The 114,757-nt window shown below is 46.8% G+C and overlaps 1 protein-coding gene across 2 annotated transcripts; it reads right to left on the minus strand.

The window, feature by feature from the left end:
• Positions 1-2,302: 2,302 nt before the first annotated feature.
• On the minus strand, positions 2,303-102,931 carry LOC129693874 (UPF0687 protein C20orf27 homolog). Of its 2 annotated transcripts, XM_055630618.1 has the most exons (6): positions 102,672-102,931; positions 80,254-80,370; positions 57,188-57,327; positions 42,853-42,991; positions 8,069-8,191; positions 2,303-2,533 (listed from the first exon to the last, which is right to left on the minus strand). In XM_055630618.1, the coding sequence occupies exons 2-6, from the start codon at positions 80,270-80,272 to the stop codon at positions 2,433-2,435; spliced, it is 522 nt and encodes a 173-aa protein (XP_055486593.1). In that variant the 5' UTR covers positions 80,273-80,370; positions 102,672-102,931; the 3' UTR covers positions 2,303-2,432. The 2 variants fall into 2 exon arrangements, with proteins under 2 accessions (XP_055486593.1, XP_055486592.1); XM_055630617.1 differs by lacking the exon at positions 102,672-102,931 and having other exon boundaries at positions 80,254-80,507.
• Positions 102,932-114,757: the final 11,826 nt, after the last annotated feature.

Here is a 114,757-nt window from a genome sequence, read left to right on the forward strand (position 1 = left end):
CGAGAGCCTTCTTCAGACTGAAAGTTTCACCTCTCAGTAGATCATAAAATAACACAATCATCACGGTCAATGTGAGATACAGTGTTTATTCATATTTGACAAAATAAAAAGACGACTTCTTGCACATATTGAGAGAAGGTGCATCACACCAAACAACATTTGTCTAAAAAACACAGATTATTCTTCAGCTCATTAAAGAGCTCGGGTGAAAAAAACGAATATAGTGTGTGACACGCTCTGGACCACTTGGACAACAAAAACTCATATGTCAGGCTGTTATTCATCGATTACAGCTCGGCATTTAACACAATCATCCCCTCCAAGCTGGTTACCAAACTCACAGAACTGGGTCTCTGCGCATCCCTCTGCAATTGGATCCTCGACTTCCTCATTCACAGACCACAGTCTGTTCGTATTGGTGGAAATGTGTCAGCCTCGATAACAATCAGCACGGGAGCACCTCAAGGCTGCGTGCTCAGCCCCCTGCTGTGCTCACTCTATACTCATGACTGCGTAGCCAATCACAGTGCGAACTCCATCATCAAGTTCGCTGACGACACCACTATCGTGGGACGTATTACTGATGGGGATGAGTCAGAATATAGAAGAGAGATCGAGCAACTGTCCATATGGTGCCAGCACAATAACCTGGCTTTCAACACCAGCAAAACCAAGGAACTGATTGTGGACTTTGGAAGGAGTAGGAGGGGGACCCACAGCCCCATTTATATCAACAGGTCGATGGCTGAAAGGGTCAAGAGCTTCAAATTCCTGGGCATGCACATCTCTGAAGATCTTTCCTGGTCCGAGAACACTGTTGCAATTATCAAGAAAGCTCATCAGTGCCTCTACTTCCTGAGAAGATTACGGAGAGTCTGTTTGTCAAGGAAGACTCTCTCTAACTTCTACAGGTGCACAGTAGAGAGCATGCTGACCGGTTGCATCGTGGCTTGGTTCGGCAATTTGAGCGCCCTGGAGAGGAAAAGACTACAAAAAGTAGTAAACACTGCCCAGTCCATCATCGGCTCTGACCTTCCTTCCATCGAGGGGATTTATCGCAGTCGCTGCCTCAAAAAGGCTGGCAGTATCATCAAAGACCCACACCATCCTGGCCACACACTCATCTCCCCGCTACCTTCAGGTAGAAGGTACAGGAGCCTGAAGACTGCAACAACCAGGTTCAGGAATAGCTACTTCCCCACAGCCATCAGGCTATTAAACCTGGCTCGGACAAAACTCTGATTATTAATAACCCATTTTCTGTTAATTCCACTTTATCAGTTTATTTATTCATGTGTGTATATATTTATATCATGGTATATGGACACACTGATCTGTTTTGTAGTAAATGCCTACTATGTTCTGTGTGCTGAAGCAAAGCAAGAATTTCATTGTCCTGTACAGGGACCCATGACAATAAACTCACTTGAATTTGAACTTGAACTTAACCTACAAACCTGTATGTCTTTGGAGGGTGGGAGGACACCGTAGAGCTAGCTAGGGCTCTTAAAGATAGCAGAGTCAGGGGATATGCGGAGAAGGCAGGAACGGGGTACTGATTGTGGATGATCAGCATGATCACATTGAATGGCGGTGCTGGCTCGAAGGGCTAAATGGCATACTCCTGCACCTATTGTCTATTGTCAATAACCAGTTGAAAACCCACGCAGGTCAGAAGGAGAACGTGCTAACTCCGCAAAGACAGCACCAGTTGTCAGGATCGAACACGGGTCTCTGGCGCTGCAAGGCTGCTACTCCACCGCTGCACCACCATGCTGCCAAAGTACCATTGAACCAATCATCGGACTTGGTTACTAGAGTGGTGCTGACGAAACCAGGTCAACATCAACAGGTTTTTCCCTTTGTTAATAGGTACTGAAGAAATTACACGGCAATTAACAATGTATTTCATTTATTTCACAAAATAAACACAATCTGCATTGTACTTCACTGAACAATCAATGCATATAATCCCCAGTGCATCCGACATTATGCTCCCATTATACTTCTCATAGGCAACGCTTAATTGCATTTGCATTCACATATATTGAATGCTCAAGGGGGAAATTACATTACAAGCGGAATATCAAATTACAAAATATATATATGGAGAGAGAGAGATAGAGAGACAGGGAGAGGTAGAGAGAGACAGACAGACAGACAGAGAGGGAGAGCAAAGAGAGAGAGAGAGAGAGAGGGAGAGGGAGAGAGCGCAAGGGGAGGGGGAGAGCGAGGGGGAGAGGGTGAGGAGAGGAGAGGGGAGAGGGAGAGGGAGAGGGAGAGAGAGAGAGAGAGAAGAGGGAGAGAGAGAGAGAGAGAAGAGAGAGAGAGAGAGTACAATCTGTGTTTTGCGGTTGAGGATTTCACAGCTTAGCGAGTGTGACATTGGGAGGTGGCCACTGAGGCTGAAGGCAGTGTAGATGTGGTGGCGTCTAATCGAAGCCCTGCCAGTCACTTTGCTCGGAGTCGTACTCTGGTTCGGAGCCGATGCATTTGACCCCTTCCAGTAGCATGGGGGTCCCGTGCAGACGATCTGTAACACACCCAGTTAAGAGGGTTAGTTTATTGTCACGTGTACCGAGGTACGGTGAAAAGCTTGTGTTGCGTGCTAACCAGTCAGCGGAAAGACAATACACGATTACAATCGAGCCGTCCACAGCGTGCATTAGTGATATCTAAAGGACCTGTCCCACTTAAGCGACTTTGCAGGCGAGTGCAGGAGACTCTGGATCGCCACGTGTTTGCTGGTGGTCTCTGGTGAGTCTCCTTCATGGTCGCGAGGAGTTCCCGCATTCTGGGAACTAGTCGCGGCCTCAGTATGGTCGCCGCAAATTTTTCAACATGTTGAAAGTTTCTGCGACCAAAAATTGGTCGTGATGGAGATAATCGCTAATCGTGTAGTCGTAATGGCAGTTGTAGTGCGATCGCCATGTAGTTGTAGGTAGTCGAGGTTGTCGTGGGTAGTTTTAGTTAATCGCATTTGCCGACCGGGCATTTTCATTGGTTCATTAGGGGAAAAAAACGTAAGCACGAGTTTTCAGAACCAATTATAACCGACCGGTAATGTTAAATGCCCACTGAACTTCACAGCTGTGTATCTCTGGCTTATTAAAGGTTGTCTGGCTTCTTAAATGTGGCTCCACTCCTTCTCCCCCTTCTCCCCCCTTCTGCCCCTTCTTTTTAAAGGACCTACCGTCTTAAACTTCCTGTTCATCGCGGTGTGTGTCTGTATCATCTTGGCTTTGCACCGTGTGAATTTCAGAGTGTGCTCCCCCGCTTTCCCTGGCCCCCGCCTTTGCGATGTGTGTGTGTGTGTTTGTGTGTGTGTGTGTGTGTGTGTGTGTGTGTGTGTGTGTGTGTGTGTGTGTGTGTGTGTGTGTGTGTGTGTGTGTGTGTGTGTGTGTGTGTGTGTGTGTTCGTATATATACCGGAGGACTGGGAGAAATACCGGAGGACTGGGAGAAACTCAGAGACCAGCAGAGGAGGACAAAGGGCTTAATTAGGAAAGGAAAAATAGATTATGAAAGAAAACTGGCAGGGAACATAAAAACTGACTGCAAAGGTTTTTATAGATATGTGAAAAGAAAGAGAGTAGTTAAAACAAATGTAGGTCTGCAGTCAGAAACAGGTGAGTTGATCATGGGGAACAAGGATATGGCGGACCAATTGAATTACTACTTTGGTTCCGTCTTCGCTAAGGAAGACATAAATAATCTGCCGGAAATAGCAGGGGACCGCGGGGTCAAAGAAGTTGGAGGAATTGAGTGAAATCCAGGTTAGTCGGGAAGTGGTGTTGGGTAAATTGAATGGATTAAAGGCCGATAAATCCCCAGGGCCAGATAGGCTGCATCCCAGAGTACTTAAGGAGGTAGCTCTAGAAATAGTGGATGCATTAGTAATAATCTTTCAAAATTCTTTAGATTCTGGAGGGAGAGATAAAACGGGGAATTACAGACCAGTTAGTCTAACATCGGTAGTGGGGAAACTGCTAGAGTCAGTTATTAAAGATGGGATAGCAGCACATTTGGAAAGTGGTGAAATCATTGGACAAAGTCAGCATGGATTTACGAAAGGTAAATCATGTCTGACGAATCTTATAGAATTTTTCGAGGATGTAACTAGTAGCGTGGATAGGGGAGAACCAGTGGATGTGGTGTATCTAGACTTCCAGAAGGCTTTCGACAAGGTCCCACATAAGACATTAGTATACAAACTTAAAGCACACGGCATTGGGGATTCAGTATTGATGTGGATAGAGAACTGGTTGGCAAACAGGAAGCAAAGAGTAGGAGTAAACGGGTCCTTTTCATGATGGCAGGCAGTGACTAGTGTATTACCGCAAGGCTCAGTGCTGGGACCCCAGCTATTTACAATATATATTAATGATCTGGATGAGGGAATTGAAGGCAATATCTCCAAGTTTGCGGATGACACAAAGCTGGGGGCAGTGTTAGCAGTGAGGAGGATGCTAGGAGACTGCAAGGTGACTTGGATAGGCTGGGTGAGTGGGCAAATGTTTGGCAGATGCAGTATAATGTGGATAAATGTGAGGTTATCCATTTTGGTGGCAAAAACAGGAAAGCAGACTATTATCTAAATGGTGGCCGATTAGGAAAAGGGGAGATGCAGCGAGACGTGGGTGTCATGGTACACCAGTCATTGAAAGTAGGCATGCAGGTGCAGCAGGCAGTGAGGAAAGCGAATGGTATGTTAGCTTTCATAGCAAAAGGATTTGAGTATAGGAGCAGGGAGGTTCTACTGCAGTTGTACAGGGTCTTGGTGAGACCACACCTGGAGTATTGCGTACAGTTTTGGTCTCCAAATCTGAGGAAGGACATTATTGCCATAGAGGGAGTGCAGAGAAGGTTCACCAGACTCATTCCTGGGATGTCAGGACTGTCTTATGAAGAAAGGCTGGATAGACTTGGTTTATACTCTCTGGAATTTAGGAGATTGAGAGGGGATTTTAGAGAAACTTACAAAATTCTTAAGGGGTTGGACAGGCTAGATGCAGGAAGATTGTTCCCGATGTTGGGGAAGTCCAGGACAAGGGGGCACAGCTTAAGGATAAGGGGGAAATCCTTTAAAACCGAGATGAGAAAAACTTTTTTCACACAGAGAGTGGTGAATCTCTGGAATTCTCTGCCACAGAGGGTAGTTGAAGGCCAGTTCATTGGCTATATTTAAGAGGGAGTTAGATGTGGCCCTTGTGGCTAAGGGGATCAGAGGGTATGGAGAGAAGGCAGGTACAGGTTACTGAGTTGGAGGATCAGCCTTTATCATATTGAATGGCGGTGCAGGTTCGAAGGGCTGAATGGCCTATTCCTGCACCTAATTTCTATGTTTCTATGTCGCCATTCCCGTTCCCGTTTTATCAGGCGAGTGCCGCGAACTTGACTGTAGCCGGTAGTCTCCTGAAAAATCGCCTAAGTGGGACAGACCCTTAACTCTCTCTTGAAAACTTCCAGTGAATTGGCCTCCACTGCCGAATGAGCAGAGAATTCCACAGATTCACAACTCATTGGGTGAAAACGGTTTTCCTCATGGCCTACTCATTCTTAAACTGTGATACAAGGTAATGTTCGTTTAACTATGTGAATTATAATGAGACCATCTGGGAAATATATTGTGCTTTAATTAGGATTATAAACATTCGATCCCTGTGTTTAGATCTGTATATTAATAGGTCACATTCCTCCCCAAGACATAGAGTTTAATGGGAACAATGTCTTGTTTATATAAATTGATTGACCACTGTATCTCTTATATTTTCCCATGGCTTCCCATCTCCCACCGGATCAACTACCGACTCATCACCCGCACCAAATCCTGGCATCACAACACTCCAGTCCTCAAACAACTTCACTGGCTTCCCATCTCCCACCGGATCAACTACAAAATCCTGGTCCTCACCTACAAAGCCCTCCACCATCTGGCCCCCCCCCCCATATCTCACTGACCTCCTCTCCCCCTACCAACCCTCACGGTCCCTCAGATCCACATCAGCCGGTCTCCTCTCCATCCACGTCCAACCTCCGCAGTTTTGGGGACAGAGCCTTCTCCAGGGCAGCTCCCAGGCTCTGGAACTCCCTCCCCCAAGTGATCCGCAATTCCGTGTCCCTCACCATCTTCCAGTCCCGCCTCAAGACCCATCTCTTCACCTCTGCCTATCCTTAGCCCCACGTCCCCCTCCCTTTTCATCTGTGCATTAATTGCCTCATATTGTGTTTTGTAATGAATTCTGTCTTTACTTTGTGTACTAGTCATGTCTCTACTATTTATTTCATTCCCCTTACATGTTTTTCCTCTACCTGCTAAATTTTTGTAAGGTGTCCTTGAGACTCTTGAAAGGCGCCCATAAATAAAATGTATTATTATTATTATTATTTTGAGAAGTGGGTTCTGCGCATTGTCCACTTTTCTTGGATTTCACTTTGTTGGAATGAAACGACTGAACAAAGAAGTTAAGAGCACATGGCAGGTGAGGGGCCACAGAGGGGGAGTCATGTGACTACCTACATCAGTTATGGAATCAAATACGGAAATGTACTGGGAAGGAGGAGATAAGTAGGATCAAGTGATTGGCTGATGATGAGGTAATGTCGGAAAATGATTGGATATGGAAATGTAACGGGTGGGGGGCATGCAGAGTTGAAAATGATATAAAAAGTGATGATCTTTTGTTTGTAGGAAACTGCTTTTGAATTTGGTGGCCTTGCATCCTGCTTGAAATGGTAGGAAACTTCATTTGAATTTGGTGGCCTGCACTTTGCTTGAAATGGAATTTCAAGGAATAGCCGTGAGTCAACAGCCAGCCCACCAGCCGTGAGTGAGTGAGCTGCCAGCACATCAGGCTTGAGTGACTGAGCTGCCAGCTCAAGAATCCATTTGGCCCACAATATCCATACTAGCCCTCTGGAAACCAGTCCCTTCAGCCCACAACACCCATACTAGCGCTCCAGAAAGCCCCCCCCCCCCTCCCCCCACTGGCCACCGATTTTGGAATTGATGGAGAGGTGGAATATTGCGTTGGGGGACCAGCCCTCCCGTGTGAACATGGGACCCAGCGGATCCCACTTAGCCTAGTATCCCTATAAACCTGTCCTTCATAGGTTCATAAGTTATGGGAGCCATTCGGCCCATCAAGTCTACTCCGCCATTCAATCGTGGCTTATCTATCTCTCCCTCTAAACCCCATTCTCCTGCCTTCTCCCCATAACCCCTGATGCCCGTACGAATCAAGAATCTATCTATCTCTGCCATAAAAATATCCATTGACGATCCTATCCATGTACCTGTCCAAATGTTGCTTAAACATTGTGATGGTACCTGCCTCAACTACCTCCTCCGGCAGCTCGTTCCATACAAGGCTGAAGACCCACGCAGGTAAAAGGGGGGAACGTACAAACTCCGTACAGACCGCACCCGTAGTCGGGTTGGAACCCGGGTTCCTGGCACTGTGAGCAGCAACTCTACCGCTGCACCATCTTCTCACCATTTAGAAGGCTGGTAGATTGTAAGTTTTAATTAATCTGACAGAGCTAGAGTGATGGAGTGGGGGAAAGGCACGGGGGTGGAAGGGAGGGAGGGAGGGAGGGGGACAGGGGTAGGAGTGGACAGCAGAGGCGTTCATGTGATCATTAACTTCTCTGCAATTTATTGTCATGCAAATACCTTGCATAGAGGATGATGGATGGTACCGTTTAGCACAAACAAGGAACTGCGGATAGATGCAGAAAGCTGGAGTAACTCAGCGGGACAGACAGCAGCTCTGGAGAGAAGGAATGGGTGACGTTTCGGGTCACGACCCTGCTTCAGACTGAGAGTCAAGTTTCAAGAGAGTTTATTGTCACGTATCCCAGATAGGACAATGATATTCTTGCTTTACTTCAGCACAACAGAATATTGTAGTCATAAATAAATACAGAACAGATCACTGTGTCCATACACCAATGAATATGTATAAACGAGAGATATAGACGTGATGTGGATGGCCTAATTCTGCTCGTATCCCTTATGACCGTGTGAACGTGGAGGGGAGCGGAGACGATGCCATAAACACACTTACCCAGGACTCTGGCCTGCAACGTCACTTTCACCGAGGCGCTGTCCTTGAGTTCGTTGGCGATCAACATTTCCTCTCTGATTACCCCCTCCTTGTGCGCCATGTACTCGCACTTCATCTGGTGGCCTGGGACAGAGTGGAACAACAGGCCGTTAGTGGATCCAAGGCAACCGTTTCTCAAACAATAACCCAACCAGGTGGCCCGGTGGCCCAGCGGTAGAGTTGCTGCCTTACAGCGACTGCCGACTACAGGCGCTGTCTGTACAGAGTTTGCACGTTCTCCCCGTGAGTTTTCTCCGAGATCTTCGGTTTGTCCCCACACTCCAAAGACGTGCAGGTTTGTAGGTTAATTGGCGTGGTAAATGTTAAAATTGTCCCCAGCGGGTTTAGGACAGTGGTACCGTGCAGGGACCGCTGGTCGGCGCGGACCCGGTGGGCCGAAGGGCCTATTTCCGCACTTTATCTCTAAACGAAACACAATGGACCACAAAATCGCAACCACCTCATTGAAACATACAGGACAGTGAAAGGCTTGGATACAGTGGATGCAGAGAGGATGTTTCCACTAGTGGGAGAGTCTAGGACCAGAGGTCATGTCATAAGAGATCGGAGGAGAATTAGACTATTTACCCCATCAAGTCTACTCCGCTATTTAATCTTGGCTGATCTATCTCTCCCCTCCAGATTTCTCCTCTGACGCTTGTACCAATCAGGAATCTCAGAAGCCTCAGAATTAAAGGATGTTTAAAGCATGTCTGGAGAAAAGGAATAGGTGACATTTTGGGTCATAGAATGATGCAATGTGGAAGCAAGCCCTTCGGCCCAACTTGCCAACATGTCCCATCTACACCTGTCCCACCTGCCTGCGTTTGGTCCACATCCATTTACAAGAATGATCCCAGGAAAGAGTAGGTTAACCTATGATGAGCGTTTGTCGGCACTGGGCCTGTACTCGCTGGAGTATAGAAGGATGAGGGGTTTCTTGATGGGCCGAATGGCCTAATTCTACTCCTATCACATAAACTTATAACTGCAGTTATTTAGACAGGTACATGGATTGGAAAGGTTTCAGTTGTCACGCTGGATGCAGAGAAGGCATTTGATCAGGTAGAATGGCAATATTTATACAAGGTACTCCAAAAATTTAATACGGGAGGGAATTTTATTAGATGGGTTAAACTACTTTACGATAGACCTACGGCAAGAATATTAACTAACAATATGCTATCTCCATAATTTTACTTATCAAGGGTTACATAGAAACATAGAAATTAGGTGCAGGAGTAGGCCATTCGGCCCTTCGAGCCTGCACCGCCATTCAATATGATCATGGCTGATCATCCAACTCAGTATCCCGTACCTGCCTTCTCTCCATAACCCCTGATCCCCTTAGCCACAAGGGCCACATCTAACTCCCTCTTAAATATAGCCAATGAACTGGCCTCAACTACCCTCTGTGGCAGAGAGTTCCAGAGATTCACCACTCTCTGTGTGAAAAAAGTTCTTCTCATCTCGGTTTTTAAAGGATTTCCCCTTTATCCTTAAGCTGTGACCCCTTGTCCTGGACTTCCCTAACATCGGGAACAATCTTCCTGCATCTAGCCTGTCCAACCCCTTAAGAATTTTGTAAGTTTCTATAAGATCCCCTCTCAATCTTCTAAATTCTAGAGAGTATAAACCAAGTCTATCCAGTCTTTCTTCATAAAGACAGTCCTGACATCCCAGGAATCAGTCTGGTGAACCGTCTCTGCACTCCCTCTATGGCAATAATGTCCTTCCTCAGATTTGGAGACCAAAACTGTACGCAATACTCCAGGTGTGGTCTCACCAAGACCCTGTACAACTCCAGTAGAACCTCTCTGCTCCTATACTCAAATCCTTTTGCAATGAAAGCTAACATACCATTCACTTTCTTTACTGCCTGCTGCACCTACATGCCTACCTTCAATGACTGGTGTACCATGACACCCAGGTCTCGCTGCATCTCCCCCTTTCCCAATCGGCCACCATTTAGATAATAGTCTGCTTTCCTGTTTTTGCCTGTTAATAGGCAAGGTTGTGCCAAATCACCATTGCTATTTGCCCTTATGAAAGAACCGCTAGCCGAAAGGATTAGAAATCACCCGAATATTCACGGATATAACACTAAGGACTCAAAGAATAAAATGTCATTATATGCTGATGATATTCTTTTATATATTACTAATACACAAACGAGTATACCCACCTTATTAACACTAATTGAGGAATTCGGCTTTTTTTCAGGATATAGAATAAATTGGAATAAAAGCGAAATTATGTCTTTAAAACCACAGGATTCGAGACACTTACTAAAATTCCCCTTCAAAATTGCAACAGAAAAATTCAAGTATCTGGGTATTCAAATTACGAGAAGACACAAATCATTATTTAGTGCCAATTTTATGCCACTATTAAATAAACTGATTATTAAATTTTGGAAAATGCTCCCGCTCTCATTGTTAGGTAGAATTAACGCTATAAAAATGACTTTCTTACCACAATTAATATATTTGTTTCAAGTGATCCCAATATATATTCCAAAATACTTTTTCAAAAAACTCAATTCTACTATCACTAATTTTATATGGGATTACAGAGCACACAGAATTCAACGAAAGCATTTGTGTAAACCTAAAGAAGTTGGGGGTTTATCATTACCTAACTTTATGTATTACTACTGGGCAGTGCATATTAAGAACATAATGTACTGGTTGGATAGTTCCACTCAGCAGTTGGAGTGGATAAGAATGGAGAAAAGGGAGGGCTATCCGCACGATATAGGAACGATCCTGTTCTCACTGATAAAATTGAATAGTATAATATATAAGAAGAACCCAATTATTCACAATACAATAAGAATTTGGAAACAAATAAAAGTATCCTTGAAATTAAATAATCTATCAGTACTAACCCCACTATTGAACAACCCCGCATTCAAACCATCTCTCATCGACAAAACATATCAACAATGGGATAGACTGGGGATTAGGAAAGTAGGGGATATGTATGAATTGGGCAAACTGTTATCATTTCAACATTTAAAATTTAAATTTAAACTGAAGGATAATCAATATTTTTAATATATAGATATGTGACTTTATGAAGAAATATACACATAGATTTCAAACTATTATTTTAGACCCTTTAGAAGAAGCAATGAATATTAAGGCTGATTCACAAAAACTAATATCATACTTTTATAATAATACTAGACGAAGTGCAGACCCGTTGGGTCTGCTTCCCCAACGCAGATGTTCCCTACCCGTAGCCCCCACGTGAGACGTGGTCCTCCAACTCAAGCGGCTCAGGAATCAGCAGTGTGGCTGTCTTTAAATGGCGTCTTTGAGGCGAGATGCAGGCGCCAGCAGCCGTTATGGTCGCTGGCCAACAGGAGGCGACAAAATTAGTCAGTGGGGAGGGGGGGGGTGGGGGAGGCTGGAGAAGGATTTGATTAAAAATGTGCACGGTCTGCTTGTATGGGTGAGAAGGCAATTTATTTTTGAAAGATTGGGGGGAGGGGGGGGAGGAGAAGGATTTGATTAAAAATGTGATTGTGCATCTGGATCGGCGATTGTGCATCTGGATTCGGCGTGGCAGTGAATCAAAGGAAGAAAGGCAGCCGGCAGCCGTACATGTAAATGGATCCATTCCGAATGGACATCTGCGAGCATTGGGCATTGTGATTGGACATCTGCGAGCATTGGGCATTGTAATTGGACATCTGCGAGCATTGGGCATTGTGTGTTCTAATAAAGCATTGGGCATTGGGCATTGTCTGTTCTAATAAAGAATTTGTCTATCTCTACCTTAAAAATATCCACTGACTTGGCCTCCACAGCCTACTGTGGCAATGAGTGCCATAGATTCACCACCCTCTGACTAAAGAAGTTTCTCCTCAACTCCTTTCTAAAAGAGCGCCCTTTAATTCTGTGGCTATGACCTCTGGTTCTAGTCTCTCCCACCAGCGGAAACATCCTCTCCACATCCACTCTATCTATGCCTTTCATTATTCTGTACATTTCAATGAGGTCCCCCCTCAACCTTCTAAACACCTCACCAGGGTCTATGGCGTTACAAGAAAGCAACTCTACTGCGGCGCCACCCTGCTGCCAGTGGGGAGCAGCATAGACTATCCACATCTCTCCATAGGAGATGCCTGACCCGCTGAGTTGCTCCAGCACTTTGTGTCTTCTCCCTTTGTAAACTAGCAGCTGCGGTTCCTTGTCTCTCTGGCCCATGAAGGTCTCTCTGACCTTCAGGAAAAATGTTCCCCATGTTTGTGGAGTCCAGAACCAGTGGCCACAGTTTAAGAATAAGGGATAGGCCATGCAGGACTGAGATGAGGAAAAACCCAGAAAGGTTTGAATCTGTGGAATTCTCTGCCGCAGAAGGCAGTGGAGGCCAATTCACTGGATGTTTTCAAGTGAGAGTTAGATAGAGCTCTTAAGACTAACGGAATCAAGGGATATGGGGAGAAAACAGGAACGGATTACTGATTTTGGATGATCACCCATGATCATATTGAATGGCGGCGCTGGCTCGAAGGGCCGAATGGCCTACTCCTGCATCTATTTTCTATGTTTCAATGTTTCTCTGACCCACCGAGAGATTATCCGTGCGTGCCTGACTGCACAAACCTCATGACAGCATGTTCCATGTCCCAACTCGCTGGGAATGTACAGCATGTTGTCATGCAGCCAACAGCCCGCATTACGGCAGGAAGAAGGTTATGTTACACAGCAATATATAAATTTGTTCTGCAGCTCTTTGATCCTGCTCGATCACAGAGTCACAGAGTCACACAGAGTGGAAACAGGCCCTTCGGACCAACTTGCCCACACTGACCAATTGATGAAGCATCTCGACCCGAAACGTCACCCATTCCTTCTCTCCGCAGTTGCTGCCTGTCCTGCTGAGTTACTCCAGTTTTTTGTGTTCACAGTATCTTCGGTATATGGTACTTTATTTCCCATAAATGGCAGAGTGTCAGAGGTTACGGGGAGAAGGCAGGAGAATTGGGTTAGGAGGGAGAGATAGATCAGCCAAGGTTGAATGGCGGAGTAGACTTGATGGGCCGAATGGCCTAATTCTGCTCCTATCACTTCTGATCTTCTGATCTAATGAAATGTATATTATGGACCTGCAGAAATGTAGACGTCTCATCGACACTAGTCCCACCTGCCTGCGTTTGGCCCATTTCCCACCTAACCTGTCCTACCCATGTACTTGTCTAATTGTATCTTAAATGTTGCAATAGTCCCTGCCTCCTCCGGCAGCTCGTTTCATACACCCACAACCCTTTGTGTGAATAAGTTACCCCACAGATTCCTATTAAATCTTTCCCCCCTCATCTTAAACCTATGCCCTCTGGTCCTCGAATCGTCTACTCTGGGCAAGAGACTCTGTGTGTCTACCCGATCTATTCTTCTCATGATTTTATACACCTCTATAAGATCACTTATTCCCTGCACTCCAGGGAATCCTTCAACACAAATCACCTTTAATCCCCTCTGTATAGATAGATAGATAGATAGATAGATAGATAGATAGATAGATAGATAGATAGATAGATAGATAGATCCTTTATTGTCATTCAGACCTTTCGGTCTGAACAAAATTATGTTGCCTGCAGTCATACACAGAATCAATAATAACAAAACATACAATAAACACAAATTAAACATCCACCACAGTGAGTTCACCAAGCACATCCTCACTGTGATGGAGGCAAAGTCTTAGTCTTAGGAAAGTATAACATTCCTGCTCGCTCCTACATCTGATAGTCTTTTGCAAAGGCACATGGATATGCAGGGAATGGAGAGATATGGGTCTTGTGTTGGCAGGTAAGGGTTGGTCTTGCCATCATGTTTGCACAGACATTGTGGGGCGAAGCGCCCCATAAGATGTAAGTGACAGGAGTAGAATTAGGCCATTCGGCCCACCAAGTCTACTTCGCCATTCAACCATGGCTCATCTCTCTCTCTCCCTCCTAACCCTATTAACCATATAATAATTACAGCACGGAAACAGGCCATCTCGGCCCTACAAGTCCGTGCCGAACAATTATTTTCCCTTAGTCCCACCTGCCTGCACTCAGACCATAACCCTCCATTCCCTTCTCATCCATATGCCTATCCAATTTAGTTTTAAATGATACCATCGAACCTGCCTCCACCACTTCCACTGGAAGCTCATTCCACACCGCTACCACTCTCTGCGTAAAGAAGTTCCCCCTCATGTTACCCCTAAACTTCTGTCCCTTAATTCTGAAGTCATGTCCTCTTGTTTGAATCTTCCCTATTCTCAAAGGGAAAAGCTTGTCCACATCAACTCTGTCTATCCCTCTCATCATTTTAAAGACCTTTATCAAGTCCCCCCTTAACCTTCTGTGCTCCAGAGAATAAAGACCTAACATTCAACCTTTCTCTGTAACTTAGTTGTTGAAACCCAGGCAACATTCTAGTAAATCTCCTCTGTACTCTCTCTATTTTTTTGACATCCTTCCTATAATTGGGCGACCAAAATTGTACACCATACTCCAGATTTGGTCTCACCAATGCCTTGTACAATTTTAACATTACATCCCAGCTTCTATACTCAATGCTCTGATTTATAAAGGCTAGCATACCAAAAGCTTTCTTTACCACCCTATCTATATGAGTTTCCACCTTCAAGGAACTATGCACGGTTATTCCCAGATCCCTCTGTCCAACTGTATTCTTCAATTCCCTACCATTTGCCATGTACGTCCTATTTTGATTTGTCCTGCCAAGGTGTAGCACCTCACATTTATCAGCATTAAACTCCATCTGCCATCTTTCAGCCCATTCTTCCAAATGGCCTAAATCACTCTGTAGACTTTGGAAATCCTCTACATTATCCACAACACCCCCTATCTTGGTATCATCTGCATACTTACTAATCCAATTTACCACACCTTCATCCAGATTATTGATGTACATGACATTGCAGGATTTATAAGATTCGTCAGACATGATTTACCTTTCATAAATCCATGCTGACTTATGAAAGGTAAATCATGTCTGACGAATCTTATAGAATTTTTCAAGGATGTAACTAGTAGAGTGGATAAGGGAGAACCAGTGGATGTGTTATATCTGGACTTTCAGAAGGCTTTCGACAAGGTCCCACATAAGAGATTAGTATACAAACTTAAAGCACATGGTATTGGGGGTTCAGTATTGATGTGGATAGAGAACTGGCTGGCAGACAGGAAGCAAAGAGTAGGAGTAAACGGATCCTTTTCAGAATGGCAGGCAGTGACTAGTGGGGTACCGCAAGGCTCAGTGCTGGGACCCCAGCTATTTACAATGTATATTAATGATTTGGACGAGGGAATTGAATGCAACATCTCCAAGTTTGCAGATGACACGAAGCTGGGGGCAGTGTTAGCTGTGAGGGGGATGCTAGGAGGCTGCAAGGTGACTTGGATAGGCTGGGTGAGTGGGAAAATGCACGGCAGATGCTGTATAATGTGAATACATGTGTGTTTATCCACTTTGGTGGCAAAAACAGGAAATAAGACTATTATCTGAATGGTGGCTGATTAGGAAAAGGGGAGATGCAACAAGACCTGGGTGTCATGGTACACCAGTCATTGAAAGTAGGCATGCAGGTGCAGCAGGCAGTGAAGAAAGCGAATGGTATGTTAGCATTCATAGCAAAAGGATTTGAGTATAGGAGCAGGGAGGTTCTACTGCAGTTGTACAGGGTCTTGGTGAGACCACACCTGAAGTATTGTGTACTAATTGTGTTCCTAATCTGAGGAAAGACGTTCTTGCCATAGAGGGAGTGCAGAGGTTGCACCAGACGGATTCCTGGGATGTCAGGACTTTCATATGAAGAAAGACTGGATAGACTCGGCTTTGTACTCGTTAGAATTTAGAAGATTGAGGTGGGATCTTATAGAAATGTACACAATTCTTAAGGGGTTGGACAGGCTACATGCAGGAAGATTGTTCCCGATGTTGGGGAAGTCCAGAACAAGGGGTCACAGTTTAAGGATAAGGGGGAAATCTTTTAGGACCGAGATGAGGATAACATTTTTCACACAGAGAGTGGTGAATCTGTGGAATTCTCTGCCACAGAAGGTAGTTGAGGCCAGTTCATTGGCTATATTTAAGAGAGAGTTAGATGTGGCCCTTGTGGCTAAAGGGATCGGGGGTATGGAAGAGAAGGCAGGTACGGGATACTGAGTTGGATGATGAGCCATGATCATATTGAATGATCTCGAAGGGCCGAATGGACTACTCCTGCACCTATTTTCTATGTTTCTATGTTTAAGAGGGGGGGGGGGGGGGGTTGAGTGAGAAAGGGAGTGGTGAGGGGGGAGAGAGGGGGAGAGAGTGGAGAGAGAGAGAGAGAGGGGGGGGAGAGGGGAGGGGGGGGAGAAGGGGGGGGGGGGGGGGGGGAGGGGGGGAGGGGGAGGGGGGGGGGGGAGAGGGGGGACGTGCTGGGGGAGGGGGGAGGGGGGAGGGGGAGGGAGATAGAGAGAGATGATCACATTGAATGTGTGCCGGCTCGAGAGGGGGAGATGGAGAGAGAGAGGGAGGGTGAGAGAGAGAGAGGGAGAAAGGGAGAGAGAGAGGGGGAGGGGGAGAGAGGGAGATCGAGAACGGGGGGAGAGAGGGGATAGGGAGATGAAGGAAGGAAAGGTTTTATTGTCATATGGGAGAGTGTCAGGGAGAGGGAAATGAGTTATCGAGATAGAGAAGATGCATAAACCAAATGTGGCAAATTTGTTCAAAAATAGTATTTTGTAAACAATATAATAAATTGAAAAAAGTTCTGTGTGTACATATATATATATATGGAGAGGGGGAGGGGGAGAATGGGAAGGAGAAAATAAGAGAAAACGAGAAAGAAGGCAAGAGAGAGCAATCGGGGGAGACAGAGAGCTCACAGGACAGGGAGATGGCTCAATGCTGGGATCCCAGGCCCTACAACAGCTGCTGGGGATAGAGCACTCTCGTTGCCAGGCAGAATGCAAGCACACTTTCACAAAGATAACGGAGGCGGGGATTAGCAAAGCGGAGCCTCTGAAATAAAGGAACAAACAGCACAGGCCGAGCCTCAAAGGATGAAAACATTTCTCCAGTTATGCAACAGCTCCAGAGGTGCAAAACCAAGGAGCTATTTCCAAAGTGCAATCTGTGTTGTTACAGGGCTGCCAACATTGGGTGAGAGTTGGCAGTGTGAAATTGCGAGAGACCAAGCCCGAGGGAGCGCAGCGACCAATGTGGGGGGAGAAGGGTTTGGGAGCAGAGTGTCCCACCCCCACCCATTGGTATGGAGCTTTTGCATTTTTCAGCTATAAATTGTGCAATCTAGTGCATACTGCAGCGAGTCTTTTAACTTGTATTTGAATGCAATATTTTTGCTTTAAATTGGATTAGCTATGAATAAGGTTTGGCTAAATTACATTCCACAGTAGAGCCAGGCTCTGATCAACATGTGCAGCACATGAATGATCTTAGTATATTCATGTATGGAAATCAGATTATAATCAAACACCAACCTGGGTCTCACTGCACACCTGGTACTACTCCCGACCCTGACTCCAGTTGCATACCTTCTCTCAGTCCTGACCCCGAGTCCAGCCTTACACCTGGCTACCCCTGATCATAGCTGCTTACCTGCTTAGGTTCCTAGTGCTGAACTCTCCCATTGTCCCAGCTTTGATTGCACACCTTGTACTATTCCAGACCTTGACTCTGGATGCACACTTGACCTTGCTCCTAGCCCCTCTGCACTGACAATATATCTGGCTCACGCATAATGCCCCTTATCTAACCCCCTGGACTTAACCTATAATGTTCAAGTCCACAGGTGCTTATCTAATGCGGTAATCATTTATGGGGCACTTTGCTACATCCATTGGCTCCACACAACAGTGGTGGGACTCATCAGCGGAGATGAGGAATCAATTTACAGGGAGAAAGTAAAACAACTAGTTTTAAAGCACATGGCATTGGGGGTTCAGTATTGATGTGGATAGAGAACTGGCTGGCAAACAGGAAGCAAAGAGTAGGAGTAAACGGGTCCTTTTCACAATGGCAGGCAGTGACTAGTGGGGTACCGCAAGGCTCAGTACTGGGACCCCAGCTATTTACAATATATATTAATGATCTGGATGAGGGAATTGAAGGCAATATCTCCAAGTTTGCAGATGACACTAAGCTGGGGGGCAGTGTTAGGTGTGAGGAGGATGCTAGGAGACTGCAAGGTGACTTGGATAGGCTGGGTGAGTGGGCAAATGTTTGGCAGATGCAGTTTAATGTGGATAAATGTGAGGTTATCCATTTTGGTGGCAACAACGGGAAAGCAGATTATTATCTAAACGGTGGCCGATTGGGAAAGGGGGGATGCAGCGAGACCTGGGTGTCATGGTACACCAGTCATTGAAGGTAGGCATGCAGGTGCAGCAGGCAGTAAAGAAAGCGAATGGTATGTTGGCTTTCATAGCAAGAGGATTTGAGTATAGGAGCAGGGAGGTTCTACTGCAGTTGTACAGGGTCTTGGTGAGACCACACCTGGAGTATTGCGTACAGTTTTGGTCTCCAAATCAAAGGGAGGACATTATTGCCATAGAGGGAGTGCAGAGAAGGTTCACCAGACTGATTCCTGGGATGTCAGGACTGTCTTATGAAGAAAGACTGGATAGACTTGGTTTATACTCTCTAGAATTTAGGAGATTGAGAGGGGATCTTATAGAAACTTACAAAATTCTTAAGGGGTTGGACAGGCTAGATGCAGGAAGATTGTTCCCGATGTTGGGGAAGTCCAGGACAAGGGGTCACAGCTTAAGGATAAGGGGGGGGAATCCTTTAAAAAAAACCGAGATGAGGAGAACTTTTTTCACACAGAGAGTGGTGAATCTCTGGAACTCTCTGCCACAGAGGGTAGTTGAGGCCAGTTCATTGGCTATATTTAAGAGGGAGTTAGATGTGGCCCTTGTGGCTAAGGGGATCAGGGGGTATGGAGAGAAGGCAGGTACGGGATACTGAGTTGGATGATCAGCCATGATCATATTGAATGGCGGTGCAGGCTCGAAGGGCCGAATGGCCTACTCCTGCACCTAATTTCTATGTTTCTATGTAACTAGTGGACTGGTGCGGCAACACCAATTTAGCATTAAATGTCGACAAAACAAAGGAGATGATTGTCGACTTCAGGAGGGCGCAGCCAAAACACACACCCCACAACATCAGTGGCACCACGGTGGAGAGAGTGGAGAGCATAAAGTTCCTCAGAGTGCAAATTACAGACAGCCTCACCTGGTCCAGGAACAACACTGGGATTGTCAAACGGGCCCCATCAGCGACTGCACTTCCTGAGGAAACTCAAACAGGCCTCACTCCCCACCAACATCCTCAGGACTTTCTACGGGGGCACAGTGAGGTCTGTACTCACGTACTGCATAAACACGTGGTACTCCAACAGCAACTGTTCAGACAGGAAGGCTCTGCAGAGGGTAGTGAGGGGAGCAGAGAGGATCATTGGCGTCTCCCTACCCTCGGTACAAGAACTGTTCCAGAGCCGCTGTCTGAAAAAGGCTCTGAGAATAGCTAAGGACAAACTGCACCCCCTCCACATACACCTGGATCTCCTGCCATCAGGCAAGAGATATCGAAGCATCAAAGCCCGGACTACAAGACTGCTAAACAGCTTCCTACCACAGGCTGTGAGGCTGCTAAACAGTCACCACCTGATTCTGCTGCTTTGCACTGACATTTTAATAACTCTGGCACTGGCCACTCAAATCAGCTGCCCTGGACATTTTAATGACTGTTGTTTAATGTTGCTGTTTTACCTGCTTTTAATTATTTATACTGTTTCATCAGGGACTGGATTGTTTTTACTGTTATTATGTGTGAAATGTTTTAAGTTTCATGTGCGATGCTCCGGTATTCCCTGGGAAACGTCTTCTCATTTTGAACTGTACAACTGTTGCTTTGCAAGATGACAATAAAGGTTGATTGATTGATTGATTCCTTGTTATCTAAAATGCTAGTTACTTTGTCAAATAAGTCATCAATTGGGATCTTTTGATTAAATTAGGGCCAAGTCTGTGGGATGAATTAGGTGGTATGAGCTATAAAGAGAGTAGTGTAGTGCAGGGACATGCGGGCAGGGGAGGCTGAGTCTCATCTGTCATACTCCCAATGAAAATAACTGTTAAGAAAAGTAAAGAAAAATAATAATGAAATAAAATAAATATAAAGATTTTTCCACTGATCCGTGTAATAAATGTCATTTCTATATGAATCTAATCATTTTTTATGGTAAAAATCACCAAATTTGCGCAGCTCCGCTGCAAATACAGGGAGAGATGAGAGGTGAGGCAGCGACAAGCTGAGCTGAGCCTCCCCTCTGATTGCGCAACCCATCAGAATGCATGGAGCATGGTCAATAAGCGTTTGCCTGTTACTATCTCATGTATGTCACCAATGTAATGTGCGTAAAACCCATTCATTACATGTCCTCACCTTCCATAGTCCAGGTAACGTATTTCACATATAAATATATTAAATTTGTGCTCGCTGGTCTCATGGTAAAACTGCAATGTAAGAGCACCAGGAGAGGCAGCGATCACATCTGCCTCACAAGGGGGCGTGTCTTGAGCCCAGTGGAGGAGGAACGAGCGTCAATTACGAAGGCTCAGCCCACGTAATTGACGCTACCTCACTCTCCCTCCACGTTAACAAGCTTCAGCAGCGGCGGCGCAGCACTGGATTCCACCGCTGGTCATTGGGAAGGTAGACTTTGTCGGTACATTAGAAAGTTATTAGATTTTTTAAAAATAGATCTATACTTATCACAATAATAAAGTAATCAATTTTTGTACTTCTGTACATGTTTGTTTTTGTTCTTGTAAGGCAGGATTCTCCAAAATATGGCCCGCGGAACACATCAACCCATCACAAGATTTTTCAAGCTCAGATTCGAGTCGGGGAATGAGCGGGGAGGGGGTTGCGGGGATGAGCAGGGGTGGCGCTCCAACACCGCAGATTGAAACGCTGAACCCGGGCGGGCAGGCAGCCGCACCTCCTCTCCCCCTTCCCCTTCCACTACTTACCTGGGTGAAGTCCAAATAACAATCTGATCCCACCCGGGCCCACTGCGCACGCGCGGATAGACGCCGCCATTTTGTGTCGCTTCCCCAACTGCGCAGGCGCGGATGGGCGCATTTGTTTCTCCCCCAGCGGCCGGAGCCAGAATTTCGGGCGATTTCCAACAAAGTGGAAACGCTGATTGTGCTCCGATTTAAAAAAAATTCTGGGGATTTTTTTCTTACTCTGGGGGAAAAAAAGGGGGTTGCGGTCGCACCCAGCGCACCCCCCCTTCGGACGGCCATGAGTTCAGTTTAGTTTATTGTCACATGTACCGAGGTACAGTGAAAAGCTTTTGTTGCGTGCTAACCAGTTAGCAGAAAGACAGTACATGATTACAATCGAGCCATTTATAGTGTATAGATACATGATAAGGGAATAACATTTAGTGCAAGGTAAACCAGCAAAGTCTGATCAAGGATAGTCCAAGGGTCACCACAGAGGTAGATAGTAGTTCAACACTGCTCTCTGGTTGTGGCAAAACTATCCATGCTCTCCAGAGATGATGCCAGATCCAATTAATTAATCCAGCACTTTGTGTCCATCTCGTTTCATATATCCACCAACCTCTCTTTTTCACCTAGAGAGTCGTGAATTTGTGGAATTCGCTGCCACAGAAGGCAGTGGAGGCCGATTCACTGGATGTCTTCAAGAGAGTTGGATATAGCTCTTAGAGCTAACGGGATATGGGGATTTCTGATGATCAGCAATGATCACATTGAATGGCGGTGGGGGCTCGAAGAGAAAAGTTACCCCTCAGGTTCCTATTAAATCTTTCCTCTCTTACCTTTGGCCTATGCCTTCTGGTTCTTGATTCCCCTGCCCTGTGTTAAAGACTCTGCGGATTCACCCTATCTGTTCCTCTCAAAGTAGGTGGAATGCATAAATCACAGGGATATGGGCTGTAGACCAAAACTGGGGAGAGAACCACAGACCTGGAGATGATCGACTGAAGCAGTGGGTGAGTGTGAGTGAGTGTGAGTGGGTGAGTGAGAGTGTGAGTGAGTGAGTCAGTGGGTGAGTGAGTGTGAGTGAGTGTGAGTGGGTGTTAGTGGGAGTGGGTGAGTGTGTGAGTGAGTGAGTGAGTGAGAGTGAGCAAGTGTATGTGTGAGTGAGTGAGTCAGTGGGTGAGTGTGAGTGAGTGTGAATGGGTGAGAGTGAGTGAGTGTGTAGAGTGGGTGAGTGTGAGTGAGTGGGCGAGTGAGCGTGAGTGGGTGAGTGAGTGTGAGTGAGTGAGAGTGGGTGTGAGTGAGAGTGGATGAGTGAGAGTGTGTGGGTGAGTGAGCGAGTGAGAGTGAGTGTGAGTGTGAGTGAGTGGGTGAGTGAGTGAGAGTGGATGAGTGTCAGAGTGAGAGTGTGAGAGTGAGTGAGTGAGTGAGTGTGTGGGTGTGAGTAGGTGTGCGCCAAACACTGTTGGAATTCCCATTGCTTAGTTAAAGCAAGGCCCCACTTTCAGAAGATTCCAATCGACCTTTTGGAAGGAGAGCAACGGGAAGCTCGGGTTCCTATTAAATCACCCCCAACCCCTCTCCTCTCACCTTTAACCTATTTTCTCTGCTTCTATATTCCCTTTCTCTCGGTAAGGGACTGTGCCTTTACACTGTTCCTGAAATAAACTAAGGTTGTAGTATCTATCTTCCAACTTACCTCATTGTGGACCTTGCACTTACCCTGTAACTGTTATACTATAACATTATGTGTAGAAAGGAACTGCAGATGCTGGTTTACACCGAAGATAGACACAAATGGTGGAGTAATTCAGCGGGACAGGCAGCATCTCTGGAGAGAAGGAGTGGTTGAGGTTTCAGGTGGAGACCCTTCTTCAGACTGAGAGTCAGGGGAGGGGGAGATGAGAGATATGGAAGGATAAGGTGTGAAAACAACAGATCAAAGCAGATGGTGTTCATTGAAATGTAGAATGGTTCATTTTCAGCTGGGGGGAGGGTGATAAGAAGGCATACAATTAGTAAAATTAATCAGGAGGACAGTGAAACTAGTCGGTGAACTAGGGTGGGGGAGGGGATGGAGAGAGAGGGAAAGCAAGTGTTACTTGAAGTTAGAGGTCGCTGGGGTGTAAGCTGCCCATGTAAGCAAAATATGAGGTGCTGTTCCTCCAATTTGCATTGGGCCTCACTCTGACAGTGGAGGAGACCCAGGACAGAAAAGTCCTGTGTGGGTCAGTGCGGGAATGGGAGGGGGAGTTAAAGTGTTTAGTGCCCGCAAGATTGCATGGGGCCAGGCGGACAGAGCGCAGGTGTTCAGCGAAACCATCGCTCAGTCTGCGCTTGGTCTCGCCATCGTATGGGCGTTTATTTATGGAGATAGAGTTCGGGGATAGGGCCAGTGGACGTCTCGTTGTCACAGGAGGTGGTTGAGGCAGGTACTATCGCAATGTCTGAGAAACATTTAGACAGGCACATGGATAGGACAGGTTTAGAGGGATGTTGGCCAAACACAGGCTGGTGGGACTAGTGTAGATGGGACATGTTGGTCAGTGTAGGAAAATTGGGCTGAAGTGCCTGTTTCCACACTCTATGACTATTTTCTATATTCCGCACAGTATTTTACTCTTTGCACTACGTGTGTAGAACTTGATTGAACTCATTATAGCATGATTTTACAGGATAGGACACAAATATTCTCAAAGTATCTCAGTAAAATCTGGAGTTTAAGATGTGCGGGGCATGTTTTTTTTAACACAACGGGTGGGTGGTAGTGGCATTGAAAAGGCTTCAGGATAGGCACATGGATATTCGAGGGAATGGAGGGATATGTATTATGTGCAGGCAGACTGGAGTTGGTCTTGGCATCATGTTGGGCGCAGATATTAGAACGTAGAACACAGCAGGTGGAGTGAGCGAAGGAAGATGAGGGGTGATATTATAGAGGTGTATAAGATCATGAGAGGAATAGATCGGGTAGACGCACAGAGTCTCTTGCCCAGAGTTGGGGAATCAAGTACCAGACGACATGGGTTCAAGGTGAAGGGGAAAAGATTTAATAGGAATCTGAGGGGTAACTTTTTCACACAAAGGCTGCTAGGTGTATGGAACAAGCTGCCAGAGGAGGTAGTTGAGGCTGGGACTATCCCATCGTTTAAGAAACAGTTGGACAGGTACATGGATAAGACAGGGTTGGAGGGATATGGACCAAACGCAGGCAGGTGGGACTAGTGTAGATGGAACATGTTGGCCGGTGTGGGCAAGTTGGGCCTGTTTCCACACTTTTGGTGGTTATTGGTGCTCCACTCCCCTTCCTGCTGGACATATACAGGAAGAGATGTATCAACAGAGCCATCTCCATCATCAAAGACCCTTACCACCCATCGCATGACATTTTCTCCATCCTCCCATCTGGGAAGAGGTACAGGAGCATTAGCTGCAAAACCAGCAGGATGCTCCTCAGCTTCTTCCCACAGGCTATAAGACTGTTAAATGGACTTTGCCCCCTGCCAAGTATCGCGCACAAACCCCCACACTGCAGCAGAGCCACTGTTGTGCCGCTGCCGGTCGGAACGGCTGTTGAATGTTTAGTAGAGTGTTAAATTTGTTCATGACATGTATTTTTTATTTTCATTTCTATTTATTTTTTCATGCAAACTGAATGGACACTGGTTGAGCAACGTTTTTTTGTTTCCTCTGGGTATGCGAATACTCAGGAAATGACAATAAAGATATACAATACATACAATACAATACAATGACTATGACTTTATGAACTTATCTGCCTCCACAATCACCCCTGGCAACACGCTCCAGGCACTCACCACCCACAGTGAAAAAAAACCTGCCCACACATCACCTTCAAACTTTCCCCCTCTCATCTTAAAGCTATGCCCTCTTAGTCTTTAACTTTTCTACCATGGGGAAGTTAAACTGATCTCAGCTGCCTGTGCATGATCCATATCCCTCTATTCCCTGCACTCCCATGTGCCTATCTAAAAGCCTCTTAAACACCACTATTGTATCTGCCTCCACCACCACCCCTGGCAGGGCAGCGTGTTCCAGGCCCCCATCTGTGTGAAAATCTCCATTAAATTTTACCCCTATCACCTTATTATAGCTCTGCCTTTGTGTATGCCGAAGTGCATGTTCTTGAGTGGAAAGGAACTGCAGAGGCTGCTTTTGCACAGAAGATAGACGCAAAGTGGTAAAGTAACTCAGAGAGTTTAGTTCAATTTAGATTAGACAATAGACAACAGGTACAGGAGTAGGTCATTCGGCCTTTCGAGCCAGCACCGCCATTCATGGTGAACATCCACAATCAGTACCCCGTTCCTTCCTTTTCCCCATATCCCCTGACTCCGCTATCTTTAAGAGCCCTATCTAGCTCTCTATTGAAAGTATCCAGAGAACCGGCCTCCACCACCCTCTGAGGCAGAGAATTCCACAGACTCACAACTCTCTGTGTGAAAAAGTTTTGAGATACCACGTGGAAAAATGGCCCTTCGGCCCACCGGGTCCGCGCCAACCAGCGATCCCCGTATATATACACTAACGTACACACTCCAGGGACAATTTTTACATTTACTCCAAGTCAATTAACCTACAAACCTGTACGTCATTGTAGTGTGGGAGGAAACTGAAGATCTCGACGAAAACCCACGCAGGTCACGGGGAGAACGTAAAACTCCGTACAGACAGCACCCGTTGTCGGGATTGAACCCGGGTCTCTGGCGCTGCAAGCGCTGTAAGGCAGCACATCTACCGCTGTGCCACCGTGCCGCCCAGTAGGCAGCACCTCTGGAGAAAAAGGATGGGTGACATTTCAAGTCGGGACCCTTCTTAAGCCTGTGCTGTAGTGTTCCATGTTCCAGTAAATATGTTTAGCCTGTCGACGAAATTGTAAACAGATTCCGGGCCGGATGCATAAAGCTGATTAAGGATTCCTTTACACCAGCAGTGTGTGCAGGGAAGCCACGTTTGGAATATGTTCATGGGAAGCTGGGAGTCACCACCGTTTATTGCCCGCTCTGCCTTCATGGAAAGAAATAATGTCGATGGCAAGATTATTTTCCCAGTGTTTTTGCTGTGCATGAATGGATAGCAGCCAAACCCTGACAACACCCACACAACTCTCCCATCAGAAAGTCGGCTTGGGAAGGTTCACATTGGAAGATAGTGCCTCTGTAAAGAGCCTTCCTACATCATAGATTTAGTTTACAGGAAGCATCACTGGAGAGATGGAATGGGTGACGTTTCGGGTCGAGACCCTTCTTCAGACTTTGACCAAGGGTGTCAAATAAGGAGAAAAGAGGAGAAATGCAAGACATATATCTATATATGTGTGGGCAGCTTGCACCCCAGCGGTCTGAAGATTGACTCTGGAGCATTTGATAAGGTCCCACATTGGAGAATAGGGGACATGGTATTGGGGGTAGAGTGCTGACATGGATAGAGAAGTGGTTGGCAGACAGGAAACAAAGAGTAGGGATTAAGTCAAGTCAAGTCAAGTTCATTTGTCACATACACATACGAAATGTGCCGTGAAATGAAAGTGGCAATGCTCGCGGACTTTTGTGCAAAAGACAAACAACAAAACAACCAAACAAATTATAAACACAATCGTAACACACATATTCTTTTACATAATAAATAATGGAAGGAAAAACGTTCTGTAGAGTTAGTCCCTGGTGAGATAGGCGTTTACAGTCCGAATTGCCTCTGGGAAGAAACTCCTTCTCAACCTAACGGGTCCCTTTCAGAATGGCAGGCAGTGACTAGTGGGGTACCGCAAGGCTCAGTGCTGGGACCGCAGCTATTTACAATATGCATCAATTATTTGGATGAAGGGATTCAAAGTAACATTAGCAAATTTGTAGATGACACAAAGCTGGGTGGCAGTGTGAACTGTGAGGAGGATGCTATGAGAATGCAGGGTGACTTGGAAAGGTTGGGGGAGTGGGCAGATGCATGGCAGATGAAGTTTAATGTGGATAAATGTGAGGTTATCTATTTTGGTAGCAAAAACAGGAAGGCAGATTACTATCTAAATGGCGTCAAGTTGGGAAAAGGGGAAGTACAACAGGATCTGGGGGTCCTTGTACATTAGTCTATGAAAGTAAGCATGCAGGTACAGCAGGCAGTGAAGAAAGGGAATGGCATGTTGGCCTTTATAACAAGAGGAATCGAATATAGGAGCAAAGAGGTCCTTTGGCAGTTGTACAGAGCCCTAGTGAGACCGCACCTGGAGTATTGTGTGCAGTTTTGGTCCCCTAATTTGAGGAAGGACATTCTTGCTATTGAGGGAGTGCAGTGTAGGTTTACAAGATTAATTCCCGGGATGGCGGGACTGTCATATGCTGAGAGAATGGAGCAGCTGGGCTTGTACACTCTGGAGTTTTTGAAGGATAATAATAATAATAATAATACATTTTATTTATGGGCGCCTTTCAAGAGTCTCAAGGACACCTTACAAAAATTTAGCAAGTAGAGGAAAAACATGTAAGGGGAATTAAATAAATAGTAGAGACATGACTAGTACACAAAGTAAAGACAGAATTCAATTCAAAACACAATATGAGGCAATTAAAGCACAGATGAAAAGGGAGGGGGACGTGGGGCTAAGGATAGGCAGAGGTGAAGAGATGGGTCTTGAGGCGGGACTGGAAGATGGTGAGGGACACGGAATTGCGGATCAGTTGGGGGAGGGAGTTCCAGAGCCTGGGAGCTGCCCTGGAGAAGGCTCTGTCCCCAAAACTGCGGAGGTTGGACTTGTGGATGGAGAGGAGACCGGCTGATGTGGATCTGAGGGACCGTGAGGGTTGGTAGAAGGAGAGGAGGTCAGTGAGATATGGGGGGGCCAGATGGTGGAGGGCTTTGTAGGTGAGGATCAGGATTTTGTAGGTGATCCGGTGGGAGATGGGAAGCCAGTGAAGTTGTTTGAGGACTGGAGTGATGTGATGCCAGGATTTGGTGTGGGTGATGAGTCGGGCGGCTGCGTTCTGGACCAGTTGGAGTCAGTTGATGTAGGTGGAGCTGATGCCAAGGAGAAGTGAGTTGCAGTAGTCCAGTCGGGAGGAGATGAAGGCATGGATGAGTCTTTCAGCAGCGGGAGGTGTGAGAGAGGGTCTGTTTTTGGCGATGTTGCGGAGATGAAAGAAGGAGGTTTTAATGACATGGAGGATGTGAGGCTCAAGGGAGAGGGTGAAATCAAAGATCACGCCAAGGTTGCGGGCCTGGGGAGATGGGGAGACAGTGGTGCCGTCGATGGTGAGAGTGGGGTTATTGATTTTGCTGAGTGTGGATTTGGAGCCTATGAGGAGGAATTCTGTTTTATCGCTGTTGAGTTTGAGGAAGTTATGTTGCATCCAGGTTTTTATAGCTGACAAACAGGAGTTGATATGGGAGGGGGGGGGGGGGGGGGGGGGGGTTGTGGGGGGGATTTGGTGCCGAGGTAGATCTGGGTGTCATCGGCGTAACAGTGGAAGTCCAGGTTGAAGTGGCGGAGTATCTGACCAAGGGGGAGGATGTAGATGATGAAGAGGAGAGGGCCGAGTACGGAGCCTTGGGGAACGCCTTGAGTGACTGTGGCTGTAGCAGAGGTGTGGTTATGGAGAGAGATGAAGTGGGATCTGTGGAAAGGTGGGAACGGATGAGAGGGGATCTCATTGAAACATATAAGATTGTTAAGGGTTTGGACACACTGGAGGCAGGAAACATGTTCCTGATGTTGGGGGAGTCCAGAACCAGGGGTCACAGTTTAAGAATAAGGAGTAAACCATTTAGAACGGAGACAAGGAAACACTTTTTCACACAGAGAGTTGTGAATCTGTGGAATTCTCTGCCTCAGTGGGCGGTGGAGGCAGGTTCTCTGGATGCTTCCAAGAGAGAACTAGATAGGGCTTAAAATAGCAGAGTCAGGGGAAATGGGGAGAAGGCAGGAACGGGGTACTGATTGGGGATGATCAGCCACGATCACATTGAATGGCGGTGCTGGCTCCAAGGGCTGAATGGCCTCCTCCTGCACCTATTGTCTACATAGAAACATAGAAATTAGGTGCAGGATTAGGCCATTCGGCCCTTCGAGCCTGCACCGCCATTCAATATGATCATGGCTGTTAAATCCCTTAAACATGTCTATTGACTTCACTAACTTCAGATAGCCCTTGCTTTCTCTCTCCATCTTCTCCCCTTCCCAGTTCTCCCACCAGTCTTTCTGTCTCCGACTGCATTCTATCTCTGTCCCGGCCCACTCCCCTGACAACAGTCTGAAGAAGAAGGGTCTCGACCCATTCCTTCTCTCCAGAGACGCTGCCTGTCACGCTGAGTTACTCCAGCTTTTTGTGTCTATTTTCAGTTTAAACCAGCATCTGCAGTTCCATCCTACATCCATTTAGTTTAGTTTATAAAGGTTATTGTTAAGTGTACCGAGATACAGTGAAAAGCTTGTTTGTTGCGCTATCCAGTCAGCGGGAAGACATTACGTAATTACAATCGAGCGGTCCAGTGTATAGATACAGGATAAAGGGAATAAGGTTTAGTGCAAGATAAATGCCAGTAAAATTCGATTAAAGGTAGTCCGAGCCGTCAATGAGGTATATAATAGGTCAGAGCCACTCTCTATTTGGTGATAGGATGATTCCGTTTAGTTTATTTTTTTCAGCTTAGAGATACAGCAGCTCAGAAACAAGTCCTTCGACCCAGAGTCTGCGCCGACCAGCGATCCCCATACACTAACACTATCCTACACACAATAGGGACAATTTACAATTTTACAGAAGCCAATTAACCTACAAACCTGTACGTCTTTGGAGTGTGGGAGGAAACCAGGGCACCGTGAGCAAACCCACGCAGGTCACGGGGAGAACGTACAAACTCCGTCCAGACAGCACCCGTGGTCAGGATCGAACCTGGGTCTCTGGCGCTGTAAGGCAGCAACTCTACCGCTGTACCACCGTGCCGGCGTGGATAACAGTTGCCTGATAACAGCTGGGAAGAAACTGTCCCTGAATCTAGAGGTGTGCGTTTTCACACATCTGTACCTCTTGCCTGATGGGAGAGGGGAGAAGAGGGAGTGGCCGGGGTGAGACTCGTCCTTGATTTTGCTGCTGGCCTTGCCGAGGCAGCGTGAGGTGTAGATGGAGTCAACGGAGGTGAGATAGACATTGAAAATTAAAGATAGTACAGCACAGAAACTCCACTGGCCCTTCGGCCCACCATGTCCATGCTGACCTTTCTGCCCGTGGAACATAGAACAGTACAGAACAGGAACAGGCCTTCCCGACGATAATGAATATGAGGCTGAATATGATGCCAAGCTCAGGAACATTTTTCATGCATCTAGCCTGTCCAATCCCTTAAACATATAAAATCATTAAAGGATTGGGCGGGTTAGATGCAGGAAAAAGGTTGGGGGAGTCCAGAACCAGGAGTCACAGTTTAAGAATAAAGGGTTGGCCATTTAGGACTGAGATGAGGAAAAAGCTTTTTCACCCAGAGAGTTGTGAATCTATGGAATTCTCTGCCACAGAAAGCAGTGGAGGCCAATTCACTGGATGTATTCAAGAGAGAATTAGATACAGCTCTTAGAGCTAATGGAATCAAGGGATATGGGGAGAAAGCAGGAACGGGGTACTGATTGTGGATGATCAGCTGTGATCATATTGAATGGCGGTGCTGGCTCGAATGGCCGACTCCTGCACCTAATTTTTATGTTTCTGTTTCTAAGTTTAAACAAATCTCCTCTGTCTAATCCATACCCATCTGCACTACTTGTATTTCTCCATATTTGGACTGTATCCTTTGATTCCCTGCCTATTTAAGTGCTTGTCTAAATGCCTTATAAATGAGATAATTGTGTCTGAAACCCCCACGTCCTGTGGCAGCACTTTCCAGATGCCAACCATTCTCTGTGTAAAATACTTTGATACGTGGAGAGAGGGGAACATTTTAAAAGGAAACTGAGAGGCAACTTTTCCACACAGAGGGCCGTGGGCATATAGAACGAGCTGCCAGAGGAGATAGTTGAGACAGGTACTTAGGGTTGCCAACTGTCCTGTATTAGCCGGGACATCCCATATCTCGGGGTAAATTGGATTGTCCCGTATTTGACTGCTAATACTCTGGTCGAGGAGACTGTCGGGTCGGAGCGCCGCGTCCAGCCCCGCCTCACCCGTCCCGACGTGGTGCAGCCCATGGAGTGCAGCAGCAGAATCTCAACCGTGGCCCCGTCGGTCGGCAGCCCGGCCAGCTGTCTGACCTTCGGACCTTCGCTGACCGCCGACACCACCACCCCTTCTTCTCATGGCCGATCATCGGTTCACAAGTTGGATGGGGCACTGGACTTCACGCGCGACGTTGCACGGGACAAAACTCCTCAGCTGGCCAAAGATTTGCCATCAGGAATTTGTCCTGTATATTTGACCTTTTGTCTCTTATTTGGGAGTGAGAAAGTTGGCAACCCTACAGGTATTATAATAACATTTAAAAGACAGTTGGGCAGGTAGGAAAGGTTGAGAGGGATCAAACCTTTTAGTTTTTAGTTTTAGAGATACAGTGTGGAAGCAGGCCCTTCGGCCCATCAAGTCCATGCCGACCATCGATCACTCTGTACACTAGTTCTATTTTACACACTAAGGACAATTTACAGAAGCCGATTAATGGAACAGCACAGTGACGCAGCGGTAGAGCTGCTGCCTCACAGCGCCAGAGAACAAGGTTTGATGCCGACTACGGGTGCTGTCTGTGGGGAGTTTGCACGTTCTCCCCGTGACTGTGTGGGATTTCCTTCGGTGCTCCAGTTTCCTTCACTATTCCAAAGATGTGCAGGTTTGTAGGTTAATTGGCTTCTGTAAATTGTTCCTAGTGTAGGGGATCGCAGGTCGGCACGGACTCAGTGAGCCGAAGGGTCTGTTTCCACACTGTGTCTCTAAACTCCCCCTCTCTCAACCGCATCAGGGCGGAGCGGTGGCGCAGCGGTAGAGATGCTGCCTCACAGCGCCAGAGATCCATGTACGATCCTGACTACGGCTGCTGCCTGTATGGAGTTTGTACGTTCTCCCTGTGACCACGTGGGTTTTCACCAGGTGCTCCGGTTTCCTCCCACACACCAAAGACGTGCTGGTTTATGTAAATTGTCCCTAGTGTCTGTAGGATAGAACCAGTGTACGGGGTGATTACTGGTCCTTGCAGACTCGGTGGGCCAAAGGGCCTGTTTCTGCACTGTATCTCTAAAGCGATATGGGCCAATTGCTGCAGGTGGGACGGGTAGATGGAGCATCTTGGTCAGCATGGGTGCTGGGCTGAAGAGCCTGTTTCCGTGCAGTATGAGAATATGGCAATTACATCTTTCAGATCGAAGGTAGATACAAAATGCTGCAGTAATAGACAATAGACAATAGGTGCAGGAGTAGGCCATTCGGCCCTTCGAGCCAACACCGCCATTCACTGTGATTATTGCTGACAATCAGCACCCTGTTTCTGCCTTCTCATCATATCCCCTGACTACTATTTTTAAGAGCTCTATCTAGCTCTCTCTTGAAAGCATCCAGAGAACTGGCCTCCACTGCCTTCTGAGGCAGAGAATTCCACAGATTCACAACCCTCTGTGTGAAAAGGTTTTTCCTCATCTCCGTTCTAAATGGCCTACCCCTTATTCTTAAACTTTGCCCCCTGGTTCTGGTCTCCCCCAACATCGGGAACATGTTTCGTGCCTCTAGCGTGTCCAAACCCTCAATAATCCTGTATGTTTCAATAATTCAGCGGGACAGGCAGCATCTCTGGTCAGGTGGAATAGGTGATGTTTCGGATCAAAACTTTCTTCCCAATAACCCTTTCTGGCTTAATCCCTCCCTTCACCACCTCCAGTTTAAATTCCAGTTGGAATATTTTGGAGGATCAAGTAACCAAGAACCAAGAAGAAGAAGAAGATCGAGATCCTTCTTTAGTTCGTCTTTATAATTGGTATCTCTTACCTCCAACCCATGCCCTGTTTTGTATCTTACCATGGGAAAATCTTTTGATTATCGACTGCATTGACATCTCTCACCACCTTATAAACTTCAAGGTCATGGAGCCATCCAACTGTCCAGCATGGAAACAGGGCCTTTGGCCAAATTTATCCAAGCCAACTAAGATGGTATCGAGTTGTTAGACACAAGTTCAATTTAGTTTATTGTCACATGTACCGAGGGACAGTGAAAAGCTTTTGTTGCGTGCTATCCAGTCAGCGGAAAGACAGTACTTGATTACAATCGAGCCGTCCACAGTGCATAGATACATGATAAAGGGAATATCATTTAGTACAAGGTAAAATCCAGTAAAGTCCGATCAAAGTGTAGGAAGGAGCTGGTTTACACCATAGACACAAAATACTGGAGCAACTTAGTGGGACAGGCAGCATCTCTGGAGAGAAGGAATGGGCGACATTTCTGGGCGAGACCCTTCTTCAGACTCAAAAGAGTATCAAAGATAGTCCGAGGGTCTCCAATGAGGTAGCTGGTAGCTCAGGACCGCTCTCTAGTCATTGGTAAGATGGTTCAGTCACCTGATAACAGCTGGCATCAGCTTGATTAAAAAACTAAGGAACTGCAGATGCAGTTGAGTTCAGTTTATTGTCACGTGTACCGAGGTACAGTGAAAAGCTTTTGTTGCATGCTAACAAGTCAGCAGAAAGACAACACAAGATTACAGTCGAGTCATTTGCAGCGTATAGATACATGATAAGGGAATAACGTTCAGTGCAAGGTAAAGCCAGCAAAGTCCGATCAAGGATAGTCCGATCAAAGAAGCTGGAATCTTGCATAGAGTACCACGTGCTGCAGTTACACAGCTTTCATGGAAGGCATGGATAGGCGATGCTTCGTGTCCGAACCCTTCTTCAGAGGTATCAATATCAGTTTGTTATTGTCAGGTATTTACAAGAATGATTCCAGGAATGAGTAGGTTAACCAATGAACGTGGACAAAAAATGCTGGAGAAACTCAGCGGGTGAGGCAGCATCTTTGGAGAAAAGGAGTAGGCCACGTTTCGGGTTGAGACTCTTCTTCAGACTGATGTCGGGGGCGGGGGGTGGGGGGGCGGGTAAAAGGGTTATTCTATGATGAGCGTTTGTCGCCACTGGGCCTGAACTCGCTGGAGTTGAGAAGAATGAGGGGGGACCTCATTTAAACGTATAGAATAGTGAAAGGCTTGGATAGAGCGGATGTGGAGATGATGTTTCCACTAGTGGGAGAGTCTTGGACTAGAGGTCATAGCCTTAGAATTAAAGGACCTTTCTTTAGGCAGAAGGTGAGGAGAAGTTTATTTAGTCAGATGGTGGTGTATCTGGTGAATTCTTTGCCACATAAGCCTGTGGAGGTCAGGTCAGTGGATATATTTACAGAATAGATAGATAGATTTGTGATTAGTTCGGGAGTCAGAGAGTTATGGGGAGAAGGCAGGAGAATGGGGTTAGGAGGGAGAGATAGAACAGCCATGATTGAATGGTGGAGTAGACTTGATGGGCCGAATGGCTTTATGACCTTATGAGGTGTGCACAGATGGCAGTGAAAAGCTGTATTTTGTTTGTGATCCAAGCAGATCATCTCATTCAGCATCTCATATTTCGCTTAGGCAGCTTATAACCCAGGGGTATAAGTATTGATTTCTCTAACTTCAAGTAACCCCAGCATTCCCTCTCTCTCCATGCCTCCTCCACCCAAGTCTCGCCAGCTTTTCGTTCCCACCCAGCTACAGTTAGCAATGACCAGTTTCCATTATCATCTGTTACTTTTTTGCACGTTTTTCATTCAATTGTTCTATATCTCTCTACATCAGATCTATATCTCTCGTTTCCCTTTCCCGTGACTTTCAGTCTGAAGATGGGTCTCGACCCGTAACGTCACCCATTCCTTCTCTCTGGAGATGCCGCCCGTCCCACTGAGTTACTCCAGCATTTTGTGTCTACCTTTGATTTAAACCAGCACCTGCAGCTCCTTGCTACGCCACACATGAGCACAGTCGAGTTGCTGCCTCACAGCGCTTTCAGCGCCAGAGACCCGGGTCCAAGCCTGACCACGGGTGCTGTCTGTGTGGAATTTGCAAGTTCTCCCTGGGACCGCGTGAGTTTTCTCCGGGATCTCCGGTTTCCTCCCACACTCCAAAGACGTGCAGGTTTGCAGGTTAATCGCCTTGGTATAAAAGTAAATTGTCCCCAGAGTGTGTAGGATAGTGTTTAGTGTGCGGGGGTCGCCAGTCAACGCGGGCCAAAGGGTTTGCTTCTGCGCTTTACCTCTAAACCAATAAACTAAACAGTTCAAGAAGAGAAAAGAAACAAGGTGAAATTGAACGTTACAACTCGTGTAACTGCGGATCACAAAGTACAAGGGCGGTAACAAGAAAGTGTCGAAAGGAACTGAGATGCCGGTTTAGAATGATTTCTGGATAGCTACGGGGAGAAGTTGGTCAGATTTGGATTGTTTTCTCTTGAACGCAGGATGTTGCAGGAGACCAGATAGAGGTATATAATATTATGAGAGGCATAGCTAGGGTAAACAGATTGAATCTTTCCACAGGATGATAGGATCAAATACTAGAAGTCGTAGCTTTAAGGTGCAAAGGGCAGGCATTGTAACAGCATTTTAAAGACACCTAGACAGGTAAATGGGTAGGAAAAGTGAAGAAGAATATTGGCCAAGTGCGGGTAAATGGGACTACCTTAGTTGTGGCATCTCGGTCGGCAGGGACAAGTTGGGCCGAGCGGCCTGCTTCTGTTCGTATGCCTCTGTCTACCCAGTGTTGAACCAGTCTGAAATACATTATCTCATAGCCACCGAGTGATACAGTGTGGAAACAGGCCCTTCAGCCCAACTTGCCCACACGGACCAACATGTCCCAACTACACTAGTCGCAACTAGTAGGGCAGCACGGTGGCGCAGCGGTAGAGTTGCTGCCTTACAGCGCAGCGTGTGCAGTACCGGAGACCCGGGTTTGATCCTGACTCTGGGTGCTGTCTGTACGGAGTGTGTACGTGCTCCCCATGACTGTTTGGGTTTTCTCCGAGATCTTCGGTTTCCTCCCACACTCCGAAGGAGTACAGGTTTGTAGGTTAATTGGATTGGCATAAATGCAAAATGTCCCTAGTGTGTGTAGGATAGTGTTAATGTGCGGGAATCACTGGTCAGTGCGGACTCGGCGGGCCGAAGGGCCTGTTTCCGCGCTGTATCCCTGAACTAATCTAAAAAAAAGCTGACTGCGTTTGACCCATATCACTCTAAATCCATGTATCTGTCTAATTGTTTCTTAAGCATTGTGGTCAGCAGTAACAAAGATTGGTTAGAGTCCAGAGAACAAGCTTCGATTAAGTATGCACATCAACAACAATCATTACTTCATGGAGAAAAAAGTCAAAACCACTTAACAGCGTAATCGGAATGAAAATTGATGAGTCGTTATAGGAGTGATCCCAACAAAACTCCTCTGAGCTGCTTCATAGCTGACATATGCTGGTTCAAGGAAGAACTTTGGACTTGGTGTGTAAGAAGGAACTGCAGATGCTGGTGCACACCGAAGATAGACACAAAATGCTGGCGTAACTCAGAGGGACAGGCAGCATCTCTGGAGAAAAGGAATGGGTAGCGTTTCGGGTCGGGTCCCTTCTTCAGACCCAACCCTCAAACCAAACAGTCACCAATTCCTTCTTTCCAGAGATGCTGCCTGTCCCGCTGGGTTTCTCCTGCATTTTGGGTCTAACGTGGGAGGCCAACAATGGGTGGCAAGTGGTGGCAAAGGCACAATGGTGCTTGATAAGTCACGTGCAAAGTATACCTCACTATAAACCAATGTCCTCTGGTTTAGGTCAGTTTAGTTTAGAGATACAGCACATAAACAGGCCCTTCGGCCCACTGGGCCCGTGCCGACCAGCAATCCCCGCACACTAACACTACCCTACACACAGTAGGGACAATTTATTTTTGACATTTACATTTAGATTTGGCTCTAATCTAATTCAACAAGCTCTGCGGAGCCTCCTAGTTAGTGTGACCTGACCTTGTAACATATTTACCAAGCTGTCAAAGAGAAATAATTATTTAGTTAAGTCTTCTGAGAGATGGAATCTTTAATCTGTGACCACCACTGGCCTAACAACCTTCCGAGAATTTTCCAGCTTTGCCACCACTTGCTGCCATTTGTTGGTCTCTATATCTCCAGATCCCAAACTTTAGTTTAGTTTAGAGATACAGCACGGAAACAGGCCCTTCGGCCCAGAGTCCAAACCGACCAGCAACCCCCGCACATTAACACTATCCTACACACACTCGGAACAATTTTTACATTTACAACAAGCCAATTAACTTACAAACCTGCAAGTCTTTGGAGTGTGGGAGGAATCCGAAGCTCCTGGAGAAAACCCACGTAGGTCACAGGGAGAACGTACAAACTCCGTACAGACAGCACCCGTAGTCGGGATCAAACCCGGGTCTCTGGCGCTGCAAGGCAGCAACTCTACTGCTGCACCACCAGGCAACTTCGGGAAGGTCTTCCCTAAACCAGTACATGTTAACTAAGAGGGACTTTATTTCTTGGAGTGCAGAAGGATGAGGGGTGATCTTATCGAGGTGCATAAAATCATGAGGGGGATAGATCACGTGGATGCACTCTTGCCTAGAGTAGGGGAATTGAGGACCAGAGGACATAGGTTTAAGGCAGTGGTTCCCAACGTGGGACGTACGCCCCACAGGGGGGCAATTTGATTTTTAAGGGGGCTATTGAGCAATTTGGAGGTCTGGGTCCAAATTTTCAATTTTTATTTTTTAGGATTTTCTATCAGGTAAACATATGTAGTTTATGTTTCAGATGTTATTTTGAGTAAATAATTTTTTTTGGGTAAAAAAGGTCTTTATTGTGTAGTTATTACAACCAAGGTATTGGCGTTTTAAGCTTCTTCAGCTGAAACGGAGTTCACTTTTTATATGATAAGAATTATATATCACCACATGGGGGGGGGGGGGGATCATCAGGATTTTAGAGGTGATTAGGTGGGGCATGGCCAAAAAAAGGTTGGGAACCACTGGTTTAAGGTGAAGGGGGAAAGATTTGATAGAACCTGAGGGGTAACTTTTTCACGAGTAGGGTGGTGGGCGTATGGAACGAGCTGCCAGAGAAGGTAATTGACAGGTGCATGGACAGGGCAAGTTCAGAGGGAAATGGGCCAAGCGCAGGACATGTTGGCCGGTGTGGGCAAGTTGGGCCAAAGGGCCGGTTTCCGCGCTGTATGAATCTATGTCTCTATGCGCAGAAGATTTTAGTTGGAATCACTCCTGTAACGACCCATATCAATGTCCAATCCGATTATGCTGTTAAGTGTTTTGGGACTTTTTCCTCCATGAAGTAATGATTGTTATTGATGTGGGTACTTAATCGAAGCTTGTTCTCTGGACTCTAACCAGTCTTTATTACTGCCGACCACAATGTTTCCAGACATAATTACTTGGATGGACATTAGAAGCTCTTAAAGTAGCCAAACCCAAAAGGCAACTATAACACACTCCTTAGTTTCCTGCATAAAACTTTATAGATTTTGGAATTATATTTTTGAAATACTTACAAAATTATTCAAGACAAGAATGGAACCTAATACTGAAATGATTATATTTGGTGTAATGGAAGATGGGAATAAATTGAACGCATCTCAAAATCTATTCCTTAATTATGGTTTAATAATAGCAAAAAAATTAATACTTAAATTTTGGAAGGGTACATCAATACCAACGCTTAAAATGTGGATTGCAAGTATGTTGGACACCGCTCATCTTGAGGAAATGCGATTCCTCCTAATGGATAAATCAGACCAATTCATAACGAGTTGGTCTCCATTCGTCGTTTTTTTGGAATCATATGGTGCAACACAATTGTAAAAAATAACTGTTTCAGGACTGGACGAGGGTTGGTCAAGACTATAAATAATGATCTCCTTTTCTTTTCACTATTTTCTCTCTCAACTTTCTTCATTTACTCGTTTTCTTTCTTCACACACTATATATTTGACATTTTTCTATCCTTTACTATCTAACCTCTTTTTCTTATTCTCATCTTTTTTCAATGTAACAAAAAAAAAAGAAGTTGTACATAAAATGTATTATGAAAATATATATTAGGCACTTTGGTGCCATATGACTGTGCTTACTTCTAATAAAATAAAATATTAAAAAAAAAAAAAAAAAAAAGTAGCCAAACTCAGTGATTTAGTTTAGTTTATTGTCAGGGCCTATAGACAGTGTACGCTGTTGGAACTGAAGAAGGTCAACACTTCACTGCAATCAGCTCTCAGGAAAAAAGTGGGACCTTCTCTCTGTTTATCAACTGGTAAAAGTTAGAAGCAACAAGTTTGAGCCACAAACAGGGCGGCACGGTGGAGCAGCGGTAGAGTTGCTGCCTTACAGCGCTTGCAGCGCCGGAGGTCCGGGCTCGATCCCGACTACGGATGCTGTCTGTACGAAGCTTGTACGTTCTCCCCGTGACCGCATGTGTTTTCTCCGAGATCTTCAGTTTCCTCCCAGACTCCAAGTACAGGTTTATAGATTAATTGGCTCGGGATTGTGTATAGACAAAAGGTTCAGGAGTAGGCCATTCGGCCCTTCGAGCCAGCACCGCCATTCAATGTGATCATGGCTGATCATCCCCAATCAGTACCACATTCTTGCCTTCTCCCCATATCCCCTGACTCCGCTATCTTTAAGAGCCCTATCTAGCTCTCTCTTGAAAGTATCCAGAGAACCAGCCTCCGAGGCAGAGAAGTCCACAGACTCACAATTCTCTGTTTGAAATACTTGGCATAAGTATCAATTGTCCCTAGTGTGTGTAGGCTTGTGCTAATCTGCGGGGATCGCTGGTCGGCATGGACCTGGTGGGCCGAAGGGCCTGTTTCCTTGCTGTATCTCTAAACTAAACTAAACAGCCAATCTCAAAGCAAGGAAGAGGCCATTCATACCATCCTGCCCGTGCTGGCTAGTCTAATCCTCCTGTCCAGCCTCAGAAGCCCAAACAACTCTGACCAGTTTCAGGAAGCGAAGCCATACACATACTTCAGTTTGCCTTGTCTTCGCCAAATTAGAGATGGTTCAAAACTTCAAGTTCCTTGGAGTCAATGTCACCAACAACTGCTCCTGGACCACCCATATTGAAGCAGCGACCAGGAAAACACACCAACGTCTCTACTTCCTTAGAAGGCTTAGGAAGTTCGGCATGTCCCCTACAACTCTCACCAACTTCCACAGATGCTCCGTACAAAGCATTTTTATCAGGATGCATCGCCGCACGGTTTGGGAACAACTCCATCCAAGACCCACAGGAAATTGCAGGGAGTTGTGGACGAGCCCAGACCATCACACAAACCAACCTCCCTTCCATCAACTCCATCTACACCTCGCGCTGCCTCGGCAAGGCCAGTAGTATAACCAAGGGCCAGTCTCACCCCAGTCACTCCCCCTTCTCCCCTCTCCTATTGGGCAAAAGGTACAGAATTGTGAAAACACACTCCACCAGATTCTGGGACAGTTTCTTCCCAGCTGTTATTAGGCAACTGAACCATCCTACCACAACTAGAGATCGGCCCTGAACTACCTTCTACCTCATTGAAAACATGAAACGCTTATTTCTACCAACAGAAAGACTCAATTGGGAGTTGTTTCGTTTCTTGGCGCCTTTGAGAGGGGGGCGGGTTTAAAATGCGTTTTTTTCCAGCCTGTTGAAATCGATTTTTTCCAGGCTGTTTAGTTGCTGACGAAAAATCACTTCATCTGCCGTTTTATCAAGTTTATTAAAATGAGCGCTGGATAATTTAATTGCTGGAGTAAAATTAAAATCATCTTCTAAAGCCGTCGACGCCGACAATGGGACGGATCTCACGCACGGGACAAGGCAAGGTACGCCGTTTATTTTTTCATATAAACTTGCTTCTTAGGATGCCTTTAATCAAAATTTCACGTTGCGAAAAGGTGACTTAGGACCCATACGAACCGGCAGTATTTTTCCTGCCGATATGGGGTTTAAATTCACCACAACCGCAACGTTAAAAATCGATCGCGTTCCACAAAATCCCACTCGCAAGATGATTAAAATGGCCATTAATTTACGGGAATTAAACATTAATGGATAGATGTTTAGATCTAGTAATTGAATTTTGTAATTAGCTACAATTAGGTAACTGACTAATTATATGCTTTAATTCCATGTCATCCAAGTAAGGTTGTTTCATATTTGTTTCAGAATGCTTCCATCTATAATAGCTGAAAATGTCTTTCAGTTCTGTTAATTTTTAAGAAAGTTATGAGCTTTTGACTGTCCTTGATCACAGCTTTTGAGTTAAGTCAATGGAAAAGCAACAGGGAACAAGATGCTAATTTCAGTATGAAAATGGCCAAAACCTTTTTAATACTGAAGATATGAAAGTGAATTAGGTGTCAAATTAAACTTCTTATTGCAGACTTGATTTTTAAAATCTCAAAATTTTGTAACATTGCTAATACTTGGCGAATAAAGTGTGATTCTGATTCTGATATCCCACTTGGGTAGTTTATATCACGACCGTATGAACACTGAATTCTCCAATTTTAAATCACACCATTCCCTCCCCATATCCCTTTTCCTGCACTTAACCCCACTCCTGTGTGCACCCATTTCACCCACTATGCTATCCCTCTTTCCCACCCCCACCCACCAACAGTATATACCTCCCTCTAACACTTCACTCCACTTCTCTCTTTATCTGACACCATTTTGTCCCTTTTTCACAGTCATAGAGTGATGCACTGTGGAAACAACTTGCCCACACCGGCCAACATGTCCCAGCTACACTAGTCCCACCTGTCTGCGTTTGGTCCGTATCCCTCCAAACCTGTCCTATCCATGTACCTGTCTAACTGGAGTCAAGGAAAGAGCGTTCACGTCGCAGCCCTGTTTTCACCAATCTTTCCACCACCACGTACAAAAAGTGGCAAGACAGACACCATTGTATGCAGATACCGAGAGGTGTGTTCAGCTCTGGCTGAACAATTTCTAATCTTGTGTGTGTTGACTCGATAAGAAGACCTGTTTAACTGTTTCTTAAACGTTGGGATAGTCCCTGCCACAATTACTTTATCTGTCAGCATGTTACGTACACCCACCACCCTTTGTGTGAAAAAGTTACCCCTCAGATTCCTATTAAATCTTTTCCTCTTCACCTTAAACCTATGTCCTCTGGTCTTCGATTCCCCTACTCTGGGTAAGAGACTCTGTGTGTCTACCCGATCTATTCCTCTCATGATTTTATACACCTCTATAAGACCACCCCTCAACCCAGCCTACTCAACCTCTCCCTATAGCTCTGACCCTCTAGTCATGGCAACATCCTCATAAAGGATTTTGTTATCTTTAGATATGTGTTGCAGAAACAGGCCCTTCGGCCCACTGGGTCTGCCCCGACCAGTGGCGATCTCCTCATATTAACACTGCCCTACACACACTGAGGACAATTTTTACATCTATACCAAGGCAATTTACCTACAGACCTGGATGTCTTTGGAGTGTGGGAGGAAACCAAAGATCTGGGAGAAAACCCATGCGGGTGACGGGGGGGAACGTACCAGCCCCCGTAGTCAGGATCGAACCCGGGTCTCTGGCGCTGCAAGGCAGCAACTCTACCGCTGCGCCCTAACTTGGAGACGACCCTTACCTTCTGGCACTGGGGTGATCTCGACCACCTTCAAGTAGTGGCTGGGCAGTGGGGTGCAGCAGGAGCCCTGACCCAAGTTCTGTGACGTCGGCAGCAGGAACGTTATCTCATATTTGTGGCTAATCTTCAAGAACCCCACCTGGAACAAATAAGGCAAGAGATTTAGTTTGGTTCTTAGCTCAGAGTTTAGAAGCATGAGGCGGGGACCTCATTGAAACACAGAATAGTGAAAGGCTTGGATAGAGTGGATGTGGAGAGGATGTTTCCACTAGTGGGAGAGTCTAGGACGAGAAGTCATAGCCTCAGAATTAAAGGAGGTTCTTTTAGGAAGGAGATGAGGAGAAATGTCTTTAGTCAGAGGGTGGTGAATCTGTGGAATTCAGGGAATTCAGCCACAGAGGCTGTAGAGGCCAAGTCAGTGTTATTTTGAAGGCAGAGATTGATAGATTCTGGATTAGTACGGGTGTTCGGGGTTATGGGGAGAAAGCAGAATGGGGTTAGGAGGGAGAGATAGAACAGCCACGAATGAATGACGGAGTAGACTTGATGGGCTGAATGGCCTAATTCTACTTCTATTCCTTATGACCTTATTATACAACATGTAAACCATCAATCTCAGTCTGAAGAAGGGTCTCGACCCGAAACATCACCCATTCCTTTTATCCAGAGAAGCTGCCTAACACACAGAGTTACTCCAGCTTTTTGTGTCTACCTTCGGCAGGAACAGGCCCAACGGCCGACCAGCAATCCCTGTTACACTAGCACTATCCTACACACAATAAGGACAGTTTACAATCTTTATTGAAGCCTTCCTAAGAGGGGTCTGGAGGAAGCCCAATCAGAAACGTCACCCAGTCATTTTCTCCAGAGATGCAACCTGACCCACTGAGTTTCTCCAGCACATTGTGTCTACACCCATTCGCAATAGTTCTATGTTATCCTACTTTCTCATCCACTCCCTACAAAATAGGGGGCAATGTTACAGAGGCCAATTGACTTACAAATCCAGATGTCTTTAGGGTGTGGGAGGAAGCCGGAGCACCCGGAGGAAACCCACGCAGTCGCAGGGAGAAAGCACGCACTCCACACAGACATCAGCCGAGATCAGGATCGAACCCGGGTCTCTGGCATGGTGAGGCAGCAGCTATACCAGCTGTGCCACTGTGCCGCACCGCACCCCATCCCCCCCAATGGTTATTTTGTATGAATCTGAATGGCAGAGCAAGGTTGAACAAGCTGTATAATGTGCAGGAAGGAACTGCAGATGTTGGTTTACAATGAAAATAGACACACAGATATTGAAGATGGTTATGAAACATTGCAGCAGGATCTTGATCGGTTGGCCAGGTGGGCTGAGGAATGGGTGATGGGATTTAATACAGATTTAATAGGAATCTGAGGGGTGACTGTTTCACACAAAGGGTGGTGGGTGTATGGAACAAGCTGCCAGAGGAGGTAGTAGAGGCAGGGATTATCCCAACATTTACAAAAACAGTTAGACAGGTACATGGATAGGACAGATTTGGAAGGATATGGACCAAATGCAGGCAGGAGGGACTAGTGTTGCTGTGACATGTTGGCCAGTGTGGGCAAGATGGGCTGAAGGGGCTGTTTCCACACTGTTTCCATCACTCTGACTAAAATGCTGGAGTGACGCAGAGGGACAGGCAGCATCTCTGGAGAGGAGAAATGCGTGACGTTTTGAGGGTTAAGAAGGGTCTCGACCCGAAAGATCACCCATTCCTTCTCTGCAGAGTTGCTACCTGTCCCGCTGAGTTACTGCAGCATTTAGTGTCTATCAACCTGTATTCACACTGGGTGAAACGTGGCAACACATCCCATTGTTCAATGTTTACTGTGTAACACTCTAGCCCTTGGCTGCATCAACCAATCAGCATCAATCAAAGACAAACTGTGAGTACTCCAGAACTCTGAACCAAGAATGTCTGAAGAGAACAGATGATGGTTATTCCACACACATGCAGCCCATAAAACAACATCACCCTGGCAAAGGTCGCAAGATAAGGTCACAAAATGGCTTCCAAACAAGTTGCATTTTAGAACCATAGAGAGTCATAGAGAATGGAAACAGGCCCTTCGGCCCAACTTTCCCACATTGGCCAGCAAGACCCTTCGACACTTGTCCCATTGTCTGCATTTGGTCCATATCCCTCAAATCCTGACATATCCATGTACGAGTCTAACTGTTTCTTAAACGTTGCGATAGTCTCAGCCTCAACTACCTCTTCCGGCTGCTGTTGTACCTCGTGCCTGATGGGAGAGGGGAGAAGAGGGAGTGAGCTGGGTGAGGCTGGTCCTTGATTTTGCTGCTGGCCTTGCCGAGGCAGCGTGAAGCAGTAATAACCAGGAAATTCCAGCCTACATTTTCATTGAGCTCCAGCCTGCCCTGCTGTTGTTCATGAACGTACGTTGTCAGGTTGCAGCAGAATTTAACCATTGTCTTTGCCTTTCTCATACTTCACTTGGGCAGCGGTATGAATATTGACTTCTCTAACCTCACGTATCCCATGCTTTCCATCTCTCTCCATCCCTCCCCCATCCTAGTTCTCCGACCAGTCTGACTGCCCTCCTCATTAAATATTATCTTTATTTCCCTCGTTGTCACCTTCCTCTAGCTAACAATGATCTATTCTACATTTTCCTTGAAACTTCGTTCCCGTTGATCTCTCGTTTTCACACCTTACGCTTTCATATCTGTCTGGCTCCCTCTCCCCTGACTATCACTCCGAAGAAGGGTCACCCTTTCCTTCTCTCCAGAGATGCTGCCTGGCCCGCTGAGTTACTCCAGCATTTTCTGTCCCTCTCAGGAGTTCCACCAAACACTTCGGATCGAGACACTTCTTCAGACTGAAAGTCAGTGGAGAGGGAGTCCAGGGATATGGGAGGGCAAGGTGTGAAAACGTCAGATCAAAGCAGATGGTGATAAGGAAATGTAGAATGGTTTATTGTTAGCTGAGGGAATGGTGACCAGAAAATTTAACCAGGAGGACAGTAGAACTGAGGAAGGGTCTCGGAATGGTCTTAACCCAAAACATCTCCCATCCCTTCTCTCCAGAGATGTTGCCTGTCCTGCTGAGTAACTCCAGCTTTTTGTGTCTATAGAATCATAGAGTGATACAGCGTGGAAACAGGCCCTTCGGCCCAACTTGCCCAAACCGGCCAACATGTCCCAGCTACACTAGTTCCACTTGCCTGCGCTTGGGCCATATCCCCCCAAACCTGTCCTATCCATGTACCTATCTAACTGTTTCTTAAACGTTGCGATAGTCCCAACCTCAACTAACTACCTCATCTGGCAGCTTGTTCCATACATCCACCACCCTCTGGTTGAAATAGTTACCCCTCAGATTCCTATTAAATCTTTTCCCCTTCACCTTAAACCTATGTTCTCTCTTCCTCGATTCCCGTCCTCTGGGCAAGAGACTCCGTGCATCTACCCGACTATTCTTCTCATGATTTTATACACCTTTATAAGATCGCCCCTCATGCTCCTGAGCTCCAAGGAATAGAGACCCAGCCTGCTCAACCTCTCCCTATAGCTCACACCCTCTAGTCCTGGCAACATCCTCGCAAATCTTCTCTTTTCAAGCTTGACAATATCTTTTGTGTGACATGGTGCCCGGAACTGAACACAATACTCTAAATGCAGCCTCACCAATGTCTTATACAACTGCAACATGACCTCCCAACTTCTATACTCAATACTCTGACTGATGAAGGCCAAAGTGCCAAAAGCCTTTTTGACCACCTTATCTACCTGCGACTTGACCTTCAAGGAACCATGCACCTGTACTCCTAGATCCCTCTGCTCTACAACACTACCCAGGGGCCTACCATTCACTGTGTAGGCCCTGCCCTTGTTTGACGTCCCAAAACCTTACACTTCTCTGTATTAAATTCCATCAACAATTCCTCAGCGCACCTGCCAATCGATCCACATCTTGCTACAATCGTTCACAACTATCTTCACTACCTTAAAAACCACTCACTTTTGTATCATCAGCAAGCTTGCTAAACTTTTTCTCATCTGAATCATTGATGTAGATGACAAAGAGTAATGGGCCCAGCACCGATCTATCATCAGACCTTTGAACTAGTTGGAGAAGTAGGATGGGGGAGGGATGGAGAGAGAAGGAAAGCAAGGGTTACTTGAAGTTAGAGAAGTCAATGTTCATACCGCTGGGGTGTAAGCTGCCCAAGGGAAATATGAGGTGCTGTTCCTCCAATTGGCACTGGGCCTCACTCTGACAGTAGAGGAGGCACAGGACAGAAAGGTCAGTGTGGGAATGGGAGGGGGAGTTAAAGTGTTGAGCGACTGGGAGATCACATAGGCTGAGGCGGACTGAGCGGTGTCAACCCACATCTGCCGTTTGTTCCTACACATCGGGAGTTACACCGTCCATTATTGATGACACATCCGGTCGTTAGACTCCACACCCTCGCATAACATGGAGCTAATTGATTCAAAGCGCTGTTAATCACACCTTGAAGACACTCTCTCTCCAAAACTTCCTTCCACTCCTCCCCTCAGTCTCCCCCACCCACCAAAATCCCATCACTCCCTCCACCCGTTTTCCCCATATCCCAATCTCTCGAACAACAGGACTGAGGCTTGATGTGTAGGAAGGAACTGCAGATGCTGGTTTAAACCAAAGATAGACACAAAATGCTGGAGTAACTCAGCGGGACAGGCAGCATCTCTGGAGAGAAGGAATCTCTGGAGAGGAGGACTGAAGATTGATGAGTGCTATACCAGGCTGCACACACGGGCACTGGTCCACGTTGTGCGGCATTAGTTTAGTTTAGTTTAGAGATACAGCACAGAAACAGGCCCTGCTGCCCACCGAGTCCATGCCAACCAGTGATCCCCAAACACTAGGCCTGGATGTGGGGAGGATGTTTCCACTAATGGGAGAATCTAGGACTATAGGTCTTAGCCTTAGAATTAAAGGACGTTCTTTTAGGCAGGAGATGAGGAGACATTTCCTGAGTCAGCGGGTGGTGAATCTGTGGAATTCTTTGTCATAGAAGGCTGGGGAGGCCAAGTCCATGGATATTTTTAAGGCAGAGATAGATAGATTCTTGATTAGTGCGGGTGTCAGAGGTTATGGGGAGAAGGCAGGAGAATGGGGTTGGGAGGGAGAGAGAGAGATCAGCCATGATTGAATGGTTCTGCTCCTATTACTTGTGATCTTTAGCCATCTGCTGATCGAAAGCTACCTCTCGCCAGAATCCACCTATCACTTGTGTAGGAACTGCAGATGCTGGTTTACACCAAAGAAAGACACAGAATGCTGGAGTAACTCAGAAGCAGTCTGAAGAAGGGTCTTTACCCGAAACATCAGCCTTTCCTTCTCTCTAGAGATGCTGCCTGACCCCTTGAGTTACTCCAACATTCTGTGTCCACCTATCCCTTGCCAGGCCTTTACTCTGGTTTCCAACCATCACCTAGTTATTATCAGTCTGAGGAAGGGTCCCGACATAAAACAATGCCTATCCATTCCCTCCACAGATGCTGCCTGACCTGCTGAGTTCTTCCAGCGTTTTGTTCAAGATTCCAGCATCTGCAGTTCCTTCCATCTCCTCCAGCCCAGGGCAGTACGGGGGCGCAGCGGGTAGAGCTGCTGCCTTGCAGTGCCAGAGACCCCAGGTTCGACCCCGACTACGGGTGCTGTCTGTACCGAGTTTATATGACCTGCGTGGGTTTTCTCTGGGAAGCACCCGTTTCCTCCCACACTCCAAAGACGTACAGGTTTGTAGGTTAATTGGCTTGGTAAAAATGTAAATGTTCCCTAGTGTGTGTAGGATAGCATTAGTGTGTGGGCGATCGTCATGGATTTAAGAATAAGGGATAAGTCAATTAGAACTTAAGTATAAGGGGTAAGCCATTTAGAACGGAGATGAGGAAACACTGTTTCACACAGAGAGTCTGTGGAATTCTCTGCCTCAGAGGGCGGTGGAGGCCGGTTCTCTGGATATGTTCAAGAGAGAGCTAGATAGGGCTCTGAAAGATAGCGGAGTCAGGGGATATGGGGAGAAGGCAAGAATGGGGTACTGATCGGGGATGACCAGCCATGATCACATTGAATGGTGGTGCTGGCTCGAAGGGCCGAATGGCCTCTACTCCTGCACCTATTGTCTATTGACTCGGTGGGCAGAAGGGCTTGTTTCCGTGCTGTTTCTCTAAGCTAAACTAAACTTTGAGCTTTGCTCTCTTCAAACTCGATTGAAAATCTATAACCAGCGTTGCTGCCACCACCAACTCGATTCAGATTTGCTGTAACGTAAAATCCTGCGATGTGGCCTAGCGGTAGAGTTGCTGCCTTACAGCGCCAGAGACCCGGGTTCAATCCCGATTACGGGCGCTTGTCTGTATGGAGTTTGAATGTTCTCCATGTGACTTTTGTTGGTTTTCTCCGGGTGCTCCGGTTTCCTCCCACATCCCAAAGACGTGCAGGTTTGTAGGTTAATTGGCTTTGATAAAGTTGTAAATTGTTCCTAGTGTGTGTAGGATAGTGCATGGGTCGATCGATGGTCTGCGCAGACTCAGTGGGCCGAAGGGCCTGTTTCCGCGCCTTTTCTGTAAAGTCTAAAATAACCATGCTTGAATTCACTGTTCACTGCTGTGATCATAAATTCAGGGCACGGCATAACTGACTCATCAAGTCCCCACAGCATTTTACCCTTGAATTTATGACTCTTTATTCTCTGACAAGTGTGGATCAGATCTTACCAGATCACAGCTCTTCCATTGAGAATCATTCACGTTGAGTTTATTGCCCTTTGCAGCATCACAAACATCACTCAGATCCACAACACCTCACAGATCCATAAATTATACCTTGTAGAGTTGTACAGGGAAGCAGGGGTGCCAGCCAAAATGCCAAGTGTATTCTAGCGTCTTATGTATAGTCATAGGCATATATAGACATATTAATATGATATACATATATATATATATAAACACAAGAAAGGTGACAAAAGGGTGTCAGATAAGGAGAAAAGAGGTGAAATGCAAGACATATATATATGTGTGGGTAGCTTGCACCCCAGCGGTATGAACATTGACTGCTCTAACTTCAAATATCCCTTGCTTTCTCTCTCTTTCCATTCCCTCCCCATCTCCCACGTCTTACTCTCTGACTACATTAAATCTCTGTTCCACCCACTCCCCTGTCATCAGACTGAAGAAGGGTCTCGACCCTAAACGTCACCCATTCCTTCTATCCAGAGATGCTGCTTGTCCCGCTGAGTTACTCCAGCATTTTGTGTATACCTTTGATTTGAACCAGCATCTGCAGTTCCATATAACCATATAACAATTACAGCACGTAAACAGGCCATCTCGGCCCTACAAGTCCGTGCCGAACAACTTTTTTTCCCCCTTAGTCCCACCTGCCTGCACTCATACCATAACCCTCCATTCCCTTCTCATCCATATGCCTATCCAATTTATTTTTAAATGATACCAATGAACCTGCCTCCACCACTTCCACTGGAAGCTCATTCCACACCGCTACCACTCTCTGAGTAAAGAAGTTCCCCCTCATATTACCCCTAAACTTCTGTCCCTTAATTCTGAAGTCATGTCCTCTTGTTTGAATCTTCCCTATTCTCAAAGGGAAAAGCTTGTCCACATCAACTCTGTCTATCCCTCTCATCATTTTAAAGACCTCTATCAAGTCCCCCCCTTAACCTTCTGCGCTCCAGAGAATAAAGACCTAACTTATTCAACCTATCTCTGTAACTTAGTTGTTGAAACCCAGGCAACATTCTAGTAAATCTCCTCTGTACTCTCTCTATTTTGTTGACATCCTTCCTATAATTGGGCGACCAAAATTGTACACCATACTCCAGATTTGGTCTCACCAGTTCCTTCCTACACATCCTATATTTGTGTGTGTTCAAAGGTTCAAAGGTTATTTATTGGTCACATACACCATAGGTGTGGTGAAATGCTTATTGCCAATGCAGCACATGAAAAAAAAAATTAAAAAATACAAACATGACAATAATAGAGATGTAAACATAAAAAACATCCCCCCACAATGGTTCCCACTGTGGGGGAAGGCACAAAGTCCAGTCCCATCCCATGTCCACCCATAGTCAGGCCAATTATGGCCTCCGCAGTTGCCTTTACGGAGGCCCGATGTTCCAGGCCGTTCTCGCCGGATGATTGTACTCCGGCGTCGGGAGAATCCTCTCAGCGGCATGAGACACCTGGAACGGCCGCCTCCTTACTCGAGACTGTGGCTTCCGAAGCCGACAAGGCCGCGCCGGATGGAACTCCACCACTGGCGAGAGATCCCAGGCTCTCGATGTAAAGTTCAGCGCCGCTGCACGCAGCTGGCCGCTCCACGGACCCGCAGCTCCGCGATGTTTTTATCGGCGGTCTTCAGCTCACCGGAGTTCCAGAGCGACGACCCGGGCAATGCATCGCCCGCTCCACTCTGCGATGGCGCTGCCGAAGCCGAGGTTCTGGGTGATCCCCTCAGGAAACGCCGCTCCAAGCCCGCTGGTAGGCCGCGAGGACGGGTCGAAGGTGCAGCCTGGAGAAAAGCCACCTCTCCGACCAGGTAGGGACCCTGAAAAGTAGTTTTCCCCTCCCTCCCCCCCACATAAAAAAAGACTAGAACTCCAAAAAACAAAACACTAAAACTTACTAAAAATTAAAAAAAGGTGAAAGAAATGGACAGCTGCAGGCTGGGCAGCCATACCATACAAGACGGTGTGTGTGTGTGTGTGTGTGTGTGTGTGTGTGTATATATATATATACATACACACACACAAACATGTATACATGTATGTGTGTGCGTGCGTGTGGACACACTTACATACATGAGGTTAAAAGGAGACAAAAAGGCGTAAGATAAGGAGAAAGGAGGAGTGAAATGCAACACTATATATATTGGGGGGGAAAACATTTTCACCCAGAGAGTTGTGAATCTGTGGAATTCTCTGCCACAGAAGGCGGTGGAGGCCAATTCACTTGATGTATTCAAGAGAGATAGATTTAGCTCTTAGGACTAACGGAATCAAGGGATATGGGGAGAAAGCAGAAACAGGGTACCGATTTTAGATGATCAGCCATGATCATATTGAATGGCAGTACTGGCTCGAAGGGCTGAATGGCCCACTCCTGCACCTGATTTTCTATGTTTCTACATGCAAATTGCAAGACTTTAAAGATACAGCACAGAGGCCCTTGTGCCCACTGAGTCTACGCCAAACACCGATCACCCAGCACTCTAGTACTGTCCTACACACACTAGGAACAATTTACAACTTTACCTAAGCCAATTAACCTACAAATCTGTTCAAGAAGGAACTGCAGATGCTGGAAGATCGAAGATACACAAAAATGCTGGAGAAAATCAGCGGGTGCAGCAGCATCTATGGAGCGAAGGAAATAGGCGACGTTTCGGGCCGAAACCCTTTTTCAGACTGATGGGGGGGTGGGAGGTAGAAGGAAGGAAAAAGGGAGGAGGAGGAGGAGCCCGAGGGCGGGGGGATGGGAGGAGACAGCTCGAGGGTTAAGGAAGGGGAGGAGACAGCAAGGGCTAGCAAAACTGGGAGAATTCATGCCATCCGGACGCAAGCAACCCAGGCGGAATATGAGGTACTGTTCCTCCAATTTCCGGTGTTGCTCACTCTGGCAATGGAGGAGACCCAGGACAGAGAGGTCGGATTGGGAATGGGAGGGGGAGTTGAAGTGCTGAGCCACCGGGAGTTCCGGTAGGTTATTGCGGACTGAACGGAGGTGTTCGGCGAAACAATCGCCCAACCTCCGCTTAGTCTCCCCGATGTAAATCAGCTGACATCTAGAGCAGTGGATGCAGTACATGAGGTTGGAGGAGATACAAGTGAACCTTTGTCGCACCTGGAATGACTGCTTGGGTCCTTGAATGGAGTCGAGGGGGGAGGTGAAGGGACAGGTGTTGCATTTCTTGCGGTTGCAACGGAAAGTGCCCGGGGAGGGGGTGGTGCGGGAGGGAAGGGAAGAATTGACAAGGGAGTTGCAGAGGGAGCGGTCTTTGCGGAAGGCAGACATAGGGGGAGAGGGGGAGATGGGAAGATGTGGCGAGTGGTGGGGTCACGTTGGAGGTGGCGAAACTGACGGAGGATTACTTTTTGTATGTGACGGCTGGTGGGGTGAAAGGTGAGGACTAGGGGGACTCTGCCCTTGATGCGAGTGCGGGGATGGGGAGAGAGAGCAGTGTTGCGGGGTATGGATGAGACTCTGGTGCGAGCCTCATCTACGGTGGCGGAGGGGACTCCCCGTTCCCTGAAGAACAAGGACATTTCCGATGCCCTGGTGTGGAACCTCTCATCCTGGGAGCAGATGCGGCGTAGGCGGAGGAATTGGGAGTAGGGGAGGGAGTCTTTACAGGGGGCAGGGTGGGAAGACGTGTAGTCCAGATAGCCATGGGAGTCAGTAGGTTTGTAGTGTATGTCGGTCAGAAGTCTGTCCCCTGCGATGGAGATGGTGAGGTCAAGGAATGGTAGGGAAGTGTCGGAAATGGTCCAGGTGTATTGGAGTGCCGGATGGAAGTTGCTGGTGAAGTGGATGAAGTCAGTCAGTTGTGTGTGGGTGCAGGAGGTGGCCCCAAAGCAGTCGTCAATGTAACGGAGGTAGAGGTCGGGGATGGGGCCCTGGTACGTATTGAACAAGGATTGTTCAACGTACCCGACAAAGAGGCAGGCGTAGCTGGGGCCCATGCGTGTGCCCATAGCTACGCCTTGTGTTTGGAGGAAATGGGAGGAGTCAAACGTAAAGTTGTTGAGGGTGAGGACCAACTCCGCTAGGCGGAGGAGAGTGTCAGTGGCTGGGTATAGGTTGCTCCTCTGGACCCCGACCTACAAATCTGTACGTCTTTGGAGTGTGATTGGAAACCGGAGCACCCAGAGAAAGCCCACCGGGTCACAGAGAGAATGTAAAGCAGACAGCACCCGAGTTGAGGATCGAACCGGGGACTATGGGTCGGAAAGGCAGCAACTCTACCGCTGTGCCTGTGCTCCAGCTAGAATCGCACTTGTCTAGTCAACAGCCGCGTAGATCGAACATTAAATTCACCAATTTCAGATACAGGCCCTTCTTTTATTTAATCTACCCAACTTCCTCTCCTGAGCACACTGGTTAATGAAAGGCCTGGAAAGAGTGGATGTGGGGAGGATGTTTCCACTAATGGGAGAGACTAGGACTAGAGGGCACAGCCTCAGAATAAAAGGACATAGCTTTAGAACAGAGATGAGGAGGAATTATTTTCGGCACAGGGTGGTGAATCTGTGGAATTCATTGCCACAGATGAAGGTAGAGGCTACATCCTTGGGTATTTTTAATGCAAAGATTGAGAGATTCTTGATGAATACGGTTGTCAAGAGTTATGGGGTTAAGGCAGGAGAATGGGGTTGAGTGGGAAAGATAGATCAGCCATGATTGAATGGTGGAGCAGACTTGAGTGACAGAACAGCCTAATTCTGCTCCTATGACTTATGGACATGAATTTATGGATATTCAGAGTTACTCCAGCACATTGTGTCTTTTTGTGTAGACCAGCATCTGCAGTTCCTTGTGCCTAAAGGTTATCAGTGCTCGTTGACCCCATTAGGAGTAATTGGAAAGGGTTAAACATGGACTGAAACCTCTTTCTTCCCAAGGCGAAGGCCTCCTCTGGGGTGTTAAGCAATGAGCATAAACACCAACCCTGCCAACAATGCTCCCATTCATACACCACATTAAAAAAATAATCCACTTGAGTCATGTGTTAGATATAATGGCTTTTCTCTCAATGTGAACGGGGTCCAGTTATGCCCCTGGGTGGCGCGGCGGTAGAGTTGCTGCCTCACAGCGCCAGAGACCAGGGTGCGATCACAACCTCGGGTGCTGTCTGTACGGAGTTTGCACGTTCTCCCAGTGACCTGCGTGGGTTTTTCTGGGTGATCCGGTTTCCTCCCACACTCCAAAGACGTACAGGTTGTAGGTTCATCGTCTTGGTGTAATTGTAAACTGTCCCTAGTGTAATTGTGCGGGGGAATCGCTGGTCGGCGCAGACACGGTGGGCTCAAGGGCCTGTTTCCGCGCTGTATCTCTAAACTACACTAAACTATGCTGGCCAAGGGCATATGTTTCAATGGTAGATACAAAGTGTTGGAGTAACTCAGTGGGTCAGGCAGCATCTCTGGAGAAAGGAATAGGTGACATTTCGGATCAGAACCGTTCTTCTTACTGCGATTTTACAGTGGAGCAGACAAAATGTTTCAGGTCAAGTTGGGGGGAGTTGCCCCTCCCCCACAGGTACCATGTAATCCCGTGCTGCCTGCTCCATGGTCGGATAGTCGGCGACTAAACCGTCACCCACACCTGGTTTGCCAGGTGAGGAGGGGGCTGTGGACCCCCAGCAGGACCAAAAACAAGACCCGTCAAAGGGCGGATGAGCTCCTAGCGAGCCAACGGCCATCCACACTTCAGTAGAAGTTGCGATCACTGTCGTACATGGCATTGTAAAGAACGACGATAAAGCACACACACCAAAATCCTATACTTCCAGCGCGGAAGTCCGCAGGAACTGGAGGACAGAGATGTGTGGTGCTTCCGTCACCATTCCTGTAGGAAACCAGCACCACTGCCTCGCTAATGTTTTCAACGATGATGAAGACAAAATGTGCAGGAAGGGACTGCAGATGCTGGTTACTACTGAAGAAAGACACAAAGTGTCAGGCAACATCTCTGGAGAACATGGATAGGTGACGTTTCAGATCGGAACCAATCTGCAGACTGGTTCAAAGGTTCTTTATTGTCACGTGTAAATGCAGTGAAATTATTTACTTACCTACTGTCCAGTACAGTATTGTCATAACTAAGCCCAGTCCCCGATTAGCAAAGTGTACACAAATAGTTCATGCAAGAGGTGCCAGGATTTGGCGCCATTTTCAAAATCCAGTCCGCGCTGTGGGTCTTCTGAGCGGCACCTGATCTAGGCGAGCCCCAGGCTGCTGCGTGGCCTCCAGCCGTCGCCTTCCCTCGATCGTGTGGATCGACCAGCGAACCCACGTCCCTCTCCTCGCCCGTCCAACATTGTCCCACAAGCTGCTGAGGGAAGTCTTTATCAGCAGAGAACGGAACAGCGCAGTAGTGCATTGGCGCAGCGTCTCCCTCGTAGCGTCAGAGACCCGGGTCCGATCCTGACCTCGGGTGCTGTCTGTGAGGAGTTTGCACATTCTCCCCGTGACCAGGAGGGTCTCCACCTGGGGTGCTCCGGTTTCTTCCCACATCCGAAAGACGTGCGGGTTTGCAAGTTAATTGTCCCGCTGTAGCTTAAATTGGCCCAAATGCGTAGGGAGCGGATGGGAAAACGGGCATAATGCTGAGCCAGCGTGGGTGGGTGATCGATGGTCGGCATGGGCTAGGTGGGCCGAAGGGCCTGGTTGCATGCTGTATTAGTTTCAATCAATCTCCAATGCACTCGGGCCGAGATCGACGGGCTGCACCGCTGAGAACAATGGCGCAGCGGTAGAGTTGCTGCCTCACAACAACAGAGACCGTGGTTCAATCCCGGCTATGGTCGCTGTCTGTACGAAGTTTGTACCTTCTCCCCTTGACCTGCATGGGTTTTCTCCGAGATCTTCAGTTTCCTCCCACACTCCAAAGACGTACAGGGTTGCAGGTTAATTGGCTTGGTACATATCTAAATTGTCCCTAGTGTGTGTGCAGGGTAGTGTTAGTGTGCGGGGATTGCTGGTCGGTGTGGACTTGGTGCTAAAACTAGAAACTAAGAGGGACCCGGTGTGGGGGGGGGACAAAGAAGAGACGAGTACTTTTTGTAACTTTGTCAGTGTCATTATGGCGACTCTTTTGTAAACTTTGCATGCAGAAACAAAAATATTCACTGCACCTAGCTAGGTACAAGTGACAATATAGTATCATCATCATCAGAAAGTCAAACAACACAGAAACAGGCCACTAAGCCCAAGCCGACCAAGCCAGCTAAGATGGCCCACCTAAGGTAGGCCCATTTAATAGTTCTCGATCAATAACTTTTTATAAATTTGTCATAATAGCAGAATTAGGTCATTCGGCCCATCATGTCTACTCTGCTATTCAATCATGGCTGATCTATCTATTAATCCCATTCTCCTGCCTTCTTCCCACAACCTCTGACACTCATACTAATCAAGAATCTGTCAGTCACCGCCTTAAAATTATCCGCCGACTTGGCCTCCACAGCCCTCTGTGGCAAAGAATTCCACAGATTCACCACCCTCTGGCTGAAACTTTTTTTAAAATCTCAACCAGTCAAGCATTTTGTTACCTCACCTTCACTAAAAAACTCCCGTCTTCCTCTTGGGTCACCATGACAACGGAGTCGTGCAGCTTCTCTTCAAAGTGAACATGGTTGGCTGGCCCCTCGTGACTCTCGGGCCTGAAGTGAACGCCCCCGACTTTGGGCTTCGTGCCTGGAGATATACGAAGAAGCAGATTTTCATTTTGAGTTTAGTTTTGAGTTTAGCCACCAGTCCTAGACTCTCCCACTTGTGGAAACATCCTCTCCACATCAACTATATCCAGGCCTTTCACTATTCGGTAAGTATCCATGAGGTGTCCCCTCATCCTTCTAAACTCCAGCGAGTGCAGGCCCAGTGCTGTCAAACGCTCATCACAAGTTAACCTATTCATTCCTGGAATCATTTTTGTAAACCTCCCCTGGAGAGCCAGCACATCCTTCCTCAGATACGGGGCCCAAAACTGCTCACAATATTCCACGAGTACAGGCCCAGTGTCGCCAAAAGACAGGAGCTATTCCTTCTATAGCATTCATAGTTCATAGCAAAAGGATTTGAGTATAGGAGCAGGGAGGCTCTACTGCAGTTGTACAGGGTCTTGGTGAGACCACACCTGGAGTATTGCGTACAGTTTTGGTCTCCAAATCTGAGGAAGGACATTATTGCCATAGAGGGAGTGCAGAGAAGGTTCACCAGACTGATTCCTGGGATGTCAGGACTGTCTTATGTAGAAAGACTGGATAGACTTGGTTTATACTCTCTAGAATTTAGGACATTGAGAGGGGATCTTATAGAAACTTCTTAAGGGGTTGAACAGGCTAGATGCAGGAAGATTGCTCCCGATGTTGGGTAAGTCCAGGACAAGGAGTCACAGCTTAAGGATAAGGGGGAAATCCTTTAAAACCGAGATGAGAAGAACTTTTTTCACACAGAAAGTGGTGAGTCTCTGGAACTCTCTGCCGCAGAGGGTAGTTGAGGCCAGTTCATTGGCTATATTTAAGAGGGAGTTAGATGTGGCCCTTGTGGCTAAGGGGATCAGGGGGTATGGAGAGAAGGCAGGTACGGGATACTGAGTTGGATGATCAGCCATGATCATATTGAATGGCGGTGCAGGCTCGAAGGGCCGAATAGCCTACTCCTGCACCTAATTTCTATGTTTCAATGTTTCTATAGCTGGGTGACCATTATGACACACTGTACTCAGAGTGTGGTCTCATCAACCAGTTTAAGTTAGGTTAGAAATATAGAAAACAGGTGTTGGTTTAGGCCATTCGGCCCTTTGAGCCAGCACCGCCATTCAATGTGATCATGGCTGATCATCCACAATCAGTACTCCGTGCCTGCTTTCTCCCCCATGCCTTGATTCCGTTAGCCCAAATAGCTATATCTAACTCTCTCTCGAAAACCAGTTTATCTTTGAGGATTAGTTGAAGTTTAGTTTATTGTCACATGTACCGAGATACAGTGAAAAGCTTTGGTTGTGTGCTAACCAGTCAGCGGAAAGACAATACATGACTATAATCGAGCCATTCACAGCGTACAGATGCAGAATATGGCAATAATGTGTATAAGGTTTAAGGCAAGATAACGTCAGTAAAATCTGATCAAAGATAGGGACACAAGGGACAATTTTTTACATTTATACATTTATACCAAGCCAATTAACTGACAGACCTGTACGTTTTTAGAGTGCGGGAGGAAACCGATGCTGTTAACCGAATTAACAAATGCCAGAAACAAACAAGAGTAGAAATGGACCATAAATCACCTCAGCACTGATCTGAGAACTCTCAATGCCCGAAGCTACGGGCAAACTTTCCTCAACCTCCTTCCTGTATAAACGACACCACTGATCTTGGTTTTACTGTGACAGGGAAAGCAACGGATGGCACGGCAACTCAGCGGTAGAGTTGCTGCCTCACCGCGCCAGAGACCCCGGTTTGATCCTGACTTGGGGTGCTGTCTGTACAGAGTTTGTACGTTCTCCCCGTCACCTGCGTGGGCTTTAACCGAGCTTCGCTTTTCTCCCACACACCAAAAACGTACAGGTTTGTACAGTGGCCTCCATAATGTTTGGGACAAAGGCCCATCATTTATTTATTTGCCTCTGTGCTCCACAATTTGAGATTTGTAATAGAAAATATCACATGTGGTTAAAGTGTACAGTCAGATTTTATTAAAAGATATTTTTAATCCATTTTGGTTTCACCAGGTAGAATTACAGCTGTGTTTAACCATGGTCCCCACATTTCAGGGCACCATAATGTTTGGGCCACGGCTTCACATGTGTTTGTAATTGCTCAGGTGTGTTTAATTGCCTCCTTAATGCAGGTATAAGAGAGCTCTCAGCATTTAGTCTTTCCTCCAGTCTTTCCATCACCTTTGGAAACTTTATCAACATGAGGACCACAGTTCTGGAAAAAAGGTCTTGTGGACAGATGAGACAAAGATTGACATATCAGAGTAATGGCAAGAGTAAAGGAGAGAAGGAACTGCCCAAGATCCGAAGCATACTACCTCATCTGTGAAACACGATGGTGGGGGTGTTATGGCCTGGGCATGTATTGCTGCTGAAGGTACTGGCTCACTTATCTTCATTAATGATACAACTGCTGATGGTAGTAGCATAATTAATTCTGAAGTGTATAGGCACATCCTATCTGCTCAAGTTCAACTAATTGCCTCAAAACTCATTGGCCGGTGGTTCATTCTACAGCAAGACAATGATCCCAAACATACTGCTAAAACAACAAGAGTTTTTCAAAGCTAAAAAATTGTAAATTCTTGAGTGGCCAAGTCAATCACCCGATCTGAACCCAATTAAGCAAGCCTTTTATTATCTGAAGATAATAAGAGATTATCTGAAGAGTCCCCAAAACAAGCATAAGCTAAAGGTTACACAAAAAAGCTGGAGAAACTCAGCGGGTGCAGCAGCATCTATGGAGCGAAGGAAATAGGCAACGTTTCGGGCCAAAACCCTTCTTCAGACTGATCGGGGGCGGGGGTGGGTGTACACAAGAAAGGGAAAAGCAGGAGGAGCCCGAAGGCTGGGGGATGGGAGGAGACAGCAGGGGGGCTGAGGAAGGGGAGGAGACAGCAAGGACTAACAAAATTGGGAGAATTCGATGTTCATTCCCCCGGGATGCAGACTCCCCGAACGGAATATGAGGTGCTGTTCCTCCAATTTCCGGTGTTGCTCGCTGTGGCCATAGAGGAGACCCAGGACAGAGAGGTCGGAGACGGAGTGGGAGGGGGAGTTGAAGTGCTGAGCCATTGGGAGGTCAGCTTGGTTATTGCGGTCCGAGCGGAGGTGTTCGGCAAAACGATCGCCCAACCTCCGCTTGGTCTCACCGATATAGATCTGCTGATATCTAGAGCAGCGGACGCAATAGATGAGGTTGGTAGAGATGCAGGTAAACCTCTGTCGCACCTGGAACGATTGCTTGGGTTCTTGAACGGAGTCGAGGGGGGAGGTAAAGGGACAAGTGTTGCATCTCTTGCGGTTGCAAGGGAAAGTGCCCGGGGAGGGGGTGGACCGAGAGGGAAGGGAAGAATTGACAAGGGAGTTATGGAGGGAGCGGTCTTTGCGGAAGGCAGATATGGGGGGAGATGGGCAGATGTGGCGAGTGGTGGGGTCACGTTGGAGGTGGCGAAACTGACGGAGGATTACTTTTTGTATGTGACGGCTGGTGGGGTGAAAGGTGAGGACTAGGGGGACTCGGCCCTTGTTGCGAGTGCGGGGATGGGGAGAGAGAGCAGTGTTGCGGGGTATGGAAGAGACCCTGGTGCGAGCCTCATTTATGGTGGAGGAGGGGAAACCCCGTTCCCTGAATAGTGAGGACATTTCAGATGTCCTGGTGTGGAACGCCTCATCCGTGGAGCAGATGCGGCGTAGACGGAGGAATTGGGAGTAGGGGATGGAGTCCTTACAGGAAGCAGGGTGGGAAGAAGTGTAGTCCAGATAGCCATGGGAGTCAGTGGGTTTATAGTGTATGTCAGTCAGAAGTCTATCACCTGCAATGGAGATAGTGAGGTCAAGGAATGGTAGGGAAGTGTCGGAAATGGTCCAGGTGTATTTGAGTGCCGGATGGAAGTTAGTGGTGAAGTGGATGAAGTCAGTCAGTTGTGTGCGGGTGCAGGAGGTGGCACCAAAGCAGTCGTCGATGTAGCGGAGGTAGAGGTCGGGGATGGGGCCCTGGTATGTATTGAACAAGGATTGCTCGACGTAACCTACAAATAGGCAGGCATAGCTGGGGCCCATGCGTGTGCCCATAGCTACGCCTTGTATTTGGAGGAAATGGGAGGAGTCGAACGTGAAGTTATTGAGGGTAAGGACCAGCACCGCTAGGCGGAGGAGAGTGTCAGTGGCTGGGTATAGGTTGCTTCTCTGGTCGAGGAAGAACCGGAGGGCTATGAGACCATCGTGGTGGGGGATGGAGGTGTAGAGTGATTGGACGTCCATGGTGAAGATGAGGGGGTGAGGGCCTAGAGAATTGAATGCGCGGAGACGACGGAGAGTGTCTGAGGTGTCTTGAACATAGGTAGGGAGGGATTTAACCAAGGGTGATAGGATGGAGTCAAGGTATTTGGAAATGAGTTCAGTGGGGCACAAACAGGCGGAGACAATAGGTCTTCCGGGACAGTCAGGTTTGTGGATTTTAGGGAGAAGGTAAAATCGGGCTGTGCGGGGCTGGGGAACGATGAGGTTGGAGGCTCGGTCGGGTAGGGCATTGGAGTGGATGAAGTTGGTGATGGTGCTGGAGATGGTGGCCTGGTGCTCGTCAGTGGGGTCATGGTCCAGGGGTAAGTAGGAGGAGGTGTCCGATAGTTGGCGCGTGGCCTCAGCTTTGTAGAGATCGGCGCGCCAGACTACCACGGCACCTCCCTTGTCAGCGGGTTTGATAACCAAATCTGGGTTGTTGCGGAGTGAGTCGATGGCAGAACGTTCATGTGGTGAGAGATTGGAGTGAGCTAAAGATGGCTGCAATACAGGCCTGGCAGAGCATCACCAGAGAAGACACCCAGCAACTGGTGATGTCCATGAATTACAGACTTCAAGCAGTCATTGCATGTAAAGGATATACAATAAAATACTAAACATGACTACTTTCATTTACGTGACATTTGCGGTGTCCCAAACATTACGGTGCCCTGAAAAAAAAAAGGGGGGGGGGGGGACTATGTACAGACACTGCTGTAATTTCTACATGGTGAAACCAAAATGTATAAACATTGGCCTTTATTAAAATCTGACAAGGTGCACTTTAACCATATGATTTTTTTTTAAATTACAAATCTCAAATTGTGGAGTACAGAGGCAAATAAATAAATGACGTGTCTTTGTCCCAAACATTATGATGGCACTGTAGGTAAATTGGCGGGATCAATGTATAAATGTAATTTAGTCAGATATAGCTCTTAGGGCTAACGGAATCAAAGGGATATGGGGAGAAAGCAGGAACGGGGTACTGATTTAGGATGATCAGCCATGATTATATTGAATGGCGGTGCTGGCTCGAAGGGGCAAATGGCCTACTCCTGCGCCTATTTCCTATGTAAAATATTGTCCCTAGTGTGTGTAGAATAATGTTAATGTGTGGGGATCGCTGGTCGGCATGGTCTCGGTGAGCAGAGGGGCCGGTTTCCGCGCTGTATCCCTAAACTAAATTAAACTCCGCAAGCAATTTGCTTCCAGCTAATTGGAACTTACTGCTATCTCCATAATAATTCAACTGAAAGCTCATCATCTTCTCCCGAGGCAACGGGGGATCAGTTCTACGCGGAGCGCGTTTAGAATTAGGAGCAAAAATTAACTGAGTGTTAAATTAGATGACAAGTATGAAACAGATGTCAGACAACTTGCTGTGCAGAGCTGATTGGCTTCAATGGGTAGAACAAGGCAGAGACGAGAAGGCTGATTGCAGTGAGATGTGCAGAAATCCGAGCAAGATTCCCAGAGTGAATGAATCCAATGCGGTTCTCACTAGACGCAGTGTGGAAACAGGCCCCTTCAGCCCACTGAGTCCACGCCGACCAGTGATCATCACGTACCCTAGCTCTCTCCCACAACACGCTAGGGTCCTGAGAAGGTTTACGAGAATGATCCCAGGAATCCTTGCCAACTCTTCCCAGAGGAGGATCTATTGTCATCCAAGACAATCTCTCTGCTCGTTCTGGTTTAGTTTGTAGATACAGCGCGGAGGCAGGCACTTGGGTCCGTGCCGGCCAGCGATCCCCGCACACTAACACTATCTCACACGCACTAGGGACAATTTACAATTTTTACCGATGCCAATTAGCCTACAAACCTGGAGTCCTTGGAATGTGGCAGGAAACCGGAGCGCCCGGAGAAAACCCAGGCAGGTCATGGGGAGAACGTACAAAATCTGTACAGACAGCACCTGTGGCCAGGATCGAACATGGGTCTCTGGCGCTGTAAGGCAGCAACTCTACCGCTGCTCACACAAGGAACGTCAGGGAACCAGCTAGGTTTTCGATGACAATCCAGTGATTTCATGGTCACAATAATTGAGAGCAACTCTCCCACGAAAAATTCCAGATTTTTTTCCTCATTTGAATCCAAGTGCTTCATATCCCGTGGAGGGATCTGAACTCAAGTCTCTGCATCAACAGCTCCAAACACTGGCTTCCATCCAAACAACTTAACCATTACGCTAATGCTCCCCTAAAGCTATGTGCTTGTTTAATGAGAAACTGCTGGTTAACATTTCTCATGCTGGCTCCTCTATTCAATTACAGCTCAGTAATTGGTTAAATGTCCCAATTACTGGCCTGTGGGACAATGGGACTTGAGCTCAACTCTGCTGAAAACAAACCATCAACTGGCGGTCACGGTGGCGCAGCGGTATAGTTGCTGCCTTTCAGCGCCTGAGACCCGGGTTCGATCCCGACTACGGGTGCTTGTCTGTACGTAGTTTGTAAGTTCTCCCCGTGGCCTGCGTGGGTTTTCTCCGTGATCTTCGGTTTCCTCCCACACTCCAAAGACGTACAGGTTTGTAGATTAAATGGCTTGGTGTAACTGTAAAAATTGTCCCTCGTGTGTGTAGGGTAGTGTTAATATGCGGGGACCATTGGTCGGTGTGGACTCGGTGGGCCGAAGGGCCTGTTTCAGCTCTGTATCTCTAAATTAAACAAAACTGGCCTTGCAACTCAACCCATTATTACAATCTAATGGTATGAACATTGAATTCTCTGATTTTAATTAACACCCTCCTATTTTCTGCCTCCCCCTGCACACCCACTTAGTTTAGTTTCAAGATACATTGTAGAAACAGGCACTTCATCCAACTGAGTCCACGCTGTCCAACAATCACCCCAACACTTGTTCTATCCTACACACCAGGTGCTCATTTACAGAGGCCAATGAACCTACAAACCTGCAAGTCTTTGAGATGTGGGAGGAAACCGGAGCACCCGGAGAAAACCCACAAAAACGTACAAACTCCGTACAGACAGCGCCCATAGTCAGGATCAAACCCGGGTCCCTGGCGCTGTAAGGCAGCAACTCTACTGCTGCGCCACTGTGACAATGTGGTTAACATTGTTAATACATTTGCAAATGACACCAAATTTGGTGATAGAGTGGAGAGTGAGGAAGGATATTTAAGTTTACAACAGGATCTGGATCAGTTGGGAAATGCGCCAGGGAATGGCAAATGGAATTTAACTCGGACAAGTATGAGCTATTGCACTATGGTATGTTAAACCAGATTAGATCAAAAGATCATTAGTGACAGGAGCAGAATTAGGCCATTCGGCCCATCGCCTACTCCGCCATTCAATCATGGCTGATCTATCTCTCCCTCCTAACCCCATTCTCCTGCTTTCTCCCCATAATCCCTGACACCTGTACTAATCAAGTATCTATCTAAGTGCCTTAAATATATCCACTGGCTTGGCCTCCCCAACCTTCTGTGGCAAAGAATTCCACAGATTCACTACAGAAGGTCTAGGGGTGGCGCGCACACCCCCATCCATATTAACAGGACGGAGGTGGAACGTGTTTCCAGCTTCAGGTTTCTGGGGGTCAACATCTCTGATGACCTCTCTTGGACCCACAATACCTCAACTCTGGTCAAGAAGTCTCACCAGCGTCTCTTCTTCCTGAGGAGACTGAAGAAGGTCCATCTGTCTCCTCAGATCCTGGTGAACTTCTACTGCTGCACCATCGAGAGCATCCTTACCAACTGTATCACAGTATGGTATGGCAACTGCTCTGTCTCCGACCGGAAGGCACTGCAGAGGGCGGTGAGAACTCCCCAACGCATCACTGGTTCCCCACCCCCCTCCATTGAGTCTGTCCAAAGCAAGCGATGTCGGCGGAGGGCGCTCAGCATCGCCAAGGACTGCTCTCACCCCAACCATGGACTGTTTACCCTCCTCCCATCCGGGAGACGCTACAGGTCTCCCCGTTGCCGGACCAGCAGGTCCAGGAACAGCTTCTTCCCTGCGGCTGTTACACAACTTAACTCTGCACCTTGGTGATTGCCAGTCATCACCCCCCCCCTGGGACACTCCATCCCCCAGAAAAATTGCACTACTGCTAGTGTATGAACATATATATATATATTTGACTGTTCCATTATTCTATGTTTGCTCTTCTGGGTGAGATGCTAACTGCATTTCGTTGTCTCTGTACTGTACACTGCACAATGACAATAAAGATTGAATCTGAATCTGAATCTGAATCTCCTGACTAAATAAATTTCTCCTCATCCCCTTCCTAAAAGAACGTCCTTTAATTCTGAGACTGTGACCGCTAGTCCGAGACTCTCCCATTAGAAACATAGAAATTAGGTGCAGGAGTAGGCCATTCGGCCCTTCGAGCCTGCACCGCCATTCAATATGATCATGGCTGATCATCCAACTCAGTATCCCTTCTCTCCATACCCTCTGATCCCCTTGGCCACAAGGGCCACATCTAAATCCCTCTTAAATATAGCCAATGAACTGGCCTCGACTACCCTCTGTGGCAGAGAGTTCCAGAGATTCACCACTCTCTGTGTGAAAAAAGTTCTTCTCATCTCGGTTTTAAAGGATTTCCCCCTTATCCTTAAACTGTGACCCCTTGTCCTGGACTTCCCTAACATCGGGAACAATCTTCCTGCATCTAGCCTGTCCAATCCCTTAAGCATTTTGTAAGTTTCTATAAGATCCCCTCTCAATCTCCTAAATTCTAGAGAGTATAAACCAAGTCTATTAGTGGAGACATCCTCTCCACATCCACTATATCCAAGCCTTTCACTATTCTGTGTGTTTCAATGAGGTCCCCCTCATTCTTCTAAACACCAGCGAGTTCAGGCCTATTGCCGTCAAACACTCATCATATGTTCCTGAGATCATTCTTGAAAACCTCCTCTGGACCCTCTCCAGACCCAACACACTCTTCCTCAGATACAGGGCCCAGAATTGCTCACAATATTCCAAATGCGGCCTGACTAGCGCCTTCTGGAGCCTCGGCTGGGTTCAGGACTTGTACAGTAAACGGTAAAGCCCCAGAGAGTGTTGGGTGTAGGGAGAGGGCGGTGGGTGTATGGAACGAGCTGCCGGAGGAGGTAGTTGAAGCTGGGACTATCGCAATGTTTAAGAAACAATTAGATAGGTACATGGATAAGACAAGTTTGGAGGAATATGGATCAAGAGCAGGCAGGTGGGATGAGTGTAGCTGGGACATTGTTGGCCGGTGTGGGCAAGTTGGGCTGAAGAGCCTGTTTCCACACTGTATCACTCTATGACTATGTATATAGGATAGAATAGAATAGAATAGTTTCTTTATTGTCATTGTAACATGAACCATGTACAACGAAATTTTAAAATGTCAGCCAGTCAGTGCAGCATTCAAACATTTCTAAAAGCTAACGATACATACAAGATAAAATATTAAAAGATAAACAACTAAAATAAATATCACAAAAATAGCATGCATAAACACCCAACCCTCCATCCTTCTGTCGATTTCACAGTGTACCACAGTCCCTTAGTCTGTATCGACCCTGCGTTCCTTGGCGGCTACATTTAGTGCTTTTATAGCAGTGGGGTAAAAACTGTTTTTTAGTCTGTTCGTCCTTGTCCTTGTAGATCTGTACCGTCTGCCTGACGGCAACAGTTCAAACAGGGAGTGTCCGGGGTGGGAAATGTCCTTTATGATACTCTTGGATTTTTTGATGCAGCGGGAACTGTGTAAATCCTCCAAGGTAAGGAGAGGGCAGCCGACAATCCTCTGGGCGTTGTCAATGGCCCTCTGGAGCGCTTTCCTCTGAGCCGCTGTGCAGCTGGTGTACCACACGCATACACAGTATATTAGTATGCTCTCAATGGAGCACCGATAAAAGGACAGCAGTGCGTATATGTGCGTGTATATATGTGTGTGTGTATATGTGTGTGACTGTTTGTACAGGAAGACGTTGGTGAGACCGCATTTAGAGCATTTGTGTAGGAAGGAACAGCGGATGCATGTAGGAAGGAAGCACGACCATACAGGCGACATGTCGCGGGGTGACGCCTTTATGGTCGTTAGTTGTCACCCAAAGAGTCGTACCTTTTTCTGGTTGCCGCTAGATTTTCAACATGTTGAACATTTTCGGCCACCAGCTGCGACTATGATGGGTGCCGGCAAGTCGCCGAAAAAATTGCGTAAGTGGGACATGCCCTTAAGTTTTCCTTGAACCAACTCAGAAATTATTACAGACTCAATCAGACTCATGGCCAGAAAACAACGCAACTTAATAGGAACCTGAGGGGTAACTCTTTTACACAAAGAGTAGTGGGTGTATGAAACGAGCTGCAGGAGGAGGTAGTTGAGGCAGGGACTATCGCAACATTTAAAAAAAAATTTAGACAGGTACATGGATAGGACAGGTTTAGAAGGATAGTTATCCATGTTGATAGTTCTGGTTAAACAGCTTCTTGCTTCACTGTTGACTCTAATCTCCACCCTTGCTCCCTCTGTTCTGACATGCCCGAAGAAATCTCAATAGATTCCCGTGCAACTGAACACGCCTCAGATCTAAGCCAGCCTCCATCAGACAGTCATAGTCTTGCAGCATGGAAACTGGCCCTTCTGCCCAACATCGATTAAAATGTACCACCTACATTAGTCCCACCTGCCTGTGCTTGTCCCATATCCCTCCAAACCTGTCCTATCCATGTACCTGTCTTATAGCTCTTAAACGTCGGGATAGTCCCTGCCTCAACTGCCTCCCCCGGCAGCTCGTTCCATACACCCACTACATTCTACGTGAAAAAAACCCTCAGATTCCTGTAAAATCTTTCCCCCCTCACCTTAAAGCCACTGTATGCCCTCAGATTCTCGATTCACCTGCTATGGGCAATAGACGCCTTGTGTTTACCCGATCTGTTCCTCTCATGATTTTATACCCCTCTGTAAGATCACCCCTCATCCTCCAGCATTCCAGGGTATAGAGTCCCAGCCTGCCCCAACCTCTCCCTGTAGCTCAGGCACTTGAGTCTTGGCAACATCCTTGTAAATATTCTCTGTACTTTTTCTAGCTTGACAATATCTTTCCTAGAACCGAACACAATGCTCTAAATGCGGTCTCACCAATGTCTTATTGCAACATGAACTGCAACATGACCTCCCAACTTCTATACTCAATGTTCTGGCTGATGAAGGCCAATGTGCCATAAACACATAGTCAAATAGTCCACTGAAGGGGAACACCCCAAGTCTCTTTCCCACCTCTGCCAGTCCACACACACCCGCTCTCCCTAAGGTTCACTTAGAGTCAGTGTCGTACAGCACGGGGTGGCACGGCGGTAGAGCTGCTGCCTCACTGCGCCAGTGACCAGGGTTCCATCCCAACTCCAGGTGTTGTCCTAACGGAGTGTGTACGTTCTCCCCGTGATCTGCGTGGGTTTAATCCGGGTGCTCCAGTTTCCTCCCACAATCTACCTCCTCCGGCAGCTCGTTCCATACACCCACCACCCTTTGAAAAAGTTACCCCTCAGGTTCCCCTTAAACCTTTTCCCTCTCACCTTAAACCCATGTCCTCTCTGTGATTGATTCCCCTCCTCTGGGTAAAAGACTGTGCATTCAGCCTATCTATTCAGCTCTTGATTTTATACACCTTGATAAAATCATGAGAGGAATAGATTGGGAATACGCACAGAGTCTCTTGCCCAGAGCAGGGGAATCGATGACCAGGGAACATAGGTTAGTGATGGGGGTAAAGATTTAATAGGAATCTGAAGGGGTAACTTTTTCACACAAAGGGTGGTGGGTGTATGAAACAAGCTGCCAGAGGAGGTAGTTGAGGCTGGGACTATCCCAATGTTTAAGAAACAATTAGACAGGTACATGGATAGGACAGGTTTGATGGATGTGGGCCAAACATAGGCAAGTGGGACTAGTGTAGTTGGGATATGTTGGTCGGTGTGGGCAAGTTGGGCCGAAGGGCCTTTTGGCCAGGCTGTATAACTTCATGATGACATTGGCCCTCAGCTACTTCTTGCAAGCCTAGCCCTGTGACTGAGACATTCTCCCTCCCCCAACCTCCCGTCAAACCTCCCTTATCTGGCCCTGCCAGTCTTTGCTTCACCCTCCCACACCCCGATTCATCGGCCTAAACTTTCCTCTCTCTTGTGTGCAGTTTTGGTCTCCAAATTTGAGGAAGGACATTCTTGCTATTGAGGGACTGCAGCGCAGGTTCACAAAGTTAATTCTTGGGATGGTGGGACTGTCATATACTGATAGATAAACATATGTTGGAGCTGCTGGGCTTGTATACTCTGGAGTTTAGAAGGATGAGAGGGTATCTTATTGAAACATATAAGATTATAAAGTGATTGTACACGCAAGAGGCAAGAAACATGTTCCCGATGTCGGGGGAGTCCAGAACCAGGGGCTACAGTTTAAGAATAAGGGGTAGGCCATTTAGAACGGAGACGAGGAAAACCTTTTTCACCCAGAGAGTTGATATCTGGGAAGGCACCGGGGGGCCAATTCTCTGGATGCTTTCAAGAGAGAGTTAGACAGGGCTCTTAGAGATAGCGGAGTCAAGGGATATGGTGAGAAGGCAGGAACGGGGTAGTGATTGAGGATGATCAGCCATGATCACATTGAATGGCGGTGCTGGCTCGAAGGGCCGAATGGCCGACTCCTGCACCTATTGTCTATTGTCCTTATTGCCTGTTGCCTCAAAGACTCTGTCTCTGCCCCTCCCCCTCTTGGATAAGATAGATACATTTAATTGTCATTTGGACCCCTTGAGGTCCAAACGAAATGCCGTTTCTGCAGCCATACATTACGAACACATAGACCCAAGACACAACATAATTTACATAAACATCCATCACATCGCTGTGATGGAAGGCCAAAAACACTTATACATCAGCCCATCACACAGTGTTGGGCAGCAGTGATGCAGAGGTAGAGTTGCTGCCTCACAGCGCCGGAGACCCAGGTTCGATCCTGACTACGGGTGCTGTCCGTACGGAGTTTGTACGTTCTCCCCGTGACCTGCGTGGGTTTTCTCTGGGTGCTCTGGTTTCCTCCCAAACTGCAAAGACGAGCAAGTTTGTAGGTTATAGAGCGATACAGTATGGAAACATGCCCTTCGGCGCATCTTACCCACACATGCCAACATGTCCCTGTTACACTAGTCCCACCTGCCTGTGTTTGGCCCATATCCCTCTGAACTTGTCCTACCCATGTATCTGTATAAACAATCAACATGGAAAAGTACTGGGGACACAAGAAACTGCAGATGCTGGAATCTTGAACTAAACACAAAGTGCTGCAGGACCTCAGCAGATCAGACAGTATCTACAGAGAGATTCTCTCCATTGTCTCTCCATAGAAGATGAAGCACCTTGGTTGGCATGGGCGCTGGGCTGAGGAGCCCATTTCCGTGCTGTATGAGACTATGACGCCAACATCTTTCAGGTCGAAGGCAGGCACAAAATGCTGGAGTAACTCAGCAGGACAGGCAGCATCTCTGGGTAGAAGGAATGGATGACGTTTTGGGTCGAGATCTGGTCTGAAGAAGGGTTTCGGCGCGAAGCTTCACCCATTCCTTCTATCCAGAGATGTTGCCTGTCCCACTGAGTTACTCCAGCATTTGTGTCTATCTTCGGTGTAAACTAACATCTGCAGTTCCTTCCTACACATTCTCTACACAGATGCTGCCTGACCTGCTGAATTTCTCCAACACTTTGTGTTTTGTTCAAGATTCCAGCAGCTGCAGTCTCTTGTGTCTCCAGTGCCTTTCCGTGTGGATAGTTCTGTTCTTGCCTTCACTGTTAATTCCGATCTCCACCCTTGCTCCTGTTCTGACATGCCCAAAAGTGGGAGAGTCTAGGGCCAGAGGACACAGCCTCAGAATAAAAGGACGTACAGTGCTCTCTATAATGTTTGGGCAAAGACCTGTCGTATATTCATTTGCCTCTGTGCTCCACAATTTGAGATTTGTAATGGAAAAAGAATAACATAAATGACGGGTCTTTGTCCCAAACATTATGGAGGGCACTGTACCTTTAGAATGGGGATGAAGAGGAATTTCTTCAGCCAGAGGGCAGTGAATCTGTGGAATTCATTGCCACAGACGGCTGGGTAGGCCAAGTCATTGGGTATTTTTAAAGTGAAGATTGATAGGTTCTTGATTAGTACCGGCGTCAAAGGTTATAGGGAGAAGGCAGGAGAATGGGATCTAGATCAGCCATATTCGAATGGTGGAGCAGACTCGAAGGGCTGAATGGCCTAATTCTGCTCCTATGTCTTGTGATCTCACACTACAGCCAGCAGTTTAGCTTAGAGATACAGCTTGGAAACAGGTCCTTCGGCCCACCAAGTCTGTGCAGAGAATTCCACAGATTCACCACCCTATGAATAAAGAAATTCCTCCTTCCTAAAGGAATGTTTAATTCTGAGGCTATGACCTCTAGTCCTAAACTCTCCCACTAGTGGAAGCATCCTCCACATCCACTCTATCCAAGCCATTCTACATTGTATAGCCATGAGTTTGCCTGATTAACCAGATATATCAGTGTGCTTAGCGGTGGTGCAGCGGTAGAGTTACAGCCTTACAGCGCCAGTGACCCGGGCTCGATCCTGACTACAGGTGCCGTCTGTACGGAATTTGTACCTTCTCCCCGTGACCACATGGGTTCTCTCGGGATGCTCTGGCTTCCACTCACATCCCAAAGACGTGCAGATCAGGAGGTTAATTGCCCCTGGTGTGTATAGGATAGAACTGGTGATCAGTGAATGGGTGATCGTTACACCCATACACTGATGGATATTTTTAAGGCAGAGATAGATAGATTCTTGATTAGTATGGGTGTCAGGGGTTATGGGGAGAAAGCAGGAGAATGGTGTTAGGAGGGAGAGATATATCAGCCATGATTGAATGGCGGAGTAGGCGATGGGCTGAATGGCCTAATTTGCTTGTATCACTTAAGACCTTAAGAATAGCAGCATCCAGAATGAGAACACTTGGGCATAGTATGAACAGGGTACACAGTCTTAGGGATTATGTACTCCCTACGGAAAAGAGTAAATATACCTCTTTAAGACTCAACCAACACTCTAAAAATGGATGAAAATGGTAACACTTTATCGGGATGCATCCCAGATTGGTTTGGAAACAGCTCCATCCAAGACCGCATGAAATTGCAACGAATTGTGGACGCAGCCCAGTCCATTACACAAACCAACCTCCCTTCTATTGACTCCATTTATACCTCACGCTGCCTCGACAAGGCCAGCAGCTTAATCAAGGATAAGTCACACCCCGGCCATTCCCTCTTCTCCCCTCTCCCGTCAGGCAAAAGATATAGAAGTGTGAAAATGCGCACCTCCAGATTCAGGGGCAGTTTCTTCCCAACTGTTATCGGGCAACTGAATCATCCTACCACAGCCAGAGAGCAGTCCAGAACTACTATCTACATCTTTGGTGACTCTCAGACTATCCTTGATTGGACTTCGCTAGCTTTGCCTTGCACTAAATGTTATTACCTTATCATGTATCTGTACACTGTGGACGGTTCGATTATATTCATGTATTGTCGTTCACTGACTGGATAGCACGCAACAAAAGCTTTTCACTGTACCTCGGTACATGTGACATTAAACTAAACTGAACTTGGGAATGCTGGTGCAAGATCCTCAAAAAGTTAACCTGCAAGTCGAATCAGTAGTAAAGAAGACAAACGCAATGCTGGCAACCAAAAACAGGGGTGTAATGCTGAGGCTCTATTTGGAGTATTGCGAGCAATTTTGGGCCCCATATCTGTGGAAGGATTTGCTGGCTCTGGAGATGTTCCAGAGGAGGTTTACGGGAATGATCCCAGGAATGAGTGGGTTAACATATGATGAGCGTTTGGCGGCACTGGGCCTGCACTCGCTGGAGTTTAGAAGGTTGAGGGGGGACGTCATTGAAAGGACTAGTGGTCATAGCCTCAGAATTAAAGGACGTTGCATTAGAAAGGAGATGAGATGGAATTTCTTCAGTCGGTGTTAAATCTGTGGAATTCTTTGCTACAGAAGGCTGTGGAGGCCGTCACATTTTGGATATTTTTAAGGCAGAGACAAACAGGTTCGTAATTAGTACGGGTGTCAGGGGTTATGGGGAGAAGGCAGGAGAATGGGGTTTGGAGGGAGAGATAGATCAGCCATGATTGATTGGCAGCGTAGACTTGATGGGCCAAATGGACTAAATCTGCTCCTATCACTTATGACCTTATGAGTAAACAGTAGCTGGTAGAAATACCCAGCAGGTCAGGCTGCATCCGTATAAAGAGAAACAGAGTTAACATTGCAGGTCGATGACTTTCTGTAAGGGTCATTGTTGACCTAAAACACTAATTATGTTTTTTTTGTTCTGCTCTATGTTCCCAACAGCTTGTTGTTATTTCAGGCTTCAAGCACGTGCAAGCTCTTAAACAGGAAATGTACTTAGAAAATATAACCGCAGCAATATTAAACCCCGGCACAGCCCAGGGTACGTGTGTGGGGGAGGAAGCCAAGAGAAGAGAGAGGTACCAAGAGAGAGAGATGTGCACAGAGCATAGAACAGTACAAGAACAGGCCCTTCGGCCCACAATGTCTGTGGCGATCGTAATGGCAAGTTAAACTAATCTAAACACATGGTGGTACACCGGTAGATCTACTGCCTTACAGTGCTAGAGACCGGGTTGGATCCCGAAAATGGATGCTGTCTGTACGGAGTTTGTATGTTTTCCCCGTGACCTGCCTGGGTTTTCTCTGAGATCTTCGTTCTTCCCTCACTCCAAAGACGTACAGCGTTGTAGGTTAATTGCCCTGGTATAGATGTAAAACTGTCACATGTGTATGTGTGTGTGCGGTGTGTACGTGCGTGTGTGTGTGTGTTGTGTGTATGTGCGGTGTGTGTGTGTGTCTGTGAGGTGTGTGTGTGCGCGCGCGCGTGTGTGTGTGCGGCGTGTGTGTGTGTGGTGTATGTGGTGTGTATGGTGTGTGAGTGTGTGCATGTGCGTGCGTGTGTGTGTATGTGTGTGTGCGCGCGTGTGTGTGTGTGTGTGTGCGCGCGCGTGTGTGTGTGGTGTGTGTGTGTGTGTGGTGTGTGTGTGTGCGTGTGTGTACGTGTGTGTGTGTGTGTACGTGCGTGTGGTAGTGTTAATGTGCGGGGATCAGTGGGCTGAAGTGCCTGTTTCTGCACTGTATCTCTAAACTATGCTGAAACTAAATGTTATTCTCCTTATCTTGTCTCTGTACAGTGGACGGCTCAAACTGTAAATCATGTATACTTTTTTATGTACTCCTATCAAGTCTCCCCTCAATCTCCAACTGTATTGGATGTACTGTATGACAGTATTGGTTTATTTATGGCAGGTGTACTAAAATACAGTGAGAAAATTCATGGGAGACTTAATAGAAGTACAGAAAATTATGAGACGCATAGATAGCATCGACAGTCTCACCTTTTTTGATTAGTATGGGCGTCTGGGGTTATGGGGAGAACGCAGGAGAATAGGGATGAGAGGGAAAGATAGATCAGCTGTGATTGAATGGCAGAGTAGACTTGATGGGCCCCATGGACTAATTCTGCTCCAAACATTCCTAGACTAGAGCTGTCACGATGACGCAGCGATAGAATTGCTGCCTTGCAGCGAATGTAGCGTCGGTGACCCGGGTTCTGTCTGTGCGGAGTTTGTACGTTCTCCCCGTGACCTGCATGGATTTTCTCAGAGATCTTCGGTTTCTTCCCAAATTCCAAAGACGTGCATGTTTGTAGGTTAATTGGCTTGGTAAATGTAAAAATAGTCACTAGTGGGTGTAGGATAGTGTTGGTGTGCAGGGATCGTTGGTCGGCATGAACCCGGTGGGCCGAAGGGCCTGTTTCCGTGCTGTCTCTCTAAACTAAACATAAACTTTTTCCCAGGAGCTGTTTCCCAGAGTATAGATTCAATGTGAGAGGGGGAAAAGGTCAATGGACATGTGTCAAGTCTCTTTACACAGAGGGTGACGGGGGTCTGGAACGTGCTGCAAGGGGTGGTGGTGGAGGCAGATACAATAGTGGCGTTTAAGAGGCTTTTTGATAAGCACTTGAAAGTGCGGGAAATAGAGGGATATGGATCAGGTACAGACAGAAGTGATCAATTTAGTTTTAATTCAGTTTAGTTTATTGTCATGTGTATCGAGATGCAGTGAAAACCTTATTGTTGTGTCCTAACCAGTCAGCAGAAAGACAATACATGATTACAATCCAACTGTCCACAGTGTACAGATACAGGATCAAAGGAACAATGTTTAGTGCTACATAAAGTCCAGAAAAATCTAATTAAATATAGTCCAAGGGTCTCCAATGGAGGAGGGAAATAGGAGGTATCAGAAGGAACTGCAGTTAGACTCTTCAGCTGACCCACTGAGTTACTCCAGCATTTTGTGTCCATCTTCGGTTTAAATCAGCATCTGCAGTTCCTTCCGACACAAGGAACTGCAGATGCTGGTTTAAACTGTAAATGGACACAAAAACCTGGAATAAGTCAGGCAGCAACTCTGCAGAAAGGGAAGAGGTGACGTTTCGAGTCGAGACCCTTCTTCATACTGAGTCAGGGGAGAGGGAAACGAGAGATAGAGACGGTTATATGGAGAGATGTAGAACAAATGAACAAAAGATATGCAAAAAAACCCCAATAATCAAGGAAGTGGCCCATTGTGTAGCTGTGGTGAAAACGAGTTGCAGACAATGAAACTCAACAGGACGACAGTGAAACTAGTACCACGACTTGGGTGAGGGAGGGACGGAGAGAGGGGGGATGCAAGGGTTACTTGAAATTAGAGAAATCACATTTTGTTGCGTGCTATTCAGTCAGCAGTAAGACAATACACGATTACAATCAAGCCGTCCACAGTGTAGAGATACATGATAAAGGGAGAAATAGTGGTGCAGCGATATGGTATATGTTTATTATTGGCACATGTACAAGGATTTAATCCATGGCAAGCAGATGTGCAGAGCATAAAATCTCCATTAACTCGACATAACTCCCTGCTCAGATGGGTCTGCTGCTCGTAATCCCATTAGAGTCTCTGCCAAAGGTCCATGTACAATACTCAACAGGAAGAGGCACATCCAGATCTGGGAAAGGGGCCCCTTCAAGCCAGCAACACTGAAGAGTTAAGCCAACAATATCATTTTGTAGACACAAAGTGCTGGAGTAACCCAGCGGGCCAGGCAGCATCTCTGGTCAGCATGGATAGGTGACGTTTCACAGAGCGCTGGAGTAAAGGGCATGTCCCACTTGGCGATTATTTTCGGGGACCGCCGGCATCATTGACTGACGTGTCAGGTCATCGAAAAATTTGCTGCGTGAGGCGGCAGTGATGACGTATTGACGCGCAACGTTTTTTCAAGTATCGCAACATTTATTTTGTCGACGCTGGATTTTGAAAGGTTCAAAATCTTTTAATGACCCTGATATGACGCCGGCAGTCGCCGAAAAAATCGCCAATTGGGACAGGCCTTTAAATCAGCGGGCCAAGCAGCATCTGTCTTAGTTTTAGTTTTAGATTTTAGTTTTAGAGATACAGCGCGGAAACAGGCCTCCTTTGGCCCAGCTGGTCCGTGCCGACCAGTGATCCCCGCACATTATAGACAATAGACAATAGGTGCAGGGATAGACCATTTGGCCCTTCGAGCCAGTACCGCCATTCAATAACACTATCCTACACAAACTTGGGACTATTTTTACATTTACCAAGCCATTTAACCTACATACCTGTACATCTTGTGGGAGGAAACCGAAGATCTCGGAGAAACCCCACGCAGGTCACGGGTAGAACGTACAAACTCCATACAGACAGCACCCGTGGTCGGGATCGAACCCGAGTCTCTGGCACTGCAAGCGCTGTAAGGCAGCAACTCTACCGCTGTGCCGCCGTACATGGAACACGTATAGGTGAAGTTTCGGGTCCGGACCCTTCATCAGACAGAAGTGACTGACAAAACGTCCCGACTTGAAACGTCACCTATCCATTTTCTCTTGCCCAGAGTACGGGACTCAGGAAACCAGAATGTTCAAGGTGACTTCATAGGAATCTGAATAGTATCTTTTTCACACAGAGGGTGGTGGGTGTATGGAACGAACTGCCGGAGGAGGTAGATGAGGCAGGTACCATTGCAACGTTTAAGAAGCAATTAGAGAGGTACATGGATAGGACAGGTTTAGAGGGATGTGGGTCAAACAGGGGCAGGTGAGACTCGTACAGTGTCGGTAAATGCTTGAGGAACTCAACAGGTCTAGTGTAGGTGAGAAGATGAACTCGCTGGGAGGTTCACATTTAGAACATGGAAAAGTACTGCACAGGAACAGGCCCTTCAGCCCACTATGTCTGTGCAAAACATGATGCCAAGAACAACTTTTTATCTCCTTGCACATAGGAGCAGAATTAGACCATTCGGCCGATCAAGTCAACTCCACCATTCGATCATGGCTGATCTATCTCTCCCTCATCACCCTATTCTCCTGCCTTCTCCCCATAACCTTTGACACCCGTACTGATCTGGAACCTACGCTTTAAAAATACCCATTGACTTGGCCTCCACAGCAATGAATTCCACAGATTCACCACCCTCTGGCTGAAGAAATTCCTCCCCATCTCCTTTCTAAAGGTACATCCTTCTATTTTGAGACCATGCCCTCGAGTCCCATGCATAGAACAGTAGTGTATAGTACAGGAACAAACCCCCCGGCCCACAATCTCTGTGTAAAACGATGCCAAGAGCAACTTTACTCTATTCACACATGATCCATATCCCTCCATTCCCTGCATATCCATGTGCCTATCCAAAAAGCTCTTAAATGCCACTATCATATCTGCCTCCACCACCACCCCTGGCAGCGCGTTCCAGGCACTCACCACCCACACCTGCCCCACACATCTATAAAATGTGTACCTTCTCACCCTAAAGCTATGCCCCCTAGTATTCAATATTTCCAACCTGGGAAAAAGATGCTGGCTGTCCACCCTGATCCGTGCCTCTCCACCCCACCACACATGTCCCGTGACCCAGGTAACACAGGACGGGTGTCAGGAGAAGGCAGGAGAACGGGGTTAGGAGGGAGAGATAGATCAACCAAGATTGACTGGCAGAGTAGACTTCAGTTATGACCTAATGACGGCACAGTGGCGCAGCGGTAGAGTTGATGTCTTACAGCGCTTGCAGCACCAGAGACCCGGGTTCGATCCCGGCTGCAGGTGCTATCTGTACGGAGTTTGTACGTTCTCCCTGTGACCGCATGGGTTTTCTCCGAGATCTTCAGTTTCAGGCCCGTCAGCTGCGCCACAATTGAAAGTGGCGGCAGTGGCACGGTAGGGACGCAAAATAACGGCGTCTCCCCGTTCATTGGCTTTGGTTATAAATGTAAAATTGGCCCTAGTGGGTGTGGGATGGGGTCAGTGTGCGGGGATTGCTGGTCGGTGCGGACTTGGAGGGCCGAAGGGCCTGTTTCCATGCCGTATCTCTAAACTAAACCATCACATTGTTCTCCAGGGAACCTTACCGAGCAGAACTCGACAGTTCGATCCCTCCCAGCGACTCCACTACCAAACACACGCACTTCACTGCTTGCACAATATGTCAGCACGCCTCTTTAGGAAATCTTATTTTGTTTCATAACATATATTGTGGACGAATCATTAAATAAAATACCTTTAAAAATGTGTTAGCAGGGGTTGGCATGTCCCCAGTCACACACACGCATGCGCACAGACACACACACGCACAGACACACACACACACACACACACACACGCATGCAAACACACACAGTCACACACATACACATACATACACACACACACACACACACACGCATGCAAACACACTCACGCACACACACACTCACTCACACACACACACACGCAAACACACACTCACGCACACACACTCACACACAGGCAGGCACACAAAGAGAGGCACACAAACACACACACAGTCACACCCAATGGCATACAAAGGCGTACAGACACACACACACACATACATACATACATACACACATACAGAGACACACACATACCTACACACACAGTCACACATATACATACACACCCAAAGGCAGTCACACACACTCACAGACAGGCACACAAACACACACACACAGCCAAACAGTCACACCAGCGGCACACAAATGCGTACAGACACACACACACAAAGGCACACACACGCACACACAGTCACACATACATACACACGCAGAGGCATACCAAGGCATACACACACACTCAGAGGTACACACATGCAGAGGCGCACACACACATATCTACACACACACATACTTTCAGAGAGAGAGAGAGAGCGAGAGAGAGGCACAGACAGAGAGAGAGAGAGAGAGAGAGAGAGAGGTAGAGAGCAAAGATCTTATAGCATCCGCTATAAGATCTTTGGTAGAGAGAGAGAGGTAGAGAGAGAGAGGTAGAGAGAGAGGTGGAGAGGGGTAGAGGGAGAGAGAGGGGCAAAGAGAAAGTGCACACACACACACACACACACACTGACACAGAAAGACAGAGACACTGTCAGACAGAAAGATACAGAGAGAAGCAGACAGAGTCAGGGAGCCGAGCTCCTGATCACTTACCCTTGCAAGTGGAAGCCATCCGCTGGGCTGGGCTGAGCTGAGCTGATCTGTCTGTGTCGGGGCAAACTTGTGCTGGGGGTCAGCGTGTGGCCATGGGGACGGGCAATGAGGAACTGCCTGCACAGAGTAAGAGGATCACACACAGATACCAGGATCACACGGAAAACACAGGCAGTACGGAGCGGCACAAACCTCCAACACAGCCCAGCGCACACTCTGCTGCCCACACAGCGAGAGACACACAGAGGGAGGGACAGAGAGAGAAGGGGAGGGAGAGAGAGAGGAGGGGAGGGAGAGAAGAGGAGGGAGGGACAGAGAGAGAAGGGGGAGAGAGAGAAGGGAGGGACAGAGAGAGAAGGGGAGGGAAAGAGAGGGGGGGGGGGGGGGGGAGAGAGGGGAGGGAGACAACCCAGCAGGTCAGGTGCATCTCCTGAAAATGTGATTTAATGTGGCATGTTAACACATCTGTTTGGATAAAGCTAAAAGACAAATGAACTGACAATTCTGGGTTAGAAATAAAAACACAAAGTGCTGGAGTAACTCAGTGGATCAGGTACCATAATGTGGAGGAAAGAACAACACATGCTGGTTTAAATAGAAGATAGACACAAAATGCTGGAGTAACTCAGCGGGACAGGCAACATCTCTGGAGAGACGGAATGGGTGCCGTTTCGGGTCAAGACCCTTCTTCAGACTAGCATCTATGGAGAACATGGATAGGTGACGTTTTGGGTCGAGACTCTTCTTCAGACCTACAGTAGTCGCGAGACAGACAGAACCACAGGAAAAACAGACACAGAGTGCTGGAGTTAATCAGCGGGTCAGGCAACATCTCTGGAGAACATTGATTTATGGATAGTATTAGTTCACCTGACTGGATAAAGCTAAACCTAATTGTCACATGCATCCAGGGACAATGAAAAGCTTTGTTTTGCATGTTATCCAAAAGGATTAGATATACCATGCTTAAATACAATCGTCAAACTCAAGTATAATAGGTAGAGCATTAGATGCAACAACAAAATAAATAAATAGACAGTCAGAACCATTTTCTCAGTGTGGAAATGCCAAAGAGTAGGTGGCATAGAGTTAAGGTGAGAGGGAGAACGGTCTCGAAATCGAAACATCACCCATTCCCTCTATCCAGAGATGCTGAAGTTCCGCTGAGTTACTCCAGCATTTTGTTTCTACCAAAGTTTAAAGGACATGTGCAGGGCAAGTATTGTATTTTTTATACATAGGTTGGTTGGTACCTGGAACGCTGCTAGTGTTAGTGGTGGAGGCACAAATGATGGAGGTATTTAAGAGGCTTTTAAATAGTTTAGTTTAGTTTAGTTTCGAGATACAGCTCGGAAACAGGACATTTCAGCCCACCCAGTCCGCATCGACCAGTGATCCCTGCACACTAAGACTATCCTACACCCACTAGGGACAATTTTCATATTTATACCAAGCCAATTAACCTACAAACCTCTACGTCTTTGGAATGTGGGAGGAAACCGGAGATCTCGGAGAAAACCCACGCAGGTCACGGGGAGAACGTGCAAACTCCGTACAGACAGTGCCTGTGGTCGGGATCGAACCCGGATCTCTGGCGCTGCAAGTGCTGTAAGGCAGCAACTCTACTGCTGCGCCAACGATAGGCACATGGCTGGGCAGGGAATGGAGGAAGATGGATTATGTGCAAGATTCGGTCAACTTGGCATCATGTCCAGCACAGATACTGTGGGCCGAAGGGCCAGTTCCTGTGCTATATTGCTCTATGTTGTAAATATACAAGATACAGTTATTTGTCACCGTAAATATACACAGTAAATATCAGTTATACTAGATAACAGAGTCATAGAGTGATACAGTGTGGAAACAGGCCCTTCGGCCCAACGTGCCCATACTAACCGACATGCCTCATCTACATTTGTCCCACGTGCCTGCGTTTGGCCCATATCCCTCTTAACCTGTCCTATCCATGTATCCATCAAAATGTTTTTTTTTTCAGTTGCGGTGGTTCCTGTCTCAACTAGCAGCTCGTTCCATATACCCACCATCCTTTGTGTAAATAAATTTGCTCCTCAGGTTCCTATCAAATCTTTCCCCCCTCACCTTAAACCTATGTCCTCTGGTTCTCCATTCCCCTAATTTGGGTAAAAGACTCTGCCAATACCCGATCTATTCCTCACATGATTTTGTACACCTCTACAAGATCACCCTCATCCTCCTGTGCTCCAAGGAATAAAGTCCAAGCCTGTCCAACTGCTCCCTGTACTAGCTCAGGCCCTCGAGTCCTGGCAACATCCTCGTAAATCTTCCCAATAACCCTTTCTGGCTTAAGCCCTCCCTTCACCACCTCCAGTTTAAATTCCATTTGGAATATTTTGGAGGACCAAGAAACCAAGAACCAAGCACCCTGCTCCCTTTCCGGCTTGAAAACATCTTTCCTTTGATAGACACACAGAGTGTTGGTTTAACTCAGCGGGTCGGGCAGCGTCTGTAGAGAAAAAGGACGGGTGACGTTTCGGGGTGGAACACTTCTTTAGAACATCGATACATGTTAAGGGAACAATGATAAGTGTGAGATAAAGTCAGTAAAGTCCGATCAATGATTTTCCGATAGCAGCTCAGGACTGCTCTCTGGTTGTGGTGGGATAATTCAGTGCCCGATAGCAAGTGGGAAGAAACTGTCCCTGAATCTGGAGGTGTCCGTTTTCACACTTCTATACCAATTGCCTGATAGGAGAGGGGAGAAGAGGGAGTGGCCAGGGTGCGACTTGTCCTTGATGATGCTGCTGGCCTTGCCGAGGCAGCGTGAGGTGTGAACGGAGTCAATGGAAGGGAGGTTGGTTTGTTCCTAGGTCTGGGCTGCGTCTACAATTCGCTGCTTGTAAGGGTGTCAGGGGTTATGGGGATGAGGCAGCAGTGCGCATCCGAGACCAAGCTCACGTTAGCATTGGTGGTGCATCGGGTAGTGCTGCTGACTCATATTTCCAAGGACGCAGGTCCGATTCCAACCTGCGGCGCTGTCTGCGTGGAGTTTGCATGATCTCCCTGTGACTTTCCTGGTTATCCCACAAGCCAAAACAGTGCAGGTTGTTAAGTAAGCTAATAATCTTAAATTCCCTCTTGTGGCAGCTTGCTGATGGGATCATAAGGTCGTAAGTGATAGGAGTAGAATTAGGCCATTCAGCCCATCAAGTCTACTGCACCATTCAATCATGGCTGACCTATCTCCCCCTCCTAACCCCATTCTCCCGCCTTCCCCCCCATAACCCCTGACATCTGTACTAATCAAAAATATTTCTATGTCTTAATTGCCTTAAAAATATCCGCTGACTTGGCCTCCACAGCCTTCTGTGGTAAAGAATTCCACAGATTCACCACCTCTGACTAAATAAATTTCTCCTCATCTCCTTCCTAAAAAAAGGTCCTTTAATTCTTGGTAATCGATAGGAAGGGGGTTGTTTATGAGCAGGGAACAGCAGGCATCGTGGAAGAAGGATTGATCCGATAACTGTCACACACGTGATGGGCCAAGTGGCCTCCTCCAATGTAATAGTAAAAAAATATTAGCTTTAGCCTAGTTTATTGTCACGTGTACCGAGGTACAGTGAAAATCTTTTTAGTTTGGTTTAGAGATACAGCATTGAAACAGGCCCTTCGGCCCAGAGTCTGCGCCGACAAGCGATGCTTGTAAATCACCCCTATCCTACACACACTAGGGACAATTTACAATTCTTCCAAAGCCAATTAAACAACAAAACCGTACGTCTTTGGAACATGTGAAGAAACCGAAGCACCCGGTCAAAACGTATGCAGTTACGGGGAGAACGTACAAACTCCATATAAACAGCACCCGTAGTCAGGATCGAATCTGGGTCTCTGGCGCTGTGAGGCAGCAAATCTACTGCTGCACCACTGTACCTCATTTAGTTCCATGCTATCCAGTCAGTGGAAAGACTGTACATGATTACAATCGAGCCGTCCACAGTGTACAGATACATGATAAAGTGAATATCGTTTAGTGCAAGATCGTCCAGTAAACTCAGATCAAAGATATTCCGACGGTCTCCAATGAGGTATAGTAGGTCCGGACTCTCTCTAGTTGTTAATAAAAAAAAAAATCATAGATCAAGGCTCCAAATGCTCTACTCATCTTCATAGAACATAGAGCACAGAAGACTCTTCTTCAGACTGCCTCGACTCACATTCCTTTTAAAATCACTCCAGTGATCAACTTGTCGGGCAAATTTAAAATAAAACCACACAGAATGGCCGTCGGAACGATTCTTTAGCAACATCTTGCACTCCAACGCGTTTTAACCTCGTTCCCCCCCCTCAAAACCGCCAAAATTGCGCACACGGCCAGTGGCAGAATTGCAGCGCCGCTGAAGGTAAGTCTTGTAACTACCTACAATAAAACACTCTTGACTCTTGAGTATCTAGGTTTATCTGTCAATTGTGCTGACATGCAGTGCTGCTCCACAGAATCAGAGATGGTTTTAAGCGCATCATTTGTATTCTGCACCAATTGCCACAGGCAGGCTGCAGGAGATTCATTTCAGTAATTAATATTCCTGTGCTACACACACACACACACGGCAGTCATCCTCAGGCTTCCAGTTACCTGGCTCCGACTAGTTTTAACGTCCTCCTGATTAAATTTTACTTTGTGTGCCTCGTTGTCACCTTCTCCTCAGTCACACCTTACCCTTCCATGTCCCTCACTTCCCTCTCCCCCGACTCTCAGTCTGAAGAAGGGTGACGACCCAAAACTTCACCCATTCCTTCTCTCCAGAGATGCTGCCTGTCCCGTTGAGTTACTCCAGATTTTTGTGTCTATCTTCGATTTAAACCAGCAACTGCAGTTCCTTCCAAATGCATAGAACAGTGCAGCACTGGAACAGGCCCTTCAGCCCACCGTGTCAACTCTGATCATGATGCTGTTAAAATAACCTCTGCTGCCTGCACGTGATCCATATCCATTCCCTGCAAATCCCTGTGCCTGTCTAAAAGCCTCTGAAACACCGCTATCGTATCTGCCTCCACCACCAGCCCAGCAGCACGCTCCAGACCCCCACCACCCTCCATGTACAAAACCTGTCTCGCACGTCTCCTTTAAACTTTATCCCGCTCACTTTAAAGCTATGTGTGTGACATTTCCACATCTCCCTGGGAAGAAAGGTTCTGACTGTCTATAGTCACAAAAAGCTGGAGTCACTCAGCGGGACAGGCAGCATCTCTGTAGAGAAGGAATGGGTGATGTTTCGGGTCGAGACCCATCTTCAGGTCTCAACCTGAAACGTCACCCATTCCTTCTCTCCAGAGATGGAATGCCCGCCTGAACCGCTGAGTTACTCCAGCTTTTTGTGTCTATTTTCGGGTTAAACCAGCATCCTTCCTACCTATTCTGACTGTGTCCACTGACTATACCTCTCATAGTTTTATATACATCTCTCAGGTCTCCTCTCAGCCTCTAACACGCCAGAGAAAACAATCCAAGTTTGTTCCTAGACATGGGCGGCACAGCGGTAGAGTTGCTGCCTTACAGCGCCAAGACCCAGGTTCAACCCTGACTACGGGTGCTGTCCGTACGGACTTTGTACCTTCTCCCCCATGGCCCGTGTGGGTTTTCTCTGAGACCTTCGGTTTCCTCCCACACTACATAGACCTACCGGTTTGTAGGTTAATTTTGTAGGAAGGAACTGCAGATGCTGGTTTAAACCGAAGGTAGACACAAAACGCTGGAGTAACTCAGCGTGACAGGCGGCATCTCTTGAGTGAAGGAATGGGTGACGTTTTGGGTGGAGACCCTTCTCCAGAACTGCTGCCTGTCCCGCCGAGTTACTCCAGCATTTTGTGTCTATTGCAGGTTAATTGGCTTGGTATAAACGTAAATTGTCCCTGGTGTGTGTAGCGTGCGGGGATCACAGGTCGGCGTGGAGTAGGTGGGCCAAATGGCTTGTTTCCGCGCTGTATCTCTAAAGTAAACTATGATGCATTCCCAATAAGAGATGCAGAAGTGAGGTTTGTGGCCGACTCTGATCCTATTGTGGCAGCTGTGAGATTAAAGTCAGTTAATAAAATCAACCTGTATCAGTGGCTAACAGACTACATTAAAAGGAAAAAAACACTCTTCTGATGCAATCCAACCCGTTTGTAACCCCCATCAACATAACTGATCATTAACTCTGATCGAGAGGATCTAATGGGTACTTAAGGAAGGACATTATGGAGCATCAAAGCACAGGTCCAGGCCCTTCGGCCCACAATGTCTGTGCCGAACATGATCCCAAGAACAATCCTTATCTGCCTGCACATAATCCACATCCATGTCCCTATCTATAAAGGGCCTGTCCCACTTGGCGATTTTTTCGGCGACTGCCAGCATCATTGACTGACCTATCAGGTCACTGAAATATTAGCGGCGGTGACACGGCGTGATGACGTTTTTTTTCACGTGTCGCAACAATATTTTAGTCGCCGCTGGATTTTGAAATGTTCAAAATCTTTTGGTGACACTGATATGATGTCGGCACTCGCTGAAAAAATCGGCAAGTGGGACAGGCCCTTAAGTCCTTTATTGCCACGATCATATCTGCCTCCAGCACCATCCCTGGCACTGTGTTACAGCGCGAAAACAGGCCCTTCGGCCCACCCAGCCCGCACCGACCAGCGATCCCCGCACGCTAACACTATTCCACACTCTCGGAACGATTAACTTTTACACCAAGCCAATGAACCTACAAACCTGCACGTCTTTGGCTTGTGGGAGGAAACCGGAGCACCCGGAGAAACCCACGCGGGTCACGTTGGGAACGTAGAAACCCCGTACAGACAGCAGCCGTAGTCAGTATCGAACCCGGGTCTACGGCGCTATATTGCGGCAATTCTACCGCTGCGCCACCGAGCCGTCTGGGCCGAAGACAACGCCAAGACCAACTCGTATCTTCCTGCACATGGATCCATATTCCTCCATGTCCATGTACCTATCTACGTCTCTAAAACACCATAATCACATCTACCTCCACCACCACCAATGGCACTGTGTTCCAAGCACCCACTAATCTCAGTGAAAAGACTTGCCTTGCACATCTCCTTTAAACGTTACCCCACTCAGTCCATCAAGCTACTCCCTTAAGTAGGTATGTTGCAAAACCTACCTTCAGCGGGGCTGCAGATCTGTCCCAGCCCGTGTGCGTGATTTTGGCGCCGTTGAGGGGGGGCGGGTTTAAAACGCAATTTTCCCTAGGCTATTCAAATCGAGGTTGTTCAGCCTACTTAGTTGCTGATGAAAAATCACTGCTAGGTTCATTCACCGCAGCTATTTTTAAACTTAATTGGTTAATTTAATTGTTATAGTAGGTTAACAATTATCCTCTAAACCCGCGACCGCCGACAACGGGACGGATCGCATACAGGGGACAACGGAAGGTAGGTTGTTTATTTTTACATTAAAAAGGGCTTCTTAAGATCCCTTTAAACAAAGTTTTATGTTGCGAGTAGCTAATTTGGGGCCCCATTAAATCCCGCAGTATTTTTCTGGGCATATGGGGTACAAATCTACCGCAATGGGAACGTTCCAAACCAGCGCGTTCCACAGAGTTCCACAGGATCCCACTCGAAAGCTGATTTAAATGGCCATTCATTTACGCAATTGAACATTAAATTCCTTCCATTTGGCCTACAAATTAATGTAAATGAGATTTAAAAATCATGTTTTATTGTGAATTCTTTGTGAATGTTATTTGGACACTTAGGCTATTTAAAAATGTTAATTTTTTCTTAAGAAATGGATAGATGTTTAGATCTAGTAATTGAAGTTTGGAATTAGCTACAATTGGGTAACTAACTAATTATATGCTTTAATTTCAGGTCATCTAAGTAAGATTGTTTCATATTTGTTTCAGAATGCTTCAATCTATAATAACTGAAAATTTCTTTCAGTTCTCTTAATTTTTAAGAAAGTTATGGCCATTTCACTGTCCTCAATCACAGCTTTTGTGTTAAGTCAATGGAAAATCAATAGGGAACAAGATGCTAATTTCCGAGTATGAAAATGGCCAGAACTTTTTTAATACTGAAGATATGAAAGTGAATTAGGTGTCAAATTAAACTTATTTTTGTGCTTTATCTGATGGGATAAATTGCAGGCTTGATTTTTGAAATCTCAACATTTTGTAACATTGCTACCTTAAGCATTTTAAATTTCCATCCTTGCAACAAACAGTCTGCCCTATCTATGCTTAGTTTAGTTTTTGTTTAGTTTACACATCCAGTGTTGAAACAGCCGCTCTTACTTTGAAGTTATGCCCTCCAGTCGTTGACATAATTATAAGCTCATAAATTATAGGAACAGAATTAGGCCATTCAGCCCATCAAGTCTACGCCATTCAATCATGGCTGATCTAACTCTCCCTCCTCACCCCATTCCCTGCCTTCGCCCCATAACCTCTGACACCCATACTGATCAAAAATCTATCTATCTCTGCTTAAATATATCCATTGACATGGCCTCCACAGACTTCTGTGGCAAACAATTCCACAGATTCACCACCCTCTGACTAACGTAATTTCTCCTCTCTCCTCATCTGACGGCACTGGGCCTACACTCACTGGAGTTTAGAAGAATGAGGAGGGACCTCATTGAAACTTAACGAATAATGAAAGGCCTGGATAGAGTGGACGTGGAGGGAATGTTTCCACTAGTGGGAGAGTCTAGGACTAGAGGTCATAGGCTCAGAATTTAAGGATGTTCCTTTAGGAAGATGAGGAGGAATTTCTTTAGTCAGAGGGTGGTGAATCTGTGGAATTCATTGCCACAGAGGGCTGCGGAGGCCAAGTTATTCGATATTTTTAAGGCAGAGATATTTTTGATTAGAATCTCCCTGGTCAACTTGTCCATTCCCACCCAAACCAACCCCTCCCCAGGTACTTTCCCCTGTAACCGCAGGAGATGCAACACCTGTCCCTATACCTGCCCCCTCAACTCCGTCTAAGGACCCCAACAGTCTTTTCAGGTGAAGCAGTGGTTCACTTGCATCTCCTCCAACCTCATCTCCTGTGTCCGCTGTTCCAGGTGTGGACTCCTGTACATCAGCGAGACCAAGCGCAGGTGCGGCAATCGTTTCATGGAACACCTCCGCTCAGTCCGCTAAAAATACCTGATATCCCGGTTGCTCAACACTTTAACTCCCCCTCTCATTCCCAATCTGACCTTTCTGTCCTGGGCCTCCTCCATTGTCAGAGTGAGGCCCAACGCAAATTGGAGGAACAGCACCTCATATTTCGCTTGGGCAGCTTACACCCCAGCGACATGGACATTGACTTCTCTTATCTTCAAATAGCCCTTGCTCTCTCTCTCTCTCCATCCCCACCCCCTTCCCAGTTCTCCCACCAGTCTTACTGTCTCCGACCACATTCTATCTCTGTATCGGCCAATCCCCAGACATCAAGAAGGGTCTCGACCCGAAACGTCACCCATTCCTTCTCTCCAGATGCTGCCTGTCCCGCTGAGTTACTCCAGCATTTTGAGACTATATTCTTGATTAGTACGGGTGTCAGGGGCTATGGGAGAAGGCAGGAGAATCGGGTTTAGTTTTAGGGAGAGATAGATCAGCCAAGATTGAATGGCGGAGTAGACTTGATGGGCCGAATGGCCAAATTCTGCTCCTATCGCTCATGAGCACCACACAACACAAACTTCAACAATGGACTTCTGTCTGTCTTTGGTTTCATTGAAGACTATTATTTTGTGCACTCGTATTGTGATTATTAATGTATCGAATGTAGTGTGTACACAGGCCTCCTATGCTGCTGCAAGTATGAATATATCGTTTCGTTCTCAATACACGTGACAAATGAACACACTCGACTATTGAAATCTAGTTAATTAAGGGTGGGGAAAGATAAAAGGTCAGTGGCTGATATAAAGTGAAGTTGTTCTCTGATCTCACAGCCAGCGATGATAGCCATCAAAGCTAATGAGTCGTGATGTTACCAACACTGCAGCTTCTGTGCAAGTGTTCACATTTGGGACTTTAAAGACACTGCGCAGAAACAGAACCTTCAGCCCAGCGAGTCCATGCCGACCAGCAATTACCACGTAGTATCAGTTTAGTTTAGTTTAGAGACACAGCACGGAAACAGGCCCTTCGGCCCACCGGGTCCGCGCCGACCAGCGATCCCCGCACAATAACACTATCCTACACCCTCTCCAGACATTTTTTACATTTACCAGGACAATTAACCTACAAGCCTGCACGTCTTTGGATTGTGGGAGGAAACCGAAGATCTCGGAGAAAATGCACACAGGTCACGAGGAGAACGTACAGATAAAACCCCCGCGGATCTCTGGTGCTGCAAGCGCTGTTAGGCATTCCGCCCCACTTTGTGATATGCATTGTGAACCAGAATGCCTGTTTGTGTGTGATGCTCTTCTAAGTTCTGTGTAAACCCACAGCTGACGGGCAGTGACGTGCACAGTGTGTAACCTGAGCCAAGGGCTCAAATGTCACCGCATTATAACATGAGCAGTAAGGAAGTTTGTTGTAAATGTGGCCCCAAGCGTTGAGATCAAATGTGGCGCTAAATGATCAAAGAATCACCATCGACAAAGTCATAGAGTAAGACAGCGAGGAAACAGGCCCTTCGGCCCAACATGTCCAACCCACACTAGTCCCACCTGCCTGCGTTTGGCCCTTATCCCTCTAAAATTAAAGTGCATATGCCCGATCCATTCCTTTCATGATTTTATACTCCTCTATAAGATCACCCCGCATCCAAGGAATAGTCCCGCGCGGGTGCTGTCTGTATGTTCTCTACAAGATCACTTGTGTCAGAGTATCCAAGCCTTTGTACACTTCTGTACTTTCAATGAGGTCCCCGCTCATTCTTGTAAACTCCAGCGAGTCCAGCCCAGTGCCATCAAACGCTCATCATATGTTAACCTACTCATTCCTGATAGCAATCTGGTAAACTCGTCTGCAAAGGATCCGAGGGTCACCAATGGGGTAGATAGTAGTTCAGCACTGCTCTCTAGTTGTTGGAGGATTCAGTTACCTAATAAAAGCTGGGAATAAACAGTCTGTGAATCTGGAGGTGAGTGTTTTCACACTTTTATAACTTTTGCCTGAGAGGGGAGAAGAGGGAGTGGCTGGGGTGTGACTGGGCCTTGATTATGCTGCTGGCCTTGCAGGCAGGTGGGACTAGTGTAGATTGGACATGTTGGGCCGAAGGGCCTGTTTCCTTGTTGCTGTATCACTCGATGCCTTTGTCGATGGTAATTCTTTGATCATTTAGCGCCACATTTGATCTCAATGTTGGGACCACATTTAAAACAAACTTCCTTACTGCTCATGTTACAACGCGGTGGGGTGTAGATGGAGCCAATGGAAGGGAGGTTGGTTTGTGTGATGGTCAGGGCTGCGTCCACAATTCGCTGCAATGTCTTGCGGTCGTGGATGGAGCTGTTTAGACACCAAGCAGTGATGCGTGCTGATAAATGTATTTCTATGGTGCATTTGTAGAAGTTGGTGAGAGATAGACACAAAATGCTGGTGTGGTGCCTTCACGCCCACGTTGGTTTTGCATACAGCCTGTCACCGCTGGCGACTCGCCAGCACCCTCACGTGAAGGTCCAGCCACAAGAGCTCAATAACAACTCCAAGGTCAGACGCACTAATTGGCCTTATCTGCACACGGTTTATGATTGGTGAGAATGTAGGTAAAAGGGGCTTCTGGAATAAACGTGACGCAAGGTGTTCTGGCTCAGCTAAGTGTCGTTTGTTCTTTACTTTTTGTCATGGGATTCAGTAGATCCTACAACTGGTGATGCCATTTGGTTGATGGATCGCAGCACGATCGTTCCAGCGTTTCATGAACCACGTAGTCTCCAGCCTCGATTTCGTCTACGCATACATCGACGACATGTTGGTAGTGAGCTCCAGCGAAGACAAATACAAGAAACACCTGGGATAACATTTCCGGAGTCTCGATAAATATGGTATTGTCATTAACACGAACACATGCGTGTTTGGCGCTCGAGAACTCACTTTCCTCGGATATCGCATGACGGAGAACGGCATCTTCCCCGGCGAATCAAAGGTGCAGGAAATCCAAAACTACATAGAAACATAGAAAATAGGTGCAGGAGTAGGCCCATCGTCCCTTCGAGCCTGCACCGCCATTCAATATGATCATGGCTGATCATCCAACTCAGTATCCTGTACCTGCCTTTTCTCCATACCCCCTGATCCCTTTAGCCACAAGGGCCGCATCTAATTCCCTCTTAAATATAGCCAATGAACTGGCCTCAACTACCTTCTGTGGCAGAGAATTCCAGAGTTCCAGCGCCAAATTTGTTAAACCAATTACGGCAATTTTTGGGGTTGATGAATTTCTACCACCGCTTTCTACTGAACACCACAGGTTCCCTGTTGCCTTTGATTAACTTACTCAAAGGTTCGGACGAATAGTTTTCAAAGAAACCGTTGTGTTTTCAAGAGGATGCAGTGCAAGTCTTCAAAGCCGCTAAGAGGACTCTTGCCGACGCAACTATCTGGTCCATCAGAGGCCCAATGCCTTATTTTCACTAACCACTGATGCTTCCGTCAATGCTGCAGGTGCCTTCATGGAGCAGCGAATCAACAGCAGACGGGAGCCTCTGGCATTCTTTTCGGCAAAATTATCACCCACTCAGGTGAGGTACAATACGTTCAGGTATGAACTTTTGGCTATGTATTTCGCAGTCAAGCATTTCCACCATCTGTTGGAAGGCCGTTCCTTCTCTATTTATACGGATCACCAACCAATCATACACTGCTCATACAAGTGTGGGGGAACTATTCACCGCGGGAAATCCGCCACTTGGACTTTCATTCTGCAATTCTCCAGTGACATCAGGCACATTCAAAGAAAAGCAAATCCGGATGGCGACATCCTATCAAGACTGGAGGTGGATGCTCCGAATGCGGCCACACTCATCGATTTTTATGCCATAGCTCGCACACAGCATACTGACCCCGATCTTATCCATTACCACAAGACGCATACAGCCCTAAAATTAGAAGATGGTACCTATCAGTGACACGAGATAACCCTATTTTGAGACACTGCCACAGGCAAACCGCGGCCGTTTGTGCCTAGGATGATGTGTCGAGAAGTTTTCAGCGCGCTGCATAACTTATCACATCCGGGCAAGAAGGCTACGATAAAACTAATCTCCAAACGTTTCATCTGGCCTTTCATCAAGCGGGGACGTTGGATTATGGGCGAAGACTTGTCTACCTTGTCAACAATCCAAGATCTCCAGGCACACGAGGACCCCTATCGATGAGTTTCCTGTACCGAACACCCGTTTCAAGCATGTACACCTGGACTTGGTCGGCCCACTCCCACCGTCAAGAAACTACACATACCTGCTCACTTGTGAAGACTGGTTCACAGGTGGTTCTGTTCCTCCAATCTGCGCTGGGCCTCCCTCTGACAGTGGTGGAGGCCCAGGACAGAAAGGACAAATGTGGGAATGGGAGGGGGATTTAAAGTGTTGAGCAATTGGGAGATCAGGTAGGTTTAGGCGACTGAGAGGAGGTGTTCAGTGAAATGATCGACGAGCCAAATGCAGGCAGTTAGGACTAGTTGGCCGGTGTGGGCAAGTTGGGCCGAAGAGCTAGCTTCCACGCTATTTGGCTCTCTGACTTTGAAGAATGCTTATTACAATAGTCTTGGTTCTATGGTACTTTTTCCCTTTCCTGTGTATGCCTGCAATCGTAAATAAAGAAGAAATGCTGATGAGAATTTAATGTTTGTTCAATAAATCAATAAGAAAACTCGAGAAAACCTGAGCTGTAGGGAGAGGTTGAGAAGGCTAGGACTTTATTCCCCGGAGTGCAGGAGGCTGAGGGGTGATCTTATAGAGGTGTATAAAATCATGAGTGGAATAGATCGGGTAAATGCACAGTCTTAGGGGAATTGAAAACCAGAGGACATGGGTGAGAGGGGAAACAGAGGGGCAACTTTTTCCACAGAGGGTGGTGGATAAATGGAACGAGCTGCTATGGGAGATAGTCGAGGCTGAGACTGTCACAACTGGGGCCTCGCGGGATGGAGTCCGTGTTGACGGAGCCACAGATCGGTGCCACAGAGGTGCTAAGTGGGACGTCGACAGCGGTGAGACGTTTGCGACGACGAGAGCGTGGAGGACCCCCCGTGAGGGAGGAGGGCAAAAACAATGGCCAATGGGGGGGAGACAAAAGGGGAAGCCAGCGACACTTGGTAACTTTGTCAGGCTGTAGGTGGGCACTATTTGTATACATTATGTATGCAAGCAAAGAATCTCACTGTGCCCAGTCACATGAAGTCTTCCTGTTCCTATATTCTGTTGTGCTGCTGTAAATAGGAATTTCATTGTTCTATCTGGGACATAAGACAATAAAATATTCTTGACTCTTGAGTCTCTAGGTTTATCTGTAGATTGTGCCGACATGCAGTGCTGCTCCACACAATCAGAGATGGTTTTAAGCGCATCATTTGTATTCTGCACCAATTGCCACAGGCAGGCTGCAGGAGAAGATTAACTTTAGTAATTAATATTCCTGTGCTACACACACACACGCGCCAGGCATCCTCAGGCTTCCAGTTCCCTGGCTCCGACTAGTTTTACTGTCCTCCTGATTAAATGTTACTTTGTGTGCCTCGTTGTCACCTTCTCCTCGTTGTCACACCTTACCCTTCCATGTCCCTCACTCCCCCGACTCTCAGTCTGAAGACGGGTGACGACCCGAAACGTCACCCATTCCTTCTCTCCAGAGATGCTGCCTGTCCCGCTGAGTTACTCCAGCATTTTGTGTCTATCTTACGTGGCTGAGGTGACTTGCCACAGAGCTAAACAAGGGCTTGAAAGCAGAAACAACAAACCACAGATGTGGGTTTGTACCAAAGATGTAAACCAATGTGTTATATCTGGACTTTCAGAAGGCTTTCGACAAGGTCCCACATAAGAGATTAGTATACAAACTTAAAGCACACGGCATTGGGGGTTCTGTATTGATGTGGATAGAGAACTGGCTGGCAAACAGGAAGCAAAGAGTAGGAGTAAACGGGCAGAATGGCAGGCAGTGACTAGTGGGGTACCGCAAGGCTCAGTGCTGGGACCCCAGCTATTTACGATATATATTAATGATTTGGACGAGGGAATTGAATGCAATATCTCCAAGTTTGCGGATGACACGAAGCTGGGGGGCAGTGTTAGCTGTGAGGGGGATGCTAGGAGGCTGCAAGGTGACTTGGAAAGTTTGGGTGAGTGGGCAAATGCATGGCAGATGCAGTATAATGTGGATAAATGTGAGGTTATCCACTTTGGTGGAAAAAACAGGAAAGTAGACTATTATCTGAATGGTGGCTGATTGGGAAAGGGGGAGATGCAACGAGACCTGGGTGTCATGGTACACCAATCATTGAAAGTAGGCATGCAGGTGCAGCAGGCAGTGAAGAAAGCGAATGGTATGTAAGCATTCATAGCAAAAGGATTTGAGTATAAGAGCAGGGAGGTTCTACTGCAGTTGTACAGGGTCTTGGTGAGACCACACCTGGAGTATTGCGTACAGTTTTGGTCTCCTAATCTGAGGAAACCCCCAGCGGGCGATGGTGAGTCCCACGGCCATTTTAGGCCGTGACGGGCGATGTACGGCCCCACTCCAGGTCTAAATGTCATGCAGTTGGAGCCCCCGGCGGGTGCTGGAATGTCCCGCGGCCATTAAAGCCGGGGCGATGTACGACCCCGTTCCGGGTCATTCCAATCCTGCGACACGGGCTGGAGAAGTTGCGTTGCGGGAGCTCCGAAAAGCGGTCTCCCACCCGGACCCGCGAGCTCCCGATATCCCGACAGTCCACAGGTCTGCAGCTGGAGCTTCCGAGCTCCGGTGTCGGGCCGCAACAGCGAGTCACCACCGCTCCCCCCCGCCCCCCACATACACACAGTTAAAAACAGTATTAAAAAACACGAACAACTACATTTAACTAGACAAAAAATTTAAAAAAAGACAGACAGGCTGTAGGGGCCGCTGTAACAGGTGAGTCGTGCTGCCGTCAATGCGCCTGTGTCACTCTATGAATATGTTCTAGGACGGTTTATCCAGTGCAGGAGAATGAGGATGAGGGGTATAAAATCATGAGAGGAATAGTTCTGGAATCAAGAACCAGAGGACATGGGGCCAAAGATGCCCCATCTACACCAGTCCCACCTGCTCAGCATTTGGCCCATATCCCTCTCAACCTATCACGGCATTGGGGGTTCAGTATTGATGTGGATCGAGAACTGGATGGCAAACAGGAAGCAAAGAGTAAGAGTAAACGAGTCCTTTTCACAATGGCAGGCAGTGACTAGTGGGATAACGCAAGGCTCAGTGCTGGGACCCCAGCTATTTACAATAAATATTAATGATCTGGATGAGGGAATTGAAGGCAATATCTCCAAGTTTGCGGATGACACTAAGCTGGGGGCAGTGTTAGCTGTGAGGAGGATGCTAGGAGACTGCAAGGTGACTTGGATAGGCTGGGTGAGTGGGCAAATGTTTGGCTGATGCAGTATAATGTGGATAAATGTGAGGTTATCCATTTTGGTGGCAAAAACAGGAAAGCAGACTATTATCTAAATGGTGGCCGACTAGGAAAAGGGGAGATGCAGCGAGACCTGGGTGTCATGGTACACCAGTCATTGAAAGTAGGCATGCAGGTGCAGCAGGCAGTGAAGAAAGCGAATGGTTTGTTAGCTTTCATAGCAAAAGGATTTGAGTATAGGAGCAGGGAGGTTCTACTGCAGTTGTACAGGGTCTTGGTGAGACCACACCTGGAGTATTGCGTACAGTTTTGGTCTCCAAATCTGAGGAAGGACATTATTGCCATAGAGGGAGTGCAGGAAGGTTCACCAGACTGATTCCTGGGATGGTAGGACTTTCATACGAAGAAACATTGGATGGACTCGGCTTGTACTCGCTAGAGTTGAGAAGATTGAGGGGGGATCTTTATAGAAACTTACAAAATTCTTAAGGGGTTGGACAGGCTAGATGCAGGAAGATTGTTCCCGATGTTGGGGAAGTCCAGGACAAGGGGTCACAGCTTAAGGATAAGGGGGAAATCCTTTAAAACCGACCTGATGAAAAGAACTTTTTTCACACAGAGAGTGGTGAATCTCTGGAACTCTCTGCCACAGCGGGTAGTCGAGGCCAGTTCATTGGCTATATTTAAGAGGGTTAGATGTGGCCCTTGTGGCTAAGGGGATCAGAGGGTATGGAGAGAAGGCAGGTACGGGATACTGAGTTGGATGATCAGCCATGATCATATTGAATGGCGGTGCAGGCTTGAAGGGCCGAATGGCCTACTCCTGCACCTAATTTCTATGTTTCTATCCATGTACCTGTCCAAATGTATTTCAAACATTATTACGGTACCTGCCTTACCTTTGCCCAACTAACAATGATCTATCCTGCATTTTCCATGATCTCCATTTGTCTAGTTTTCACAACTTACACTTCCTTATCTCTGTACCGCCCACACCCATGACTCTCAGTCGACCCGAAATGCCACCCATTCCTTCACTCCAGAGAGCCTGGCCTGCTGAGTTTACTCCGGCATATTGTGCCGACCTGCCTCAACTTGCTCCTCGGGCCACTCGTTCCATACACCCACCACCCTCTGTGTGAATCACTAACCTTCTTCCACAACCCCGACCCACTGCCCTATGTGGGAACTCTCTGCGTCCTGATTAGCCACTGGGTTTCCAACATTGGTTTAGTTTAGTTTAATTATTGTCACGTGAACCGAGTGTATTGTCAGATCAAGGCATAGCTTTGCAACTGGTACTATGTAGTCAGGTTCAACCTGTGGGACGTGCTCATCCTTCATGGAAAGTCTGCTTTGGCGGACCAGGTGGAAGAGATCTTTATGAACCCACGGCTGGAAAGGCGACGCAGGAACGCACTGTGGAATGCGAAGGGCTAGTCACAGCACTAAAGACCGACATGGCCATCCACTTCGGCCAAGGTGTCTCCAGCCGTGATGATTTTTCATACCACTGGACTCTGACGTCTGCGGCCGAGAGGGTGAGGTTGGTACAGTGCGACAGCTTCTTCATCTTAAACTCACTCACGCACAGTTTTTTTGTGTAGCCCTCTTCTCTACAACTCGCGAGCCATGTCAGAACTCACCAGAATTATCTGAATGACGAAAGGTCTGAATGACAAATAAAGGATTCAATTCAATTCAATGGAGACTGCACAAGCCTGCCATCGTCGTTACTGACTGGCCACCACCATCCAGCATGGGAAAAGACCTACTACAGCTTTTGTGTCTATTTTCGGTTTAATCCAGCATCTGCAGTTCCTTCCTACACAAAAGATTACAATAGAGCCATCCACAGTGTACAGATACAGGATAAAGTGAATAATGTTTAGTGCAAGATTAAAGTCCAGGGAAGTCTGATTAACGATAGTCCAAGGGTCTTCAATGAGGAGATGGGAGGTCAGGAAAACTCTATAGTTGGTGATAAGATGGTTCAGTTGCCTGACAACAGCTGGGAAGAAACTGTCATTGAATCTGGAGGTGTGCATTTTCACAATTCTGAACCTCTTGCTTGGGTGGAGAGAGGGGAGAAGAGGGTTGTGGCCGGGGGGGGGGGGAGGGGGGGGATTGATAATGGTCCTTGATTATGCTGGTGGCCTTGTCGCGCGAGGTGAAGATGGAGTCAAAGGAAGGGAGAAATGTGCATGAAGGAACTGCGGATACTGGTTTTGTGTCTATCAATGGAAGGGAGGTTGGTTTGCATGACGGCCTGGGCTGCGTCACAACTGGAACGCCCAGGTTTACGATATCGAGGAGTGGCCATTGCACTCCTTGGATCATTCGATGCTGCACAAAGTGCTTTGCTAACACTAATCTTTTTCCTTATTTTGTAGTGATTCCTGCTCTTCAATTAGTTTAGATCTCAGCAGCGGTTTGATGGTGCAATACGAAGATAGACACAAAATGCCGGAGTAACTCAGCGGGATAGACAGCATCTCTGGAGAGAAGGAATGGGTGATGTTTCGGATCATGTCCCAAAATGACACTCATTCCTTCTCTCTAGAGATGCTGCCTGTCCCGCTGAGTTACTCTGGCATTTTGTGTCTATCTTCGGTTTTGTGTCGATCTTCGGCAACAAGCTTCCACACTGGGAATAGACGAGAATAGATGGGACAATTAAATAGGGTCAGGACCAAAGCCTAAAAATACAACCGTCTATAAACAGTCGCTGCCTAATGTTTTACACTCAGCGTGGAACAGTTGTCCTCCCACTTGTTGTACGTTCACTGATGTCACAGTCACAAGTTCACGTTATGGAATAGTATTATGCCATTCGGCCCATCAAGTCTACTCCGCCAATTAATCATGGCTGATCTCTGCCTCCTAATCTCATTTTCCTTCCTTCTCTCCATAAACTTTGACACCCATTCTAGTCGAGAATCTATCTCTGCCTTAAAAATATCCACTGACTTGGCCTTCACAGCCCTCAAGGCCGGAGCTATTACACACATTGCTTGCACGTCAAAGCACGGAAACCAAGGGAGTTTCCAGCCGTAACGTCTAACCGTGCTATTGGAGTCCAGCTCGTGCGGCCGAGACGGTGGGGTTGCTCGTGTGTAACAGCCTCTTCCCCCTTCATCTTTCCCGCACATGTTTTTGTTCAAGTCGAAAGACTCCTCCTCTCTCGACTCTGTCCAGGGACCCCGACAGTCCTTTCAGGTTAGGCAGAGATTCGCTTGTACCTCCTCCAACCTCATCTACTGTATCCATTGTTCAAGATGTGGACTCTTATACATCGGCGAGACAATACAGAGACTGGGCAATCGGTTCATGGAACAACTTCGCTCAGCCCGCCTGAACCAACCTGATCAACCGGTTGCTAAACACTTTAATTCTCTTTCCCATTCCCACACAGACCTTTCTGTCCTAGGCCTCTGCTATTGTCAGAGTGAGGCTAAATGCAAATTGGAGGAACAGCATCTCATATTTTGCTTGGGCAGTTACAGCCAAGTGGTGTGAATATTGAATTCTCTCACTTCAGGTAACCCCGGCATTCCCTCTCTCACTATCCCTCCCCCACCCAAGTTGCACCAGCTTCTCATTTTCACCCTACGAACAGCCAACATTGGCCTGTTTCCTTTATCATCATTACTTTTTTGTATATCTTTCATTCACTGTTCTTTATCTCTCCACATCACCATCTATATATTTTGTTTCCCTGCAGATGCAGTATAATGTGGATAAATGTGAGGTTATCCATTTTGGTGGCAAAAACGGGAAAGCAGACTATTATCTAAATGGTGGCCGATTGGGAAAGGGGGAGATGCAGCGAGACCTGGGTGTCATGGTACACCAGTCATTGAAGGTAGGCATGCAGATGCAGCAGGCAGTAAAGAAAGCGAATGGTATGTTAGCTTTCATTGCAAAAGGATTTGAGTATAGGAGCAGGGAGGTTCTACTGCAATTGTACAGGGTCTTGGTGAGACCACACCTGGAGTATTGCGTACAGTTTTGGTCTCCAAAGCTGAGGAAGGACATTATTGCCATAGAGGGAGTGCAGAGACGGTTCATCAGACTGATTCCTGGGATGTCAGGACTGTCTTATGAAGAAAGACTGGATAGACTTGGTTTATACTCTCTAGAATTTAGGAGATTGAGAGGGGATCTTATAGAAACTTACAAAATCTTAAGGGGTTGGACAGGCTAGATGCAGGAAGATTGTTCCCGATGTTGGGGAAGTCCAGGACAAGGGGTCACAGCTTAAGGATAAGGGGGAAATCCTTTAAAACCGAGAGTGAGAAGAACTTTTTTCACACAGAGAGTGGTGAATCTCTGGAACTCTCTGCCACAGAGGGTAGTTGAGGCCAGTTCATTGGCTATATTTAAGAGGGAGTTAGATGTGGGCCCTTGTGGCTAAGGGGATCAGGGGGTATGGAGAGAAGGCAGGTACGGGATACTGAGTTGGATGATCAGCCAATGATCATATTGAATGGCGGTGCAGGCTCGAAGGGCCGAATGGCCCTACTCCTGCACCTAATTTTCTATGTTTCTATGTTTCTATCCCTAACCAGTCTGAAGAAGATTCAAGAGAGTTTATTGTCATGTGTCCCTGATAGGACAATTAAGTTCTTACCTAAATTTACAGTAAAAAAAAAGAGATAGAAACTAAGGTAAATTAAAGAGGGAGCTGAAGGTGCCAATCCAGCGGAAGTGAACAGCGGACATTTGCCGTGGAGATTTAAAGGTCCAAAATATCAGGAATTATCGCGTTTGCTCGCTGAATTTCATCAAAAGTAAGGCATTATTGACTGTAAATCTAGGTAGCTGTGCCTCACGGTCACCCCGACTGGCACAGTAAATTGCAGATCAAAACCTGGCCGTTTTCTATGTTTTTAACGGGTGGGAAAGTGCGTGTTTTCCCATCCACTAACATGTACCGGATGTCTAGCATGTCCTCCACTTGAGATTTTCGGTCACGTGGGTGCGGATCTACGCTCCAGTGACCTTTCGTGAAATCACCCTAAACAGTGCAGATACAGATACAGTGCAATACAATAAGCTTTTAGATAGAAGCATGGATATGCAGGGCATGGAGAGATATGGATTATGTGCCGGCAGATAAGAATCGGTTTTGGCATCGAGTTCGGCATAGATATGATAGACACAAAATGCTGGAGTAACTCAGTGCGACAGGCAGAATCTCTGGAAAGAAGGAATTAATGCGTGACGTTTCGGGTCGAGGCATTGACTAAGAATCAGGGGATCATGAGCAGATAGATTTGTTGAACTTGGCATCATGTTCAACACAGGCATTGTGGGCCAAAGGGCCTGTTCCTGTGCAGTCCAAGTTCTAAAGAAGTAGAAACCAAGAAGAGTTTTTAGTGAAGGCCTGTTGCAAAATGACAAAACTCATTCTGAAGCAAGCAGCTGTCACATTGTGAAAGCATGAAAGAGGAACAAGGAACACCGGAATAAGGCAGATTCAAATCCAGAGTATCAATCTCAGGACAGGAATAATCAGGGGGGAGGGGGGGAGGCACAACCTGGAGCTTTTCAAAAATACTATTTGTTATTTGAATTACATTTTATGACACTTTTAGGTTTTGCAAACTATTGGCCGTAAAGATATTGGAACGAAATTAAAAATCGGAGAATGCTGCTTCTTTCTTGACGCCATGTGGATTTGTAAACAAAATGCTGCACACTTTAAATAACTTCCACTTCAGATTTTCATCAGGAATTAAAATAACGCCCTCCAGTTTTGCGTGACGGCAGATTATGCTGCGTGTATGCACAGTACATGGAAAGCAGCATGCATTCTACAAAGCTTGCATTTCACTGCATTACTGGGGTATATGTCAGACACTCACGTGCGTTGCTCTAAAGATGCAGTCAAGCAATGGCTGGCGGCAAACCGCACTTCCGCATTCCCTGTCCCGGGCCACGTTCCAGCACTCCGGGGACGTGGCGATGATTGACAGCCGGTCCCGGATCCCCCGCCTCTCACTTGCACTTTGCAGCAAAGATTTGCAGAAAGTTTTACATTCTCTTTCTTGCTCGGTTACATGCACACGTGTAAATGCACCCAGAAGATGCAGGCTGTGCACAGGCCTGCGCGTTTGTTGCCCTTTACCACGTGTAGGAAGGAACTGCAGTAGCTGGTTTACACCAAAGAAAGACACCAAATGCTGGAGTAACTCAGCGGTCAGGCAGCATCTGTGGAGAGAAGGAATGGGTGACGTTTCGGGTTTGAAGAAGGGTCTCGGCCCGAAATTTTACCCATTCCTTCTATCGAGAGATGCTGACTGACAGGCTGAGTTACTCCAGCATTTTTTGTCTATCCTAGGTGTAAACCAGCATCTGCAGTTCCTACATACTTGGCATTCTAAACTGGATTAGGGTTCAAGAAATAGGGTGATTTCACCAAAGGTCAAATGAGCGTAGATCCCCCCCTGACGTGACCGAAAATTTTAACTGGAGGACATATGTCAGATCGGTACATGTAAGTGAATGGGGAAACACGCACTTTCCCACCCGTTAAAAACATGGAAAACGGCCGATTTTTGAGCTGAAATTTTCTGTGCTAGTCGGGGTGATCTACTTTTGATGAAATTCAGCGAGCAAACGTGTTAATTCCCGATATTTTGGATCTTAAAATCTCCACGGCAAATGTCAGCTGTTCACTTCCGCTGCTTTCTACCTTCAGTTCCCTCTTGTAATGACCTTACTTTCTATCTTTTTTTTTTGCCTGAAAATTTAGGTCGCTGTGCTTCACGGTCACCCCGACTAGCACAGAAAATTTCAGCTCAAAAATCGGCCGTTTTCCATGTTTTTAACTGGTGGGAAAGTGCGTGTTTCCCCATTCACTTACATGTACCGATCTGACATATGTCCTCCAGTTAAAATTTCCGGTCACGTGAGGGGCGATCTACGCTCATTTGACCTTTGGTGAAATCACCCTATACGTTCACAAACATCAAAACTGAAAAATACTAGTTGGAAATACGAATGTTCAAAGGAACTGAGTTGGTTCTTGTATTCACGTTACCCTATAAAAACATGCAGCTTTGACGAGCAGTTATAGAGTGATACAGCGTTGTGAGGAAGGGGTTAATAGGGATAATTGATTTAGACTGAGGCCTGAGAAATAGCTGAGAGTAGATAAGCAGGAAGGGTGATGATGAACCCTCAGCACATACACCCAACCGCGTCTGGCTAGATAATAGCAGCAAGTACAGATGGTGACATTTCAAGGATGAGAGTCAGAAGTTAACTACAGCCAGGCAAGAATATAACGAGAACTGGGGGAAAGGGCATGAACTGCTCTGTACTGCGCTTGCTTAATAAGATAAATGAATATGGCAAAAACGCCCAGCATGACAAGATGTCTCATTTAAATGCAATGTATGATGTGGGCGGCACCAGGGAGGTACCTGTAGATTGTGCACCTTAGTGCTCCGATTGGAAGGAGCCCGAAGGGGAGGAATTAAAGGTGTGACAATTGTAAAATGATGTGAATAAAAGAAAGGGACCTTCCCGACCACGGTGTGTCTCAAACAGGGGAGACACCCGACTCTGCAGACTTGTTAACAAAATATACTTGTTTCTCTGAATTAGTCTCTAGCATCGTGATTGTGAGCACTCACATTTGCATCTCACAGCGTGGAAACTGGCCCTTCAGCCCAACTTGCCCATACCGGCCAACATGTTCCATCTACACTAGTCCCACCTGCCTGTGTTTGGACCACATCCCTCTAAACCTGTCCTATCCATGTACCTGCCTAATTGCTTCTTAAACTTTGCAATAGTACTTGCCTCAACTATTTCCTCCAGCAGCTCATTCCATACACCCGTGTGAAAAATGTACCCCTCAGATTCCTATAAAACTTTTCTCCCCCCCTCACCTTGAACCTATGTCATGATATCTATCTATCTATCTTCTGTCTTTCTATACAATTACTATCTCATCTTGACCCGGTTTACTTTTTTTAAAAAATTTGCGCAAAAACGGTACCCTTTATCGCTAGGACTTTTTGCCACCTTACTCAGCGTTCTCCTCTCCTCCAAGCGCACCAAGTTTTGTTCCGATCGGTGGATTTATACAAAAGTTACAAAGGTTTTAAAAAATCGTGAGATCAGCAGATTGGTCGTCTCGCCTGTCTGTCACCATGAAGCCCCTTCCGGCACCCGCTGGAGAATAAAGTCCCGTAGGCGGGGCTGAGTCCACAAATGCTGATTGGAGTCGGGAAAGTCGCTGTGTGGAGTCGGGGAAGCCGTTGTGTGGATTTGGGAGGTGTTGTGTGATGCCACGGCCGGTGGCCACTGAGTGGAGTCCTTCCCCCCCCCCCCCCCCCCCCACACACCCCCCCTCCTCCCTCCACCCTCCCCCCCCCCTCCTCTCCTCCCCACACTTATCCCCTCCCCCCCAAAAACACCCCCTTTTACCCCTCCCCCATTCCTTCCTCTCCCCCCCCACCCACCCCCACTTATCCCCTCCCCCCCAAACACCCCCCTTTTAACCCCTCCCCATTCCTTCCTCTCCCCCCCACCCACCCCCCCCCCCCCCCCCCCCCCCACCACACAAAAAATTTCATTGTACCTCGGTACACGTGACAATAAACTAAACTGAACTGAAACATGCAACTTTGACAAGCAGTCAGAAGAGCAAATGGTCGGAGAGGGTGAAAGCGAGATACAGCATGGAAACAGGCTCTTCGGCCCCAACTTGCCCATACCGACCAACATGCTCCAGTTACACCAGTCCCACCTGCCTGCATTTGGCCCATATCCTTCTAAACCTCTCCTATCCATGACCTGTCCAAATATATTTTAAATTGTGTTATAGTCCCTGCATCAACTACCTCATGCACCCACCACTCTTTTTGTGAAAAAGTTACCCCTCAGATTCCTATTAAGCACGTTCAAGCTTGCTGAATCTTTAGTGAGAAACTATCCTCTGTGTGAAAAAAAGTTGCCCCTTAGGTTTCTGTTAAATATCTCTCCTCCCACCTGAAACACATGTTCTCTGGTTCATGATTCCACAACTCTGGGTTAAAGACTCTGTGCATCGAATCCTATCTATTCCCCTCATGATCTTGTACACCTCTATAAGATCACTCCTCATCCTCCTGCACTCTGAGGAATAGAGTCCGAGCACTTATTGCTGGTTACGTGGACTGATGCTCTTCAGCAACATTTATCATATACTTGGGAGTGCTTGTAATGACAAAAAACTCATGGTGAATGGCAAGTAAAGGGTGTTAATATTAAAATCTTGGAGAAAATGGACTGTTTAGTTCTGAAGAAGGGTCTCGACCTGAAACGTTACCCATTCCTTCTCTCTAAAGATGCTGCCTTTCCACTGAGTTACTCCAGCTTTTTGTGTCTATCTTTAGTTTGGTTCAGTTTAGTTTAGAGATACAGTGCGGAAACAGCCTTATTCGGAGACTACTGAGTACATGACAACTAGCCAGCCCCACATACTAACACTCTCCTACACACACACGAGGGACAATTTACAATTTTTTCTCAAGTCAATTAACCTACAAACTTCTACAGGTTTGGAATGTGGAAGGAAACAGGAGCACCCGGAGAAAACCCACGTGGTCACAGAGAGAAAATACAAACTCCGTGCAGACAGCACCCATAGTTAGGATCGACCCTGGGTTTCTGGCGCTGTGGCAGCAACTCTACCGCAACGCCACATGAGTGCACGGTGCTGCTTCCGTGAGTTGACTAACGAGCTCGTGCGTGATAAAATTGTGGGAGGAATGAGCGACCGCAAGTTAAGAGCTGAACTGCTTCGGAACGCTGAACTGACTTTAGAGCAAGCCATTCATGCATGTCGAATGGCAGAACCGTAGCCCCACTGGTTGATTTTGACCCCATCAATCCTCACCAGCAACATAACGTAAATATAGCCAACTACTCTCCACAGAGGTTCTTAAAATGCGTTTCGCAAAGATCCCAATACGCTTGCCATGAGATGCACCAACTGCAATTATTTCCACTCCAGGGGGCGCCAGTTCTGCGTTGCCCATGGGAAAGTTTGCCATAAATGCAAGAAAACGTAATCATTTTGCCACATGTTGTCGATCATGTGGGAACACTGCTTCAAGGACGAATCTGCACCTGATTCAACAAGAACAGTCCGATTGTGATTCCCAAGAACAAGATGATGCTTCCCATGGGAATGATTCACAGACACCGATTCAACTGTGCTTTCCCTCAACCTGCGCTCCCCAAACACACGCTGCTGGATCCTGCGGTGACCATGATAATAAACAATAAGGCTTTGAATGCCAAAGTCGACATAGGTGCCAGAGTGAACGTAATGTCACTCAAAGAGTTCAACAAGATAAGAACCACTGAATCCATGAAAAAAAGACTCCTCCACCCTACATGCTTACAGGGTGGGGGGGGGGGGGGGGGGGGGGGGAGAGTACTTCACTCGTTGGGTAAAGCTGATTTAAAATGCACTATCAATGAGCAGACTAAAAACCTGACATTTTACATTGTCCAACTAAACTCAGAAACCCTGCTTGGCATCAATGCATACCATGACCTGGGGCTGATTTATTTCGGGCGTGCTGTCCACAAAGTCTGTTTGACAGAGGAATCAACACAGCAGATGCTATCCAATTACAAAGACTTGTTTGACGACAAACTTGGCAAGCTGCCTACGATATACAAGATCACTGTAGATCATGCAGTCACACCTACAGTTCGCGCACCTCACCGCATTCCCCAAGAGAGAATACACACCGAACTTAAATGCATGGTCTCCATTGGAGTCATTGCTGAGGTCAGTGAACCCTCCGACTGGGTCTCCACCATGGTCGTACCCACAAAAAAACACAAGAAAGAATTACGGATCTGTATCAACCCTAAAGATTTAAACACAGCAATTAAACACCAGCACTATCCGATAAGAACCACTGAGGACGTAGCAGCACAAATCGGCAATGCAACGGTGTTCTCAGTCCTTGACGCCAAAAGCTCCTTCTGGCAAATACCACTGGACCGAGCATCGTCTGCCCTAACAACTTTTGCCACACCGTTCGGCTGCTACAGGTGTTTAAGAATGCCTTTTGGAATCAACTCTGCCAGCGAGGTCTTCCAACACGCAATAGAAACATAGAAACATAGAAATTAGGTGCAGGAGTAGGCCATTCGGCCCTTCGAGCCTGCACCGCCATTCAATATGATCATGGCTGATCATCCAACTCAGTATCCCGTACCTGCCTTCTCTCCATACCCTCTGATCCCCTTGGCCACAAGGGCCACAACTCCCTCTTAAATATAGCCAATGAACTGGCCTCAACTACCCTCTGTGGCAGAGAGTTCCAGAGATTCACCACTCTCTGTGTGAAAAAAGTTCTCATCTCGGTTTTAAAGGATTTCCCGCTTATCCTTAAGCTGTGGCCCCTTGTCCTGGACTTCCCCAACATCGGGAACAATCTTCCTGCATCTAGCCTGTCCAACCCCTTAAGAATTTGGTACGTTTCTATAAGATCCCCTCTCAATCTCCTAAATTCTAGAGAGTATAAACGAAGTCTATCCAGTCTTTCTTCATAAGACAGTCCTGACATCCCAGGAATCAGTCTGGTGAACCTTCTCTGCACTCCCTCTATGGCAATAATGTCCTTCCTCAGATTTGGAGACCAAAACTGCACGCAATACTCCAGGTGTGGTCTCACCAAGACCCTGTACAACTGCAGTAGAACCTCCCTGCTCCTATACTCAAATCCTCTTGCTATGAAAGCCAACATACCATTCGCTTTCTTTACTGCCTGCTGCACCTGCATGCCTACCTTCAATGACTGGTGTACCATGACACCCAGGTCTCGCTGCATCTCCCCCTTGCCCAATCGGCCACCATTTAGATAATAGTCTGCTTTCCCGTTTTTGCCACCAAAATGGATAACCTCACATTTATCCACATTATACGGCATCTGCCAAACATTTGCCCACTCACCCAGCCTATCCAAGTCACCTTGCAGTCTCCTAGCATCCTCCTCACACCTAACACTGCCCCCCAGCTTAGTGTCATCCGCAAACTTGGAGATATTGCCTTCAATTCCCTCATCCAGATCATTAATATATATTGTAAATAGCTGGGGTCCCAGTACTGAGCCTTGCGGTACCCCACTAGTCACTGCCTGCCATTGTGAAAAGGACCCGTCTGGTCTGTAATTCCCCGTTTTCTCTCTCCCTCCCTTCTTAAAAAGTGGGGTTACGTTTGCTACCCGCCAATCCTCTGGAACTACTCCAGAATCTAAAGAGTTTTGAAAGATTATTACTAATGCATCCACTATTTCTGGAGCTACTTCCTTAAGTACTCTGGGATGCAGCCTATCTGGCCCTGGGGATTTATCGGCCTTTAATCCATTCAATTTACCCAACACCACTTCCCGACTAACCTGGATTTCACTCAATTCCTCCACATCCTTTGACCCGCGGGCCCCTGCTATTTCTGGCAGATCATTTATGTCTTCCTTAGTGAAGACGGAACCAAAGTAGTTATTCAATTGGTCCGCCATATCCTGGTTCCCCATGATCAACTCACCTGTTTCTGACTGCAAGGGACCTACATTTGTTTTAACTAATCTCTTTCTTTTCACATATCTATAAAAACTTTTGCAGTCAGTTTTTATGTTCCCTGCCAGTTTTCTTTCATAATCCATTTTTCCTTTCCTAATTAAGCCCTTCGTCCTCCTCTGCTGGTCTCTGAATTTCTCCCAGTCCTCCGGTATGCTGCTTTTTCTGGCTAGTTTGTACGCATCATCCTTTGCTTTGATACTATCCCTGATTTCCCTTGTTATCAATGGATGCACTACCTTCCCTGATTTATTCTTTTGCCAAACTGGGATGAACAATTTTTGTAGTTCATCCATGCAGTCTTTAAATGCCTTCCATTGCATATCCACCGTCAACCCTTTTAGAATTAATTGCCAGTCAATCTTGGCCAATTCACGTCTCATACCCTCAAAGTTACCTTTCTTTAAGTTCAAAACCATTGTTTCTGAATTAACAATGTCACTCTCCATCCTAATGAAGAACTCAACCATATTATGGTCGCTCTTGCCCAAGGGGCCACGCACAACAAGACTACTAACTAACCCTTCCTCATTACTCAATACCCAGTCTAAAATAGCCAGCTCTCTCGTTGGTTCCTCTACATGTTGATTTAGATAACTATCTGGCATACATTCCAAGAAATCCTCTTTCTCAGCACCCCTGCCAATTTGATTCACCCAATCAAATGGAATGGAACAACTGTTCGCTGAACATCCACGTGCCATCATTGTCAACGACATCTTAGTATACGACCGTGACGTGGCTGGGCATGATGCTAACCTGAAAAAAATACTAAACCGTGCCAGAGACATCAACCTCAAACTAAACCCCTTAAAATGTAAGTTCCGAGTTCCCGAAGTTACCTACGTTGGTCACGTATTTACCTGCAACGGATTAAAACCTGATCCGTTAAAGACTGCAGCCATCAACGAACTGCCGGTCCCAACCGATGTCATTATTTGCAACGATTCCTTGGCATGGTCAACTACCTGGGTAAATTCATTCCCAACCTCAGCGAACTTTCTGCTCCTCTACAACAACTGACCCACAAGGACAGTACATGGTCTTGGTACCCGCAGCACCAAAGTGCCTTTGAGACATTAAAGCTCCAGCTAGCCAGTGCACCTACACTAGCATACTTCAATCTTAACCTGCCTGTCACCATCACTTGTGATGCATCCCATTATGGACTAGGCGCTGCCTGCCTACAAACAGCCATCGACGGTGACGTGATGCCCATTTCCTACGCGTCATGCACCTTGACAGACACTGAACAACATTATGTCCAGATCGAGAAGGAACTACTCGCCGTTGTTTTTGCCAGCTCAAAATTCAAAGACTTTATTTTCGGCAAAACGTTCACGGTCGAAACTGACCACCAACCACTGGTCACCATTCTGAATAAGCCTATCCATGCCGCCCCAGCTCGACTACAGCGAATGATGATGCAGCTGCAGCGATTTGACTTCCGCATTGTTTACAAGAAAGGTAAAGACATGCACATTCCCTTCGAACAGGACAAATTGGCAGTCCTGAAGGTCTCATTTGTGCCCACTGATTGCCTACGCCGCCTTGCCGAACACACAGTTGCAGACAAAACCTTACAGCTGCTGACCTCCATCATAAGAAACGGCTGGCCAAGCAAATAGTCAAGCACCCCGTTTGAAATGCAACCCTACAAGGCAGTCATAGCCCCTACCTTACGGAGGGAGTACTATGTCGAAATCCACGGAGGCCACCCTGGCACGGAAGCCACTCTAAAACAAGCCCAGCATATAATCTACTGGCCCGGGATGACTAAGTACATACGTTAAAAAAAAAGAATCTTGTGCGATCTGCAACAGCCAGTCACCGCACCAGCAGAAGCAGCCTCTCCTATCCCAGCCGGACTCCTCCATTCCATGGTCCTCGCTGGCTGCCGACACCTTTGAATGACACGGGAAACACTACCTTGTTTTAGCCAAAAGTTGAAAGACTTTGCTAAACGGTGGAACTTCCAACATGTCACCAGCAGTCCAGAATACCCACAGTCCAATGGTCTTGCCGAACGTGCTGTTCGGAGCGCAAAACAACTCGTGGAGCGCACATATTTAGCTAAATCTGAGGTGTACCTGGACCTGCTAAACCTGCGAAACATTGCAAGGGACAACGTTCTCGGCTCCCCAGCCCAGCGGCTGATGTCTCGCCAGACGCGTCCACCACTGCCTGCCACCCAGCAACAGCTGCAGCAAAAACTCCGCTCCCCCGCCACGGTACAAAAGCGTGTGCAGTTTAAACGAGACATGCAGAAGCGTTTCTATGACAAGACCAGCAAACCACTCAAACCACCTACACAAGGACAAGTGGTGCGCCTGCAAACAGATAAAGGACATACTAAACTTGAGACACATTCATGGCCCCTCTAAGGAACCACGCCTGGTCGAAGTCGACGGTGTCCTCTACAGATACAACCGTCAACATCTCCTTCCTATGAAGGAACGTCGTCCGACGTCCCAGGGTCTAGGCTACAGACCGACGCCTGTTGTAGTCGTTCCATCACCTGCTGCGACCCACTCCCCGTGTCGGTCTGCCCCTGCGTCCCCGGTTGTAAACAGCTCCCCCGGGGTCCCCGCGTCAATTCACCCCCAGCTCCCCCGCGGCAGTCTCTCCACACAGACCAACCCCAGCCCTCATCTTTTCGGAGGAAAAGGTTGATGAGGCAGCCCCCTACTGCACGAGGAGCAGGCGGATTAGCAGGCCACCCATTACATATGGGAACTTTGTTTAACCTCATTATTACTCACTTGGCTTATTGTTTAAAATGCCTTAGTTGCTTTTTCATTTCTACAATAAGAGATGTAGATTGGCTGTTCAGTATTCAGTATTCAGTATTTCTTTAATATCATTTCACAGAGTACTCGCATACACAGAGGAAACGAAAAAACATTGCTCAATCGGTTTCCATTCAGTGTAAAAATAAAAACAAAAAGGATAATACATAGAGCTTTAAAAACAAATTAAAATTACCATTTTTAAAATGAAAGTAGGCCTAAAAATTAACAATATAATAAAAATAGTTATTCTGATCGACAGTGGCTTCACAGTGGCTTTACTTTGACAGGTGCCTAACTGTCAAAATATGGGCGCGGTTGGATGTGTGGATGAGTGATATTTTGGGAGGGGACAAAGTCCGTTAACCAGTCTTATTGCCTGTGGGAAGAAGCTGAGGAGCATCCTGCTGGTTTAGCAGCTGATGCTCCTGTACCTCTGATGAAGCCGAATTTTAGTTAAAAATATAAGAAGATATTAAATTGGTTTCTGGGCTAGCTTACAGCTTATATTTAGTCTCAAATTAGGCTTGCCTTAGGTTGCGGTGTGTGTGAGATAATAAATCCTATAACATTGTCTCCCAAGTGACAAGCAGAGAAGGAGCTAGTCAAATCTTTGAAGTGAGATGCCATAAAGCAAATGACCAATGTTTATGGGGGAGGAGGCGATAGAGGAAGAGAGACATAGTTAGTCACATCTTTGAAGCAAGAGGCAATAAAGCAAATGGCCAATGTTTTTAGTATATCTTGTACCATGTAAACAAAAGGCCTTTGATGTGATGCAATCTGTGGAAACCTTTTCCTGTGCCTCTGACATGACTAATGTCTGTGGAATGTGCTAAGGGGACCAAAAAACCCTATTTAAGGCAATGTAATTCTGTTGTTCAGGGAAGGTGGCTGAGCACAGTTAAGTGTCTACATTGGTCACTTAGCTGGAATTCTCGCTCCCTTCCATCGGCCGATGTTAAGTAAAGTTTTGAACTGGTCTACCAAACAGTTTGTGTGGTGTCTGTTTATTAAGAAGCGAACCTGGTTTAGTTGTTATAAAAGTAACTTTTTCACCTCTTCCCAGATGGCAGAATGGAGAAGATGTGGTGTGATGGGTGGTAGGGGGTCCTGGATGATGGAGCTGGCTCTACTGATGCTCCTCTTCTTGTATATCTCCAGCAGTAAAGGGAGTGGGTCACCGATAATCCTGCTGGCGGTCTTCACTGTCCTGTTTAGTTGATATTGTTCGTAAGCCTTGCAGCTCCCAAACCAGGAAGTGATGCCGTAGGTTATTATGCTTTCAATTGTGCCCCTATAGAAGGTTCTTAGATGGGCAGTGGGGAAACCTGCTTTCCGTAGTCTCCGGAGAGGGTGGGTGGAGTTGCTGTTGGGCTCTTTTGACCATTGCATGTTAGCCAATCAGAATGCTTAGTATAATTACTAAATTATGCCTAAATGCATGCTTTATTGTGTAAGAACTCATCTACTGTCTCCAGTAGCTGCAGTAGACTGAACGTGCAATGTACTGCTTATATATTGATGTATTAGACAATAAAGATGTTTGTGCTTCAACCTGTGTGAGACGAAGGTATTTAGCAAATGTTAACCCAATCATCCACAGGATCATTCTTGTAAACCTCCTCTGGACCCTCTCCAGTGCCAGCACATCCTGCCTCAGATATGTGATCTGAGCAAAGCCTCTTGTAAGATTAATGGCGATTAATGGCGTTCTCACTAATTAATTAGGAGCTGGTCACTAATGAACTCATAGACTTTGATTAAAGACCGATGATCTCCCTAATGTGTTTGAACTGCCTGAGTTACGGATAATGCGAGTCAACGCAACTGCTGTCATTCAGGACACATATCCTCAATCTAATTAATTTTACTCGTTTAAACTAAAACCTCTGTTATATTGTGTAAGAGTTTTTGATTTTCTCAAGGATTGAACTGCAACTCAGCTGTAACTGGAAAGGTGTATTGATGAAGCAATCAACAGGACCCCAAAATCTGGCCGCTCTAGACAACAATGTCCAGTTTTGTTTTGAGATACTATAGGAAGTTCTTGTCCTCCTTTCTCATCCACTCCTTACACATTAGGCTGGAGTAACTAAGCGGGGTCAGGCAGCATCTCTGGAGAAAAGGAATAGGTGATGATTCGAGTCGAGACCCTTCTTCAGACCAGACAGAAGTTGGGAAGTTCTAGGATCAGAACTAGGCCATTTGGCCCATCAAGACTATTCCGCCATTCAATCGTGCCTGATCTATCTTTCCCTCTCAACCCCATTCTCCTGCCTTCTCCCCAAAACACCTGACACAAGTTTAAGTGAATTTATTGTCATGTGTCCCTGATAAGACAATGAAATTCTTGCTTTGCTTCAGCACACAGAACATAGTAGGCATTTACTACAAAACAGATCAGTGTGTCCATATACCGTAATATAAATATATACACACATGAATAAATAGTTTTTGATAATATGACATCCATATTAATGAAGAATCTATCTATCTCTGCTTGAAAAATATCCACTGACTTGGGCTCCACAGCAGTCTGGGCTTTGGTTTCTTACATTTTCTAA

This window comes from Leucoraja erinacea, unplaced genomic scaffold, assembly GCF_028641065.1.
Source record: "Leucoraja erinacea ecotype New England unplaced genomic scaffold, Leri_hhj_1 Leri_456S, whole genome shotgun sequence".
Lineage (NCBI taxonomy): Eukaryota > Metazoa > Chordata > Chondrichthyes > Rajiformes > Rajidae > Leucoraja > Leucoraja erinaceus.

Coding starts and splice junctions, on each gene's coding strand:
- LOC129693874 (XM_055630618.1), bottom strand. Junction 42,992..57,187: donor ACGGGAGTTTTTTAGTGAAG/GTGAGGTAACAA, acceptor TATTTGTTCCAG/GTGGGGTTCTTGAAGATTAG. Junction 8,192..42,852: donor GATCACCCCAGTGCCAGAAG/GTAAGGGTCGTC, acceptor ACTCTGTCCCAG/GCCACCAGATGAAGTGCGAG.